This window comes from Rattus norvegicus, chromosome 12 (assembly GCF_021556685.1).
Source record: "Rattus norvegicus strain SHRSP/BbbUtx chromosome 12, alternate assembly SHRSP_T2T, whole genome shotgun sequence".
Lineage (NCBI taxonomy): Eukaryota > Metazoa > Chordata > Mammalia > Rodentia > Muridae > Rattus > Rattus norvegicus.
Genome location: NC_141545.1, coordinates 9514769 through 9627183, shown reverse-complemented (window position 1 = coordinate 9627183; position 112415 = coordinate 9514769). Strand labels below are relative to the sequence as shown.

At 38.5% G+C, this 112415-nt stretch overlaps 2 protein-coding genes and 1 pseudogene across 2 annotated transcripts in view; all 3 read left to right on the top strand.

Moving 5' to 3' along the window:
* On the top strand, positions 10571–11539 carry Vom2r-ps96 (vomeronasal 2 receptor, pseudogene 96; annotated as a pseudogene).
* On the top strand, positions 14843–78282 carry Vom2r59 (vomeronasal 2 receptor, 59). Its single transcript, NM_001099466.1, is given in 6 exon segments — positions 14843–15045; positions 38923–39214; positions 40089–40895; positions 49109–49336; positions 65687–65810; positions 77366–78282. Coding segments are annotated over 6 exon segments (2571 nt in total).
* A 20923-nt stretch (positions 78283–99205) lies between these two features.
* Vom2r60 (vomeronasal 2 receptor, 60) overlaps positions 99206–112415 on the top strand; it is a 114462-nt gene continuing 101252 nt past the window's right edge. The window contains 1 exon segment of the mRNA NM_001099480.1: positions 99206–99408. Within this exon segment, the coding sequence (NP_001092950.1) occupies positions 99206–99408 (203 nt within the window).

Genomic DNA, 112415 nt, shown 5'->3' with positions numbered 1-112415 from the left:
TAAGGGCAAAGGCCCATAGGAACACCTGAAGACCTGTAGATAGGAAAAACTACACGCCCGAAAGCAGAACACTCTGTTCCCATAACTGGCTGAAAGAAAACAGGAAAACAGTAAAACAGGTCCTGACACACAGGCTTATAGGACAGTCTAGCCACTGTGAGAAATAGCAGAACTAAGTAACACTAGAGATAATCTGATGTCGAGAGACAAGCGCAGGAACCCAAGCAACAGAAACCAAGACTACATGGCATCATCGGAGCCCAATTCTCCCACCAAAGCAAACACTGAATATCCAAACACACCAGAAAATCAAGATCTAGATTCAAAATCATATTTGATCATGATGCTGAAGGACTTCAAGAAAGACATGAAGAACTCCCTTAGAGAAATGCAGGAATACATAAATAAACAAGTAGAAGCCTACAGAGAGGAATCGCAAAAATCCCTGAAAGAATTCCAGGAAAACACAATCAAACAGTTGAAGGAATTAAAAATGGAAATAGAAGCAATCAAGAAAGAACACATGGAAACAACCCTGGATATAGAAAACCAAAGGAAGAGACAAGGAGCCGTAGATACAAGCATCACCGACAGAATACAAGAGATAGAAGAGAAAATCTCAGGAGCAGAAGATTCCATAGAAATCATTGACTCAACTGACAAAGATAATATAAAGCTGAAAAAGCTACTGGTCCAAGCATACAAGAAATGCAGGACTCAATGAGAAGATCAAACCTAAGGATAATAGGTATAGAAGAGAGTGAAGAATCCCAGCTCAAGGGACCAGTAAATATCTTCAAATAAATCACAGAAGAAAACTTCCCTAACCTAAAGAAAGAGATACCCATAAGCATACAAGAAGCCTACAGAACTCCAAATAGATTGGACCAGAAAAGAAACTCCTTCCGTCACATAATAGTCAAAACACCAAATGCACAAAATAAAGAAAGAATATTAAAAGCAGTAAGGGAAAAAGGTCAAGTAAGATATAAAGGCACACCTATCAGAATCACACCAGACTTTTCGCCAGAGACAATGAAAGCCAGAAGATCCTGGACAGATATCAAATAGACCCTAAGAGAACAAAAATGCCAGCCCAGGTTACTGTATCCTGAAAAACTCTCAATTAACATAGATGGAGAAACCAAGATATTCCATGACAAAACCAAATTTATACAATATCTTTCTACAAATCCAGGAATACAAAGGATAATAAATGGTAAAGCCCAACATAAGCAGGCAAGATACACCCTAGAAAAATCAAGAAACTAATCGTCTTGGCAACAAAACAAAGAGAATGAAAGCACACAAACATAACCTCACATCCAAATATGAATATAACAGGAAGCAATAATCACTATTCCTTAATATCTCTCAACATCAATGGTCTCAACTCCCCAATAAAAAGACATAGATTAACAAACTGGATAGGCAACGAGGACCCTGCATTATGCTGCCTACAGGAAACACACCTCAGAGACAAAGACAGAGACTACCTCAGAGTGAAAGGCTGGAAAACAATTTTCCAAGCAAATGGTTGGAAGAAGCAAGCTGGAGTAGCCATTCTAATATCAAATAAAATCAATTTTCAACTAAAAGTCATCAAAAAAGATAAGGAAGGATACTTCATATTCATCAAAGGAAAAATCCACCAAGATGAACTCTCAATCCTAAATATCTATGCCCCAAATACAAGGGCACCTACATACATAAAAGAAACCTTACTAAAGCTCAAAACACACATTGCACCTCACACAATAATAGTAGGAGATTTCAACACCCCACTCTCATCAATGGACAGATCATGGAAACAGAAATTAAACAGAGATGTAGACAGACTAAGAGAAGTCATGAATCAAATGGACTTAACAGATATTTATACAACATTCTATCCTTAAGCCAAAGGATATAACTTCTTCTCAGCTCCTCATGGTACTTTCTCCAAAATTGACCATATAATTGGTCAAAAAACGGGCCTCAACAGGTACAGAAAGATAGAAATAATCCCATGCATGCTATCAGACCACCACAGCCTAAAGCTGGTCTTCAATAACAATAAGGGAAGAAGGCCCACATATACATGGAATTTGAACAATGCTCTACTAAACGATAACCTGGTCAAGGAAGAAATAAAGAAAGAAATTAAAGACTTCTTAGAATTTAATGAAAATGAAAGTACAACATACCCAAACATATGGGACACAATGAAAGCTGTGCTAAGAGAAAAACTCATAGCTCTGAATGCATGCAGAAAGAAACAGGAGAGAGCATATGCCACCAGTTTGACAGCAGACCTAAAAGCTCTAAAACAAAAAGAAGCAAATACACCCAGGAGGAGTAGAAGGCAGGAAATAATCAAACTCAGAGCTGAAATCAACCAAGTAGAAACAAAAAGGACCATAGAAAGAATCAACAGAACCAAAAGTTGGTTCTTTGAGAAAATCAACAAGATAGATAAACCCATAGCCAGACTAATGAGAGGACACAGAGAGTGTGTCCAAATTAAGAAAATCAGAAATGAAAGGGAGACATAACTACAGATTCAGAGGAAATTCAAAAAATCATCAGATCTTACTATAAAAGCCTATATTCAACAAAACTTGAAAATCTGCAGGAATTGGACAATTTCCTAGACAGATACTAGGTACCGAAGTTAAATCAGGAACAGATAAACCAGTTAAACAACCCCATAACTCCTAAGGAAATAGAAGTAGTCATTAAAGGTCTCCCAACCAAAAAGAGCCCAGGTCCAGATGGGTGTAGTTCAGAATTCTATCAGACCTTCATAGAAGACCTCATACCAATACTATTCAAACTATTCCACAAAATTGAAACAGATGCAGCACTCCCGAATTCCTTCTATGAAGCCACAATTACTCTTATACCTAAACCACACAAAGACCCAACAAAAAAAGAGATCTTCAGACCAATTTCCCTTATGAATATCGATGCAAAAATAATCAATAAAATTCTGGCAAACCGAATCCAAGAGCATATCAAAACAATCATCCACAATGATCAAGTAGGCTTCATCCCAGGCATGCAGGGATGGTTTAATATATGGAAAACCATCAACATTATCCATTATATAAACAAACTGAAAGAACAAAACCACATGATCATTTCATTAGATGCTGAGAAAGCATTTGACAAAATTCAACACCCCTTCATGATAAAAGTCCTGGAAAGAATAGGAATTCAAGGCCCATACCTAAACATAGTAAAAGTCATATACAGCAAACCAGTTGCTAACATTAAACTAAATGGAGAGAAACTTGAAGCAATCCCACTAAAATCAGGGACTAGACAAGGCTGCCCACTCTCTCCCTACTTATTCAATATAGTTCTTGAAGTTCTAGCCAGAGCAATCAGACAACAAAAGGAGATCAAGGGGATACAGATCGGAAAAGAAGAGGTCAAAATATCACTATTTGCAGATGACATGATAGTATATTTAAGTGATCCCAAAAGTTCCACCAGAGAACTACTAAAGCTTGTAAACAAGTTCAGCCAAGTGACTGGGTATTAAATTAACTCAAATAAATCAATAGCCTTCCTCTACACAAAAGAGAAACAAGCCGAGAAAGAAATTAGGGAAATGACACCCTTCATAATAGACCCAAATAATATAAAGTACCTCAGTGTGACTTTAACCAAGCAAGTAAAAGATCTGTACAATAAGAACTTCAAGACTCTGAAGAAAGAAATTGAAGAAGACCTCAGAAGATGGAATGCTCTCCCATACTCATGGATTGGCAGGACTAATATAGTAAAAATGGCCATTTTACCAAAAGCGATCTACAGATTCAATGCAATCCCCATCAAAATACCAATCCAATTCTTCAAATAGTTAGACAGAACAATTTACAAATTCATCTGGAATAACAAAAAACCCAGGATAGCTAAAACTATCCTCAACAATGAAAGAACTTCAGGGGGAATCACTATCGCTGAACTCAAGCAGGATTACAGAGCAATAGTGACAAAAACTGCATGGTATTGGTACAGAGACAGACAGATAGACCAATGGTATAGAATTGAAGACACAGAAATGAACCCACACACCTATGGTCACTTGATTTTTGACAAAGAGCCAAAACCATCCAATGGAAAAAAGATAGCATTCTCAACAAATGGTGCTGGTTCTACTGGAGGTCAACATGTAGAAGAATGCAAATTGAACCATGCTTATCACCCTGTACAAAGCTTAAGTCGAAGTGGATCAAGGACCTCCACATCAAACCAGATACACTCAAACTAATAGAAGAAAAACTAGGGCAGCATCTCGAACACATGAGCACTGGGAAAAATTTCCTGAACAAAACACAAATGGCTTATGCTCTAAGATCAAGAATCGACAAATGGGATCTCATAAAACTGCAAAGCTTATGTAAGGCAAAGGACACTATGGTTAGGACAAAACAGCAACCAACAGATTGGGGAAAGATCTTTACCCATCCTACAACTGATAGAGGGCTTATATCCAAAATATACAAAGAACTCAAGAAGTTAGACCACAGGGAGAGAAATAACCCTACTAAAGATGAGGTTCAGAGCTAAACAAAGAATTCACAGCTGAGGAATGCCGAATGGCTGAGAAACACCTAAAGAAATGTTCAACATCTTTAGTCATAAGGGAAATGCAAATCAAAACAACCCTGAGATTTCACCTCACACCAGTGAGAATGGCTAAGATCAAAAACTCAGGTGACATCAAATGCTGGCAAAGATGTGGAGAAAGGGGAACATTCCTCCATTGTTGGTGGGATTGCAGACTGGTACAACCATTCTGGAAATCAGTCTGGAGGTTCCTCAGAAAATTGGACATTGAATTACCTGAGGACCCAACTATAACTCTCTTGGGCATATACCCAAAAGATGCCCCAACATGTAACAAAGACTCATGCTCCACTATATTCATAGCAGCCTTATTTATAATAGCCAAAAGCTGGTAATAACCCAGATGCCCTTCGACAGAGAAATGGATACAGAAAATGTGGTACATCTACACAATGGAATATTACTCAGCTATGAAAAACAATGACTTTATGAAATTCATAGGCAAATGGAGGGAACTGGAAAATATCATCCTGAGTGAGTTAACCCAAGCATAGAAAAACACACATGGTATGCACTCATTGATAAGTGGCTATTAGCCCAAATGCTCGAATTACCCTAGATGCACAGAACACATGAAACTCAAGAAGGGTGACCAAAATACGAATGCTTCATTCTTTCTTTAAAAGGGAAACAAGAATACCCTTTGGAGGGAATAGGGTGCCAAAGTTTAGAAGAGAGGCAGAAGGAACACCCATTCAGAGCCTGCCCCACATGTGGCCCATACATATACAGTTAGCAAAGTAGATAAGATGGATGAAGCAAAGAAGTGCAGGCCAACAGTAACCAGATGTAGATGTCTCCTGAGAGACACAACCAGAATACAGCAAATACGTAGGTGAATGACAGCATTAAACCACTGAACTGAGAATGGGACCCCTGTTGAAAGAATCTTAAAAAGGACTGAAAGAGCTTAAAGGGGCTTGAGACCTCATATTAACAATGCCTCCAACCAGAGCTTCAAGGCACTAAGCCACCACCCAAAGACAATACATAGACTGACCCGGGTTCCAACCTCATAGGTAGCAATGAATAGCCTAGTAACAGCACCAGTGGAAGGTGAAGCCCTTGTTCCTGCCAAGGCTGGACCCCCAGTGAAGTTTATTGTTGGGGGGAGGGTGATAATGGGGGAGGATTGGGAGGGGAACAGCCATATAGAATGGGAGCAGGAGGCGTTAAATGGATGTTGGCCTGGAAACCGAGAAAGGGAATAACAATCGAAATGTATATAAGAAATAGCCAATCTAATAAAGATGGAAAAATAGTGAAAAAATAAAATTGAGTGCATCAGAAAAAAAAGAACATTTATTACAACCTGTAAAGGTGCAGCGTGGAATCTTAACACCAGCTTCCATGTTGTCTCTCCAGTTTCCCTGCCCTCTCCTCCTATCTCCTCCTCTTCCCTTAAAGTTTTCACCTGCCCATCCTTCCTTTTCATCCAATGACAGGCCTCGTTCTATCCTGCCCCAGCCCTCACCTGTATTTTAAAAATTAAATGGGGAGAAGGTTATGGTGAAGTCACCTGTGTCCTGTGTACATGACTAGGCAACTGTCCTTGGGTCAGTGGAATTAGCATCAAAATACAGGTAATTCCAGAGCAAACCACAACATGTCTGCAATAGTTTCTCCCCCTTGAACTCATCCCACATGTGGTCAGAAGATATCCCACAACTGTGGCATTTCCAATATCTTAGGATCTCCAACATAATCTGAACCTCACCTTCACAGCTTCACTCAATGGTCTCTTTGGGTCTCAATTCAGGGATACCCCTAAAACAACAATCCTGATAATTTACTAAGCTATGGAGGAAGACTCCACAGCTCCTTTCATGGATTCTTCACTCTAAATAAAGAACCATGTGGATGAAACTGTTACCATTCCACTATTTGCTGGGACTGGAACATGACCTCCTCATACAACTACATCTTTATTGGGTTTCTGTTGTCAACGGTTTCTTTCACTTTTTAATCTTTTCTTTAATTTCTTTCCACAATTTGGAAACATAGTTGGGTGAGATCTTTCACTGATGGAGTGATAGCTCCCTTTATTTATTTAGCATCTGACTTTTCTTTAAATGTATTATCTCCTGGAACACTGGTCTTTTCTCCATTACATTTTCAGGTGTTCATAATCTCCTCAAACCATACATTTTGGTTTGCTCATATTGGTCCTTTTCGTTATAGATCTGCATAAGAACGAACACTAACAACCATGCAGCACTCAATACTAAACTGTCTTGAAATCTCCTCTACCAGTGCTATTAATCTAAATTTCTTCAATTTAGTCTTAGACAGATTATTCTTCCTTCCTTCCTTCCTTCCTTCCTTCCTCTCTTTCTTTCTTTCTTTCTTTCTTTCTTTCTTTCTTTCTTTCTTTTTTGGACAAAGCCAGAAAGCTGCAATGTTCTTCTCCAAAATATCGTGAGAACAATCTCTAGGCCAGTTAGTAATATTCTTCTCCTGTGAAGCCTCTTGGGCCAGGCCATTATAATCTACACTGTCTCTGCACCAGTGTCATCCATGTTCTATCAAAGATAGCACATTAAGCCCCACTTAAATCATCCAACCACTTTTCTGGTCAAAAATCCAAAAGTCTTCCACATTCCTACAACAAACATGGTCAGCCAGTCACAGCAACACCTCTGTCCTGTTATTAACTGCTTGGTCATCAATCTACCGCTGTGACAATCCACACAGACTTTGACAACTCCTATGAACAAAAGCACTTGTTAGAGCTTAACTTCAGAGATTTAGTACATTATCATCACAGTAGGCTGCCAGGTGACACAGGTAGTCATGGTGTTGAAATAGCTGGAGTTCTACATCTGGATCTGCAGACAACAAGAAGAGAGCCATTGGGCCAGACATTGGCTTTTGAAAGCCTCAAAGCCTATACCCCTCACCCCCAACTCCCCATGACACACTTCCTCTGACAAGACCATGCCTTGTAATCCTTCTCAAGTCTGTCATTCACTGATGACTAAGTATCCAAATGTATGAGCCAAGGGTACTCTTCTTATTCAAACAATCACAACACACATGGCACACATGCAGAAATGAGAAGGCAACTGTGGAAGACCAGTTCCTCCTTTCACCTTTTTGCAAGTTCAGGAATGAAACTCAAGTTGTCAGGCCTACACAGCAAGTGCTTTCCCCAACTAAACAATCTTGCCAGAGCCTCCAAGTGGATAAATTTAGGTAAAACTATGATTCCCTCACCATTGTCACCCTTCAGCTTCTACCTGAGTATGTTTATGTACACAGAATTAGACTTCGGGGCAGCTTCTATGAAGGTTCAGAGTATTCTGTGGGTCCTTGCATTCTTATTGTATGGGATAGAGTTTACAAGTATTCTGTGGGTCCTTGCATTCTCAGTATATGGGATAGACTTTACAGATGGGGAAACCAAGTTTTGTACTTTCTCAAACACAGTGGTGATGCTGATGGTAGTAGTAGAGTGGGGTCAGGAGTAGGATGTGCACACATACAAGTGTGTATCAGTCTCCACCTTCTTTTTTGAGACAAGATCTTTCACTGAAGCTGCAGGCTGTTAATCTGGCTACAATAGCTAGCTAGAAAGACCTTCCTGTCATTGCCAAACTAGTTCTGAGATTATATGTGCTTAGAGTTGCACTTGCACTTTTAAATCAGTGCTGGGAATTGAACTCAAGTCCCTCATACTTGCGTGCATACATGCAACTAAGACATTTTTCCAGTCCCCTTGGTGGATTTTGTCTATGATCCACTCCCTTTTTGTTCCACTTTAATAAGTTAATTGACACAGCTGGCACCCTGTCCCTTCTCAGAATCTATTTCATACAGAACATCAGAATCCCTTCCAATGGTTTGATTCTAGGACCTACCATTCAAAAATATGTTTAATGTGATCTTTAGTAGTTTTATACATGGATCTTCCCTTATTCCCCTCTCAATTTCATGTCATCTTTAATATTCTGTTTGTTTGATTGCTTTTGATTTTATAACCCACTAAATCCAATCAGTGTTGCTAAAACACACATCTACTAGAAAAAGGTGGACTTACCAGGAACATTCCAGAAGGTAACTGACTTTCCTTCCCCCAAAACTATAAACTTCTCATAGCATCAGCTGGAGTGGAAGCTCATGAGCCCCTCCCTGATCCATATGAAAATGTTAGCAGTCTAGATTTTATACAAGTCTTGTTCAGGCAAATACATCTGCTCTGAGTTAATGGGTACAGTTGGAACATCACGGCCAGAAACCTTCCTGCAGCATTCCTCCTCACCGTTTTGCTCTTACACTTCTTCTACCTCCTCTTCAATGATGTCCCCTAAGCTTTGTGAGGAGGGATGAGATATACATATCCCATCCAAAAGTTTGGTTTACTGGGGTTGTTTCTGGAGAATTTCCCCTTCTCTTTGGCTTTTTACTCTAGAGTGGTGGGGAAGTGACATTCCCACTTCCCTACATTTTGTTTGATGGTCTATGTTGAGGTCAGCTGAATCTTTTGTAAATCTAACATTAACTGTCTTTTAACAAGCCATAGGCCAAAGAAGAGAGAATTGCAATGGAGAGATGACTCAGTAAATAAAGTACTTATTCGTAAGCCTGGTAACTTTGGTAAATTTCTAACAATTGTGAACCTCGATTCTCACCCAGGGCTGCTGGATATTGGCTATCAAGGACAAAGGGTGTGGGGGTGGTAGGGGCAGGATCCAGAGGATGTGAGTACAGATTGACAGATTGACTTCAGGAATCAACTTCACTCAACTTTATTTGGGGTGAACGGGGTTATATAGATATTAGAGAATGGGTAAGGAATTCAAAGGTAGATACATATATTAATGGCTAGGGTAGGAATGATTCTAGGCAGGTTCTTGTAAGGAAAGAATTTGAAACTATAATCTGGCCATAGGCTATGGACCTTCCTCAGAGGTTTTCTGGAATTACAGGCAGTAAGGTCTAATTGGAGAGCATTTCCAGACATGATAGACTGCAACCTTAATAGTAGGGTTTGCCAACAGACAGTCACATAAAAAGCCAGATGTGGTGGTGGAATGTGCCTATAACACCAGTATTGGAGAGGCAGAAATACAAATTACTGGCACTCTCTGGCCATCCAAACTAGACTAATCAGCAATCCCCAGAGAGACCACATACTATAAAGCAAATTAGATGGCTCATGAGGAATATACCTTAAGTTGATCTCTGGGTAACACATGTACAAATACAGGTTCCATACATATTCATGAATGCATATGCATCAACACAACTACAAATATTCACTTATTTACACACAATATAATGACTCCAAGTTTGAAAATCCCACTGCTCAAATGTGGCAAAATTCACCAAATTTGTTACTTTTCTAAATTGAGAGAAAGAGAGTCCATGTGAGTGGGAGTGCATGTACCATGGTGCAAATATGGAAATGGGGAGCCAGTTATCACCTGTCTCTTTTGTTTGATACTATGTCTCTCCCCAGATGCATTAGCTAGGTTAGATGTCCCATGAGCTCCCAAGACTAATTCTATTTCTGCGTCTCATCTCACTGTAGGGGGCCCCTGGGATTACAGACATTTGTGCTTCTATATCCAGCCTTTACCTGGATCCTGGGCATTCAAATTCATATCATCAGGCTTGCGCAGCAAGTTCATTTACCTGGTGAGCCATAGGTCCCCAGCCCAGGAAGTGCTTCCTATGGAGGCAATATTGTAATCAAACTGAGGCTGTGTGGTGTACATTCCTAAGTTTCTCATGGTGTCAGAATCCTCAGACCAATGTATACTTGATTTAGGAGGAGAAATCGTAACTTTGTCTATGTCACAATGCTTCAGTCACATTAGTCCCTGCACAATGTTCATCTGATATTTGAAGTAATAGAGGAAGGCTATCAGGTTAACCTACTCAAATAAGAGGAGCTATGAGCAAAAGAATAATGATCATGAAATAACAAAAATATACATTTTCACCAGATGTGGATCAGTGTATGCAGTGTCTAGACCATCAATATGCCAACACAGCACAAAACCACTGCCTCCAAAAGTCTATGACCTTCCTGGATTATGAAGACCCCATGGGGATAAGCCTGTCCTGCATAGCCTTGTGCTTCTTTGCACTATCATCTCTAGTTCTTGGCATCTTTCTGAAGCAGAAGAACACTCCCATTGTGAAGGCAAATAACCGCACTCTTTCCTATGTCCTGCTTATTGCCCTTAACTTCTGTTTTCTCTTCATTGGCCATCCCAACACAGCCACTTGCATCCTGCAACAGACCACATTTGCACTGGTGTTCACTGTGGCTGTTTCCACTGTCTTGGCCAAAACGATTACCGTGGTTCTGGCCTTCAAGGTCACCGCTCCAGGAAGAAGAATCAGGTGGTTGTTGGTAACACGGGCACGTAAATTCATAGTTCCCATCTACACCTTGATCCAATTTATCTTGTGTGGAGTCTGGCTGGGAAACACCCCTCCGTTCATTGACACAGATACACGCTCTGAACATGAACATATTATCATCATGTGCAACAAGGGCTCAGTCACTGCCTTCTACTGTGTGCTGGGTTACCTGGGGGCTCTAGCCCTGGGAAGCTTCACCTTGGCTTTCTTGGCCAGGAACCTACCTGACACCTTCAATGAAGCCAAGTTCCTGACATTCAGCATGCTGATGTTCTGCAGTGTCTGGGTCACCTTCCTCCCTGTCTATCACAGTACTAAGGGGAAGCACATGGTAGTTGTGGAAGTCTTCTCCATCTTGGTCTCCAGTGCAGGACTTCTAGGCTGTATCTTTGTCCCGAAGTGCTACATTATTCTGTTAAGACCACAGAGGAACTCTATTCAGGATAATGGGAAAAAATACATTATAATTATAAGACTTCATAAATTTTTATTTATTTTTCAAGTCAGTACATTATATTTCCATACATACATTTTGTTCCTACTCATTCCCCTCACAAAATGATACCCCTGTCCCTCCGTCTCCTCTTCTTCCTTATCTTAAAACAATCTAAATTGCCATATTCATATATATTTCATTGCCCCCTTCTTTCCCAGCTCCCAGACTTTCTTCCCTCTCTCAGTTACTTTCTACTTTCATGTTACTGGAGAGAGAGAGAGAGAGAGAGAGAGAGAGAGAGAGAGAGAGAGAGAGAGAGAGAGAATGAGAATGAGAATGAATGCCAGTTTTCTGTTTTTTTCTCTCTTGGCTTATCACACTTCTGGATTATCAGGTGTGAGGGATGGTTGGAACAATAAACTTTTATTGAACCAGAAGAGAGGCACTAGCAGAAAGAAAAACTTTTACACTAGTTAATACACATAAATCCACATAAATTACTATACAAATTCATGCATATATAATCATATATCTTCATGCATTCTGGTTGGTATCAGCTACTAACTTATCCCATAATTATATATTTACACACACAAACACACACACACACAAACACACACACACACACACACGTCTATATTTACATATGAATAAGGAGCAAAAGACCAAGAACAAGGGATAAATTAATTAAAACCAGGCCTGTACAAAATATATAATGGTAACAGGAAAACCATGTTAGTTGGTAGTGGAAATCTTTCCTAAAATATAATCCCTTCAGCCTTCCCTAGAAGGACTTTTCCATCATAGAATTACAATCCATGCATAACAGAAACCATCACAGTAAAATTACCTGCTTGTTTTAGCTTTCCCTACATGGCTCCTAGCTGTAGATGCTTTATTGTTGTTTTGTTTGGTTGGGTTTTGCTTTGCTTTGCTTTGCTTTTTTTTCAAAAATGAGCACATGGATTTGGAAAGAGAATAGTGGATGTAGAATAGGGTACAAAATTGGATGGTAGATAATGGGAATGAATTTGAACAAAACACATTATACACATTTATAAAATTCTGAAATGATGAAAACTGTTTAATAAAAAAGAATATTGTTGGGGTTGGGGATTTGGCTCAGTGGTAGAGCGCTTGACTAGGAAGCGCAAGGTCCTGGGTTCGGTCCCCAGCCCCGGAAAAAAAAAAGAATATTGTTCTTAATAATGTAAAACATTAATTTTAAAAATCCTTATAGAAAAAATACCACATACAGAGTTGTGGCTGTTCAGGGTTTTCAAACAAAACTTAGTTCTTGGTAAAGATACAGCAGACGTGATACGATAAACAAAACAATCTTAAATGATGCTGCATAAAGAGTATGAAATGCAAGGTTTGTGCTTACAACAATGTCTTCATGTTTATTCTCTTCAGTTCTTTCACTTATGATGCTTATGATGAATGAGATATAGTTATTAAAATAACTATAATAAATTTAAAAATGGAATACAACAAAATAAACTGTATTCTTATCACCCAACTTGCAAAAATCTAAACTCCAATTAGATCAAAGACATTATCTAAAACATGAAACTCACAAATCCAAGGAAACTTCTGAAGATAAAATTATTGAAAAGAATGATTCTGAAAGTTCTATTAGCAGTAACAACTCCTGTGAGAAGAAACCTTTCCTCTTCACTTGTATGTGGTCTCTTTTGTCTCCTCCAACATTCCCCAATTTTTCTTTTATGTAACATTCCAATTACTCTCTATTGCCTCCTCGTGTTCTCTCTTCTATCTTTTTTTTTCTGGTTTCAGGTCAAGCACACAAACAGAAGATAACAGAAAGAACTTTTGGTATTTGTATTTCTGAGTCTGACTTAACTTGCTAAACATAATCATACCATAATTGTCTTGTTAATCTTATGATTTTAACCTTTAAGATGAAAAAATCCCAGTTTAGATGTGTTTTACATCTTCAGCTTAGCATGTAGGAGGCACTGTGTTCAATACCCAGTGCTGCAAAAGTATTAAAATATACATTTGCACAAACCTCTTTGAAATTCATTATTCTGTACTTAAAATTCTTCTGTATGTATGCTAGGTACATTTAAAAAATAATGATATGTCTCCACTTGAGAGCTGATTAAAAGTTGTTTTTATCTTAAAAGTTGTAGACTTTAGGCGCTAGGGTATTGCTTTTGTTGACCATAAAATAATGACAACCTGTGTTCAGATCCCCAGTTCCCATAAAATATATGGGCATATCACATACATCTATAGTCCTAATACTTCCTTGGAGAGGCAGAAACTGGTTGCTCATTTACTTTAGGTAAATCAAAAAGTTCTGGTTTTACTTAAAAACTTGTTTCTAAAACGTAAGACACTGAATAGTAAAGGAAGACATTTGATTTCGACCTGTGGCCTCCACATGATGTGCACATCCAAACACAGATACCTGTATAGAAACAAAAACTAGTAGTCTCCATTTCAAAGCATTATTAGAATTGGAAAAAGTTAAAAGCAAAGATAGATAAGTCACATTTCTTACTGTATTCTTTATCCTAGCCATATGATTTTCCAAATTATTAATGTCTTATATGAAGTAGAATGTGGCAAACCTGATAAACTAAATTCAATGTGTAATTATTTAGTAAATGTTTCACTAATGCATATACACATCACGATATATATAAAACTTGAAGTTCATCTGTATCTGTTTAAGTAGGAATGGGGACAGATACCTCACATACTCTAAGAAAATCACGTTAAGTGAGGAAAAATTAATTCTGAGAATATACAAATGGATTTTGACAACATTTTTGAGACAGTCTTTAGTACAGGTTGACCTCAAGCATTTTGTGTCTTCAAAGATTACCATGACCTCTTGATTCTTCTGTATCTTGATCCACAGTGCTGGGATTACAGATGTTTAAAACAATGCCCAGTTTATGAGTCTCTGGTGATTACACGCAGGACTTTCTGCATGATCGAAAAGTATACTATCAATTGAGATACATCTCCATCCCTTAGGAAAATAATTTCATCCACAGCAGAAGGTAAGTTTTTTGACATCAGCTTGGTCAAGGCTTCCCAAGAGGATTTCAGCTCAGGAGCCCTGTTATCAATGAAACTGGATGAAATCATAGCACCTGGGATTGAAGATGATGAGCCACAAACATATTTTCCATAATGGTTTTTTATGGCAAGTGCGACCTCAAATTTGGAGTTCCGAGAAAGAAAGATTTTCAGACTCTCCAGAGGATATTCAGAAATTGAGTTGAAGAAGCCATGGGAATAAGAGTACCCATCATAGTCAACAACAAAATTGGAATTTACACGAATTAATACAAATTTATTGGATATGTATATACCTCCTCTCTTTGCAAATTCAAACTCTACACAGACTTAAACTTTGCAGTTACTCCTATGATGCTTCTTCTGATTTTTATGTTCCTGCTTCTGCAATATTCCAATGATGTCTACTCCTTTGACCGCTCTTACTGTGCTTCAAGGACCAAAACTAGTGTATACAAGGATGGGGACATGGTAGTTGCTGCATTTTTACCTCTTTTTACTATTACTGTGGATTCTGCATCTGATAATCAAAGCAATAATAATTTCCATATTCAGTAAGTTAATAATTTTCTGTTAATATTCTCTCAAATCTTAAAGATGTACAATGCCTAGAAATAATATGTGTGCATTCAAAACTTCTATCTACATCCAACGTACTGCTGTTATATCCCAAGACCTGTCTCTAATTTATTTTTAATATTCGGTTTAGTAGTTTTTCCCCTAAAAAGAACAAAAGTATTCTAGTTTCTTTCTGTTCTGAGACTCGATTCTCCCCTTATTACTCCTCTATTCCTGCCCTCTTCTAGCCTGTTGTCAGGAATTAGTGTTGTCAGGAATTATGTCCAAAAATATAACCTAATGTCACAAAGCAAGCCAGTAGCATGCATTCTGTACAGTGAGCATATGGAAAATTCTCCTCCAGGATATTAAAGAATTGTCATTTTTTTATGTTATAGGTATTAAACCTCAGAACGTGTTGGCAAAGTTCTTGTAGCTCTCTGGGCTGTTTGTACACCTTGTTGACTGCTATGCAGATGTTTGCTTTTATGAAGTCCTAATACTCAATTGTTAGCTTTAATTCTTGGGCAAAAGGAATATTTTCCTACAGTTGTTTCATGGAGGGAACTGTCTGTTTTTTGTAATAGTCTCAGAGTTTCAGGCTTCACACTTATGCTTTTGTTCCATTTGGAATTAGATTTTGTGCAAATTGAAATATACAAGGTTAATTTCAATGTTCTGTATGCATTTCTTGAAGATGTTTCTTTTCTTCAGCATGTGGATTTCTTTCTCTTTTTTTTTTTCTTTTTTTGGCTTCTCAGTCAAATGTTAAGTTGTTGAAGTTACATGTATTAATGTTTGGGATATGACTTTTGTTCCATTGGTCTACATGTCTGTTTTGTGACAATATTAATGTTATTTTGTTATTACAGCTCTCTAATATATCTTAACATATGGAAATGTAATCCGTCAAGTATCATTTCGTCACTTCAGGATCCATTGTGGTTTCACTTGAAATTGCACATGTTATTTCATGTGAAAAAGTAGATGTCATTTTCACTGGAATTGTATTGAGACTATAAATAGCTTTTGGTAGGATACTCATTTGCACCATGCTACTTCTACCAGTCTATGAACATAGAATATCATTTTATTTCCTAATGCCTAGCTCTCCCTCTTTCTTCAGAAGCTCAAAGATTTCATTGAATAAATTATTCATTTCCTCAGTTATATTTATTCTCATATATTTTCCCTTAGGATATTGTGAATGTGTTTGTGTCCATGTTCTCCTGTTCTGTATTTTTCTTTAGGTGTATCAAAAAAGCTATTGATTGTACAAGATGATTTTGAATGCTGTCACATTGCTGAATATGGTGATCATTTCTATTCTGGTAGAATTTCTTAATTTCCAATATATAGCATTATGTCACCTACAAATAATGATAGTTTGATTTTTTTTGCTTAATTGTGTCCTGTTAATTTCCTTGTATTGCCTCATTGCTCTAGGTAGTACTTCAAACACAATATTAAGAAGAAATGGGAGTGTTGGATATCCCTGAATAATTTACATCTCCATTTAGGTTGATTTCGCCTATATGTGAGTGTATGCGTGTGTCTGTATTGTTGTGTTCTAGTATATTGCCTTTAGCTCTACATTCTTTAAAACTTTTACTATGAAAGTATGATGGATTTTGTCAAAACCTTTTCTGCATCAATTGAAATAATCAGGTGACTTTTGTCTAAAGCCCATTTATGTTGTTTATTTAATTTACTGCCTTGAGAAATATGCTGAACCATCTATACATTTGAACGATAAAACAGTTGATGGTCTTCTTTCTGTGTTTCTACATTATATTTACTGTTGTTTTCTTAAATATTTTTTAGTCTATGTTCATCAGGAATTTTGGCCTACAGTATCTCTACCTGGTTTTAGTATTAGAGTGACACTGGCTTTGTAGAAATTTGTTAAGTGCTCATTCTGTTTCTTTTCTCTTTTTTAATGGTTTAAGAAGGAATGTTTTAAGAAGAATATGAAGAATTAAAAATCCAGGAGAATTACGGTGTGATACTTCTGGCCCTGGACATTTTTAATGGAAAACTTTTGATTACTATTTAATCTTCTCATTGCTTATGGTTCTGTTTAGATTGTTAAGTTCTTGGCTTAAATTTTGTGAATGTGCTGCACACATTCACCCATAAGGAAAACCCATAAAAATGAAATTGGGAATATATATATATGAAATGTCCAGAAAAAGCATTGCAAAATAAACATGACAAATCATATTTTCAAAATATCTTTGGATAAACTTTGTTGGCCATCTATTGCTGAGCATGAGACTGTGTGTTTTGTATACCCAATGGTACTCCATTAGAAAAAAACTGATTTTTTTGAAATTGGTTATCAACTAGAGAATGCTTCTGGATTAAAGAGTAGGTTTTATGTCTAATTCTCCTTTCAGAGCCGGGCCCTCAACAGACTTAGACATGTGAATGCCCTATTCATGTTCCAAAAATCTCATTATGAGACCAAGACCCCAAAGATTCTGTTGAGTTTCTTTTCTGTTAGCCAACGAGGGTGGGACATGGAGTATAAACATGGAGTAGTTTATTCCTCCCATGAGACTCCCTTAGAGAAAAAAACACTTTACATTTTCACATATCTGTCAATAGGAGACAGGCTCTGGGTTAGAGATGGTAACATGTGTCTACTGCTTCACTGTGCTCTAAAACCCCATCAGGTGTAGGACCTGTGCGTGCTGGCTTCATGTTTCTATATATTCATTTGTGTACAACCCTGGTCCTGTCTAGAGGGTCTTGAACACTTAGTGTGCTCTATAAATTCTGGCTCTTACACTCTTTCTGTGTCCTCGTTCACAAATTTCTATGTGCTGAAGGGAGGGGTTTTATGGAAATAACCCTTTAAGGACTAACATTCGAAGGTTTCTAAGTCTATACATACACTCTGCCCATGGGTCTCTGTATCTGTTCCCATTTGCTGCAGGAGGAAGCTTCTTTCTTTAAGGCTGAGTAAGGAATAAATGTTCCTAAAATAAATGTTAGGAGTTATTTCGTTGCTATATTCTACTAGTATTTGGGTTTTTTTTCAAGATTCCTGGACTATCTGACCTCAGGTTCTTAGATGCCCAAGCAGTGTTTCATGCCATCACATAGTGTGGGTCTTCATTCAAATCAGATATTACTTGGTTAGTCCCACAAGTTTTGTAACATTCTTGTAGCAGCATATCTTGGAAGTAGATCATAATTGTATATGAAAAGTTTGTCGCTGGATTGATATTTAGTTTCTTTTCTAATAACAAGCAGAATACCTTCTAGTCCCATTAGTAATTGTCCGTAGAGGTGAAAGCTGTAGGTAGTCACTAGATTGACTTCTACATATTCAGTGAGTTCTGTAGGTGTGGTCTTTATCAATAAAGCCTTACTGTCAGTTTGTGGGAAAAAAACAATAGCCTTGGCAATAGCTTAGATAATTTAGGGTTTGTGATGGGAACCCTTTGGCCAATAATTCAATTAGATACAACCCATCTCCATACTGAAAGTTGCTTTTGGTGCCTTTTCTATATCATGTTATTGAGGAATTTCATTTGGAACACCTTTATATAAGTATATGTTATAGGGAGCTTCTACTGTATTAGATTGCCTTATGACCTTTCAAATGTTCCTTAAGCCTAGTCGTTCCTCCTTATATTTCTTTCTTCATCCCCTCATTCCTTTCCTGTCACTCTTTGATCCTCCCATTCTAGTCTCCCTTCATCCTTCGATAACAATCTATTCTATGTCCTCTTCCTAAGGAGATCCATCTCTCCTTCAAGTCAATCTTAAATCCTATGATGACCTTGATTGTAGCTTGCTGATGGATGAGTTAAGAGACAATATCCACTTGTAAGAATACACATACCAAATTTGATTTTCTGGGAGTGAGTTACCTCACCTGGGATGATGTTTTTCTAGTTCAATCCATTTACATGAAAACTTCATAATTTCATTTTTAGTGGATAAGGAATATTTTATTTTATAAATGTACCTGATATTTTTTTAGCCATCTCTATATGCTAGGTTTTTCCAAGTTCTGTCTATTGTGATTAGAGCAGGAATGAATGTCTTTTAGCAACTGTCTTTGTTGTAGCATGAAGCTCATTTTGAGTATATGTCAAAAGGTGGTATTGCTAGATCTTGAAGTACAAGTCCAGCTTGCTGAGGGTCTTGCCACACTGAAGAACAGCAATGAATCAGCTTTCTCCTTATTCCACATTTTTGTCAGCATGTATTGTCATGGTTTTGTTGATATAGGTTATTCTGAATGATATAAGATGAAATCTCAAAGTAGTTTTGATTTACATTTCCCTAATGACTAAGGATGCTGAACATTTATTTGTTTCTCTTCCATTTGAGTTTCCTTTTCTTCATAATCTTTTGTTACGTTTGTATTTCGTTACTTAATTGGGTTATTTGTTTCTTGAAGCCCAGCTTCTTGTTGTTATGTTTTTCTTTTGTTTAATTTTAGTCCTTAATATATTTTGGATAGTACCCCATCAGGATGTGCTTGGTAAAAAAAAAAAAAACTTTTCCCATTCTGTAGGATTCTGTAGGCTGCCAATTCGTCGAATTATATTGTCCACAGATATGCAGATGCTTCTCAGGTTAGTGAGGTCTCATTTATTAATTGTTAATCTTTAGTGCCTGTGTAATCTGTGTTCTGGTCAAAAAAAAAACATTTTTCTCGTATTACGAGTCCCTGACTATTCTCTACTTTTTCTTCTGTGTATATGCTTTCACGTTGATGTTTTCAGCCTACTTTGACTACATTTTGTGGAGGATACATATGGATTTAATTCTATCCTTCTGCATGCAGCCATGTAATCTGAACAACACTATTTTTTGAAAGTGCTGCATTTTATCCAGTGTCTATTTCTGGCTTCTTTTTAAAAAAACTCTCAGTAGGTGTATGGACTTGTGTGGGGTTCTTCCAGTCCAGACAATTGATCAGTGTGTGTGTGTTTTCTGCCAATAGCATCCTGTTTTCATTACTATATCTCTGTAGTACAGCTTGAAATCAGTGATGGTGATAACTCCAAGAGATATCCGATTGGTCAGTGTGTTTTTTGTTTCCACATGAAGCTAAAAATTATCCTTTGAATTTCTGTGAAGAACTGTGTTATTAATAAATCTGAAGATTGCTTTTGATAGAATGACCTCTTTTGCTACATTAATTATTCCAATCCATGAGCATGAGAGATCAGTCTATCTCCTGATAACTTCTTCAACTTATTTCTTCAAAGTTTTAAAATTTCTTCAATGTCTTAATATCATAAAAGAATTTGATTTGCTTGGTTAGATTTACCTCAAGATATTTTCATTTTGTATATATTGATTGGTTTGCATCTACTGAGTTAAACTTGTATCTTTTGGATAAAATCAACTTGTATTTTGATAGTATGTCTTCCTCAAAATTTTTAAGCACATTTTAACTAAAATATAATCACATTGATTCTTGAATATAATGTGCAAAGAATCGGTTGAGAATTTTTGCCTATAGGTTAATGAATCAAATTATTTTGTTTTTTCCTTTTTATATTTGGGGCTTTAAAGGAAAACAATAGCTTTTTAAATTGACTTTGGTAATATTGTTTCCCTTTCTTATTTGTGGAAGAAATTAAAGAGTGTTCATGTTAGCTATCCTTTGGATTTGATAAATTCACCAGTAACTGTATCTAATCCTTGGAAGTCTTCTTTGATGGGATGATTTTATTACACATTTGATCCTTTTTGTTGCTGTAGTTTTTGCTATAATGGAATTGTTTGAGCCATTCATCAATTAATTTTCAGAGGTTACATGTGTCTAGGGACTCATCCAGGGACTGCAGACTGGTACAACCATTCTGGAAATCAGTCTGGAGGTTCCTCAGAAAATTGGACATTGAACTACCTGAGTACCCAGCTATACCTCTCTTGGGCATATAGCCAAAAGATGCCCCAACATATAACTAAGACTCATGCTCCACTATGTTCATAGCAGTCTTATTTATAATAGATAGAAGCTGGAAAGAACGATGCCCTTAAACAGAGGAATGGATACAGAAAATATGGTACATCTACACAATGGAATATTACTCAGCTGTCAAAAACAATGACTTTATGAAATTCATAGGCAAATGGATGGAACTGGAAAATATCATCCTGAGTGAGGTAACCCAATCACAGAAAAACACACATGGTATACAGTCATTGGTAAGTGGCTATTAGCCCAAATGCTTGAATGAACAGAACAGATGAAACTCAAGACAGATAATCAAATTGCAAATGCTTCACTCCTTCTTTAAAAGGGGAACAAGAATACCCTTGGCAGGGAATAGGAAGGCAAAGTTTAAAACAGAGGCAGAAGGAACACTGATTCAGAGCCTGCCCCACATGTGCCCCATACATATATAGCCACCCAATTAGACAAGATGGATGAAGCAAAGAAGTGCATGCCAACAAGAACCGGATGTAGATCTCTCCTGAGAGACACACCCAGAATACAGCAAATACATAGGCGAATGCCAGCAGCAAAACACTGAACTGAGAAAGGGATCCCCGTTGAAGGAATCAGAGAAAGGACTGGAAGAGCTTGAAGGGGCTCGAGACCCCATATGAACAACAATGCCAAGCAACCAGAGCTTCTAGGGACTAAGCCACTACCCAAAGACTATACACAGACTCACCCTGGGCTCCTACCTCATAGGTAGCAATGAATAGCCTAGTAAGATCACCAATGGAAGGGAAAGCCCTTGGTCCTGCTAAGACTGAACCCCCAGTGAATGTCATTGTTGGGGGGAGGGCGGTAATGGGGGAAGGATGGGGAGGGGAACACCCATATAGAGTGGGAGGGGAGGGGTTGGGGGATGTTGGCCCAAAAAACTGGAAAGGGAATAGCAATCGAAATGTAAATAAGACATAGTCAAGTTAATAAAGAAAAAAGAGAGAATAAGATATGCACACTGACGTGGTCTGCTATAGCTGGTGTAGTTGCTAGAAGTGGACAGAGAGAGGGATACAAAGCCTCATTACCTACAGTTCGGCTTTGCCTAAAGAAAGGTCCAGCTTTGTCCTCAGGTCCGATGAGGAAAACTTTAAGTCTCAATGTCTCAATGTCTTATCTAGTTTTAAGTGCTGGACAAATGAGGCAGTCTCTAATGGCTGTTTACAAATCTGCCAAGATACCTTCAGGTTCCTGTTATCAAACAACTAGAAAAAAAGCATATGGTTTATATTTTCCAATATTTGATGTGACCTTAGGACTTCTTCCTTACTAATTATGCTAACATTCTCTGCTTTCTTAATTTTCCAGTCTGGGTTCCTTTTAATATTTATTTTCATACAGTTGCCCTAATTTAACTAGGCTCTCCCTTTGCCCTCATTTTTTAGTGGTAAGTGGGAACTTTAAAGTTTACCAAGTGTGTGATCTATCATCTTTACTGATTCATTCTGAATTTGTTCCATTACAAGTTTTAATATTCTAATCTTAACTAAACATTATGTTAATTTGTTCACTATTTCACTATTTTTTATATGTTTTTTTTCTGTATCATTTGTGTGGGTGTCTTCCTGGGCTACATAAGTTTTAAAGAATTTGCTAAGTTTTAAGATTTCCATCTCTGCCTTCCTTTACCAAATATCTTAGATTTAGTTGGTGGTTTTTCATTTTGGTGGAATTATATACCATTGCACAGGTACCATGAACCAGAGAAGATATAGATTTTTCCTTTTGCCTTCCTTAGCTGTTCATCTTATCACCAAGAGTGCTGATGTTAATTCAGCGTTCATGCTGATTTGGTGGTTCCTTAGTCAGTAATGACCATTCCATCCCCTAGATTATAGGATAAAGCTTTCCATTTAGTTTTGGTTACATAAGTGGTTGATGAGCCATAATTAAACCATGAATTAGCCAAATGCTGAGACCATTCCATTGTTCCCAATAATCCAATAGGTGTCTCTGTTAAAGGAGGGGTGAGTGGTTTACAGATGGAGATTACAGGCAACTGAACAATTACCTCAATGTAAGGAAGCACTAAAGGTCACAAAGGATTTCATATCAGTACCATTTCCAATGTAAGACTTTTCCTTACAGACCTAATCCTGCAAAGCACTCTGCCTTCCAGAAGATCCAATCCATCACTGGAATGGATGCCCTTATGACCATAGAGTGGTTGACAATGGCTGAGTGTAGTGCCCAGAATACCTCAAAAATGATCAGATTAGATTCTCAAGAGAGAGTACTTATTCTCTGAATAAGGGAAGTGTTTGCTATAAAACCAAATGGGCAAATGTTGGTGGACTATCTTTTGTTTTATGAAGAATCCCCAATTGCCATACTCACCAATAAATATGGTATCCACAGTTTAGGTATCATTCTGGTTCAATATCTGTCAGGATTGCATGTTCAGATAGGAGCTTACTAACTGTCTTAAAAGCTTCTCTCTTTTCTTGACCCCATAGTAAATTAAATGCCTATCTAGTAACATTATTGATGGGTTTGATAATAATCTGTAAATATGGTATTTGATTCCTCCAGCATGCAAACATAACAATTAGGTGTGCAACTGAACTTTTCCCTGGGACTAGGGGATATTTAAATTATTTAAAATCTCATGCAAGTCCACAAAACACCTAAAAACTTTGTTGAGGTGTCTGGCCTTTTCACCTTGCCTTCACCTGGTTCAGGCATCATGTACCAGAGTATCAGTTACTGTCTCCATATAATTATGAACAGTGTCCTTAATTGTATACTACAATCAAAATATCATGTACATAGCTTAAAAGTATGCAATCTGATTTAGGTAGCTTTTCCAGTGATCATCTTAGTGTCACGTGAACAATAATTGGGGCTATTCTTATAACCTTGAGGCACTCCTTTGAATCAGCACTGTTTATTGTTCCAGGTTAAATTAGTAAGGTCTCAGGAACAAACATGGATTGGAATGCTAAATAAAATGTCTGATAAGTCTATGGTGCAAACAAAATTTTGGTTGTAAATCCCAAATTTTATGAATGTATCTTCTGCATCAGGTAAATTTCCCGGCAATTGTGTGAAAAATGATCAATGTTCCTAAGAGTCTACTGTTCACCTCTATTGACTAAGTTCCTTCTTAATAGCCAAAGAGGACTATTGAAGTAAAACGATTGTGAGGGTTTTATAACATTTTCCTTCAATAATTTACTTACCATGTTAGTGACAGTTTCATCACTTCCCTTGATAGGTATTGCTTGCTTCTATAAAAAGAAATTGTACTTGAGTGATATTACATTCCAAGGGTTTAAGGTTTTTAATGTAAGGCCATTCAAAAAATAATTTGTGTATGATATTCTGAAGCACACAATTAGGTGATAGTGTAAATATTGTGGGGGATATTTAGAGATCAATTGTAGAATAAGATTTATATACTTACCATTCCTGCTTTAAATGATTTTTCTCGACTCCTTCAATGTTTATATAATTTGGGAGCTTGGTCAGGGTGAGTAGAGGTTGCAAATTGTGACCTGACTTCCTGTATTTATCATCTACTTTATCTGTTTAACCATTTCCCTGATTTGGAGCATTTCCGTGATTTTTGCTGGGATCCGTATGAAGCATCTAGGGTTCTTTTTTTCATTTTGGAGTTGTCAATACAATGCATTCTTTGGTCTGCCTAGGAATCTTTTCTGGAATCCTCCCCCTGGGACTGTCTTATTGGCATCTGACCTAATCTTCCAAATGATCTTATATTCTTAATTTTCTGAAAGAATGGAGGGTTGGGTCTGGGATAAGAAAGTCTTGTCTAACCTTTGCCTAAAAAGTTCACATTTTAGGTGAGTTTTTCAATGGTGCTACTTTGCTTTAGTTGTGTACATTAGACTGGAGGGATGCTATGTTATCTATCTCTGGTTCTTTAGTCTGATTGTGGAAATTAATAGCTTGTCCAATAGTTTGGCATTGGTCAAAGTCCATGTCAATGCCAATCTCAAATGTGAAGGGTGCTCTTAATTGGAATTTTTCTCATGCTTGGGAGCTGCAATTTCACATGTGGTGTTGGAGTGTTAGGTAAGTTAAGTGTGCTCAACTTCCTAGCAAATTCAATTGCTTCTTTATTATTTTTCCATTGTGCCTCTGCCTCATATTGATTTAGGTCAAGTGTAGGAAAATCCTGCTTCCACACAACTGTTACACAATCGAGTAAAGTGTGAGTTTCCCTCAGGTTATATATAAAATTTGTTCCAGGCCTTTAGTATGTTGCAATTTTCTAGGAGCCCTTTGATACCTTCTAACATGAGTCTAACATTAGTTCCCTTTTCCCACAAGCAGGCTATATAGGATGCATCCTTATCTCCTTTTTCTGTAAAATCTTGTCTTATTTGCAGCAGCCCTGTCCTTGTAAATGACCTAGATTCTACTTCAGTGGTCACATGAGTATGCTTGGTTAAACAGCTCAGAGAAGACTTAACCATATTGTGCAGTTACTGGTAGAGAGTTCTTGGTATCATCGAAGAATCTGACTGGACCCTTAACAGCTGCCTCCAGTTCTCTCTGAACGGGTAGTTTCTCCATCTTTCTGCCAAGTTGCTTGTTAGACGCTTGCCTTTCATTCTATTGGAGACAATGCCTTCAATCATTCTGCATAAGAACCCAGAGGTCTTTGAGGTGTTTGCCCTCTCCAGTAAGGGCTCAACAACCACTGGGGTAGGCAAAAGAACCTTAGGTTCTTTCTTGAGAATAGGCAGTTTTTGTTGTAGTATGCAACATGTTCTATCCCGTCTACCCTTCAAGAAGATTTTTGTCCTTTACATTCAGTGTGTGTTTGTGTGTGTGTGTGTGTGTGTGTGTGTGTGTGTGTGTGTGTGTGTGTGTGTGTGTAAGAAATATTAGTTTTATTTAACCAGTTTTCACAACTGAATATTTATTCTAAAAACTTTACCAAGTGTACAGTTCAAACTGCTGAACAAAGGAGTAGGTCCCACAGATCCAAAAATACTGTACCCATCCATCCAAGGTAAAGATAGATTTACACACTGTGGAGCACTCCACGTGGCAGGGAATTCATCACTTCTGAGTATAAACTTCAAAATGCTACAAAAATAATATTTTGATAGTATTTCAGTTTTCATACATGCAATATGACTTCGAACCTAGAACCCTTAGTAGTAATAGATGTCTGTAGTTAATACCCATACTATGGTGTACTCATGAATATGAAACTATGCTCAGTATATGACAGACATAAAAACAGAGACCATGGATAATAAATGTCAAATATAAGGTAGTACTTTTCATTTTGGAAAGGAGTTTATGTATTTAATAGTGTGCCAAGAGAATTTTAAATTAAAAAATAATCCAAGTGAGCTGAAAATTATACTGTATAAACATAAAAATTACTTTTGGTATAATATATCAATCATATCTGCAGATAGATAAACAAAACTATACAAAGTAGTATTTCTCACACAGCCACAAGAAGTACTTATGTAGTTATTTTTCAAAAGGGCCAGCAAAACAACTTAAACCCACTAGTGCTAATTCATGACTCAGCAAGTAACACTCAAGCTATGGAGTGACTCATAGACACTGAACCACATGCTTTCCTCAAGAGACACTGAGTTCTTCACAGTGATTATGTAAGAATGGGACATTAAGAAACCTAGAGTCAGTGGGCATCTCAGAACAAACCCATGTCCCTGTGGGTACATTCATTTTCTTAATTCTTCTTTTATTATTGGTTTCTGCATTTTATCAATTTGTTTGCCACAAATTAGAGGAATTAGACTTTTCTGAACTACCAATTTAGGTTTCAGTTAGAGTAGGCCTGATTTACCAACTTTTTGCATTTAAGACATGTTCTTTCTTGCTATTCTCATCCAGTCCCTCATGTAATTCTCAGTGGCCTGCTCCTGCTATCTGGTCTTAGGGTAGAGCATATGGCTTTATGAGAGTTAGCCCTGTCACAGAGGTTCCTCCTTAGGATTCTGGTGCCTTTCTTCCTGAGACTATATCTCCACTACTCGGTCTTAAGACAGAAGCATGTGTCTTCAAGGAGGCAAGTCCTGCAGGAAAGAATCCACCCTACTTTCTGGGCTGAGACAGGGGATGCACTTGGGATAGCAAGAAGCCACTTTAGTTTTAACTTTTGTAAAGGTCTGGCATATCCTGCCAACTAGGCCAACTGTCACGAGCATCAAGGTATGTACACATAGTTAGTATAACAGAAGTTTTCTTTTATTGTGCTGAGGATCTTCATGTAATTTTCACACTCTAAATTGCTAACTAAGCTGCTAAACCTATCTCCCAAGGCCTCTCACCTATGCAATGAATCTGCTGAAGTTCAGGTTCAGTCTCTAACAGAAGTCTCTGAATTGAGGACCAGGATCCTGAAAAACACTCTTCAGCCAAAGGACAGATGAAGGTGACATCTCTCAGGAAGTGCAGGGCAGAGCATTGCTCTTAATGGTGGCTTATAGACTCTCTAGTAGATGTGAATGCAGGGACCTAAACATAGATTGGGTCCTCTCTGGAAAGTAGCCACAGGAGAAGAGCACTGGTTTGGGGGAAGGGGTCATAACTTGTTTCTACAAGAGTAAAGGGTGTTTCTATATTTTAACTTTCTTGTCTTTAAGTTCTTCTAATGCCAGAAGAACAAACTTGCTTCAGGCAAATTATCACTTTATTGTAAAACAGTAGGGGTTTAAGTAAAGATTCTCTGTGGTCTTTACTCCATAAGTACTCCATGGCCCAGAGCCCTACGGGTGGGAGTTCATTTAATTCCTTCTCACTTAGAAAAAGTCTTACAGGAAGAAACAGGCACTTTGAAAAGAGATACTAGTCTTTCTTATTTTCCTTTTATTTTTTAATTATATTTAATATTTTTTTACCATCCAGTCATTATCCCCCTCCCCATTTGCCATCTAACAGTTCCTCATCCAATTCTATTCTCCTGTCTCCACTAGGATGTCCCCACTTCACCCTAACCCACCCAACCAGACATCCCCACTCCCTACGGCTTCAAGTCAGTCTCTAGGATTACGTGCCTCTTCTTTTGCTGAAGCAAGACCAGGCAGTCCTCTGCTGTATATGTGTTGTGGGCTCAGACTAGCTAGTATATGCTGCCTGGTTGGTTGTTCAATGGCCACACTTCTTGGAACTTCAGGTTACTTGAGACTGATGGTCTTCCTATTGGATGCCCTCCACCACATCTCCTAGCCTTTCCCTATTTCAACCACTTGGATCCCCGACTTCAGTCTGTTGGTTGGATGTGAATATCTGCATCTGTTTCAGTCAGCTGCTTTTTGGGTTTCGTGGAGAGCAGTCAGTCAAGGCTATGCCTTTAGGCACACCATAGCATCATTAGTAGAGTCATGCCTTGTAGCCTCCTCTTCAGATTGATCTCAAGTTGGGCCAGTCACTAGACCTCCTTCCCTTCAGTTTCTTCTCCATTTTTTTCTCTGCAGATCTTTTAGACAAGAACAATTCTGGGTTAGACTTGTTGCCTTTTGGATGTTGATATGCAGAACATCTGCCCAAAGGGTAGGCCCAGGGATAATTATATTAATTTAATAATGACATGAAAGGCATATAAATAGCAAGAATCAATTCTGAGATGTCATCCCTCATGTCTTACCTCCAAGACCTCATTCATCCCAGGTCACAATGAGCGATCTAAGAAAAATCACCTGCCAGGCTTGGATAGATGATTTCTGACACATGGACTGTCTAGGTATCTTGAGTAAGTGATGTCATTGAGTCCTAGTTATCTGATGAAGCCTTGGGTGTAATGGAGATCCTAACTAAGCTGTTTGTACATGTCTAAAAGCAGAGTTTTTTTTTTACTATGTTCATTACAGGCGGCTCAGCTGTTAAGAGCATGCACTGCTCTTTCATACAATAAGTTCCATCCCCAGAATCCAGGTCAGGCTGTTCAAAACTGTAATTCTAGTTCCAAGTATTACAAAGACCTCTTCTAGCTTCTTCAGGTGTCCACATATACATGGACTACAGAGAGAGAAAGAGAGCCATATACATACATTTACACATACACATACATATACCGTATGATTAACCTTAAAAAATAATACTAGATTGAGCTTTTAATTTCAACAATTGGGAGGCAGAAGCAAGCAGATCTCTGTCAGTTTGAGGTCATCTCTAATAATCTCTAGGACAGGCAGATCTCTACAGAGAAAACCTAAGTTGAAAACCTTACCAAAAAACCTAAAACTTACAAATCAAACATAAACCTATAAACTATTAAATGATGATTCTGGAAAAAAAGATCGTTTTCTTCTTTTAATTAAAACTGCAAATTAAGCTCTATTTCTTAATATGCAGACAAATAAATTTTATCAATAAATATTCTTTGAAATATAGTGCATTCTGAATACTTTCCCTTCTACTCTCTGATCACTTTTTACCTCTGAAAGCACACTTTCTTCTTTGCAAATGGCTTTCCTATATTCATGACATTTTATGTTGTGGCCCACTAAGTTTAACCTGTGACATATGAGTGACCATAGTCTTGGAACTATGCACTGGTAGGTTGACTGGTGGGTACACAATTAGATACACTTCTCCTTTCCCCAAAATCTGCTAGTCGCCAATAGTTTAGCAGTATGTGTAAGAGTTTTGTGGTTCTTTCCCTATCTATAGTGGATTGGCCAGTTTTGTGTACTTCCAATGCCAGTAACTGCAGTTGTTTTGTGTTCATGATTCCTATGGTCTCACCTTGCTTAAAAGATGATATTCCACAGCTCTTCCTTTTTTGGGAATTTACTTTCTTTACATCATGCCTTTCTCAGCAATGTGTACTAAGAGTACATTTCCATACTGAAATAAAAAGTCATCCAACAAGAAAATGAAACTCACTCCAAAGACAACATGAAATGGTGTATGTAGATGACTCAGTAAGTAAAGTGCTTGCCATGCAAGCATGAGGACCTGTGTTTAGATAAACCAAAGCCCACATAAAGCTATGTGCAATAGCATTTGTTTTTAGTCACACCACTACTATGATGAGATGGAAAACAGAGATGAGATAATTCCAAGAAGGTCAAGGGCAGTGAACCTGTCACAGGCAGTAATACATACAAATACTATTTCTCAGACAAAGTAAACGGTGAGGAATAACATCCAAGCTTGTCTTCTAACCTCTACATGCATGTCCTGGTATGCACACCAAAGGAACTTTATATCCTACTACAAAGATATTTGTATATCCATGTTCTTTACTACTTTATTCACAATATCCAGGAACTGGAATCAACCTACATGGTCTTAAATGACTAGTGGTATTGAAAATATAGTCTATGTTCACAATAGAATACTATTAATTGTAAAGAAAACTAAAATCATGAAATTTTTATGTTATTGGTTCAAACAAGAAAAATTATGCTGTGTAGCATCACCTGGATGCAGAAAGACAAAAGAAAAGACATTTGTTCTTTTACATGAAAAAAGTTCTACGTATTATGATTTGTGCGTTTGACATGGAGAACATGTGGAATCTAGAAATGGATGTCTGGTGGCAGGGCTTTGGTTCCAGTTAGGTGGGAAGATGATAAAAATGTCAGTCAGGAATGAGAATTGTGGAGGCAGAAGTGTCCAAGTAGGTAATACAGTGAAGAGGAATGGGGAACAAGAGACCAAGAGAAGGCTTCTCCAAAACATATGAAGAGTATATTTGAAAATCCTGTGATCATGTGATCCAAGTTTTAAAAACAGCATGATCCATGTGTAGTGGTACATGTCTTTAATCCCAGAACATAGGAGACAGTGATAGGCAAGTTTAATTGAAATACGGACAGGAATACAGAAGAAAGGATTGGTAGAGGAATATTAAAACTAAGGCTGGGTAGTTTCCTCTGGGGCCAGACATACACATCCAGAAGGGTCCTGCCCATGACTGCTCCTAGGTTCCTGTGCCCACGGAACACAGATAGCACTATGTGATTTCCTCTTGGTCAGGAATGTGGGCAGAGAGTAGTCTCTTCTGAGTTCTCAGGAATGTCTGCACTTCTGAGGGTTCACCTCTCTCCCCCATGGAATTTGGGTTCAGAGAGCTGTGTGACTGGTTCCATTAAGACTGTGCAGTTTCCTCTTGTGCCAGGAATGTGGGCAAAGGTGGGCAGAAGTGGCAGTCTATCATGCAGTCTCAGGATTTTCTGCACTTCTGGGTATTTGGCTCTCTCCCCCATGGGATTTGAAGAAAGGGAGGGGGAGGAGATAGGGGGCTTATGAACAGGAAACCAGGAAAGGGAATAACATTTGAAATGTAAATAAAGAAATATTCATTAAAAAACTAAAAAAAAATGAAGGCTGTAAAAAGGCTTACGATGCTGAACTAATTTATAAGCTATTTAAAAATGATTCGAACCAAAGTATCCTACATAATTTAATAGTGCTAAACCCAGAAGACATAGATTATTTAGTGGCAATCTCAGTGTCAATCTCAGACTACCCCAACTATTTATTAGTCAGAGAAGGCCACAACATCACCTAAAACAATATAATCTAGTGCTATTATTTTGGTTGCCCACCATAACTAAATATTAAGACCCCTTGTTGTAGACACCATTTTTTAGTTACAAAATAAAAAAAGTCACACTTGATCTGATCAAGAAACTCTCTCTGATGGATGGTTTTTGTAGTGCTAAAAGATAGAATGTTTGTTGCTGAAGGTGTTGGAAGCCATCAGTGATTTTGTCTAATGCTAGACCCTACATTCTATAACAACCTGATAGGTAAGATATATCCAATGGTAAGATAGGAACAACCCTACTTGTTTGACCAAACAACCACTCGATTATGTTTAAGGCCTGTTCTAAGGGGGAGAATTCATTCCTGATACTGTAAGCACAGCCAAAAGCCATGACTAGGAAAGCCATAGGCCCAAGGCAGAACCTATTGGTGCTTTTTCCTAAGGTGTCATGTTGTCTAGCATGGTTGATATGCCCACTGACATTCCACTAGAGAAAAAAAGCTTTCTTTCTATGCATAGATTTCTGCTACTTAAACCATGGTCAAAGAAGCTTTTGTTGTAGTGGATAGAAGTTAATGCAAAGAGGGATCATTTTCAAAGTGCTAAAAGTAGGCAACTGTGTTTAGTCACAAGATGGGAGATCTCTACCAAGGAACAACCTCCAACCAAAGTTTGGGAATATCATGGGGGAGGCAGGGGAGGAAGAGGGAGAGGAAGAGAGAGAGAGAGAAAAGAGAGAATAATGTAAGAATAGAGGGGAGTGCTTAGAAATGTCCTCTGGATATGACATGACTATTAAACACATAAACTCACTGCAAATGTGATTAGTCACAAATATTAGAGTGAGATCATGCCAGCTAATAATTCTAGAATGGATTGTAGCAAGGTTGTCAATAGCATAACTGAGATATTGGCAACTGATAACTTCTGAGGGTGACAGAGGCACTTTTCATTATGAGTGTAGCCACTGGTAGGTTTCATTCACAAAGGGATAACCCCATATCCATGCAAATATTTGTAGCAACAATTAAACTTCATGGCTTGATATATGCTGAGAAAGGGGAAAACATTTTCTCTGACGGAATGTAACCGGGTTTATAAACCATAATCTAGAACAGGCTTCATATCCACAAATAGTTTGCAACGTAAGACAAACTCCAAATTTTTATTTCATCTGGGGGGGGGGTGGTTTGTTGTTTTTTTTTGTTGTTGTTTTCCTTCACTTTTCTTCTTAGGGTTGCTTGGGGGTTTTTTTGACAATTGCTTTTGATTTTTCTTATGTTGAGAGAGAAAAGGGGGACAGTAAAAGAACATGAATTTTATGTGTGGGGAGGTAGGAAGGATTTAGGAGGCTGGAAAAGGGAAAGAATGTAACTAAAATAGGTATATAAAATCTTTCTTTGTTTTTAGTGGAAAATAGAATAAGGAGATTTATTCAAAGTGACCACATTAAGACAAGGGACAAAGAGATCCAGCAAAGTGCTCAAGTCCATATTTTGGATATGGAGTTCTGGGGGTTGGCCTGGCCTCTACTCTAGCAGGAAGTCTCTGCCCTAGTTGAGGAATGTGACATGATCACAAGGAGGAGAAGGGGGCTTAGGGATATGATAAGTAGCCTATATGGTCTACTGGGAGGCATGGCCTATGGGTGAGCATGTGATGTCTGCCCAATAGAACCTAGAAAATGCAGGAAGTGAGTAAGTGTGTGGCTGACCTGGTCTTCTGGCATATATGAACTGTGCTGGGACAATGTACCAACAAATTTAGCTAAAACACTTTGTGCTCCCAGTAGGTCATAGTCCCAGCCACCTACCAGAGCCCTATGAATTCATAAATGAAAGACACACACACACACACACACACACACACACACACACACACACACACAACAGTTAACTAAAAATCTCTTGACTAGCTCAAAGGCTGGTCAATTCCAATTCTTACAGCTGCTACCAAACAACCCCTCTGGCATTTCTCAGGTAACATCTTTTAAAGTCTAAACCTTTAATGTATGACACCCCAAACACAACTGAGGAGGTGGCCACTGTGGCCACTTTCCTTGATTCTCAAATATCTGAAGGTCTTTAAGTCCAGGCTTAGTTCTTCCTGGTCATGGCGATTTCTGCCTTCTTTCTCCTCTCACCCAGTTGTATCCCAGGGAAAACCCTAGATCTCACCTCAGTCTACCTGCCTAGCTATTTGCTGTACAACATTTCCTTAAGGCCAACCAAACCCTGATTGGTGTGGAAACCATCAGCTTTTGGAGGTGAATTGAATTGAGACAACATCAAAACTAATTCCTAACATGATAAGGGTGTTTTCTTGAGGGAACCAAGAGAGTGTGTTTAGACCAACAGGCAGGGAGACTACCTAGTCTTCTGGCAGGGGTGGGATGGGCAGCAGGTATCTGTCTCAGGGAATGAAATAAGTGAGGGTGTCTATGGACAGCTCTTCTACTTTGTCATCTGTCAGCTATGGCCTACTTGGGTGTAGGCGTATTTGATAGAGGGAACTGAGATAGTAGGGAAGGTCAAAAAGCAGGTGACCTATGTCTCTTCTGGAAGGTGTGTCTGTGGTTGAGCTGTATGTGTGTGCCTGAGGAACATAAGACAGTAGGATTAGGTCTGTGGGCAGGTCGCCTAGCTGTTCTACTGGAAAGTGTGGCATCGTTGAGCTGGCTTATTTATCAGAGTGAACATCAGGAGTAGGGAAGTGCCACAGGTGCAAGAAATTTAACATTTTAATTATAAATATATGTAAGGAAAACAATTCAGACTGCCACCACTGAACATAATGCCCCATCTCTAGCCTCTGGGGCATCTAGGAAAGTCCCTGTAAAGATTTGGCATGACGTTGTGGATGAGAATATCTGTTATGGGTCAATCTCTGAACAAGAAATGAGGAAATATCATCCCAGAAATCATTATTGTCACCAAGCTTCCAGTTTCATGTCTAGGAGACCCACTGTGAGTGTTTTCCCACAGACATTCAGCTTCTGTGGAACCCAAGATAGAAAGGAATTTGCTGCAACTAGAATATATCATTTCAAGAGTTTGTGGCATTCTTGAATATGGCTGGACACAGAAAGAGGAATGGACTTTGTTAAGAGCTTTTACAAAGAAGTATTGTTTCAAAATTATGGAAACAAACATTCACTGGGCATCTTTCTCTGCCTTCCCACAGCCCAAAACAATTGAATGCCTACCTAGTCCCTGTATCTTATCCAGGATAGTGCTTCCTCAGGAAAAATACTTGGATTCCTAGAGGAAGAGTCTCAAGGAGATGGCTCAGAAATCAATTTTATGTCAATGGTACAAAAAAAGTCCATTTCCACATGTTGGTGTGGTGAGTTTGAATGAAAATGTCCACCATAGGCCCATAGAAAGCGTGATATTGATGGAGTAGATATGGTCTTGTTGGAGAAAATGTTCTACTGAGGATGGTTTTGAGGTTTGAGAAGCTCAAGATAGGACCATTGTAACTCTTTCGTGCTGCCTGCTGGCCCAGATATAGAACTTTCAGCTCCTTCCCCAGCACCATTTCTTGCTGCATGCATGTCACCAATGCTTCCCACCCTGACAATAACAAACTAAAAGTTTGAACATGTAAGGAAGTTCCAATTAAATGTTTTCCTTTAAAGGAATTGACATGATGATGATATCTATCCACAGCCAGAAAACTCTAAGACAATGGGGAAATAGTTAATCAAAAATTGGCCCCCGTTCAGCATGTTCTCTGCAAATAGTAATATATTGACTTCTTCCTTTCCAATTGTATCCCTTTGTGCTCCTTTTGTTGTCTAATTCTTCTGGCTAGAAATTTGAGTACTATAGTGAATAAGTACAGATAAAGTGGGGAGCCTAGTCTAGTCCCTGATTTTAGTGAGATTGCACCAAGTCTCTCTCCATTTAGCTTGGTAGTGGCTACTGGTTTGCTGTACATTACTTTTACTATGGTTTGATATAGGCCTTGAATTCCTGATCTTTCCAAGACTTTTATCATGAAGGGGTGTTGAATTTTGTCAAATGATTTCTCCGCATCAAATGAGATGATCATGGGATTTTCTTTTTTGTTGAGTATCTTTGTACGGGGGATTATGTTGATTGATTTCTGTATCCTGAAGCAACCCTGCATCCCTGGAATGAAGTCTACTTGATCATGATGGATGATTGTTTTGATCTCTTATTGAATTCATTTTGAGACAATTTTATTGAGTAGTTTTGTATTGATATACCTAATGAAGATTGGTCTGAAGTACTGTTTCATTGTTAGGTCTTTATGTGGTTTAGCTATAAGCATAATTGTGGCTTCATAGAACAAATTGGGTAGTGTTACTTCTGTTTCTAGGTTGTGGAATACTTTGGAGAGTACTGGTATTAGGTCTTCTATGAAGGTCTGATAGAATTCTGCAATAAACCCATCTAGGCCTGGTCTTCAGTTGTATAGGGTACATTTAATGACTGCTTCTATTTATTTAGGAGCTATGGGACTGTTTAGATTGTTCATCTGATTCTGATTTAACTTAGGTACCTGGTATCTGTCTAGAAAATTGTCCATTTCATCCCCAGTTTTCAATTTTGTTGAGTATAGGCTTTTGTGCTAGGATCTGATGATTTTTGTAAATTTACAATTTTTTGTTATGCCTCTCTTATCATTTCTAATTGTGTTAATTGGCCTTCTGTTTAGTCTGATTAAAGGTTTGTCTAACTTGTTGGTTTTCTTAAAGAACATCTCCTGGCTTTGTCTATCCTTTGTATAGATCTTTTTGATTCTCCTCAGTTGATTTCTGCCCTGAGATTAATTATTTCCTGCTGTCTGCTCCTCTTGGGTGTATTTGCTTCTTTTTGTTCTAAAGCATTCACAAGTGAGGTCAGGCTGCTAGTGTATGCTATCTCCAGAATCTTTTTGGAGGCACTCAGAGCTATGAGTTTTTCTCTTAGTACTGCTTTCATTCTGTCCCATAAGTTTGGGTATGTTGTGCCTTCGTTATAATTAAATTCTAAAAGTCTTTAATTTCTTATTCTTCCTTTACCAAGTTGTCATTGAGTAGAGCATTGTTCAGCTTGCATAGATATGTGTGCTCTGCCATTTTTTATTATTGCACACTAGCCCTGGTAATGGTGATCTGATACAATGCATGAGATTATTTCTATCATCTTGTATCTGTTGACCAAGTAGATGGTCAGTTTTGGAGAAGGCACCACGAGGTAAGAAGGAGGTAAATTCTTTTGTTGTGGGATGAAATATTCTATAGATATCTGTTAAATCCATTTGGTTCATATCTTCTGTTCATTTCACTGTGTGTCTGTATAGTTTCTGTCTCCATATTCTGTCCATTGATTATAGTACAGTTCGGATATCTCCCACTATTATCTGTGGGGTGTAATGTGTGCTTGGCACTTTAATAAAGTTTCTTTTATGAATGTGTAATGAACCACAATTTCTGAATCAATTCATCTTTTGAAGGGCATCTGGGTGCTTTCCAGCTTCTGGCTATTAAAAATAAGGATTCTATGAACATAGTGGGGCATGTCTACTTGTTATACATTGTAATATCTTTTGAGTATATGCCCAGGAGTGGTATAGTTGGGTCCTCGGGTAGTACTATAGTCATTTTTCTGAGGAACCACCAGACTGATTTCCAGAATGGTTGTACCAGCAAGCAATCACTGCAGCAGTGGAGGAGTCTTATTCTATTTCTACATCTTGTCCAGCATATGCTGTCACGTGCATTTTAAACTTAGGCATTCTGAATTGTGTGAGGTGGAATCCCAGAGTTCTTTTGATTTGCATTTCCCTGATAACTAATGATGTTGAACATTTTCTTTAGGTGCTTCTCAGGCATTCAATATTCCTCAGTTGAGAATTCTTTGCTTACCTCTGTACCCTGTTGTTTAATAGGGTTTTTTGATTCTCTGCAGTCTAACTTCTTGAGTTTTTTGTATACATTGTATATTAGCCATCTATCAGATGTAGGATTGGTAAAAATACTCACAGGAGGATATATGGAGACGTGGAGACAGAGTGTGGAGCAGAGACTGAAGAAAAGGCCATCCAGAGACTGCACCACCTGGGGATCCATCCCATATACAGCCATCAAACCCAGACAATATAGTGAATAAGTGCTTGCTGAAGGAGCCTGATATAACTGTCTCTTGAGTGGCTTTGACAGAATCTGACAGTACAGAGGTGGATGCTCACAGCCAACCATTGAACTGAGAACTTTGTCAACAGTGGAAGAGTAAAAAAAAGGACTGAAGTAGCAGAAGAGGTTTGCAATCCTAAGAACAACAATATCAACCAAGCAAACCACCATTCAAGAGCTCCTAGGAAGTAAACTATCTTTCCAAGGGTATACAAGGATAGATATGGTTCCAACCGCATATGTAGCAGAGGATGGCCTTTTCAGGCATCAGTGGGAGAAGAGGCCTTTGGTCCTGTCAAGGCTTAATGCCCCAGTGCAGGGAAATGTCAGGGTGGAGAGGTGGGACAGAGTGGCTGTGTTGGTGGGGGATCACCCTCATAAAAGCAGGGGGAGATAGCAGGTTTCTGGAGGGGAAACCAGCAAAAGGGATAATATTTGAAATGAAAATTTTAAAAAGTCCAATAAAAGAAAAAATGTCAAAAAAGGAGTTGATAACTCCTATTGAAACTAGGTTAAAAAAAAAAGAAAGCTCACAGAAAGAGATGAAACTAAATAAAATTGAGTGTGCTTTACGTACCGCAGGCACTGAAATTTCCAGAAGCCTAACTCCTATGCACTGAAATCTGAAATTTATTCTGAATTTTCTCCCAAGGCCATGTTTCCAACCAGTTTCTCCAAGTTAGCTAGGAAATGAGTATTGCCACTGGGATTTCATAAGAATGCTAATCTCATTCATGAAGCTCCAGTTTCATGACAAGATAACACTACCAACTTAAAAAAACATGATAATTCCAACACAAAAGGTTATAAATGTGAAAATGCTAATAATACAAAGATATAAGCATTTAATCCATGATAGTAATTATGTTGCATACAAAATAATAGTCCTAGTTTGAATATTTCCTCTTGCTAATATTTTTATTACTGTGATAAAATACCATAACAAAAGCAAGGTAAGGAAAAGAGCTTATTTTGGCTTACACTTCCAGAGAGATTTTGGTCATCATGTTAGGTAAGATTTGAAAGCAGGCAGGAAAATAAGAACGGTTGGAGCTAGAAGTTGGCTGGCTATGTCATATTTTCACTCTGGAAACAACAGTTTACACAGTAAGTAAAGTGACAACATAAAACCCAAATGACTGTCCCTAATGACCCAATTCCAGGAAGGCTCAACTTCTTCAAAGTTCTATACACTTCATTAATACTGTCATCAACTGAGGACAGAGTATTAACATATGAAATTATGTGACATTCAAACCAGAGCAGCCCTAAATATTCTTGTATCTTCTGTGCAGGTTTAATTTAAAAAACTACCAGATTGTTCTGGCAATGGTTTATGCCATTGAGGAGATCAACAGAAACCCCCATATTTTACCCAATGTGTCTCTGGGATATGATATATATAATGTCCTGTTCAATGAATGGTTTACATTGCATAGATGCATCTCATGGCTTTCTGGGCCAAAGAAGTATGTGCCGAATTACACGTGTAGGAGAGAAATGAAGTCAATTGCAGCCCTAACAGGCATATCTTGGATAATATCTACCGATATAAGGACACTGCTAGAACTCTACAGATATCCGCAGGTGAGAATGTGTAAAGTGAAGAAAGATAAAAACACTTATAATTCAATCCCTAAAAGAGGATAAATGAAACATGTGATTATGCATCTGACAAAGTTTATCATCTCAAAGCATAAGTATTCTGTGATGTATTCTGGACAAAGAAAAGGAATAGGTTGGAGCTTATAGTGATTGCAGGGAACCCTGAGTGTAAAGGTTTGATATCAGGTTTTCTATTCCTGCACAAAACATGAACTAGAGAAGCAGTTTTGTGCCTAAAGTCACTGATTCACAAACATGAGAACCTAATTTTGAATATCTACCAGTCATATAAAACCAATTGAAAACAAGAAAAATCTGTAACAAAAATTCTGGTTAAGCAGGTCACAGACTAGTCAGGGTAACCAAAACATTGAGCTACAGGTATACTTAGAATCCTTTGTAAGAAAGAAAGAAAGAAAGAAAGAAAGAAAGAAAGAAAGAAAGAAAGAAAGAAAGAGAGAGAAAGAAAGAGAGAAAGAAAGGAAGAAAGAGAGCAGGAAAGAGAGAAAGAAAGAGAGAGAGAGGAAGAAAGAGAGAGAGAAAGAGAGAAAGGGGGAAGGAAGGAAGGGAGGAAGGAAGAAGAAAAGGGAGAAAGAAACAAAGAAAAAACAAAGAAACAAACAAAGAAACAAACAAAGAAAGAAAAGAAGATTAAAAGAAAAATGAAAAATTTGAAATGGTGAATAATGACAAAGAACTCCAATATCAACTTTTGGCCTCATGTACACACATACACAATCATGGTGCATGAATTCTCATTATTTTACATGATTCTAAAAGTCTGTCAGGATTGGACATGTGCATTAGGCTTCCTCCTCTTAATTCTTTCATTCTCTTTATCTTCCTTTACATTTAGCTGACCATTGGGTCTTTTGACCCTAACCTGAATAATCATGAGCAGTTTCATGATATTTATCAAATAGCCTACAAGGACATGTCTCTCACCCATGGCATTGTCTCCTTGTTGAATTATTTCCACTGGAACTGGGTAGGACTGATCGTATCTGAAGGACAAAATGGTTTTCAGATAATCTCAGAAGTTAGGGCAGAAATGGACAGAAACAAAATATGTTTAGATTTTGTGGAATTGATCCGAGTTAGTGAAGTATCTTATTTACCAAGCTACCTATTGAATCCTACACATCTTGCAAAATTAACAGCAAATGTGATCATCACCTATGGTGACAGTGATTTTCTGAGAGGCTTTATGTTTTATTCAAGACAAATTTTTGTTACAAGGAAAGTCTGGATCATGAACTCAGACTGGGATATTATCACCCAGTCACAGCATTTCATTTTACATTCATTACATGGGAGCCTCATCTTTGCACATCACCACAAAGAAACCTCTGGTTACAGAAATTTTATCCAAACAGTTCATCCTTCCAAATACCCAGAAGATTTTTACCTCACAAGGTTTTGGTTCTACTTTTTTAACTGCTCATTTGCTGATGATGACTGCAGTACACTGGAGAACTGTCTGCCTAATGCTTCCTTGCATGAAACACCAGGGAACCGTTTTGACATGGTCATGACTGAGTTTGCTTATAATATGTACAATGCGGTATACGCTGTGGCCCACAGCCTTCACAAGATGCTTCTTCATGAAGTAGAAGTAAGAGAAGTAAGAAAGGCAGAAGACCTGATATTTTCAGCCTGGCAAGTAATGTGTCTCAAATTGGCTTGCTCAAAACATCAAGAATGGGATTTTCTAAATGTATGCTTTTGAGGTCACACTATTCTGGATCTCTAAGGGTATGAAATAAATGACTTGTAACTGATAAAGGGGTAAGTAAGTCAAAACATACACAGAGGTTGTTAAGAAGGACAAAGTTTCCATGGAGGGAAGACAGTGTTCTAAATCCACATCAGTGTTTTGTGTTGCCAGGTCAATGATTCGTATATGAAAGGTACAGAAAGTAGATTCTCTTGTGAGCCCAATAGAAAGCAGAGGGAGACTGTGGAAGTAAACTGCCAATCCAGAGATGACTGAGGAAGGTAGAGTACCTAGGCACATAGAATCAAACAACATGGAGAGAGAAGTTACAGAGACATGCTGGAGGATAAAAACAACTGAGCTGATTAAACATAAAACACTTAGGCAGAAGTCTACCACAACATGCAGTAAAGTCTGTGGAGGCCAACTGGACAATGGAGGTGATTGATAATAGGGTACTGTCTTAGGGTTTCTATTCCTGCAAAAAACATCATGACCAAGAGGCATATTGTGGAGGAAAGGTTTATTCAGCTTACACTTCCACATTGCTGTTCATCACCAGAAGAAGACAGAACTGGAACTCAAACAGGTCAGAAAGCAGGAATTGATGCAGAGGCCATGGAGGGATGTTACTTATTGGCTTGCTTCCCCTGGCTTGCTCCAGGACCACCAGCCCAGGGTCAGCACCTCCTACAATGGGCTGGACCCTCCCCCCTTCACTAGTTGAGAAAATGCCTTACAGCTGGGTCTCATGGAGGCATTTTTACAACTGAGGCTCCTTTCTGTATAATAATTCCAGCTTGTGTCAAGTGGACACACAAAACCAGGCAGTACGGGTACCTAGGTATACATAATTGTACAATTCACAGAAGACGTCGAGGAGGGAAGTGCAGGTGCCCCAGGCTAGGGTGCTTAGTCAAAGTCTATTAACCTGATTTCAACAGAAGCAAGGACATTCCAGAAGTGTGCTGAACCATGGGCATTGACTATTATTGCACAGAATCTGACTATGGGGAAAAAATAGGAATAAAGCATCCTGAATACTGGTCAGATAGAGGAAAACTACTCTTCGATCCTACTAGTCCTTCTCCTCTCCTAAATAGTAAGTGCATTTAGTAGAAGAGAAATGTGACTTAAATTTTCAAAACAAGAAATATTTTTACAAATGAACAAATTAAGTCCTGATTTAAATCCCAGTACAGAAACAAAAACATGAAAGAAAGAAAAAGGTAAATGTCTCTCCCAAAAAAGACCAATTCTAATTTTAACAATAATTCTTAACATTAATTCTGTAATAAAATATAAATACTAGGAGTCTGAGTTAGAATATAGAATCAATTCAGGTATTCCAAAAATACACCTGAACATCAATAAGAGAGTATTTAAACAGAGCTACTAATAAGCAATGAGAATAAATTGTGAGATTTCACAGCTAAAAAATTGCAGGAACAAAATCTACAGCATTTAACCAGAATGTTAAAGAACTACTATCAGAGCATCTCAAATTGTTGTATAAAATAGAAAAGAAGTGTCTACTTTAAAACTCTTTCTATGAAACCAGATTGATTAATACTGGTGTAGTAACCTGAAACTCAAACCAGATAAAGACACAACAAAAAAGGAAATCACAGACCAGTCTTCCTAATAAACATTTGTGTACAAGTTAATAAAATGGAAGGGAGAAATTCTGTAATAATGTTATAATTTCAAAAAATCAAATCATTTAAAAAGTAAAAATATGAATGAAAATAAATTCTCAAGAAAACATCTCTAAACTTTATTCATTATCACATCAAAAATAACAGCCACCACAACCAAGGTGGCTTCATTCCCAATATTCAGGGATGAATCTAAAAATGTAAAACAATAAATGAAATTGATGACATAAGTGGACCCAAACCTAGAAATCACATGATCATATGTGAAGCATTCGCATTTTGGTCATCCTTCTTGAGTTTCATGTGTTCTGTGTAACTGGGGTAATTCAAGCATTTGGGCTAATAGCCACTTATCAATGAGTGCATACCAGGTGAGTTTTTCTGTGACTGGGTTACCTCACTCAGGATGATATTTTCCAGTTCCATCCATTTGCCTATGAATTTCATAAAGTCATTGTTTTTCATAGCTGAGTAATATTCCATTGTGTAGATGTACCACATTTTCTGTATCCATTCCTCTGTTAAAGGGCATCTGGGTTCTTTCCAGACTCTGGCTGTTATAAATAAGGCTGCTATGAACATAGTGGAGCACGTGTCTTTGTAATATGTTGGGGCATTTTTGGGTATATGCCCAAGAGAGGTATAGCTGGGTCGTCAGGTAGTGCAGTGTCCAATTTTCTGAGGAACCTCCAGACTGATTTCCAGAATGGGTGTACCAGTCTGCAATCCCACCAACAATGGAGGAGTGTTCCTCTTTCTCCACATCCTCACCAGCATCTGCTGTCACCTGAGTTTTTGATCTTAGCCATTCTGACTGGTGTGAGGTGAAATCTCAGGATTGTTTTGATTTGCATTTCCCTTATGACTAACGATGTTGAACATTTCTTTAGGTGTTTCTCAGCCATTCAGCATTCCTCAGCTGTGAATTCTTTGCTTAGCTCTGAACCCCATTTTTAAATAGGTTTATTTGTCTCCCTGTAGCCTAACTTCTTGATTTTTTTTTGTTTATTTTGGATATAAGCCCTCTATCTGTTGTAGGATTGGTAAAGATCTTTTCCCAATATGTGGGTTGCCGTTTTGTCCTAACAACAGTTTCTTTTGCCTTAAAGAATACAAATGAGATCCCATATGTCTATTCTTGATCTTAGAGCATAAGCCATTGGTGTTTTCTTCAGGAAATTTTCTCCAGTGCCCTTATGTTCAAGATGCTTCCCCACTTTTTCTTCTATTAGTTTGAGTGTATCTGGTTTGATGTGGAGGTCCTTTATCCACTTGGACTTAAGTTTTTACAGGGTGATAAGCATGGATCGATCTGCGTTCATCTACATGTTGACCTCCAGTTGAACCAGCACCATTTGCTGAAAATGCTATCTTTTTTCCATTGGATGGTTTTGGCTTCTTTCTCAAAAATCAAGTGACCATAAGGGGGGGTTAATTTCTGGGTCTTCAATTCTCTTTCACTGGTCTTTCTGTCTGTCTCTGTACAAATACCATGCAGTTTTTCTCACTATTGCCCTGTAATAATGCTTGAGGTTCGAGATAGTGATTCCTCCGGAAGTCCTTTTATTGTTGAGGATTGTTTTAGCTATCCTCAGTTTTTTGTTATTCCAGATGAATTTGCAAATTGTTCTGTCTGACTCTGAAGAATTGGATTGGTATTTTGATGGGGATTGCATTGAATCTGTAGATCACATTTGGTAAAATGGCCATTTTTACTATATTAATCCTGCCAATCCATGAGCATGGGAGATCTTTCCATCTTCTGAAGTCTTCTTCACTTTCTTTCTTCAGAGGCTTGAAGTTCTTATCATACAGATATTTTACTTGCTTGGTTAAAGTCACACCGAGGTGTTTTATATTATTTGGGTCTATTATGAACGGTGTCGTTTCCCTAATTTCTTTCTTAGCTTGTTTCTCTTTTGTGTAGAGGAAGGCTACTGATTAATTTGAGTTAATTTTATACCCAGCCACTTGACTGAACTTGTTTATCAGCTTTAGTAGTTCTCTAGTGGAACTTTTGGGATCACTTAAATATACTATCACATCATCTGCAAATACAGATATTTTGACTTCTTCTTTTCCAATCTGTATCCCCTTGATCTCCTTTTGTTTTCTGATTGCTCTGGCTAGAACTTCAAGAACTATATTGAATAAGTAGGGAGAGAGTGGGCAGCCTTGTCTAGTCCCTGATTTTAGTGGGATTGCTTCAAGTTTCTCTCCATTTAGTTTAATGTTAGCGACTGGTTTACTGTATATGGCTTTTACTATGTTTAGGTATGGGCCTTGAATTCCTATTCTTTCCAGGATTTTTATCATGAAGGGGAGTTGAATTTTGTCAAATGCTTTCTCAGCATCCAGTGAAATGATCATGTGGTTTTGTACTTTCAGTTTGTTTATTTAATGGATTACATTTATGGTTTTCCATATATCAAACCATCCCTGCATGCCTGGGATGAAGCCTACTTGATCATGGTGGATGACTGTTTTAATGTGCTCTTGGATTCGGCCTGCGAGAATTTTATTGAGTATTTTTGCATCGATATTCATAAGGGAAATTGGTCTGAAGTTCTCTTTCTTTGTTGGGTCTTTAAAGTCTGAAGGTACACACCCAATGGCATATTTTCTCCAAAAAGGCAGCATCTCCTAACCCTCCTCCAAACAGCATCAACGAAGGACAAACTGTTCAAATATCTGTGCCTAGGAGGGACATTTTATCATTCAAACTTTTACATAAGTCAAAGTCACTATTTCTTAGAAATTTGACCACTTGTAAACCTCTGTGTTAACCACTACTCATTCCAAGAAATTCTTCTAATTAATACTGAAAGCAAAACTAACACGTGACTATAATCATAAGTTTTTACAAAGCATACCATATCTACTTAGCAAAGTAACCGTATGTTCCCTGCTAAGGCCAATGTCCTCTCCCACCATGACTAAAAACTATGAATTTCCTCCATGGTGTGTGTTTCAAATTCATTGTAACATTCATGCTACTATCTTCCCAGTGAACATATCTAGACAAAAAGGTCATTATCATAATCAAAGGGTTTGCTGCTGGGTACTATTGATGATTTTGCTTCCCCAACAGTATCTGTGACTTCCACCCCCAAAGGCCAGCCTAGAGGGAGGACTCTAGGCTCAGGTCTAGCTTGGTACCATTAGAAATAATATGAGTGATGGACAAGTAGAAGAAATGGCAATAGCCTGATTTGTTTGGGCAATCTCTGAATCCCCTTAGAAACAATTCCTAAGAAATTAATCTATACCCAATACTGGGATTCTTTTTCATTTTTTCCACCTTTATTAACTTGAGTGTTTCTTATGTATATTTCAATTGTTATTCCCCTTCCCAGTTTCCCGGCAAACATCCCCCTAACCCGTCCCCCAACCCTTGTGTATGGATGTTCCCCTCCCCATTCTCCCCCAATTACCGCCACCCCCAACAATCAAGATCACTGGGGGTTCAGTCTTAGCAGGACCAACGGCTTCCCCTTCTATTGGTGCTCTTACTAGGCTATTCATTGCTACCTATGAGGTTGGAGCCCCAGGTGAGTCCATGTACAGTCTTTGGGTAGTGGCTAAGTCCCTGGAAGCTCTGGTTGGTTGGCATTGTTGGTCATATGAGGTCTCAAGCCCCTTCAAGCTCTTTCAGTCCTTTCTTTGATTCCTTCAACGGGGTCCCGTTCTCAGTTCAGTGGTTCAGTAATGGCATTCGCCTATGTATTTTCTGTATTCTGGGTGTGTCTCTCAGGAGAGATCTACATCCAGTTCCTGTCAGCCTGCACTTCTTTGCTTCATCCATCTTATCTAGTTTGGTGGCTGAATATGTATGGGCCACATATGGGGCAGGCTCTGAATAGGTGTTCCTTTTGCCTCTGTTCTAAACTTTGCCTCCCTATTCCCTCCCAAGGGTATTCTTGTTCTCCTATTAAAGAAGGAGTGAAGCATTCACATTTTGGTCATCCTTATTGAGTTTCATGTGTTCTGTGCATCTGGGGTAATTCAAGCATTTGGGCTAATAGCCACTTATCAATGAGTGCAAACCATGGTGTTTTTCTGTGATTGGATTACCTCACTCAGGATGATATTTTCCAGTTCCATCCATTTGCCTATGAATTTCATAAAGGCATTGTTTTTCATAGCTGAGTAATATTCCATTGTGTAGATGTACCACATTTTCTGTATCCATTCCTCTGTTGAAGGGCAACTGGGTTCTTTCCAGACTCTGGCTATTATAAATAAGGCTGCTATGAACATAGTGGAGCACGTGTCTTTTTTATATGTTGGGGCATCTTTTGGGTTTATGCTCAAGAGTGGTATAGCTGGATCCTCACGTAGTTCAATGTCCAATTTTCTGAGGAACCTCCAGACTGATTTCCAGAATGGGTGTACCAGTCTGCAATCCCACCAACAATGGAGGAGTGTTCCTCTTTCTCCACATCCTCGCCAGCATCTGCTGTCACCTGAGTTTTTGATCTTAGCCATTCTCACTGGTGTGAGGTGAAATCTCAGGGTTGTTTTGATTTGCATTTCCCTTATGACTAAAGATGTTGAACATTTCTTTAGGTGTTTCTCAGCCATTCGTCATTACTCAGCTGTGAATTCTTTGTTTAGCTCAGAACCCGATTTTTAAAAAGGGTTATTTATCTCCCTGCGGTCTAACCTCTTGTGTTCTTTGTATATTTTGGATATAAGCCCTCTATCTGTTGTAGGATTGGTAAAGATCTTTGTCATTTTGTCCTAACAACAGTGTCCTTTGCCTTACAAGCTTTACAGTTTTATGAGATCCCGTTTGTCGATTCTTAGAGCATAAGCCATTGGTGTTTGCTTCATAAATTTTGGCTTCTCTGAGAAAAAACATACAATAATGCAAGATGCCTCAATTCCAAATGAGTTTTTTAATTATAATTTTACTAGACAAAAAACCAATAGATTTCCATAGCCCTTTTTCATACTTGGTTAGTTAAATTTCTCCCCATTCTCTTCTCTATTCTCCACACCTACTCTGGGTTAAACTTTTCTACCTACAATACTATTCCATTCCTTAAGTGTTCTAATATGTCCTCCTCAGCACCTATTGCCTCTTCTCCTTCCCTCTTTCATAAGCTCATTCTAACTCCCTGGTCCCTATAAACATCCCAGTAAGTTTACAAATCTAACCATTCAAAGTTATCTTCTACAAATGACAAAGAACACATTACCTTGGTCTTCCTGGTCCTGCACTGCTTCATTCAGTATGGTGTTCTCCAGTTACATCCATTTTCATAAAATTACCATAATTCCATTTTCTTTACAGATGAATAAGGGTCCATTATGTAAATGTACCACATTGTAATTATCTATTTATCAGTTTATGGATGTCTATGCTGATTTCATTTCCTAAATGTTTTGAAATAGAGTAAGTGCCTTTGCAGTAAGATTTAAGGTCCTTTGAACATATGCCTTTTTATTTACATAAATAAAAAGGAAAGGAAAACTATTTCTTTGTTGTTGTCATTATTGATGTTTATGAAGAATGTAATATGCTTAGATTTCCTGGTTTCAAATTTGCTGTGCAGCCAAATTCAACAACAAACTTCTGATCCTCCTGCCTCTACATTCTGGGTGCTGAGATAGCAGACATGTACAACTATGCCGAGTCTATACATAGCCCAGATCAAACCCAGGATTTCACTAATGCCAGGCGACTCTACCAACTGAACTACATCCCTGTAAGAAAACTTACTGATGTGTCTAAGTGATGTTACGCCTACTCATGACACTTAAAGAATCTCATCTATCACCATTTTAGGTATTTGAGGCCTCTTTTTACTCTGAGCAATGGACTGGCTAGTTTTTTCAATTTTACACAAATGAGAGTTACCTAGGAAGGGGTAAACTCAACTGAATAATTGTATCTATCAGATTGGCCTGTGGGCAAGTCTGTGGGGTATTTTCTTGATTAACGATTGATGATATGTTGAAGAGGCCAGTCCACCGAGGACAGTGCCATCCCTAGTCAAATTGCCCTGACTTCATAAGAATGAAAGCTGAGTGAGCCATGGAAGCAAGTCAAGAAGCACATTCCTCCACAGTCTCTGCTTTATTTCCTACCTCCAGTTTCCTGCCTTGATTTCTTGTTTTGGCCTTCCACAGTCTTCAGGACTGTAAGCTGTAAGCTCTTTATCAAAGCAACAGAAAGGACACCAAGACAGGTTAATTCTGAAAATAAATGGATGGGCTAACTTTTCTTAGACAAACTGACAATTACCTGACTTTCATTCGTTTACTAAGTATTTTGTGGATGATTCAGAACTGTCTGTTCGACTGACATTTTCAGAAATGTTACACAATTAGATACATATGCTGCCATTTGTCTTATGTTTTTTATACCTGTTTTAAATTTGCCTTATGCTTCAAAGATATACATAATAAGAGACTTTCACTAACTCTTGGGTTATTTTTATTCACTCTGGTACTAACTTAATCATAAGGTAATGCATAATCTATCCTTTTTAGCTGCACCCTTTTCTGAAGAACATGCAGTTTACTAATCCCGCTGGAGAACAAGTTACTTTGGATGAGAAAATGAAATTGAATGCAGAGTATGATATTCTCAACTACTGGAACTTTCCAGAAGGTCTTCATCTTAAGGTGAAAGTTGGACAATTCTCCCCTTATGGTCCAGTAGGTCAACAATTATCTTTATCTGAGGACATAATAGAATGGCCCACCGAAATTACAGAGGTGAGTTGGGTATAATGGTGACACTTTGAACTACATGTAATAAGACTCATCTTGCTTGCACTACACCTAACCCAAGAAGCTATCTGCAAGAGACACACTCTCATAAAGAAAAAAATAGTTTCTTCCAGTGAAGGCTCACTTCAGGGCAGGCCCTAAACCCAGGAAACTCAGTGCTACTTATATAGATTTTTTTAAAAATTAATTTTTATACATATTTCATTGTTTGGGCCCTTATTGTCATATTGGTCTTTTGCTTGTGTGTGTGTGTGTGTGTGTGTGTGTGTGTGTGTGTTGCATATTTGTTTTCTGGTTGGTTTTCTTGTTTCTTAAACAGAAAGAAGAGGGATGGAGTTGAGTGAGTGTTGAGTTGGTGGAGATCTGAGTGCTGTTAGAAAATGAAAGATTCATGATCAAAACATTTTGCAGGAAAAGATTTAACATCCTTTTTTGTATTACCCATTTTCTTGATGTTTTCTTTTGCATGTCAGTTTTTGCAGTTTTATATACTGACATTTTAAGTGTTGTCTATAATTTTTTAAATAGTAATGAGATGCAAACTGTGACTAATATATCTAATGAGACTCTATCAAAGAAAACTACTTTTTCCTTTACAAGCAGGTATCAATTACAGATAGCTTCTTGGTTAGGGGTGGATACTGTATCTGCTTCTCCTTCTCAGTGCTGGGACACTGACTGGCTTGAACCTAATCTGATCCTGTACATGCTGCCACAGACACTGTGAATTCATATGTGTATCATTATGTTGTCTCTGGAAGAAACTGTTTCCTCGAAGTCATCTGTTCTCTTCAGCTCTTAGAATCTTTTGGCCTTCCCTTCACCATAGATGGTATAAGAATTCAATGGAGAAATCCCATCTAGGATTTAGTACCCTAGGGTATATTACTCTCTGCAGATTGTCCAATTGTATGTCTCTGTTCCCATATGCTGCAAGAAGAAACTTTGTTCATAAGTGCTGCGTATACTACTGATCTAATTGTGCAGGATAATGTCTGGATCTCCCTCCTAGTCACTTTCCATTTACTTAGTTTCTGTGGCTATATACAGGGTAGCATGCATATTGAAAGCCAGGAAACCTGGAAAAATATGAAGAGACCAAACATACAAGTAATAAGAATAGAGGAAGGAAAAGAATCGAAGCTCAAAAACCATGAAAGAAAAATTTCCTAGCCTAAAGAAAGAGATGTCTATAAAACTACAAGATGTACCTTATACACTATATTCTTATGCAGAAAACCAAAAGAGAATGCCCTTACCACATAATAATCAAAACACTAAGCATACAGGACAAAAAAACAATATTGGAATCTAGAGAGACAAAAGATCTAGTAACATAAAAGGCCCAAATATTGGAATTTCACTGACTTCTCCGAGGAGATTCTAAATACCTGAAGGTCACGGAAAGATGTGTTGCAGACTCTAAGAGATCACAGCTCAGACTACAGTACCCGCCAAACTTTCAATCACCATAAATGGAGAAAATAAGAAATTCCCTGATAAAGTCAAATTTAAACTATCTACATCCACAAACCCTGCCCTTAAAAAGGTGCTAAAAGAAAAAATACAAACCAAAGAGGGTAACTCCATACAAGAAAACATAGAAAGTAAATAATTTTGCACCAACAAAACCAGGAGTAGGGAAGAGCACACAGCACTCATGTGCACATGCTCATGTACACACACAGACACACACACACACACACACACTCACACAAACACACACACACACACACACACACACCAACAACAACAATAACAATTAACAATCATTTGTCACTGAGGTCTCTCAGTATTAATAGAAATTTTTTAGAAAAAGAGAACGTAGTCAAAAACAAGATTTGTCCTTCTGCTGCATGCAGGACACAAAATTTAGCATCAAGGATAGACATTACCTGAAGGTAAAGGGTTGAAAAAAATATTTAGAGTAAATGAACCTGAAAATCAAAGTGGTGTGGCAATTTTGATATCTAAAAAAAAAAGAGACTTCAAACCAATAATAACCAAAAGAGCATGGGACAGTTATCAAAGGAAAAATATCCACAAAATTGGTGTGTCAATTCTTAACATCTATGTTTCAAACACAATGGCACCAACAGTTGTAAAGTGGGAGAATTCAATGTCTCACTTTCACCAATGAACTGGCCATCTAGGCAAAAACTAAACATAGAAATACTAAAGCTAAAGTATGTTATGAACCAAGTGAACCTATCAGATATCTGCAGAGCATTCCACCCAAACAGAAAAGAATATATTTTCTTTTCAAGACCTCATGACACTTTCTCCAAAAAGACATTCTCAGTCTTATAGCAAGTCTCAATAAATGGTTAAAAAAAACATTTATTTCAATAAATGGAAATAAACTCTTATATCCTACATCCTATCTACCTAAATATCAACAATAACAGAAAAAAACAGAGAACTCACAAACTCACAGAAACTGGAAACTCTCCACTGAATGAAGCAATGAGTCAAAAAGAAAGAAATTAAGGAGTTTCTAGATTGCAATGAAAATGAATACACAACATACCCAAACTTACAATGTTGGGGTTTAAATTAAGCTCATGAGAAGAGATAATGAATTTGTGGGCACAGGCATGGGAACACCTAACACTGATATTTCTCAAGAAGGACTTGTGGAATGCCAACAAATTTGAAAAGAAACCCAGAAATGCCTTTGGCCTTCACAAATCTCTGGAAAATAGTTAGGTTTAATGATGTTCCCAACCCTCAAATGTTTTCAGAAGGAAAAAAACATTGTTGTGATTTATGTAACCTTGAATATGCTAGCCTGTGAATAATCAGGCTTCCTTTATTAAACGTAAATCTGTAACTTCATTAGGAAGGGAAATGTAACAATAAAAAGAAACTTCAAACCAAAATTAACCGAAAGAGAAGGAGACAGTTTTCAAAGGAAAAAAATCCACAAAAATGATATGTCAATTCTTAACATCTATGTTTCAAACACAAGGGCACTAACATTTGTAAAGTGGGAGAATTCAATGCCTCACTTTTACCAATGAACAGGTCATCTTTGATTGTACAGTTTACACTCTTGTGTTCTCTAGCTTAGAATCCACTGTATTTCCAATTTCAATTCTTTAGCATGCATGCAAGAAGGAATTTGGATCACCTTTCATGTTAAACTCTTTGGAGTATATGTGTACTCCAAGGTACAAAGTAGTATATCTGAGTCAATATGTCACTTGTCTTCACTGGTCTTTGCTGGTCTTCACTGGTCTTCACCGAACTTTACTGGTCTTTGCTGGTCTTCACTGGTCTTCACTGATCTTTGCTGGTCTCCATTTCATAGAGAGGAATGCGACAAAGAATTTCACATGGTATTTGATTCTTGCCTTATCTGCTGATTTGGTAGAGCTTTGCAGTTTCTGCTGGACTGAGCTACTCTTACTGATTCATGTTTGTTGTTTATTATTGGACTGGACTGCTGGTATCCTAACATGAACGAGTGGAATCTCCTCCATGGTTGATTCTCTTCCATCTGCTCCACCATATGTCTTCTTGGCACATGTACTCTAGTAACTGTCTCCTCATGCCTGCTTTGACCCTGTCCCTCTTGGCTCTTGCAGCCTACTGCTACAAAAGTCATGCCAATGCATCAGACAGCTCATCTCATGTTGCTAGACACCCATCAGGTGAAAAGGAATGTCTGTGCATGCCAAGCAGTAGAAAGCCAACAAAAATTACTCAGTGGCATCTTTGGAAGTTCATTGTCTCTTAATGTTGTGACAGGACATTTTGTTAATGCTACCATATGGGGTTTTTTGTGTTTTTATGAGAATCCTGTCTGCCATCATATATGTATGAGTGTCAGTGTGTGTGTCTGTGGGGAGGGGGGTCGTTTCATGTGCTTTATATTTGGCTTTTTTCTTCTGTTTGTGTGATTTTAAATTTTGTTTCCTTTTATTTAATTTTGTATCATTATTCATCATTATTATTATTTCATAGACACATTTTTGTTTCCTAATGAAGACAGAAAGGGGATATTCACATGGGAGAAGTAAGGGACAGGAATTAGTGAGAGCTGGACAAGTGGAAGCCATAATCAAAACACACTGAAAGAAAAAAATTTCATTAGAATACCAAACAAATGGGATAAAACAGATTGTTTAAAAAGAAAATAACAAGGAACTCCCACAGGCAAACAAAGCACACAGAAACGAAATCAAAATTAGAAACCATAATACATAAACAAAGGCTAATGAGACAAAATAAATGCTCAAACAAAGCAATAGAAGACAAAGGTCTACAACAATACTATTGTCCATCTACAGCTTAACATTGGGGCTATCATTAATTGTGGTTAATATACACAATGAGACTCCATTATGTGAAACTAAGTTACAGATATCAGTTGGAGATAGCATCTTGGTCCAGTTTTCCCTCTCAGCACTGAAATTCTGCTTGGCTTGTACCTATTCAATCCCTGGACATGCTGACAAAGACTCTGGGATATCTTATGTTCATCAGTTCTAATTTGTCTGGAGATACTGCTCTACCTCCTCTTGCACAAAGATCCCAAACCCTGATGGAAGGGATTTGATGAAGATATATTTAGAACTGTGTGCTCCAAATTTTCTCACCCTTAAACATAGTCCAATCATAGATCTCTGTGGTCCAATCCACTGGAAGAAGTTTCTCTGATGATGATTAAGTGAGGCACTGACCTCTTCTATGGCATAGTGTTATTAGGAGTTATTTGTATGTTCCTTTAGAAGAAGAATAACACTTGGTCTTCCCTAAGTCTCTAGCATATCCAGTATAGGGCTTTCAAACTCATGTCATTTTCTTTCTGTAACTTTTTTCAGAAATTAATTTACATTGCATCCTGACCAAACTTCTCTCCCTAGTCTCCTCCCAATGCCTGCCTCTTCCTATCTCCCTCTTCCTTTCTCCTGAGAGAAGGGGAAAACTCCCACACATATCAACCTGCCTGAGCCTATCAAGTTGTAGTAGGACTAAGCACATCTTTTATTAAGTCTACACAAGACAGCTGAGTTATGGGAAAGGAATTCAGAAGCAGGCAACAGAGTCAGAGACAGAACCCGAAGCAGTTGTAGGAGACCCACATGAAGACAAAGCTGCACATCTGTTACATATGTGTGGGGCTCCAAGGTCTGTTCCATTTATGATTTTTTAGTTGCTGGTGCCCTTGACCCCTCTGGCTCCTTCAATCCTTTCTTGCTCTTTTCCACAAGATTCCCTAGCTCTAGCTAATGCTATATTAAGGGTCTCTGCTTCTGTTTCTACCAATCAGCTCTGAGATGACAGTTATGTTAGGCTCCTGTCCATAAATATACCAGAATATCCTTAATATTGTTATGGGTGGGCTCTCTCTCAGGACATGGGACCCAAATTGTAACAATCATTGGTTGGCCATTCCCTCATATTTGCTCCAAGTTTATCTCTGCACATCATGTAGGCAGGACAAGTTGTGGGTTGGAGGTTTTGTGACTGGGTTGGTGCCGCCATTCCTCCATTGGTAGTCATTGCTGGTTACAGGGAGTAGCTACTTCATGTTCCATATCCACTACTGCTCAAAGCCTTGGCTAGGCTCATGCTCATAGACTGCTGGAGTTCCCTTTCTCCTAGGTTTTTGCTTCTTCCAGAGATGCCCCTACGCCTCACTACAAATACCAGCTCCCTCTCCTAGTCTTCTCTACCTCTCTTCTCCCTACAGTTGATGCCTCCTGTTACCCTCCCCTCCCTGTCTCCTACCAAGTTCCCTCAATCCATCCATCTCTATGGTATTTCCCGTTCTCAGTGAGATTCAAGCACACCCCTCCCCTTAGGTTTCCTTGTTCCTTAGCTTCTTTGTGTCTATGGATTCTACCATGGCTATCTTGTATTTGATGGCTTATAAGTGAGTTCATACCATGGGTGCCTTTTCGCATCTGGAGTGTAAGAATGATCTTTTCTAGTTTCACCCATTTGTCTGCAAATTATGACTTCCCTGATTTTAATAGCAAAATTTTATTCCATTGTGTAAAGGTACTACATTTTCTTTATTCATTCTTCAGTTGAGGTACATCTAAATTGCTTCCAGTCTCTGGCTATTGCAAATAAAGCTTCTATGAACATAGTTGAAAAAGTGTCCTTGTGGTATGGTAGAGAATCTTTTGTATATATTCCCTGTAATGGCATAGCTAAGTCTTCAAGTAGAAATTTTCTCCACTTTCTGAGAAGCTGCAGAATGGATTTCCAAAGTGGCTGTACAAGTTTGCACTTTCACCAGCAATGTAGTAGTATTCTCTTTGCTCAACATCCTCACCAGCCTGAGCTATCACTTGTGTTTTTAAAATCGACCATTCTGACATCTGTATGATTGAATCTGAGTTGCTTTGATTTGCATTTTCCTGATGACTCTGGATGTTGTGCATTTCATAGTGCTCCTTGGGTTTAGACATTAGTCTGTTAAGAATATTCTGCCTAGTTTCTGTACCCCATTTTAAATTGGTTGATTTAGTTTGCTGTTCACTCTCTTGAGTTCTTTATATATTTTTGAATATCAGCCCTCTGTCAGATGTAGGACTGATAAAAGTTTTTCTCCCATTCTGTAGGCTGACATTTTGTTCTACTGAGAGCATCCTTTGCTGTAACAGAAGAATTCTTGATCTTAGTGCCTGAGCTATTGGTGATCTGTTCAGGATGTTCTCTCTCTTGCCAATATGTTCAAGATACACTTCTCTTCTCTTAGATTTAGAACAACTTGATTTATGTTGAGGTCCTTGACTCACTTGTGCTTGAATTCTGTGCAAAGTGATCAATATGAATCTAATTGGATTCTTCTACATGCAGTTATATAGAATTAAAACAACATTTGTGGGCTGGGGATTTAGCTCAGTGGTAGAGCGCTTACCTAGGAAGCGCAAGGTCCTGGGTTCGGTCCCCAGCTCTGAAAAAAAGAACAAAAAAAAAAAAAAAAAAAAAGAAAAACAACATTTGTTGAAGATGCCCTCTTTTTTCCCTAGTACATATTTGGCTTCTTTATCAAAAAATCAAGTGTCCATAGACATATGGGTTTATTTCTAGGTCGTCAATTCTACTGCATTGCTCAAACTGTCTGTTTTTATGCCAATACCATGTTGTTTATTTTACTGTTTCTCTTGAAACATTACAGCGTTAATCTGTAAGGCTTGAAATCAGATGGTGAAATCTCCACATCTTTTATTGTACAGGATTGTTTTATCTATCTTGAGTTTTTTGTTTTGCCATATGAAATTGAGAACTGGCATTTTAAGGTCTTTAAAGAATTTTTTGTAATTTTTATGCAAATTTCATTAATTTGTAGATTACTTTTTGGTTTGATGGTCATTTTTGCTATGTTAATCCTACCAATGCATAAGCATGAGAAATATTTTTATCTTCTGATACCCTGTTCAATTTCCTTCTTCTAGATGTGAAGTTCTTGTCATACTCATCTTTCACTTGCTTGGTTATAAATACACCAAGATATTTTATATTATTTGTGGCTGTTGCAAAGGGTATTGTTTCCCTAATTTCTTTCTCAGCTCATTCATTGTTTGTATAAATGAGGGTATTGACATTTTTAGATATTTTTTTGTTTAGCCACTCAGCTGAAGGTGTTTATTAGGTATAATAGTTCTCTGGTAAATTTTTTCTGGACATTTATGTATACTATCATATTACATGAGAATAGTAATACTTCTTCCTTTTCAATTTGTAATACTCTTGATAACTTTTAGTTCTTATTCTGTAGCTAAAACTTCAAGTGCTACATTGAATAGATACATGAAGAGTGTACAGCCTTGTAATGACCCCACTTTTAGTGAATCACTTAAAGTTTCTCTCCATTTAATTTTATGTTGACTATTATCTTACTACATATTGCCTTTATTATGTTTTGGTATGCACTTTGTGTCTCTGAGCTCTCCAAGACTTTTAACATGAAGAGGAGTTTGTAGGCATACATGTTTTGCAACCTACTTTTAATAGGGGTTCAACCTCTCCTCTAGCCCACCAGCCAGCAGAAGTAGAGGAAGAGAAACATTATAGGATATGGATGAAGTGGGCCTGCTGAGCAATAGTTCTTTGGGGGTGAGCTTGATCTTCTTTCTCAGCAGTTCATTCCCATAGCAAACGCCAAATAGGACTCAGCAGATGCAGACCAGTATTCTAGATAGGCAGACACCAGGCACAAACCAGCAGCTGTAGTTCAATCCTGAACCATAAGACTCACCAACTGGCCACGGAAGTAGCAAGATGCTGTCTGAGTCTCGCAAGCACTTCATGTATGAATTTATCTCAATAGTTGTGTTACCACAAGTTAAGCTGAACAGCTCTATGTGAACCAAACTAATACACTACACACTGAAGTGGAATATGTAGGGGGGAATAACAGGGATATATAGGGAGAATATCCATATGGGGGAAGGGAGGGGAAGGAATGGGGACTTATTGACAGGAAAACAGGAAGGTATTCTGGTATGTTCTGTAGGGCTGAATTTGTGCATGAATAGCATTTAAATTTAGTTTCGTAATACAATGTTTTCTCCATTATAATGATTGAAACTTTTGCTGTGTGTAATAGTCTGGAATGGCATTTATGGTCTTTTAGAGACTGCAAGACATCTGTCCAGGCTCATAAGGATTTAAGAGTCTATTTTGAGAAGTCTGGTGTAATTCTTATAGATGCCTTTGATTGTTACTTGGGCTTTTTCCTTGCCCCTTTTAATATTCTTTCTTCATTCTACACACTTAGTGTTTTGATTATTATACGGTGTGAAGAAACATTTTTTTGTCCAATCTAATTGATTTTCTGTAAGTATGTTGTGTGTTTATACACATTTCTTTCTTTAGGTTGGGGGAATTTCATTCTACAATTTTGATGAAAAGATTCTAGGACTTGGAGCTAGGAAACTTCTCTTTCTATCCCTGTCATTCTTAGATTTGGTATTTTCATAGTTTCTCAGATTTTCTGGAACTTTTATATCAGGATCATTTTAGGCTTAATTTTTTTTTCATCTTTATTAACTTGGGTATTTCTTATTTATGTTTCGATTGTTATTCCCTTTCCTAGTTTCCATGCCAACATTCCCCTAGCCCCTCCCCCTCTCCTTCTCCATGGGTGTTCACCTCCCCGTCCTTCCCCCACTACTGCCCTCCCCCAAACAGTCACATTCACTGGGGGTTCAGTCTTGGCAGGACCAAGGGCTTCCCCTTCCACTGGTGCTCTTCAGCTCCTTCACTCCTTTTTTAATTCTTCTAACAGGGACCCCATTCTCAGTTCAATGGTTTGCTGCTAGCATTCAAATCTGTATTTGTCACACTCTGACTGAGCCTCTCAGAAGATGGGTATATCAGATTCCTGTCAGCATGTACTTCATGGCTTCATTGATATTGTCTAGTTTTGGTGGCTGTAATTATATATGGGCTGGATCCCCAGTTGGGACATGCTCAGAATTGCCATTCCTTCAATCTTGACTCCAAACCTTCCCTCCATATCCCCTCCTATGAATATTTTTATTCCCCCTTTCAAGGAGGACAGAAGCATCTGCTCTTCGGTCGTCCTTCTTCTTGAACTTCATGTAATCTATGGATTGTATCTTGGGTAATTCAAGCTTTTTGGCTCATATCCACTCTTCAGTGAGTGCATACCATGTGTGGGGTTTTTTTGTGATTGGTTTACCTCAGTAAGGATGATATTTTCCACTTCCATGCATTTGCTTATGAATTTCATAATGTCATGGTTTTTGAGAGCTGAGTAGTATTACATTGTGTAGATGTACCACATTTTCTGTATCCATTCCTCTGTTGAAGGACATCTGTGTTCTTTCTAGCTTCTGGATATTATAAATAAAGCTGCTATGAACATAGTGGAGCATGTGTCTTTGTTGTATGTTGAAGTATCTCTTGGGTATACCCAGCATTGGTATAGCTGGGTCCTCAGGTAGTGCAATGTCCAGTTTTATGAGGAACCTCCAACTGATTCCCAGAATGGTTGTACCAGCTTGCAATCCCACCAACAATGGAGGAGTGTTCCTCTTTCTCCACATCCTTGCCAGCATCTGTTGTCACCTGTGTTTTCTTCTTAGCCATTCTGACTGGTGTGAGGTGAAATCTCAGGGTTGTTTTCATTTGCATTTCCCTGATGATTAAGAATGTTGAACACTTCTTTAGGTACTTCTCAGTCATTTGATACTCCTCAGCTAAGAATTCTTTGTTTGGCTCTGTACCCAATTTTAATAGGGTTATTGGACTCACTGGAGTCTAACTTCTTGAGGTCTTTGGATATATTGAATATTAGCCCTGTATCAGATGTAGGATTGTTAAAGATCTTTTCCCAATCTGTTGATTGCCATTTTATCCTAATGACAGTGTCCTTTGCCTTGCCGCTTCCCAGTTTTATTAAGTCACATTTGTTGATTATTGATCTTAGATCATAAGCCATTGGTGCTTTGTTCAGAAAATTTTCCCCAGTGCCCATGTGTTCTAGACACTTCTCCACATTTTCTTCTATTAGTTTGAGTGTATCTGGTATTATGTGAAGGTCCTTGAGCCACTTGGATTTCAGCTTTGAACAGGGTGATAAGAATTGGGCAATTTGCATTCTTCTACATGCTGATCTACCATTTGTTGAAAATGTTATCTTTTATCCACTGGATGGTTTTTGCTGCATTGTCAAAGATGAAGTGACCATAGGTGTGTGGGTTCAATTCTACTGGATCTTCAATTCCACTCCATTGATCGATCTGCCTGTCTCTGTACCAATACCATACAATTTTTATCATTATTGCTCTGTAATACTGCTTGATGTACGTATGAGGGATGGTGATTCCTCCAGAAGTTCTTTTATTGGTTTTTTTTTGTTTGTTTGTTTTTTTAGAGCTGGGGACCGAACCCAGGGCCTTGCGCTTGCTAGGCAAGCGCTCTACCACTGATCCAAATCCCCAACCAAGTTCTTTTATTGTTGAGGATAGTTTTCACTATCCTAGGGCTTTTATTATTCCAAATGAATTTACAAATTGATCTTTCTAACTCTATGAAGAATTGAGTTGGAATTTTGATGGAGAATGCATTGAATCTGTAGATTGCCTTTGGTAAATGACCATTTTTACTATATAAATCCTGCCAATCCATGAGCATGGGAGATCTTTCCATCTTCTGAGATCTTCTTCAATTTCTTTCTTCAGATACTTAAATTTCTTTGTCTACAGATCACCCACTTGATTAGAGTCACAATGGGGTATTTTATAGTATTTGTGAATATCGTGAAGTGTGTCCTTTCGCTAATTTTTTTCTTAGCCTGTTTATCGTTGAGTAGAGGAAGGCTTCAAATTTGTTTGAGTTAATTTCATACCCAGCCACTTTGCTGGAGTTGGTTATCAGGCTTAGTAGTTCTCTGGTGGAACTTTTGTGGTCACTTAACTATACTATCATTTCATCTGCACATAGTGTAAATTTGACTTTCCTTTCACATTTGTATCCTTTTGACTTCCTTTTGTGGTCTGATTGCTCTGGCTAGGACTTTGAGTCATATATTGAATAAGTAGGGAGAGAGTGAGAAGGAGCACTAACCAATTCCTTCTATGAAGTCACAATTACACTTATACCTAAACCACACAACGACCCAACAAAGAGAGAGAATTCAGACCAAATTCCCTTATGAATATCAACACAAAAGTACTCAATAAGATTCTCACAAACTGAATCCAAGAACACATCAAAAATGATCATCTGCCATGATCAAGTAGGCTTCATCACAGAGATGAAGGGATGGTTCAATATATGGAAATCCATCAATGTAATCCACTATGTAAACAAACTCTAAGAAAAAAACCACATGATCATCTCATTAGATGCTGAGAAAGCCTTTCACAAAATTCAACACCCCTTCATTTTAAAAGTCTTGAAAAGATCAGGGATTCAAGACTTATAAATAAACATAGTAAAAGCAATAGAGAGCAAAGCAGTAGCCAGCATCAAACTAACTGACAAGAAAGTTGAAGCAATCCCACTAAAATCAGGGACTAGACAAGGCTGTCCACTCTGTCCCTGCTTATTCAGTCTCTGCTGTTTTTGTCTCTGCATTTCTTTTAGATAGGACAAATTTTGGGTAGAAAGTTTTGTGGGTGAGTTTGTCTCTATTCTAGATCCTGCCTTGTTACAGAAGGTGGCCTCTTAAGGTTCCACGTCCCCATCTCAGCTGAAGTCACTCATATTTACTCCTTGGAGGCTGCCCATCCCAGATCTCTGGAAATTCCTACAGATTCCCACCATTCTCATACCCCCCAACATCTCTGGTCCTCTAGACCTGTCTCCTGTGTCTCCCCACACCTAATTCTACCCCCATTCTCCTCCCCATTCACTCTCACATTAAGATCCCTCGCTCCCTCTGCCTCTTATGAATATTTAGTTCCCCTTTTAAGTGAGATTCAAGCATTCTCTCTTAGGCCTCATTTCTTATTTAACTTCTTTGGGTTTGTGGAGTATATCATGGGTATTCTGTACATTTTAGCTAATATCCACATATCAGTGAATTCATACAATGCATGTCTTTGGGTCTGGGTTAACTCACTCAGGAGGATATTTTCTAGTTCCATTCATTGGCCTACAAAATTCACATCCTTATTCTAAATAACTATAATATTTCATTGTGCAAATGAACCATATATTCTTTATCCATTCTTAGGTTGAGGGATGTCCCCATTGTTTTCAATTTCTGGCTATTATGAAGAAGTCTCCTATGAACATAGTAGAGCACATATCCTTGTAGTATAGGGTAACAGTTTTTGAGTATATGTCCAGGAGCAGTATAGCTGGGTCTTCAAGTATAACTATTTCCAATTTTCAAAGAAACCACAAGATTGAATTCCAGAATTTCTGTACAACTTTATAATACCACCAACAATGGAGGAGTGTTCCCCTTTTCTCCACACCCTCACCACAATGTGCTGTTGCATGAGCTTTTGGCCTTAGCCATTCTGATTGCTGTAAGGTGGAATCTCAGAGTTGTCTTGATTCACATTAACTAAGGATAGTGAACATTTTTAAGTGTTTCTTGGCCATTAGAAATTCCCCTGTTGAGAATCCTCTGTTTAGTTTTGTACTCCATTTTGTAATTCAGCTATTTCGTTTATTGGAGTCTAAGTTCTTATTCTTAAGTTCATATTTTGGTTATTAGTCCTCTGTCAGATGTATGGTTATTGAAGATATTTCCCAATTTGTACACTGCCCCTTTGATTTGTTGGTAGTGTCCTTTGCCTTACAGAAGCTTTTCAGTTTCATGAGGTTCCATTTATTTCTTGTTGATCTTATAGTGTGAGCGATTGGTATACTGTTCAGGAAATTGTCTCCTCTACCAATGATCTCAAGTTCTCTCTTCTGTGAGATTTAGTGTGCCCAGGCTTATGTTGAGGTTCTTGATCCATTTGGACTAGAATTTTGTGAAAGGATAATAATTATGGATCTATTTGCATTTCTCTACATATCTGATATCTAGACTAGAACCATTTGTTGAAGATGCTTTCTTTTTTTTATTTATATGTTTTGGCTACTTTGTCAAAAATCAAGTGATCATTGGTGTGTGGGTTTATTTCAGGAACTTCAGTCAGTTCCATTGATCACCCTGCCTGTTTCTATAATGATACCATTCACTTTTATTACTAGTGCTCTGTAGTAGAGCTCAAGGTCTGGGATACTGATTTCTCCAGAAAGTTATTCACTGTTCAGGATTGTTTTCTAGATCCTGAAGTTGAGAATTGCTCTTTCAAGGTCTATTTAAAAATGTGTTGGAATTTTGATGGGAATTGCATTAAATCTGTAGGTTGCTTTTAGTAAGATGGCCATTTTCACTGTTAATACTGCCAATTTATGTGCATGGGAGATCTTCCCATCTCCTGATATCTTCTTCAATTTTGTTTTACAGGGACTTGAAATTCTTGTTATACAGATCTTTCACATGTTTGATTAGAGTTACACCAAGATGTTTTATATTATTTGTGACTATGGTGCTTCCCTAATTTCTTTCTTGGCCGATTCATCAATGTATAAAGGAGGGATACTGATTTGAGATAATTTTATATTAAGCAACTTTACTGAAATTATCAGCTGTAGAAATTATCTGGGAGAATTTTGAGGTTCACATATGTATACTATTATATCATCTGAGAATGGTAATACCTGACTCTCCTTTCCAATTTGTAACCCCTTGATCTCCTTTTGCTGTCTTATTGCTCTAGCTAGAACTTCAAGTACTATATTGAATAAATAGGGAAAGTTGGCAGTCTTGTCTTGCCTCTGATTTTAGTGGAATGACTTCAAGTTTTTCTCCATTTAATTTGATGCTGGCTATTCTCTTGCAGTTTATTATATTTGGATGTGTGCCTAGAATTCTTGATCTCTCCAAGCCTTTTAACATGAAGAAGTGTTGGATTTTGTTGAAGTCATTCTAAGCATCTAATGTGATGATTATGTGATTCCCCCCCCCCTTGGATTTTTTATAGAGTGGAATATATTGATGGTTTTCTGTATATTCATCCTTGGGATGAAACCTACTTGATCATACTGAATGGTGTTTTCGATGTATTCTTGGTTTCGTTTTGTTATAATTCTATTCAGTTTTTATGTTGATATTCAGAAGAAAAATTAGTCTGAAGTTCTCTTTGCTGAGTCTTTATGGTTTAGGTATCAGGGTAACTATGGCCTAAAAGTATGAATGATGTAGCATTATTCTGTTTCTATTTTTACAGCAATTTTATTGGATATTTTATTTATTTACATTTCAAGTGTTATCTTCATTCCCAGTTTCCCCTCTGGAAACCCCCTCTACCATCCTCCTTCCGCCTCTTCTATGAGGAGCATTGGTTTTAGCTCTTCCTTGAAAGTCTGGTAGAATTCTGCACTAAAACCATGTAGCCCTGGGCTGGCTTTCTTTCTTTCTTTCTTTCCTTCTTTCTTTCTTTCTTTCTTTCTTTCTTTCTTTTGTTTTCATTTATTTCTTTATTTCTTTTCTTTTTTTGTCTTGTTTGTTCGTTTCGAGACTTTTAATGACAGTTTCTATTTCCTTTATGGTTTTGAGACTGTTTAGATAATTTACCTGATCTTGATTTAACTTTGGTATGTGGTATCTGTCTAGAAAATCATCCATTCCACTTATATTTTCCATTTTTATGAAGTAAGTTTTTTTAAGTAACACCTAATGATTTTTTTTAATTTTCTCAATTTCTATTATCATGTAATTCTTTATTAAGGGTTAAATCACATGCCTTTTCCCCATCCAGCTTACCATATTTGTTGGTGTCCTCCTTGTTCTGCTCATTTTGGGCAGTTACACTGGTGAGACATTATGGATGTAGTTTCTGACATTAATAATAGCTACAATCCCACAGCAAACTCTGATCCTCTGGCTTTTATAATCTGTCTGTCCCATCTTTCTCAATATATCTTGATCGCTATGTGTTATGGTATTTTAGGGATGCATCTGTCCATCCATTAGTACTGGCTCCATGGCTGTGCATTTTGATTGTTTGTGATTTCCTGTAGTGGTCTCCAAGTATTGCAAAAAGACATTTTCTTGATGTGGGGTGAAGGCTACACTTATCTTTGGTATATGGGTAAACGTTTTATATTGTTGCTAAGGATTTTGCTGATTTAGTATATTAGTGGCTGGAGATTCTCCTCCAATAAACATGACTTCACTAGTACTGAGTACTTATCTGCTTTCCATACCAGGCATGATTTCCATAATATTTAACAAATCTAAGTGCACTTAGGAAGCTTTTGGTTACCAAAAAAAAGCTATCCAACACCATTATTACACTCTTAGAGTTATTCTGTCATGCTGGGAGATGATGTGGTTCATAGGCATCATGGCTGGGTAGGGCTGTTGGTTTCTACCTTCCTTGGAAAGCTTACATGCTATCTTTTGGTACTGTGAAAGCTAGTCTTCAGGGAATACAAATTCATATCAGTTCCAGTTGAGGGATCTCCTTGCCATTCTTGCAACATAGAGTGTCTTTAGCAATAGTGAATGCTGGGGGATGGTTTTGTGCACTCTACATACAGATGCTACTTTCCATTAACAGATATCTTGTTGCAGTCTGGATGGCAAGGTCAACCATCTCGAGACTATATGTTATATAATTATTATTTCAAATCACCTCTGATTGGTTTACCAGTAGCTAATCAGACAATGGCCTTTGGAGAAAAGAATAGGGCAGGACTTCCCATCCCAGCAGGTTTTCCCAAAGAAAATTAGGGAGAGAGGAAAAAAGGAAAAGGGGGAGAGACCATGTGGATGGACCAGGATGTTAAAAATCAGAATATAACCTACACATATGTGATTTTCCTCAGACTCCCAGGTCTGTATGCAGTGAAAGTTGTGGTCCTGGATTCAGAAAATCCCTCCCAGAAGGAAAAAGGATATGTTGCTTTGACTGCATTCCATGCCCAGAGAATGAAATTTCCAATGAGACAGGTAAGTGTGTGCTGTATGAAGAAATTCTCTACTTCTAACTAATAGTCCATTTTTATGAGAACTGAGGGCAACTGAGCTCAGATTCTCCCATTACTGTAAAGACTTTACGCAATGAGCAATCTCCCTAGCCCAAGTTGTTTATTAATAAGAAAATGAATGTTAAGCAAAGTTTAGTGGTGCGCCTTCTTTCTTCATTCAGGAGGCAGAGATAAGCAGATGTCTGAATTTACAACCAGCATGATTTTCATAACAAATCCCAAGACAGCCAGGGCTACATAATATGAACTTATTTTAAAAATAATTTTATTGCAAATAAATTGCCTTCTCAGAAATATCTTTGATTGTTATCACAGGGCTTAAGAGGACTAATCAGTGCTCCTCTCTGTATCTTCTGAGGTTATGTACAACACACAAAGAATGACTAGGTGTTTCACACTCTCATTCACACTCTCATCGAGGTTTCAGTACACAAAAGGTGATTGGCAGAAGTGATTTGACTGTGATAGTAGCTAAAATTCCTCTCGTTTATATACTGGGAGGAGCTGGTGGGGAATTTGGAATGAGACAGATAAATATTATGTTGCCCTAGTGGAAGTTTCTCCAGATATCTCTGGATATGGTCAAGGGTGACAGATCTTCAAATATCTCTGGTGGAAGAGGGAAGAAGGACAAACATGCTACCCTCACTCTTAGACCTCTCACACTTCCATCCAGGCTCAAAACATAGGCAGCTTTCAACTCCCTCAGACTCAAAGAGGTATCTAAAAATAGTTTTCATCTGTTTCGAAGGAAACCACTCTTTACCTCATTCTGGAGTCTTGATTCGACAGTGCTGAATTCCACAGGTTTAGGTGAAAAATGTTCTCCAGAGCAAAGATTCCATTCTCTACCAGGCCCCACACACAGGACAGAGGCCATATTGTATTTCAATGTGCGGTTAGTCCAATTTTCAAAGTTCACATAACAGCTCTATAACAGCCTCAATACTGTTTAAAATCCAAAGTTCAAAGTCTCTCCTGAAACTCAAGGCAATCTCTTAATTGCAACACCCACTAAAATATAAGTAAAAATACTGATCACATACTTCCCACATAAAATGACACAAAACATGCTTTAGCGTTTCAAAAGAGAAGAAAAGGACCAAAGTCAAGAAATACTGGATCAGTGCAAAACCAAAAACAAGCAGGGCAAACCAAATTCTGCATCCCCATTTCTGAAGTCAAACCATCTTTAAGTACTTCCAGCTCCTGCCAGCTTTGTTGTCTCTGTTGTTGTAAAATTTTGAAAAAATAAAACTCTTTTTACTTGCTCTGGGTGTGGCACTGTGTTGCCCCGGGATATCTGATATATATCTTAATCTCAGTCAGCAAAACATCACACCCATTCTGCCCCATCCCATATCACACAGCTGAAGGCCTCCCTCTGAGCTAGCAACAATCTCTCTACCCATCCAGTTCCCAGGGCAGAATTCCATGTCAGAAGCACACATCCCAATTCTGTGGCAGCCCAGACTCTCCAACCATCACTCATTCTTTTACACTTAGATTGCTACGTGAAAGAACACACAACACAATAACCTTTGATCTAATTGATAAGATATAATTGCCCACCTAAACATACAACATCCATCCCTTAAGAACATTCATAACAAACCTCGCTGATCCCAGCCCACAGCTCCCTGCTCCCATACCCCATGGGAGAGAGAGCTCATTGCCCAGATATGTGTGCAATCCTGACGGGAGGGCAGGAGAGACCACCACTTCTCTCCACTTTTGCCCACATCCCTGGCCCAAGAAGAAACTGCATAGGGCCTCTGGGAACAGGAAGATAGGGGAAATCAAGCTGCAGGAGCCCTGCGGTCCAGACTGAGTCTGGATCTAAACAGGCCTGATCAAACAGTTCCCTGCACCCAAATCCCATAGGAAGGAGAGCTAGACCTTCAGAGGGGCAGATATACCTGGAAAGCCAAAGGAGACTACTCTCTGCCCACATTTCTGACTCTAGAAGAAAACACCTAGCATCATCAGAGCCCCCTTCACACAGAGGCCCAGAAGTAGGGGCAGGCTCTTCTGGTTGTTGCTCTCACGGGGAGCCGAAACACAGCCCCAAGGAGTGACTTCAGGCCTGAGAACAGGGGTAAGACCAACTTTTCTGCTTCAAGTGACCTGCCTGGTGGACTCGGGATACACACCCACAGGAATAGCAAATTCCAGTGGACAGGAGTAACTTCACACCTGGAACCAAAACACTTTGTTCCCATAACTGGCTGGAAGAAAACAGGAAAAAAGGTCTACAGCACTCCTGACACACAGGCCTATAGCTACTGTCAGAAATATCAGAACAAGGTAACACCAGAGACAACCTGATGGCAAGAGGCAAGCACAGGAAAACAAACAACAGAAAACACGACTACATGGCATCATCAGAGCCCAATTCTTCCACCAAAGCAAACACTGAACAGCCAAACACACCAGAAAAGCAAAATCTAGATTTAAAATCACATTTGATCATGATGATGGAGGATTTCAAGAAAGATATAAAGAACTCCCTTAGAGAAATGCAGGAAAACACAAGTAAACAAGTAGAAGCCCTTAGAGAGGAAACACAAAAATACCTGAAAGAATTACAGGAAAACACAATCAAACAGGTGAAGGAATTGAAAATAGAAATAGAAACAATAAAGGAAGCACAAAGGGAGACAACCCTGGATATAGAAAACCAAAGGAAGAGAAAAGGAGTCGTAGATACAAGCATCACCAACAGAATACAAGAGATAGAAGAGATTATCTCAGAGGCAGAAGATTCCATAGAAATCATCGACACAACTGTCAAAAATAATGTAAAACAGAAAAAGCAACTGGCACAAAACATACAGAAAATCCAGGACACAATGAGATCAAACTAAGGATAATAGTTATAGAAGAGAGTGAAGACTCCCAAATCAAAGGACCAGTAAATATCTTCAACAAAATCATAGAAGAAAGCTTCCCTAACCTAAAGAAAGAGATGTCCATAAATATACAAGAAGTCTACAGAACTCCAAATAGATTGGACCAGGAAAGAAACTCCTCCCGTCACATAATAGTCAAAACACCAAATGCACAAAACAAAGAAAGAATATTAAAAGCAGTAAGGGAAAAGGGTCAAGTAACATATAATGGCAGACGAATCAGAATTACACCAGATTTCTCACCAGAGATTTGAAAGCCAGAAGATCTGGGACACATGTCATACAGACCCTAAGAGAACACAAATGCCAGCCCAGGTTACTGTATCCAGGAAAACTCTCAATTAACATAGATAGAGAAACCAAGATATTCCATGACAAAACCAAATTTACACAATATTTTTCTACAAATCCAATCCTACAAAGGAAAATAAATGGTAAAGCCAAACACAAGGAGGCAAGCTACAGCCTAGAAAAAGCAAGAACCTAATCATTTCATAACAAAACAAAGAGAAGACAAGCACAAAAACATAATCTAACCTCCAAATATGAAGATAACAAGAAGCAACAATCACTATTCCTTAATATCTCTAAAGATCAATGGACTCCATTCCCCAATAAAAAGACACAGATTAACAAACTTGATATGCAATGTGGACCCAGCATTTTGCTGTCTACAGGAAACACACCTCAGAGACAAAGACAAACACTACCTCAGAGTAAAAGGCTGGAAAACAACTTTCCAAGCAAATGGCCTGAAGAAGCAAGCTGGAGTGGCCATTATAATATCAAATAAAATTGATTTTCAATAAAAACTCATCAAAAAAGATAAGGAAGGACACTTCATATTCATCAAAGAAAAAATCCACCAAGATGAACTCTCAATCCTAAATATCTATGCTCCAAATACAAGGGCACCTACATACATAAAAGAAACCATAAAAAAAATCTCAAACCACATATAGCACCTCACACTATAATAGGAGGAGATTTCAAAACCACAATCCCATCAATGGGCAGATCATGGAAAGAGAAATTAAATAGAGACATAGACAGACTAAGAGAAGTCATGAACCAAATGGATTTAACAGATATTTATAGAACATCCTATCCTAAAACGAGAGGATATACCTTCCTCTCACCACCTCATGGTACTTTCTCCAAAACTGACCACATAATCAGTCATAAAACAGGCCACAACAAATGGGGTCTTACAAAACTGCAAAGCTTCTATAATGCAAAGGACACTGTTGTTCTGACAAAACGGCAACCAACAGATTGGGAAAAGATCTTTACCAATCCTACAACTGATAGAGGGCTTATATCCAAAATATACAAAGAATCAAAGAAGTTAGATTGTAGGGAGACAAATAACCCTATTAAAAATGTGGTTCAGAGCTATTCAAAGAATTCACAGCTGAGGAATGTCGAATGGCTGAGAAACACCTAAAGAATTGTTCAACATCTTTATTCACAAGGGAAATGGAAATCAAAACAACCCTGAGATTCCACCTCACACCAGTCATAATGGCTAAGATTAAAAACTCCAGAAACGGCAGATGTTGGTAAGGCCATGGAGAAGGAGGAACACTCCTCCACTGATAGTAGGATTGCAGACTGGTACAATTTTGGAAATCAATCTTGAGGTTCCTCAGAAAATTGGACATTGAAATACCTGAGGTACCAGCTATACCTCTCTTGGGCATATACCCAAAAGATGCCCCAACATATAACAAACACACATGCTCCACTATGTTTGTAGCAGCCTTATTTATAATACCCAGAAGCTGGAAAGAACCCACATGCCCTCCAACAGAGGAATGGATACAGAAAATAAATATGGTACATCTACACAATGGAATACTACACCTCTATCAAAAACAATGACTTTATGAAATTCATTGGCAAATGAATGAAACTGGAAAATATCATCCACACCGAGGTAACCCAATCACAGAAAGCACACATGGTATGCACTCATTGATAAGTGGATATTATACCCAATGCTCAAATTACCCTAGATGCACAGAACAAATGAAACTCAAGAAGGATGACCAAATTAGGATGCTTAACTCCTTCTTTAAAATGGGAACAAGAATACCTTTAGGAGGGGGTAGGGAGGCAACGTTTAGAGCAGAGCCAGAAGGTCGATTCAGAACCTGACCCTTACATGGCACATACATATACAGCCACCAAACTAGATAAGGTGGATGAAGCAAAGAAATGCAGGCTGACAAGATCCAGGTGTAGATCTCCCCTGGGAGACAAAGCCAGAATACGGCAGGAACATAGGCGAATGCAAGCAGCAAAACATTGAACTGAAAGTGGGACCCCCATTGAAGGAATGAGAGAAAGAACTGGAAGAGCTTGAAGGGGCTCGACACCCCATATGTACAACAATGCCAAGCATCCAGAGCTTCCAGGGACTAAGCCACTACCTAAAGACTATACATGGACTGACCCTGGACTCTGACCTCATAGGTAGCAATGAATAGCCTAGTAAGAGCACCAGTGGAAGGGGAAGCCCTTGGTCCTGCCAAGGCTGGATCCCCAATGATAGGGATTCTTGGGGGGAGTTAGGTAATGGTGGGAGGACTGGGAGGGGAACATCCGTATAGAAGGGGAGAGGGAAGGGTTAGGGGAATGTTGGCCTGGAAACCGGGAATGGAAATGACTTTTGAAATGTAAATAAGAAATTGCCAACTTAATAAAGATGGAAAGAAGTGGAAAAAAATTGAATGCATCAGAAAAAAATTCATTACACCCTGTACAGGTGCAGCGTGGAATCTTAACATCAGCTTCCATGTTGTCTCCCCAGCTTCCCTGCCCTCTCCTCCTATCTCTTCCTCTTCCCTTAAGCTTTTTCTCCTGCCCATCCTTCCTTCTCATCCAATGACAGGCCTCGTTCTATCCTGCACCAGCCCTCACCTGTATTTTACAAATTAAATGGGGAGAAGTTTCTAGTGAAGTCACCTGAGTCCTGAGTACATGACTAAGCAGCTGTCCTTGGGGCAGTGGAATTAGCATCAAAATACAGGTAATTCCAGAGCAAAGCACAATATGTCTACAATAATGTCTCCCTCTTGAACTCCTCCCACACCTGGTCAGAAGATATCCCACAACTGTGTCATTTCCAATATCTCAGGATCTCCAACATAATCTGAACTTCACCTTCACAGCTTCACTCAATGGTCTCTTTGGGTCTCAGTTCAGGGATACCGCTAAAATAATCCTGATAATTTACTTAGCTATGGAGGAAGACTCCAGAGCTCCTTTCATGGATTCTTCACTCTAAATACAGAACCATTTTGATGAAACTGCTACCATTCCACTATTTGCTGGGGACTGAAACATGGCCCCCTCATATAACTACAATTTTAATTGGCTTTCTGTCGTCAATGGTTTTCTTTCACTGCTTAACCTTTTCTTTCATTTCTTTCCACAATTTGGAAGCTTAGCTGGGTGAGATATTTCCCTGAGGTTACCACCCCCTTTATTTATTTAGCATCTGGCTTTTCTTTAAATGTATTATCTCCTGGAACACTGGTCTTATCTCCATTACATTTTCAGGTGTTTATAACCTACTCAACCCATACATTTTGGTTTGCTCAAATTGGTCCTTTTCGTTATAGATCTGCATAAAGGTGACCACAACAACCATGCAGCACTCAATCCTAAATTGTCTTGAAATATCCTCTACCAGTGCTATTAATCTAAATTTCTTCAATTTAGCCTTAGATAATTTTTCTTTCTTTCTTCCTTCCTTTCTTTCTTTCTTCCTTTCTTTTTTCTTTCTTTCTTTCTTGGACAAAGCCAGAAAGCTGCCACATTCTTCTCCAAAATATCATGAGAAAAATCTCTAGGCTAGTTAGTAATATTCTTCTCCTGTGAAGCCTCTTGAGCCATCATAATCTACATTGCTGTATCCACCACTGTCTTCCATGCTCTAAAAAAGATAGCACATTAAGCCCCACTTAAATCATCCAACCACTATTCTGGTCCAAAATCCAAAAGTCTCCCACATTCCTAAAATAAACATGATCAGCCCAGTCACAGCAACATCCCTGTCCTGTTATTACCTGCTTGGTCATCGATCTACCGCTGTGACAATCCACACTGACTTTGAAAACTACTATAAAAGAAAGCACTTGTTAGAGCTTAACTTCAGCTGTTTAGTACATTATCATCACAGTAGGCTGCCAGGTGGCAAATGGAGTCAAAGTGTTGAAGAAATAGCTCAGAGTTCTACATCTGGATCTGCAGACAAGAAGAGAGCCACTGGGCCTGACTTTGGCTTTTGAAAGCCTCAAAGCCTCTACCCCTCACCCCCCCAACTCCCCATGACACACTACCTCTGACAAGACCATGCCTTCTAATCCTTCTGAAGTCTGTCTTTCACTGATGACCAAGTATCCAAATATATGAGCCAAGGGTGCTATTCCTTTTTTTTTTTTTAATTTTTTTTCTTTATTAACTTGAGTATTTCTTACTTACATTTCGATTGTTACTCCCTTTCCCGGTATCCGGGCCAACATCCCCTTAACAACTCCCACTCCCCTTCTATATGGGTGTTTCCCTCCCCATTCTCCCCCATTACCGCCCTACCCCAAACAATCACGTTCACTGGGGGTTCAGTCTTGGCAGGACCAAGAGCTTCCCCTTCCACTGGTGCTCTTACTAGGATATTCATTGCTACCTATGAGGTAGGAACCCAGGGTCAGTCCATGTATAGTCTTTGGGTAGTGGCTTAGTCCCTGGAAGCTCTGGTTGCTTGGCATTGTTGTTCATATGGGGTCTCAAGCCCCTTCAAGCTCTTTCAGTCCTTTCTCTGATTCCTTCAACGGGGGTCCCATTTTCAGTTCAGTGGTTTGTTGCTGGCATTCGCCTATGTATTTGCTCTATTCTGGCTATGTCTCTCAGGAGAGATCTACATCCAGATCCTGTCGGCCTGCACTTCTTTACTTCATCCATCTTGTCTCACTGGGTGGCTGTATATGTATGGGCCATATGTGGGGCAGGCTCTGAATGGGTTTTCCTTCTGCCTCTGTTTTAAATTTTGTCTCCCTATTCCCTACCAAAGGTATTCTTGTTCCCCATTTAAAGAAGGAGTGAAGCATTCACACTTTGATCATCTGTCTTGAGTTTCATGTGTTCTGTGTATCTAGGGCAATTCAAGTATTTGGGCAAATAGCCACTTATCAATGAGGGCATACTACGTGTCTTTTTCTGTGATTGGGTTACCTCACTCAGGATGATATTTTCCAGTTCCATCCATTTGCCTATGAATTTCATAAAGTCATTGTTTTTGACAGCTGAGTAATATTCATTGTGTAGATATACCACATTTTCTGTGTCCATTCCTCTGTTGAAGGGCATCTGGGTTCTTTCCAGCTTCTGGCTATTATAAATAAGGCTGCTATGAACATAGTGGAGCACGTGTCTTTTTTATATGTTGGGGCACCTTTGGGGTATATGCCCAAGAGAGGTATAGCTGGGTCCTCAGGTAGTTCAATGTCCAATTTTCTGAGGAACCTCTAGACTGATTTCCAGAATGGTTGTACCAGTCTGCAATTCCACCAACAATGGAGGAGTGTTCCTCTTTCTCCACATCCTCGCCAGCATTTGCTGTCACCTGAGTTTTTGATCTTAGCCATTCTCACTGCTCTGAGGTGAAATCTCAAGGTTGCTTTGATTTGCATTTCCAAGGGAGCTATTCTTATTCAATCCACCACAACACACATGGCACACACGTGGAAACAAGAAGACAACTGTGGGAGATCAGTTCTCTCCTTTCACATTTTTTGCAAGTCCAAGATTGAAACTCAAGTTGTCAGGCCTGCAGAACAATGCTTTCCCCAAATAAACAATCTTGCCAGAGCCTCCAACTGGATAATTTTAGTTAAAACTATGATTCCCTCACCACTGGCAAGCTTCAGCTTCTACCTGAGTATGCTGATGTACACAGAATTAGATTTCAGGACAGCGACTATGAAGGTTCAGAGTGTTCTGTGGGCCCTTGCATTCTTAGTATCTGGGATAGACTTTACAGATGGGAAACCCAAGTTTTCCACTTTCTCAAACACAGTGGTGGTGCTGATGGTAGTAGTAGAGTGGGGTGAGGAGTAGGATGTGCACACATACAAGTGTGCATCGCTCTCCACCTTCTTTTTTGAGACAAGATCTATCACTGAAACTACAGGCTTGTAATCTGGCTACAATAGCTAGCTAGAAAGACCTTCCTGTCTTTGCCAAACTAGTTCTGAGATTATAAGTGCTTAGAGTTGCACTTGTACTTTTAAATCAGTGCTGGGAATTGAACTCAAGTCCCTCATACTTACATGCACTCATTTAACTAAGACATTTTTTCCAGTCCCCTTGGTGGATTTTGTCTAGGATCCACTCCCTCTTTATCCCACTTTAATAATTTACCTTGACACAGCTGGCATCCTGTCCCTTCTCAGCATCTATTTCATATAGAATATCAGAATCCCTTCTGATGATTTGATTCTAGGAACCGCCATTCAAAAATATTTTTAATGTGATCTTTAGTAGTTTTATACATGGATCCTCCCTTATTCTCCTCTCAATTTCATGTCATCTTTAATTTTTTGTTTGTTTGATCGCTTTTCATTTTATAACCCACTAAACCCAATCAGTGCTGCTAAAACACACATCTACCAACAATGGTGGACTTACCAGGAACATCCCAGAAGGTAATTGACTTTCCTTTCCCCAAAACCATAAGCTTCTCATAGCCTCAGCTACAGTGGGACCTCATGAGACCCTCCCTGATCCATATGAAAATGTTAACTGTCTGATCGTATACAAGTCTTGTTCAGGCAAATGCATCTGCTCTGAGTTAATGGGTACAGTTGGAACATCACGCCCAGAAGCATTCCTGCAGCATTCCTCCTCCCTGTTTTGCTCCTACACTCCTTCTACCTCCTCTTCAATGATGTCCCCTAAGCTTTGTGAGGAGGGATGAGATATACATATCCCATCCAGAAGTTTGGTTTACTGGGGTTGTTTCTGGAGAATTTCCCCTTCTCTTTGGCTTTTTACTCTAGAGTGGTGGGGAAGGGACATTCCCACATTCCTACATTTTGTTTGATGGTCTATGTTGAGGTCAGCTGAATCTTTTGTAAATCTAACATTAACTGTCATTTAACAAGCCATAGGCCAAAGAAGAGAGAATTGCAATGGGGAGACGGCTCAGTAAATAAAGTACTTGCCCATAAGCCTGGCAACTTTGGTAAATTTCTAACAATTGTGAACCTCACTTCTCACCCAGGACTGCTGGCCATTGACTGTCAAGGACAATGGGTGTGGGGGTGTTGGGGACAGGATTCAGAGGATGTGAGTATAGATTGACAAATTGACTTCAGGAATCAACTTCACTCAACTTTATTTGGGATGAACAGAGTTATATAGATATTAGAGAATGGGTAAGGAATTCAAAGATAGATATGTATTAATGGCTAGGGTAGGAATGATTCTAGGCAGGTTCTTGTAAGAAAAGTGGAAGTTGAACCTATAATCTAGCCACAGGCTATGGCCCTTCCTCAGAGGGTTTTTTGGAGTTACAGACAGTAAGGTCTAATTGGGAGCTTTTCCCAGACATGGTAGACTGCAACCTTAATAGTAGGATTTACCAACAGAGAATCACATAAAAAATCAGGTGTGGTGATGGACTGTGCCTATAACCCCAGTACTGGGGAGGCAGAAATACAAATCCATGGCACTCCCTGACCAGCCAAACTAGACTAATCAGAAATCCCCAGAGACACCACACATTACAGAGCAAATTAGATGACTCATGAGGAATGTACCTTAAGTTGACTTCTGGATAATACATGTAGAAATACAGGCAGCATACATTTTCATGCACACATATGAATCAACAAAACTACAAATATTCACTTATTTACACAGAATACAAAGACCCCAACATTGAAATTACCACTGCTCAAATGTGGCAAAATTCACCAAATTTGTTACTTTTCTAAATTGAGAGAAAGAGAGTCCATGTGAGTGGGAGTGCATGTACCATGGTGCACATATGGAAATGGGGAGCCAGTCATCACCTGACTCTTTTGCTTGAGACTATGTCTCTCCACAGATGCATTAGCTAGGCTAGATGTCCCATGACCTACCAAGACAAATTCTATCTCTGTGTCTCATCTCACAATAGGGGGGCCCTGGGATTACAGACATTTGTGCTTCTATGTCCAGTCTTTACCTGTGTCCTGGGCATCCAAATTCACATCATCAGGTTTGGGCAGAAAGTGCATTTACCTGGTGACCATTGGTCCCCAGCACAGGATGTGCTAACTATGGCAGCAATATTGTAACCAAACTGAGGCTGTGTAATGTACATTCCTAAGTTTCTGGTGGTGTCAGAATCTTCAGACTAATGTATCATTGAATTAGGAGGAGAAATCGTAACTTTGTCTATGTCACAATGCTGCAGTCACATTAGTCCCTGCACAATGTTCATCTGATATCTGAAGTAACAAAGGAAGGCTATCAGGTTAACCTACTCAAATAAGAGGGGCTATGAGCAAAAGAATAATGATCGTGAAATAACAAAAATGTACATTTTCACCAGATGTGGATCAGTGTATGCAGTGTCTAGACCATCAATATGCCAACACAGCACAAAATCACTGCCTCCAAAAGTCTATGACCTTCCTGCATTATGAAGACCCCATGGGGATAAGTCTGTCCTGCATAGCCTTGTGCTTCTCTGCACTGACATCTCTAGTTCTTGGCATCTTTCTGAAGCAGAAGAACACTCCCATTGTGAAGGCAAATAACCGCACTCTCACCTACATCCTGCTCATTGCCCTTAACTTCTGTTTTCTCTGCTCCTTTCTCTTCATTGGCCATCCCAACACAGCCACTTGCATCCTGCAACAGACCACATTTGCAGTGGTGTTCACTGTGGCTGTTTCCACTGTCTTGGCCAAAACGATTACCGTGGTTCTGGCCTTCAAGGTCACCGCTCCAGGAAGAAGAATCAGGTGGTTGTTGGTAACTCGCGCACCTAACTTCATAGTTCCCATCTGTACCTTGATCCAAATTATCTTGTGTGGAGTCTGGCTGGGAAACTCCCCTCCGTTCATTGACACAGATACACACTCTGAAAATGAACATATTATCATCATGTGCAACAAGGGCTCAGTCACTGCCTTCTACTGTGTGCTGGGTTACCTGGGGGCTCTAGCCCTGGGAAGCTTTACCTTGGCTTTCTTGGCCAGGAACCTACCTGACACCTTCAATGAAGCCAAGTTCCTGACATTCAGCATGCTGGTGTTCTGCAGTGTCTGGGTCACCTTCCTCCCTGTCTACCACAGTACTAAGGGGAAGCACATGGTAGTTGTGGAAGTCTTCTCCATCTTGGTCTCCAGTGCAGGACTTCTAGGCTGTATCTTTGCCCCCAAGTGCTACATTATTTTGTTAAGACCACAAAGGAAGTCTCTTCAGAGTCACAGGCACAAAATACATTGTAAGTATATGACTTAGTAAATTTTTATTAATTTTTAAAGTCAGTACATTATATTTCCATACATACATTTTGTTCCTACTCATTCCCCCCACAAACTGATAACCCCATCCCCTCTGTCTCCTCTTGTTCCTTATCTTAAATCAATATTTCTATATTCATATATGTTTCATTACCCCCTTCTTTCCCAGCTCCCAGACTTTCTTCCTTCTCAGTTACTTTCTACTTTCATGTTACTGGAAAGAGAGAGAGAGAGAGAGAGAGAGAGAGAGAGAGAGAGAGAGGGAGGGAGGGAGAGAGAGAGAGAGGATGAGAATGAATGCCAGTTTTCTGTTTATTTTCTCTCTTGGCTTATCACACTTCTGGATTATCAGGTGTGAGGGATGGTTGGAACAATAACTTTTATTGAACCAGAAGAGAGGCACTAGCAGAAAGAAAACCTTTTACCCAAGTTAATACACATAAATTCACATAAATTGATATACAAATTCATGCATATATAATCATATATCTTCATGAATTCTGGTTGTTATCAGCTACTTAATATCCCATAATTATGCATTTACACACACACACATACACACACACACATGCACACACATGTCTATATTTACATATGAATAAGGTGCAAAGACCAAGAACAAGGGCTAAATTAATTAAAACCAGGCCTCTAAAAAATTGTGCTCGCTGGTAAAACTAAGCCTGTCTTGCTCTTAAGAGTCCCATGGGCAGAAGTCTGCATACACTTTCTGCTCTCTCTACAGATTCTTCTGTGTCTCTCTCTGCATTCTGTGTATTGCTCTCTTAAATCGAAGTTCCCTTTTAAATTCCAAGTTATTCTACTGGGCTATCCTTCTCCTTCCTCCTAATTTTGCAGTCTCCTCCGGCTCTGATATGATGCCATGTAATGTGATCATTCTTATTTCATACATGTTTCATGGGAATAAATCGCATGGTTAATTTTTTTACCACATCTTGGAGTTTGTTCTAACTTGTAAAGGCCTGCTTTCTATTTCAGGACAATTAATTAATGACATATAGATAGATAGATAGATAGATAGATAGATAGATAGATAGATAGATAGATAAATAGACGGATGGATGGGTGGGTGGGTGGGTGGACGGATGGACGGACGGATGGACGGACAGAAAGACAGACAGACAGACAGACAGACAGATAGATAGATATAGATAGATAGAGGTATAGATATATAGATATATAGATATATTTAACAAAAAAACCATATTAGTTGGTAGTGGAAATCTTTCCTAAAATATAATCCCTTCAGCCTTCCCTAGAAGGACTTTTCCATCATAGAATTACAATCCATGCATAACAGAAACCATCACAGTAAAATTACCTGCTTGTTTTAGCTTTCCCTACATGGCTCCTAGCTGTAGATGCTTTATTGTTGCTTATTTGGTTTGGTTTTGCTTTGCTTTGCTTTGCTATTTTTTTTTTCAAAAATGAGCACATGAATTTGGAAAGAGAATAGTGGATGTAGAATAGGGTACAAAATTGGATGGTAGAAAATGGGAATGAAACTGTTTAACAAAAAAGAATATTCTTCATAATAATGTAAAACATTAATTTTAAAAATCCTTATAGAAGCCCAGACCCGGTGAGAGAGAGACCCAACCGCCTGGTCAGGTGGGCACTCCTGAGGCTGCAGAGCGGAAGAGACCAACAACACTGCTCACCCCTGCCCACATCCCTGGCCCAAGAGGAAACTGTATAAGGCCTCTGGGCTCCCGTGGAGGAGGGCCTAGGAGCAGCAGGACACCTGCCTGAGACACCACCAGAACCTGAAAGAAACAGACCGGATAAACAGTTCTCTGCACCCAAATCCCATGGGAGAGAGAGCTAAACCTTCAGAGAGGCAGACAAGCCTGGGAAACCAGAAGAGACTGCTCCCTGCACACACATCTCGGACGCCAGAGGAAAAAGCCAAAGACCATCTGGAACCCTGGTGCACTGAAGCTCCCGGAAGGGGCGGCACAGGTCTTCCTGGTTGCTGCCGCTGCAGAGAGCCCCTGGGCAGCACCCCACGAGCGAACCTGAGCCTGGGGACCACAGGTAAGACCAAATTTTCTGCTGCAAGAAAGCTGCCTGGTGAACTCAAGACACAGGCCCACAGGAACAGCTGAAGACCTGTAGAGAGGAAAAACTACACGCCGGAAAGCAGAACACTCTGTCCCCATAACTGACTGAAAGAGAGGAAAACAGGTCTACAGCACTCCTGACACACAGGCTTATAGGACAGTCTAGCCACTGTCAGAAATAGCAGAACAAAGTAACACTAGAGATAATCTGATGGCGAGAAGCAAGCGCAGGAACCCAAGCAACAGAAACCAAGACTACATGCCATCATCGGAGCCCAATTCTCCCACCAAAACAAACATGGAATATTCAAACACACCAGAAAAGCAAGATCTAGTTTCAAAATCATATTTGATCACGATGCTGGAGGACTTCAAGAAAGACATGAACACACTTAGGGAAACACAGGAAAACATTAATAAACAAGTAGAAGCCTACAGAGAGGAATCGCAAATATCCCTGAAAGAATTCCAGGAAAACACAATCAAACAGTTGAAGGAATTAAAAATGGAAATAGAAGCAATCAAGAAAGAACACATGGAAACAACCCTGGATATAGAAAACCAAAAGAAGAGACAAGGAGCTGTAGACACAAGCTTCACCAACAGAATACAAGAGATGGAAGAGAGAATCTCAGGAGCAGAAGATTCCATAGAAATCATTGACTCAACTGTCAAAGATAATGTAAAGCGGAAAAAGCTACTGGTCCAAAACATACAGGAAATCCAGGACTCAATGAGAAGATCAAACCTAAGGATAATAGGTATAGAAGAGAGTGAAGACTCCCAGCTCAAAGGACCAGTAAATATCTTCAACAAAATCATAGAAGAAAACTTCCCTAACCTAAAAAAAGAGATACCCATAGGCATACAAGAAGCCTGCAGAACTCCAAATAGATTGGACCAGAAAAGAAACACCTCCCGTCACATAATTGTCAAAACACCAAACGCACAAAATAAAGAAAGAATATTAAAAGCAGTAAGGGAAAAAGGTCAAGTAACATATAAAGGGAGACCTATCAGAATCACACCAGACTTATCGCCAGAAACTATGAAGGCCAGAAGATCCTGGACTGATGTCATACAGACCCTAAGAGAACACAAATGCCAGCCCAGGTTACTGTATCCAGCAAAACTCTCAATTAACATTGATGGAGAAACCAAGATATTCCATGACAAAACCAAATTTACACAATATCTTTCTACAAATCCAGCACTACAAAGGATAATAAATGGTAAAGCCCAACATAAGGAGGCAAGCTATACCCTAGAAGAAGCAAGAAACTAATCGTCTTGGCAACAAAACAAAGAGAATGAAAGCACACAAACATAACCTCACATCCAAATATGAATATAACGGGAAGCAATAATCACTATTCCTTAATATCTCTCAATATCAATGGCCTCAACTCCCCAATAAAAAGACATAGATTAACAAACTGGATACGCAACGAGGACCCTGCATTCTGCTGCCTACAGGAAACACACCTCAGAGACAAAGACAGACACTACCTCAGAGTGAAAGGCTGGAAAACAACTTTCCAAGCAAATGGTCAGAAGAAGCAAGCTGGAGTAGCCATTCTAATATCAAATAAAATCAATTTCCAACTAAAAGTCATCAAAAAAGATAAGGAAGGACACTTCATATTCATCAAAGGAAAAATCAACCAAGATGAACTCTCAATCCTAAATATCTATGCCCCAAATACAAGGGTACCTACATACGTAAAAGAAACCTTACTAAAGCTCAAAACACACATTGCACCTCACACAATAATAGTGGGAGATTTCAACACCCCACTCTCATCAATGGACAGATCATGGAAACAGAAATTAAACAGTGATGTAGACAGACTAAGAGAAGTCATGAGCCAAATGGACTTAACGGATATTTATAGAACATTCTATCCTAAAGCAAAAGGATATACCTTCTTCTCAGCTCCTCATGGTACTTTCTCCAAAATTGACCATATAATTGGTCAAAAAACGGGCCTCAACAGGTACAGAAAGATAGAAATAATCCCATGCGTGCTATCGGACCACCACGGCCTAAAACTGGTCTTCAATAACAATAAGGGAAGAATGCCCACATATACGTGGAAATTGAACAATGCTCTACTCAATGATAACCTGGTCAAGGAAGAAATAAAGAAAGAAATTAAAAACTTCTTAGAATTTAATGAAAATGAAGATACAACATACTCAAACTTATGGGACACAATGAAAGCTGTGCTAAGAGGAAAACTCATAGCGCTGAGTGCTGGCAGAAAGAAACAGGAAAGAGCATATGTCAGCAGCTTGACAGCACACCTAAAAGCTCTAGAACAAAAAGAAGCAAATACACCCAGGAGGAGTAGAAGGCAGGAAATAATCAAACTCAGAGCTGAAATCAACCAAGTAGAAACAAAAAGGACCATAGAAAGAATCAACAGAACCAAAAGTTGGTTCTTTGAGAAAATCAACAAGATAGATAAACCCTTAGCCAGACTAACGAGAGGACACAGAGAGTGCGTCCAAATTAACAAAATCAGAAATGAAAAGGGAGACATAACTACAGATTCAGAGGAAATTCAAAAAATCATCAGATCTTACTATAAAAACCTATATTCAACAAAATTTGAAAATCTTCAGGAAATGGACTATTTCCTAGACAGATACCAGGTATCAAAGTTAAATCAGGAACAGATAAACCAGTTAAACAACCCCATAACTCCTAAGGAAATAGAAGCAGTCATTAAAGGTCTCCCAACCAAAAAGAGCCCAGGTCCAGATGGGTTTAGTGCAGAATTCTATCAAACCTTCATAGAAGACCTCATACCAATATTATCCAAACTATTCCACAAAATTGAAACAGATGGAGCCCTACCGAATTCCTTCTACGAATCTACAATTACTCTTATACCTAAACCACACAAAGACACAACAAAGAAAGAGAACTTCAGACCAATTTCCCTTATGAATATCGACGCAAAAATACTCAATAAAATTCTGGCAAACCGAATTCAAGAGCACATCAAAACAATCATCCACCATGATCAAGTAGGCTTCATCCCAGGCATGCAGGGATGGTTTAATATACGGAAAACCATCAACGTGATCCATTATATAAACAAACTGAAAGAACAGAACCACATGATCATTTCATTAGATGCTGAGAAAGCATTTGACAAAATTCAACACCCCTTCATGTTAAAAGTCCTGGAAAGAATAGGAATTCAAGGCCCATACCTAAACATAGTAAAAGCCATATACAGCAAACCAGTTGCTAACATTAAACTAAATGGAGAGAAACTTGAAGCAATCCCACTAAAATCAGGGACTAGACAAGGCTGCCCACTCTCTCCCTACTTATTCAATATAGTTCTTGAAGTTCTAGCCAGAGCAATCAGACAACAAAAGGAGATCAAAGGGATACAGATCGGAAAAGAAGAGGTCAAAATATCACTATTTGCAGATGATATGATAGTATATTTAAGTGATCCCAAAAGTTCCAACAGAGAACTACTAAAGCTGATAAACAACTTCAGCAAAGTGGCTGGGTATAAAATTAACTCAAATAAATCAGTTGCCTTCCTCTATACAAAAGAGAAACAAGCCGAGAAAGAAATTAGGGAAACGACACCCTTCATAATAGACCCAAATAATATAAAGTACCTCGGTGTGACTTTAACCAAGCAAGTAAAAGATCTGTACAATAAGAACTTCAAGTCACTGAAGAAAGAAATTGAAGAAGACCTCAGAAGATGGAAAGATCTCCCATGCTCATGGATTGGCAGGATTAATATAGTAAAAATGGCCATTTTACCAAAAGCAATCTACAGATTCAATGCAATCCCCATCAAAATACCAATCCAATTCTTCAAAGAGTTAGACAGAACAATTTGCAAATTCATCTGGAATAACAAAAAACTCAGGATAGCTAAAGCTATCCTCAACAATAAAAGGACTTCAGGGGGAATCACTATCCCTGAACTCAAGCAGTATTACAGAGCAATAGTGATAAAAACTGCATGGTATTGGTACAGAGACAGACAGATAGACCAATGGAATAGAATTGAAGACCCAGAAATGAACCCACACACCTATGGTCACTTGATTTTTGACAAAGGAGCCAAAACCATCCAATGGAAAAAAGATAGCATTTTCAGCAAATGGTGCTGGTTCAACTGGAGGGCAACATGTAGAAGAATGCAGATCGATCCATGCTTATCACCCTGTACAAAGCTTAAGTCGAAGTGGATCAAGGACCTCCACATCAAACCAGACACACTCAAACTAATAGAAGAAAAACTAGGGAAGCATCTGGAACACATGGGCACTGGAAAAAATTTCCTGAACAAAACACCAATGGCTTATGCTCTAAGATCAAGAATTGACAAATGGGATCTCATAAAACTGCAAAGCTTCTGTAAGGCAAAGGACACTGTGGCTAGGACAAAACGGCAACCAACAGATTGGGAAAAGATCTTTACCAACCCTACAACAGATAGAGGCCTTATATCCAAAATATACAAAGAACTCAAGAAGTTAGACCGCAGGGAAACAAATAACCCTATTAAAAAATGGGGTTCAGAGCTAAACAAAGAATTCACAGCTGAGGAATGCCGAATGGCTGAGAAACACCTAAAGAAATGTTCAACATCTTTAGTCATAAGGGAAATGCAAATCAAAACAACCCTGAGATTTCACCTCACACCAGTGCGATTGGCTAAGATCAAAAACTCAGGTGACAGCAGATGCTGGCGAGGTTGTGGAGAAAGAGGAACACTCCTCCATTGTTGGTGGGATTGCAGACTGGTAAAACCATTCTGGAAATCAGTCTGGAGGTTCCTCAGAAAATTGGACATTGAACTGCCTGAGGATCCAGCTATACCTCTCTTGGGCATATACCCAAAAGATGCCTCAACATATAAAAGAGACACGTGCTCCACTATGTTCATCGCAGCCTTATTTATAATAGCCAGAAAATGGAAAGAACCCAGATGCCCATCAACAGAGGAATGGATACAGAAAATGTGGTACATCTACACAATGGAATACTACTCAGCTATCAAAAACAACGAGTTTATGAAATTCGTAGGCAAATGGTTGGAACTGGAAAATATCATCCTGAGTGAACTAACCCAATCACAGAAAGACATACATGGTATGCACTCATTGATAAGTGGCTATTAGCCCAAATGCTTGAATTACCCTAGATCCCTAGAACAAACGAAACTCAAGACGGATGATCAAAATGTGAATGCTTCACTCCTTCTTTAAATGAGGAAAAAGAATACCCTTGGCAGGGAAGGGAGAGGCAAAGATTAAAACAGAGACTGAAGGAACACCCATTCAGAGCCTGTCCCACATTTGGCCCATACATATACAGCCACCCAATTGGACTAGATGGATGAAGCAAAGAAGTGCAGACCGACAGGAGCCGGATGTAGATCGCTCCTGAGAGACACAGCCAGAATACAGCAAATACAGAGGCGAATGCCAGCAGCAAACCACTGAACTGAGAATAGGTCCCCTATTGAAGGAATCAGAGAAAGAACTGGAAGAGCTTGAAGGGGCTCGAGACCCCAAAAGTACAACAATGCCAAGCAACCAGAGCTTCCAGGGACTAAGCCACTACCTAAAGACTATACATGGACTGACCCTGGACTCTGACCCCATAGGTAGCAATGAATATCCTAGTAAGAGCACCAGTGGAAGGGGAAGCCCTGGGTCCTGCTAAGACTGAACCCCCAGTGAACTAGTCTATGGGGGGAGGGCGGCAATGGTGGGAGGGTTGGGAGGGGAACACCCATAAGGAAGGGGAGGGGGGAGGGGGATGTTTGCCCGGAAACCGGGAAAGGGAATAACACTCGAAATGTATATAAGAAATACTCAAGTTAATAAAAAAAAAAAAAAAAAAAAAAAAAGAAACAGGAAAGAGCATATGTCAGCAGCTTGACAGCACACCTAAAAGCTCTAGAACAAAAAGAAGCAAATACACCCAGGAGGAGTAGAAGGCAGGAAATAATCAAACTCAGAGCTGAAATCAACCAAGTAGAAACAAAAAGGACCACAGAAATAATCAACAGAACCAAAAGTTGGTTCTTTGAGAAAATCAACAAGATAGATAAACCCTTAGCCAGACTAACGAGAGGACACAGAGAGTGTGTCCAAATTAACAAACTCAGAAATGAAAAGGGAGACATAACTACAGATTCAGAGGAAATTCAAAAAATCATCAGATCTTACTATAAAAACCTATATTCAACAAAATTTGAAAATCTTCAGGAAATGGACAATTTCCTAGACAGATACCAGGTATCGAAGTTAAATCAGGAACAGATAAACCAGTTAAACAACCCCATAACTCCTAAGGAAATAGAAGCAGTCATTAAAGGTCTCCCAACCAAAAAGAGCCCAGGTCCAGACGGGTTTAGTGCAGAATTCTATCAAACCTTCATAGAAGACCTCATACCAATATTATCCAAACTATTCCACAAAATTGAAACAGATGGAGCCCTACCGAATTCCTTCTACGAAGCCACAATTACTCTTATACCTAAACCACACAAAGACACAACAAAGAAAGAGAACTTCAGACCAATTTCCCTTATGAATATCGACGCAAAAATACTCAACAAAATTCTGGCAAACCGAATTCAAGAGCACATCAAAACAATCATCCACCATGATCAAGTAGGCTTCATCCCAGGCATGCAGGGATGGTTTAATATACGGAAAACCATCAACGTGATCCATTATATAAACAAACTGAAAGAACAGAACCACATGATCATTTCATTAGATGCTGAGAAAGCATTTGACAAAATTCAACACCCCTTCATGATAAAAGTCCTGGAAAGAATAGGAATTCAAGGCCCATACCTAAACATAGTAAAAGCCATATACAGCAAACCAGTTGCTAATATTAAACTAAATGGAGAGAAACTTGAAGCAATCCCACTACAATCAGGGACTAGACAAGGCTGCCCACTCTCTCCCTACTTATTCAATATAGTTCTTGAAGTTCTAGCCAGAGCAATCAGACAACAAAAGGAGATCAAGGGGATAGAGATCGGAAAAGAAGAGGTCAAAATATCACTATTTGCAGATGACATGATAGTATATTTAAGTGATCCCAAAAGTTCCAACAGAGAACTACTAAAGCTGATAAACAACTTCAGCAAAGTGGCTGGGTATAAAATTAACTCAAATAAATCAGTTGCCTTCCTGTATACAAAAGAGAAACAAGCCGAGAAAGAAATTAGGGAAACGACACCCTTCATAATAGACCCAAATAATATAAAGTACCTCGGTGTGACTTTAACCAAGCAAGTAAAAGATCTGTACAATAAGAACTTCAAGACACTGAGGAAAGAAATTGAAGAAGACCTCAGAAGATGGAAAGATCTCCCATGCTCATGGATTGGCAGGATTAATATAGTAAAAATGGCCATTTTACCAAAAGCAATCTACAGATTCAATGCAATCCCCATCAAAATACCAATCCAATTCTTCAAAGAGTTAGACAGAACAATTTGCAAATTCATCTGGAATAACAAAAAACCCAGGATAGCTAAAGCTATCCTCAACAATAAAAGGACTTCAGGGGGAATCACTATCCCTGAACTCAAGCAGTATTACAGAGCAATAGTGATAAAAACTGCATGGTATTGGTACAGAGACAGACAGATAGACCAATGGAATAGAATTGAAGACCCAGAAATGAACCCACACACCTATGGTCACTTGATTTTTGACAAAGGAGCCAAAACCATCCAATGGAAAAAAGATAGCATTTTCAGCAAATGGTGCTGGTTCAACTGGAGGGCAACATGTAGAAGAATGCAGATCGATCCATCCTTATCACCCTGTACAAAGCTTAAGTCCAAGTGGATCAAGGACCTCCACATCAAACCAGACACACTCAAACTAATAGAAGAAAAACTAGGGAAGCATCTGGAACACATGGGCACTGGAAAAAATTTCCTGAACAAAACACCAATGGCTTATGCTCTAAGATCAAGAATCGACAAATGGGATCTCATAAAACTGCAAAGCTTCTGTAAGGCAAAGGACACTGTGGTTAGGAAAAAACGGCAACCAACATATTGGGAAAAGATCTTTACCAATCCTACAACAGATAGAGGCCTTATTTCCAAAATATACAAAGAACACAAGAAGTTAGACCGCAGGGAAACAAATAACCCTATTAAAAAATGGGGTTCAGAGCTAAACAAAGAATTCACAGCTGAGGAATGCCGAATGGCTGAGAAACACCTAAAGAAATGTTCAACATCTTTAGTCATAAGGGAAATGCAAATCAAAACAACCCTGAGATTTCACCTCACACCAGTGCGATTGGCTAAGATCAAAAACTCAGGTGACAGCAGATGCTGGCGAGGATGTGGAGAAAGAGGAACACTCCTCCATTGTTGGTGGGATTGCAGACTGGTAAAACCATTCTGGAAATCAGTCTGGAGGTTCCTCAGAAAATTGGACATTGAACTGCCTGAGATTCCAGCTATACCTCTCTTGGGCATATACCCAAAAGATGCCTCAACATATAAAAGAGACACGTGCTCCACTATGTTCATCGCAGCCTTATTTATAATAGCCAGAAAATGGAAAGAACCCAGATGCCCTTCAACAGAGGAATGGATACAGAAAATGTGGTACATCTACACAATGGAATATTACTCAGCTATCAAAAACAACGACTTTATGAAATTCGTAGGCAAATGGTTGGAACTGGAAAATATCATCCTGAGTGAGCTAACCCAATCACAGAAAGACATACATGGTATGCACTCATTGATAAGTGGCTATTAGCCCAAATGCTTGAATTACCCTAGATCCCTAGAACAAACGAAACTCAAGACGGATGATCAAAATGTGAATGCTTCACTCCTTCTTTAAATGAGGAAAAAGAATACCCTTGGCAGGGAAGGGAGAGGCAAAGATTAAAACAGAGACTTAAGGAACACCCATTTAGAGCCTGCCCCACATGTGGCCCATACATATACAGCCACCCAATTAGACAAGATGGATGAAGCAAAGAAGTGCAGACCGACAGGAGCCGGATGTAGATCTCTCCTGAGAGACACAGCCAGAATACAGCAAATACAGAGGCGAATGCCAGCAGCAAACCACTGAACTGAGAATAGGTCCCCTATTGAAGGAATCAGAGAAAGAAATGGAAGAGCTTGAAGGGGCTCGAGACCCCAAAAGTACAACAATGCCAAGCAACCAGAGCTTCCAGGGACTAAGCCACTACCTAAAGACTATACATAGACTGACCCTGGACTCTGACCCCATAGGTAGCAATGAATATCCTAGTAAGAGCACCAGTGGAAGGGGAAGCCCTGGGTCCTGCTAAGACTGAACCCCCAGTGAACTAGTCTATGGGGGGAGGGCGGCAATGGGGGGAGGGTTGGGAGGGGAACACCCATAAGGAAGGGGAGGGGGGAGGGGGATGTTTGCCCGGAAACCAGGAAAGGGAATAACACTCGAAATGTATATAAGAAATACTCAAGTTAATAAAAAAATAAATAAATAAATCCTTATAGAAAAAATACCACATGCAGATTTGTGGCTGTTCATGGTTTTCAAACAAAACTTAGTTCTTGGTAAAGATACAGCAGACGTGATATGATAAACAAAACATTCTTAAATGATGCTGCATAAAAAGAGTATGAAATGCAAGGTTTGTGCTTACAACAATGTCTTCATGTTTATTCTCTTCATTCTTTTACTTATGATGAATGAGATATACTTATAAAATAACTATAATAAATTTAAAAATGAAATACAACAAAATAAACTATTCTTTTTTTTTATTAACTTGAGTGTTTCTTATATACATTTTGAGTGTTATTCCCTTTCCCGGTATCCGGGAAAACATCCCCCTCCCCCCTCCCCTTCCTTATGGGTGTTCCCCTCCCAACCCTCCCCCCATTGCCGCCCTCCCCCCACCAGTCTAGTTCACTGGGGGTTCAGTCTTAGCAGGACCCAGGGCTTCCCCTTCCACTGGTGCTCTTACTAGGATATTCATTGCTACCTATGAGGTCAGAGTACAGGGTCAGGCCATGTATAGTCTTTAGGTAGTGGCTTAGTCCCTGGAAGCTCTGGTTGCTTGGCATTGTTGTACATATGGGGTCTCGAGCCACATCAAGCTCTTCCAGTTCTTTCTCTGATTCCTTCAACGGGGGTCCTATTCTCAGTTCAGTGGTTTGCTGCTGGCATTCGCCTCTGTATTTGCTGTATTCTGGCTGTGTCTCTCAGGAGCCATCTACATCCAGCTCCTGTCGGTCTGTACTTCTTTGCTTCATCCATCTTGTCTAATTGGGTGGCTGTATATGTATGGGCCACATGTGGGGCAGGCTCTGAATGGGTGTTCCTTCAGTCTCTGTTTTAATCTTTGCCTCTCTCTTCCCTGCCAAGGGTATTCTCGTTCCCCTTTTAAAGAAGGAGTGAAGCATTCACATTTTGATCATGCATCTTGAGTTTCATTTGTTCTAGGCATCTAGGGTAATTCAAGCATTTGGGCTAATAGCCACTTATCAATAAGTGCATACCATGTATGTCTTTCTGTGATTGGGTTAGCTCACTCGGATGATATTTTCCAGTTCCAACCATTTGCCTATGAATTTCATAAAGTCGTTGTTTTTGATAGCTGAGTAATATTCCATTGTGTAGATGTACCACATTTTCTGTATCCATTCCTCTGTTGAAGGGCATCTGGGTTCTTTCCAGCTTCTGGCTATTATAAATAAGGCTACAATGAACATAGTGGAGCACGTGTCTTTTTTATATGTTGGGGCATCTTTTGGGTATATGCCCAAGAGAGGAATAGCTGGATCCTCAGGCAGGTCAATGGCCAATTTCCTGAGGATCCGCCAGACTGATTTCCAGAATGGTTGTACCAGTATGCAATCCCACCAACAATGGAGGAGTGTTCCTCTTTCTCCACATCCTCGCCAGCATCTGCTGTCACCTGAGTTTTTGATCTTAGCCAATCGCACTGGTGTGAGGTGAAATCTCAGGGTTGTTTTGATTTGCATTTCCCTTATGACTAAAGATGTTGAACATTTCTTTAGGTGTTTCTCAGCCATTCGGCATTCCTCAGCTGTGAATTCTTTGTTTAGCTCTGAACCCCTTTTTTTAATAGGGTTATTTGTTTCCCTGCGGTCTAACTTCTTGAGTTCTTTGTATATTTTGGATATAAGGCCTCTATCTGTTGTAGGATTGGTAAAGATCTTTTCCCAATCTGTTGGTTGCCGTTTTGTCCTAAAAACAGTGTCCTTTGCCTTACATAAGCTTTGCAGTTTTATGAGATCCCATTTGTCGATTCTTGATCTTAGAGCATAAGCCATTGGTGTTTTCTTCAGGAAATTTTTTCCAGTGCCCATGTGTTCCAGATGCTTCCCTAGTTTTTCTTCTATTAGTTTGAGTGTGTCTGGTTTGATGTGGAGGTCCTTGATCCACTTGGACTTAAGCTTTGTACAGGGTGATAAGCATGGATCGACCTGCATTCTTCTACATGTTGCCCTCCAGTTGAACCAGCACCATTTGCTGAAAATGCTATCTGTTTTCCATTGGATGGTTTTGGCTCCTTTGTCAAAAATCAAGTGACCATAGGTGTGTGGGTTCATTTCTGGGTCTTCAATTCTATTCCATTGGTCTATCTGTCTGTCTCTGTACCAATACCATGCAGTTTTTATCACTATTGCTCTGTAATACTGCTTGAGTTCAGGGATAGTGATTCCCCCTGAAGTCCTTTTATTGTTGAGGATAGCTTTAGCTATCCTGGGTTTTTTGTTATTCCAGATGAATTTGCAAATCGTTCTGTCTAACTCGTTGAAGAATTGGATTGGTATTTTGATGGGGATTGCATTGAATCTGTAGATTGCTTTTGGTAAAATGGCCATTTTTACTATATTAATCCTGCCAATCCATGAGCAGGGGAGATCTTTCCATCTTCTGAGGTCTTCTTCAATTTCCTTCTTCAGTGTCTTGAAGTTCTTATTGTACAGATCTTTTACTTGCTTTGTTAAAATCACACCGAAGTACTTTATATTATTTGGGTCTATTATGAAGGGTGTCGTTTCCCTAATTTCTTTATCAGCTTGTTTCTCTTTTGTATAGAGGAAGGCAACTGATTTATTTGAGTTAATTTTATACCCAGCCACTTTGCTGAAGTTGTTACTCAGCTTTAGTAGTTCTCTGGTGGAACTTTTGGGATCACTTAAATATACTATCGTATCATCTGCAAATAGTGATATTTTGACTTCTTCTTTTCCGATCTGTATCCCCTTGACCTCCTTTTGTTATCTGATTGCTCTGGCTAGAACTTCAAGAACTATATTGAATAAGTAGGGAGAGAGTGGGCAGCGTTGTCTAGTCCCTGATTTTAGTGGGATTGCTTCAAGTTTCTCTCCATTTAGTTTAATGTTAGCAACTGGATTGCTGTATATGGCTTTTACTATGTTCAGGTATGGGCCTTGAATTCCTATTCTTTCCAGGACTTTTATCATGAAGGGGTGTTGAATTTTGCCAAATGCTTTCTCAGCATCTAATGAAATGATCATGTGGTTTTGTTCTTTCAGTTTGTTTATACAATGGATCACGTTGATGGTTTTCCGTATATTAAACCATCCCTGCATGCCTGGGATGAAGCCTACTTGGTCATGGTGGATGATTGTTTTGATGTGCTCTTGGATTCTGTTTGCCAGAATTTTGTTGAGTATTTTTGCGTCGATATTCATAAGGGAAATTGGTCTGAAGTTCTCTTTCTTTGTTGTGTCTTTGTGTGGTTTAGGTATAAGAGTAATTGTGGCTTCATAGAAGGATTTCGTTAGTGCTCCATCTGTTTCAATTTTGTAGAATAGTTTGGATAGTATTGATATGAGGTCTTCTATAAAGGCTTGATAGAATTCTGCACTAAACCCGTCTGGACCTGGGCTCCTTTTGGTTGCGAGACCTTTAATGACTGCTTCTATTTCCTTAGGAGTTATGGGGTTATTTAACTGGTTTATCTGTTCCTGATTTAACTTCGGTACCTGGTATCTGTCTAGGAAATTGTCCATTTCCTGAAGATTTTCAAGTTTTGTTGAATATAGGTTTTTATAATAAGATCTGATGATTTTTTGAATTTCCTCTTAATTTGTTGTTATGTCTCCCTTTTCATTTCTGATTTTGTTAATTTGGACACACTCTCTGTGTCCTCTCGCTAGTCTGGCTAAGGGTTTATCTATCTTGTTGATTTTCTCAAAGAACCAACTTTTGGTTCTGTTGATTCTTTCTATGGTCCTTTTTGTTTCTACTTGGTTGATTTCAGCTCTGAGTTTGATTATTTCCTGCCTTCTACTCCTCCTGGGTGTATTTGCTTCTTTTTGTTCTAGAGCTTTTAGGTGTGCTGTCAAGCTGCTGACATATGCTCTTTCCTGTTTCTTTCTGCAGGCACTCAGCGCTATGAGTTTTCCTCTTAGCACAGCTTTCATTGTGTCCCATAAGTTTGGGTATGTTGTACCTTCATTTTCATTAAATTCTAAAAAGTTTTTAATTTCTTTCTTTATTTCTTCCTTGACCAGGTTATCATTGAGTAGAGCATTGTTCAATTTCCAAGTATATGTGGGTATTCTTCCTTGATTGTTATTGAAGACCAGTTTTAGGCCGTGGTGGTCCGATAGCACGCATGGGATTATTTCTATCTTTCTGTACCTGTTGAGGCCCGTTTTTTGACCAATTATATGGTCAATTTTGGAGAAACTACCATGAGGAGCTGAGAAGAAGGAATATCCTTTTGCTTTAGGATAGAATGTTCTATAAATATCCGTTAAGTCCATTTGGCTCATGACTTCTCTTAGTCTGTCGACATCACTGTGTAATTTCTGTTTCCATGATCTGTCCATTGATGAGAGTGGGGTGTTGAAATCTCCCACTATTATTGTGTGAGGTGCAATGTGTGTTTTGAGCTTTAGTAAGGTTTCTTTTACATATGTAGGTGCCCTTGTATTTGGGGAATAGATATTTAGGATTGAGAGTTCATCTTGGTGGATTTTTCCTTTGATGAATATGAAGTGTCCTTCCTTATCTTTTTTGATGACTTTTAGTTGAAAATTGATTTTATTTGATATTAGAACGGCTACTCCAGCTTGCTTCTTCTGACCATTTGCTTGGAAAATTGTTTTCCAGCCTTTAACTCTGAGGTAGTGTCTGTCTTTGTCTCTGAGGTGTGTTTCCTGTAGGCAGCAGAATGCAGGGTCCTCGTTGCGTATCCAGTTTGTTAATCTATGTCTTTTTATTGGGGAGTTGAGGCCATTGATATTGAGAGATATTAAGGAATAGTGATTATTGCTTCCCGTTATATTCATATTTGGATATGAGGTTATGTTTGTGTTCTTTCATTCTCTTTGTTTTGTTGCCAAGACGATTAGTTTCTTGCTTCTTCTAGGGTATAGCTTGCCTCCTTATGTTGGGCTTTACCATTTATTATCCTTTGTAGTGCTGGATTTGTAGAAAGATATTGTGTAAATTTGGTTTTGTCATGGAATATCTTGGTTTCTCCATCTATGTTAATTGAGAGTTTTGAAGGATACAGTAACCTGGGCTGGCATTTGTGTTCTCTTACGGTTTGTATGACATCAGTCCAGGATCTTCTGGCCTTCATAGTTTCTGGCGATAAGTCTGGTGTGATTCTGATAGGTCTGCCTTTATATGTTACTTGACCTTTTTCCCTTACTGCTTTTAATATTCTTTCTTTATTTTGTGCGTTTGGTGTTTTGACTATTATGTGACGAGAGGTGTTTCTTTTCTGGTCCAATCTATTTGGAGTTCTGTAGGCTTCTTGTATGTCTATGGGTATCTCCTTTTTTAGGTTAGGGAAGTTTTCTTCTATGATTTTGTTGAAGATATTTATTGGTCCTTTGAGCTGGGAGTCTTCACTCTCTTCTCTACCTATTATCCTTAGGTTTGATCTTCCCATTGAGTCCTGGATTTCCTGTATGTTTTGGACCAGTAGCTTTTTCCGCTTTACATTATCTTTGACAGTTGAGTCAATGATTTCTATGGAATCTTCTGCTCCTGAGATTCTCTCTTCCATCTCTTGTATTCTGTTGGTGAAGCTTGTATCTACAGCTCCTTGTCTCTTCTTTTGGTTTTCTATATCCAGGGTTGTTTCCATGTGTTCTTTCTTGATTGCTTCTATTTCCATTTTTAATTCCTTCAACTGTTTGATTGTGTTTTCCTGGAATTCTTTCAGGGATGTTTGTGACTCCTCTCTATGGGCTTCTACTTGTTTATTTATGATTTCCTGATATTCTTTCAGGGATTTTTGTGTCTCCTCTCTATGGGCTTCTACTTGTTTATTAATGTTTTCCTGTGTTTCTCTAAGGGAGTTCTTCACGTCTTTCTTGAAGTCCTCCAGCATCATGATCAAATATGATTTTGAAACTAGATCTTGCTTTTCTGGTGTGTTTGGACATTCCATGTTTGTTTTGGTGGGAGAATTGGGCTCCGATGATGCCATGTAGTCTTGGTTTCTGTTGCTTGGGTTCCTGTGCTTGCCTCTCGCCATCAGATTATCTCTAGTGTTACTTTGTTCTGCTATTTCTGACAGTGGCTAGACTGTCCTATAAGCCTGTGTGTCAGGAGTGCTGTAGACCTGTTTTACTGTTTTCTTTCAGCCAGTTATGGGGACAAAGTGTTCTGCTTTCATGGGTGTAGTTTTTCCTCTCTACAGGTCTTCAGCTGTTCCTGTGGGCCTGTGTCTTGAGTTCACCAGGCAGGTCACTTGCAGCATACAAGTTGGTCTTACCTGTGGTCCCGAGGCTCAAGTTTGCTCGCGGGGTGCTACCCACGGGCTCTCTGCGGCAGCAGCCACCAGGAAGACCTGTGCCGCCCTTTCTGGGAGCTTCAGTGCACCAGGGTTCCAGATGGCCTTTGGTGTTTTCCTCTGGCGTCTGAGATGTGTGTGCAGAGAGCAGTCTCTTCTGGTTTCCCAGGCTTGTCTGCCTCTCTGAATGTTTAGCTCTCCCTCCCACGGGATTTGGGTGCAGAGAACTGTTTATCCGGTCTGTTTCCCTCAGGTTCTGGCGGTGTCTCAGGCAGGGGTCCTGCCATTCCTGGGCCCTCCCCCACGGGAGCCCAGAGGCCTTATACAGTTTCCTCTTGGGCCAGGGATGTGGGCAGGGGTGGCCAGTGTTGTTGGTCTCTTCCGCTCTGCAGCCTCAGGAGTGCCCACCTGACCAGGGGGTGAGGTCTCTTTCCCACGGGGTCTGGGAGCAGAGAGCTGCTGCGGGCCGGGATCCTCGGGTGTGGGACTTCCGGTAAACACAGGACGTGCCCAGTCCTAGAGGAATTCTGCCTCTTTGTGTCCCGATTTCACCAGGCAGCTTTCTTGCAGCAGACAAGTTGGTCTTACCTGTGGTCCCAAGGCTCAAGTTTGCTCGCGGTGTGCTGCCCACGGGCTCTCTGTGGCGGCAGCAACCAGGAAGACCTGTGCCACCCCTTCTGGGAGCTTCAGTGCACCAGGGTTCCAGATGGCCTTTGGTGTTTTCCTCTGGCGTCCGAGATGTGTGTGCAGAGAGCAGTCTCTTCTGGTTTCCCAGGCTTGTCTGCCTCTCTGAAGGTTTAGCTCTCCCTCCCACGGGATTTTGATGCAGAGAACTGTTTATCCGGTCTGTTTCCTTCAGGTTCCGGCGGTGTCTCAGGCAGGGGTCCTGCCGCTTCTGGGCCCTCCCCCACGGGAGCCCAGAGGCCTTATACAGTTTCCTCTTGGGCCAGGGATGTGGGCAGGGGTGGCCAGTGTTGTTGGTCTCTTCTGCTCTGCAGCCTCAGGAGTGCCCACCTGACCAGGTGGTGAGGTCTCTTTCCCACGGGGTCTGGGAGCAGAGAGCTAAAATAAACTATTCTTAACACCCAACTTGCAAAAATCTAAACTCCAAGTAGATCAAAGACGTTCTCTAAAACATGAAACTCACAAATCCAAGGAAACTTCTGAAGATAAAATTATTGAAAAGAATGATTCTGAAAGTTATATTAGCAGTAACAACTCCTGTGAGAAGAAACCTTTCCTCTTCACTTGTATTTGGTCTCTTTTCTCTCCTCCAACATTCCCCAATTTTTCTTTTATGTAACATGACAATTACTCTCTATTGCCTCCTCCTGTTCTCTCTTCTATCTTTTTTTTCTGGTTTCAGGTCAAGCACACAAAAAGAAGATAACAGAAAGAACCTTTGGTATTTGTATTTCTGAGTCTGACTTAACTTGCTAAACATAATCATTTCTGGTACCATCACTGTCCTGCTAATCTTATGATTTTAACCTTTAAGATGAAATAAATCCCAGTTTAGATGTGTTTTACATCTTCAGCTTAGCATGTAGGAGGCACTGTATTCAATACCCAGTGCTGCAAAAGTTATAAAGTGTTAAAATAAACATTTGGACAAACGTCTGTGAAATTCATTATTCTGTACTTAAAATTCTTCTGTATGTATGTATTTAAAAAATAATGATATGTCTCCACTTGAGAGCTGATTAAAAGTTGTTTTTATCTGAAAAGTTGTAGACTTTAGGGGCAAGGGGAATGGTTCAGTTGACCATAAAATAATGACGACCTGTGTTCAGATCCCTAGTTCCCATAAAATATATAAGCATATCACATACATCTTTAGTCCTAGTACTTCCTTGGAGAGGCAGAAACTGGTTGCTCATTTACTTTAGGTAAATCAAAAAGTTCTGGTTTTACTTAGAAACTTGTTTCAAAACAGTAAGATATTGAATAGTAAAGGAAGACATTTGATTTCAACCTGTGGCCTCCACATGATATGCACACACAAATACATATACCTATATAGAAATAAAAAAAAACCCTAGTAGTTTCCATTTCAAAGCATTATTAGGATTAGAAAAAGTTAAAAGCAAAGGACAGATAAGTCACATTTCTTACTCTATTCTTACTCTATCCTAGCCATATGATTTTCCAAATTACTAATGGCTTGCATGAAGTAGAATGTGGCACAGCTGATAAACTAAATTCAATGTGTAATTATTTAGTAAATATTCACTAATGCATATATAAATCACTATATATATATATATGTGCCTAAGTGTATATATGTATATATATAATTTGTAGTTCATTTGTATCTCTTTAAGTAGGAATGGGTACAGATACCTCACATACTCTAAGAAAATCACATTAAAGGTGCAAAAATTATTCCTGAGGATATACAAATGGATTTAACAACATTTTTGAGACATTCTTTAGTACAGGTTGACCTCAAGAATTTTAGGTCTACAAAGATTATCTTGACCTCCTGATTCTTCTGTGTCTTGATCCCCAGTGCTGGGATTACAGATGTTTAAAACAATGCCCAGTTTATGTATTTCTGGTGATTACACCCAAGACTTTGTGCATGATAGAAAAGCATACTAACAATTGAGATACATCCCCATCCCTTATGACAATATTTTCATCCACAGCAGAAGGTTAAGTTTTTTGACATCAACTTGATGAAGTCTTCCCAAGAGGACTTCAGCTCAGGAGCCCTGTTGTCACTGAAACTGGATGAAATCATAGCACCTGGGATTGGAGATGATGAGCCACAAACATATTTTCCATAATTTTTTTTCTGGCAATTGCGACTTCAAATTTGGTGTTCCAAGAAAAAAGTTTTTCAGACTCTCCAGAGGATATTCAAAAACTGAGTTGAAGAAGCCATGGGAATAAGAGTACCCATCATAGTCAACAACAAAATTGGAATTTACACAAATTAATACAAATTTATTGGATATGTATACCCCTCCTGTCATTGCAAATTCAAACTCTACACAGACTTAAACTGTGCAGTTACTTCTATGATGCTTCTTCTGATTTTTATGTTCCTGCTTCTGCAATATTCCAGTGATGTCTACTCCTTTGACCGCTCTTCCTGTGCTGCAAAGACAAAAACTAGTGTATACAAGGATGGAGATATGGTACTTGCTGCATTTTTACCTCTTTTTACTATTACCATTGATTCTGCATCTGATAATCAAAGCAATAATAATTTCTATATTCAGTAAGTTAATTTTCTGTTTATTTTCTATCATATGTTAAAGATATGCAATGCCTAGAAATATTACCCATACATTCAACCCTGCTATCAACATCCAACATACTGCTGTTATATCCCAAGAACTTTCTCTAATTTATTTTTATTATTTGTTTACTAGTTTTCCCCCAAAAATAACAAAAGTATTCTAGTTTCTTTCTGTTCTGAGACACAACTCTCCCCTTATTACTCCACTATTCCTGCCCTCTTCTAGCCTGTTGTCAAGAATTAGTGTTGTCATGAATTATATTCAATAATATAACTAATATCACAAAGCAAGCCACTGGCATTCATTCTGTACAGTGAGCAAATGGAAAATTCAATGCCAGGATAGTAAAGAATTGCCATTTTCTATGTTATGGGTATTAAACCTCAGAAAGTGTTGGCAAAGTTCTTGTAGCTCTCTGGGCTGTTTGTACACCTTGTTGACTGCTATGCAGAAGATGTTTAGTTTTATGAAGTCCCAATACTGTTCTGAGCTTTAATTCTTGGGCAAACAGAATCTTTTCCTACAACTGTATCATGGAGGGTACCATGTGTTTTTTCTAATAGTCTCGGAGTTTCAGGCTTCGCACTTTTGCTTTTGATCCATATGGAATTAGGTTTTGTGCAAGTTGACAGATACAAGGTTAATTTTAATGTTTTGTATGCATTTCTTGAAGATGCCTCTTTTCTTCATCATGTAGATTTCTTTCTTTTTTCTTTCTTTTTTTTTTTTGGCGTCTCTGTCAAATACTAACTGGTTGAAGTAACATGTATTCATGTTTGGGATTTGAGTTTTGTTCCATTGGTCTACATGTCTGCTTCGTGACAATACCAATGTCATTTTGTTATTATGGCTCTCTAATATTTCTTAAAATATGGAATTGCAATCCTTCAAGCATCATTTCCTCACTTCGGGATCCTCTGTGGTTTCATTTGAAATTGCACATTATTTCCTGTGAAAAAACAGATATCAGGGTTGGGGATTTAGCTCAGTGGTAGAGTGCTTGCCTAGGAAGCGCAAGGCCCTGGGTTCAATCCCCAGCTCCGAAAAAAAAGAACAGCAACAACAAAAAAAAAAAAAACAAAACAAAACAAAACATTAAAAAAAACAGATATCATTTTCACTGGGATTGCATTGAGACTCTAAATAGCTTTTGGTAGGATGTTCATTTTCACAACACTATTCCTACCAGTCTATGAATATAGAATATCATTTTAATTCCTAGTGTCTCGCTCTCCCTCTTTCTCTGGAAGCTTAAAGATTTCACTGAATAAATTATTCATTTCCTTGGTTATATTTATTCACATATTGTCCCTTATGCTATTGTGAATGTGTATGTGTACATGTCCTCCTGTTCTTTATGTTTGTTTTTGGTGTATCAAAAAAGCTACTGATTGTGAAAGATTATTTTGAATGCTGCCACCTTGCTGAATTTGGGGATCATTTCTATTCTGGAAGAATTTCTTAATCTCAAATATATAGCATTATGTCACCTACAAATAATGATAGTTTGATTTTCATTTGCTTAATTGTGTCCTGTTAATTTCCTTGTATTGCCTCATTGCTCTAGGTAGTACTTCAAACACAATATTAAGAAGAAATGGGAGTGTTGGATATCCCTGAATAATTTACATCTCCATTTAGGTTGATGTTGCCTATATGTGTGTGTATGCGTGTGTCTGTATTGTTGTCTTATGGTATATTGCCTTTAGCTCTACATTCTTCAATACCTTTACCATGACGGTATGATGGATTTTGTCAAAACCTTTTCTGCATCAATTGAAATAATCAAGTAATTTTCGTCTTAAGCCATTGATGTTGTTTATTTCATTTATTGCCATGAGAAATATGCTGAACCATCTATACATTTGAAAGATAAAACAAACATGGTTATAGTTTCTACATTATATTTACTGTTGTTTTATTAATTTTTTTTTTTACTCTACGTTCATCAAAAATTTTAGCCTACAGTATCTCTACCTGGTTTTAGTAGTAGAGTAACACTGGCTTTGTGGAAGTTTGTAAGTGCTCATTCTATTTCTTTTCTCTTTTTTAATGGTTTAAGAAGGAATGTTTTAAGAAGAATCTGAAGAATTAAAAATCCAGGAGAATTATGGTGTGATAATTCTGGCCCTGGATATTTTAATTGAAGGCTTTACATTACTATTTTAATCTCCTCATTGGTTATGGTTCTGTTTAGATTGTTAAGTTCTTGGCCTACATTTTGTGAATAGGCTGCACACATTCACCCACAAGGAAAACCCATAAAAATGAAATTGGGGATATATATATATATGTGTGTGTGTGTGTGTGTGTGTGTGTGTGTGTGTGTGTGTGTGTGTGTGTGTGTGTATGGAAGAAATGTCCAGAAAAAGCATTGAAAAATAAACATGACAAATCATATCTTCAAAATACCTTTGGATATATTGTGTTGGCCATCTATTGCTGAGCATGAGACTGCGCTTAAGTGTGTTTTGTATACCAGTGTTACTCCATTAGAAAAAAACTGATTTTTTTTTTGCAATTGTTTATCAACTGGAGATAGCTTCTGGATTAAAGAGGAGGTTTTATGTCTACTTCTCCTTTCAGAGCTGGGACCTCAACAGACTTAGACATGTGAATGCCCTATTCATGTCCCAGCCATCTCATTATGAGACCAAGACCCCCAAAGATGCTGTTGAGTTTGTTTTCTGTTAGCCAACGAGGGTGAGACATGGAGTATACACAAGGAGTAGTTTATTCTTCCAGTGAGACTCCCTTAGAATAAAAAACACTTTTTCATTTTCACATGTATGTAAATAGGAGACAGGCTCAGGATTAGGGATGGTAACAGGTGTCTACTGCTTCATTATGCTCTAAAACCCCATCAGGTGTAGGCCCTGCGCATGCTGGCTGTATGTTTCTGTACATTCATTTGTGTACAACCCTGGTCCTGTCTAGAAGTTCTTGAACACGTAGTGTGCTCTATCAATTCTGGCTCTTACACTCTTTCTGCGTCCTCTTTCACAAAATTTTCTATGCTCTAAAGGCAAGGATTCCATGGAAATACCCCTTTCAGGACTGATGTTCAAAGGTCTCTCGGTCTATACACACACTCTGGCCATGGGTCTCTGTATTATTCCCATTTGCTACAGGAGGAAGCTTCTCTCTTGATGGCTGAGTAAGGAATAAATGTTCCTAAAACAAATGTTAGGAGTCATTTCATTGCTCTATTCAATTAGTATTTAGTTTTCTTCAAGATTCCTGGACTATCTGACTTCAGGTTCTTAGATGCCCAAGCAGTGTTTCATGCCATCACATAGTGTGGGTCTTCACTCAAATAAGATATTACTTGCTTAGTCCAACAAGATTTGTAACATTATTGCAGCAGCATATCTTGGAAGTAGGTCACAATTGTATATGTAAAGTTTGTAGCTGGGTTGATATTTAGTTTCTCCTCTACTAACATGCAGAATACCTTCTAGTCGCATTAGTAAGTGTCCATAGAGGTGAAAGCTCTAGGTAGTCACCAGATTGACTTCTACATCTTCAGTGAGTTCTGTAGGTGTTGTCTTTATGAATAGAGCCTTACTATCGGTTTGTGGAAAGAAACCAATAGCCTTGGCAATAACTTAGATTATTTAGGGTTTGGGATGGAACACTTTGGCCAATAACTCAATTAGATACAACTCATCTTCATAATGAAAGTTGCTTTTGGTGACAAGAGTGGCTTTTCTATATCATGTTACTGAAGAAATTCATTTGGAACACCTTTATATAAGTATATGTTATAGGAAGCTTCTACTGTATTAGGTTGTCTTATGACCTTTCAAATGTTCCTTAGGCCTAGCCGTTCCTCCTTATATTTCTTTCTTCATCCCCTCATTCCTTTCCTGTCACTGTTTGATCCTCCCATTCTTGTCTCCCTTCAAACGTCCATAACAATTTATTCTATGTCCTCTTCCTAAGGAGATCCAACCCTCCTTCAATCTAATCACTTACTCTCTTGCTAATTCCTGTGATTACATTGATTGTAGCTTGCTCAAGGATGAGTTAAGAGACAACATCCACATGTAAGAAAACACATACCAAATTTGACTTTCTGGGACTGAGTTACCTCACCTGGAATGATGTTTCTCTAGTTCAATCCATTTACATGAAAACTTCATAATTTCATTTTCAGTGGATAAGGAATATTTTATTGTATAGATGTACCAGATATTTTTTAGCCATCTCTATATGCTAGGTTTTTCCAAGTTCTGTCTATTGTGACTAGAGCAGCAATGAATGTCTTTAAGCAGCTGTCTCTTTTGTAGGATGAAGCTCATTTTGAGTATGTCCAAAGGTGGTATTGCTAGATCTTGAAGTACAACCTCAGCTTTCTGAGGATCTTGCCACACTGAAAACCAGCAATGAACGAGCTTTCTCCTTATTCCGCATTTTTGTCAGCATGTGCTGTCATTGTTTTGTTGATATGGGTTATTCTGAATGATATAAGATGAAATCTCAAAGTAGTTTTGATTTACAATTCCCTAATGACTAAGGATGCTGAACATTTATCTGTTTCTCTTCCATTTGAGTTTCCTAATCTTCACAATTCTTTGTTGGGTATGTACTCCGTTACTTAATTGGGTTATTTGTTTCTTCAAGCCCAGTTTTGTTGTTGTTATGGGGTTTTTGTTTTGTTTAATTTTAGTACTTTATATATTATGTAGAGTAACCTATCAGAGATGTGCTTGGTAAAAAAAAAAAACTTTTCCCATTCTGTAGGCGGCCACTTGGTCCAATTACAGTGTCCACTGACATGTAGATGCTTCTCAGGTTAATGAGGTCTCATTTATTAATTGTTCATCTTTAGTGGCTGTGCTATCAGTGTGCTGGTCAAAAAATATTTTTCTCATACTTATGAGTCCCTGACTATTCCTTACATTTTCTTCTGTCAGGTTCAGTGTATATGCTTTCAGCTTAAGGTTTTCAGTCTACTCTGACTTACATTTTGTGGAGGATATATATGGATTTAATTCCATTCTTCTGCATGCAGCCATGTAATCTGAACAACACTATTTGTTGAAGGTACTGCATTTTATCCAGTGTGTATTTCTGGCTTCGTTTTCAAAAAGTCTCAATAGGTGTATGGATTTGTGTGGCGTTCTTCAAGTCTAGAAGATTGATCTGTTTGTGAGTTTTCTGCCAATACCTTCCTGTTTTCATTACTATATCTCTGTAGTACAGCTTGAAATCAGTGATGGTGATAACTCCAATAGATGTCTAGTTGTTCAGAGTTGTATTAGCAATAGTGTGTTTTTTTGTTTCCACATGAAGGTGAAAATTATCCTTTGAATTTCTGTGAAGAACTGTGTTATAATTTTAATAAATCTGAAGATTGCTTTTGATAGAATGACCTCTTTTACTACATTAGTTATTCCAATCCATGAGGATGGGAGATCAGTTGATCTCCTGATACCTTCTTCAACTTATTTCTTCAGTTTGAAAACTTCTACAATGTCTTAATATCATAAAAGAATTTGATTTGCTTAGTTAGATTTACCTCAACATATTTTCATTTCACATATATTGATTGGTTTGCATCTATTGAGTGAAACTTGTATCTTTTGGATAAAATCAACTTGTATCTTGATAGTGTATCCCTCTTAAATTTTTTAAACACATTTTAACTAAAATATAATTACATTAATTTTTGAATGTGATTTACGAAGAATTGGTTGAGAATTTTTGCCTATAGGTTAATGAATCTAATAATTTGGTTTTCCTTTTCATATTTGGGACTTTAAAGGAAAACAATAGCTTTTTAAATTGACTTTGGTAATATTGTTTCCCTTTCTTGTTTGTGGGAGAAATTAAAGAGTGTTAGTGTTAGCTATTCCTCTTGGATTTGGTAAAATTCACCAGTAACTGTATCTAATCCTTGGAAGTGATTTTATTACACATTTGATCCTTTTTGTTGCTGTAGTTCTTACTATTATGGAATTGTTTGAGCCATTCATCATTTGGTTTTTATAGATTACTCACAGGGACTCATCCTTTTTATCTAGATTTCTTTCTTTTTAGAAAATGAGTTTGTGAAGTATTTCCTAATAATTCTCTGGATTCTATAGGAATTTGATATATTGTCATGTTTTTCACCTCTAACTTTATTTATTTGGGGTCACTATTTCTGTCATTTTTTTTGAAATTTTAAATGTGTTTAGTTTACTGAACTGGGCTGCATGAGGCCATTTTCTTGCAAGTCATTGAAGTATTTCTTCATATGCCTCCATTGCCAGTAATTCTCTCCATTTTCAGGCCTCTATCCTCCTGTGTTCCTCTGGGTTCACCTAGACAGTTTTGTGTCTATTTCCATGTCATCTCTATATATATGATTTTATATATCTAACTAAATTGTAAAACTTAACAATGAAAGATAACATTTCGTATTTGTCTAAGACTGACATAGTTCACTCAATATGATTATCTCCAGTTACATCTATTTTCCTGCAAATGACACAAGTTTATTCTTTATAACTGAATAAAATTCCACATGTATCACAGTTTTTTATTCATATCTCTGATTATCAGCACCAAGGTTAGTTTTTTAACTTACCAACTGTGAATAGGGCTGAATAAGTCTTATGACGAAGTATACCTCTCCTGAAGGTACTGCTGCCCTTCACGTTTACAGCTTATCACAAGGCTGTTACCTGCATTTTCACTACCAAGGCCAAAAGAAAATCCTGGAGTTTGTGTTTGGATTGCCTCTTGGTGCCCTATTTTGCTATTTTCTGCCATTCCTTCACCTTATTGGCATACAGAGTGTCAATAAAAACCACATATAAGAATAATTAACAATTTCACAATTTACAAATTCAACCCATATCCAAAAACATAAAATGAATATTCCAATCACAAACAAAACTGCAATAAATAAATTTATAATAATTAAACATAAAGTAAACAAAATAATGTAAATCATTGGTTATTGCTGTGATTCCTGGGGCATGTGCATATTTTACCTAATTTATATTTTCTCCAAGTTTGATACAAACCAGGTTAAAAAAACCACATTCCCAAATAAAAGGCAATGCAGTCACTTTCAAACTAAAAGTTGAAATGGAGCCATTGATAGACTTTAAGTCAATTTGAATAAGCTTATCCTTATAAGTCCAGTATGAATTGGGTGTTTACATTGTGAGGCCATTCTATATGCAAGAATTGACATAGGTCAGTACATTAGTCCAGATTCCATTGGATGGTACCCACTGCAGAAATTGTATTATGAAGGATAAAGCCTTTTGCATCAAAACCAGTGGTGGTATATAGGTTGCATCTGAACAAAATATGGCTGTCTCTGTTATTGTATATTCTGAGTCCTGTAGAACACCATGGAGGCACAGAATATCCAGTTGTCTGTATGAGTTACCCTCATGGGTGGAGCTTCAGTATCATAAGATGCAAAGGGTTGTGGCACTAAATCAGTCAAGATCAATGGAAATCTGTAATGTCATGTCGCCAATGCTGCAATTTCTAGATACTCATTTCTAGAAGGAAATGAATAATTTTCTGCATTTCATATCAGGTGTTTATTCCATATGTCTATTTTGCCGTAGTAGGGTAGGTTCATAAACTTGGCCACATACAACACAATCATGTTTTGTCTGTTCAGTTTTGGGTATAGCTCAAAATGGTGAAATCCATATGGTCGTGGTATTGTATTCCAAGATATAGAATGCTTGTATGATGTTTTCCTATCAGTGTCTGGATCAAAGATTCAATTCTGCCAAATCATGAGATTGCATGGGTTTATTGTGGTTGATGTTGATGTCTCCTCAGTCTACTGAACTGGCTCCTCATTCTTGTCCCAATTTGGATAATCATATACATTTTCATTTTCAAATCTGGTAGTTTTATTGTACTGGTAACCAACCATACATACATACACATATGTGTGTGTGTGTGTGTGTGTGTGTGTGTCAAAGAATGCTGAGAAGAATTTTGTGTTTGTTAATAATTCACAGTTACATATGGAGTCTTCCCTGCCTGGCATCTCAAATATTATTTTCCCCTTGTTCTTCATTATACTATGTAAAGATGATTTAAGAAATATATCTTTCCAGTAAATGTTGTAGGTGAATGATGCTGCTGTGATGTTTCTCCAAATCTCTGTTAAATGGCATTTCATTGGGTTTCTTTTATTACAAATGATGTTTTTATCTTCTTCTTGCTTATTGCTGATTGTAGTTCTCATAATTGGTGCAATATGGGCATTAGTACTTCTCTATTTAACACAATATCTGTACCGAACTGTATTGATAATAGTTTCTCAATGAGCATATTTTGAGCATTGAATGCATGCCTGGTATATGTGAAATTTGGGATATAGTATTCATGGTCCCTGTATTCCGGTAGGAGTCCTTTCATGGTGCATTAAAGGAAGTCACCAATATCATACTTAACTCTTGGTTTATTTGTAATGATAGCTGTTGGTATGATAGTTAATTTTTTCATTGCTACTTTTGCTGTTGTTGTTGTTGATGATGATGATGATGAAGGTGATGGTGTCCCTAATTCTGATGAATTCAAAAGTATTGGTGATGGTAAGGTGAAAAATCATGCTGTTAAAAGAGCCTATGATTGGCTTATTCGGTAATATTAAATATATAGAAATCAAAAGAGTGAGTCCAAGAAACAATATCCTGGGTGCTTTAGCCCTGATCAATATCTTGGCATTGTTCCATCTCAAGTCCTTTCTTTTTCTTGTAAAAGTTTCTGTGAAACTTAATGTATAATTTGTTATTTCCTTACCTTCCCATGTGCTGTTTCTTTGTGTCTGAGCAGAAGATAAAATGTCCAGGTAGCCACAGTGCTGAATAAATTAATTCTAAAATGATTACTGTCCTGGTAAATTGTTAGATCAAATATATTGGATTATGTCCTAGACACATTATGCTTATAGATCATCTAAATTTTTAAGTTTCAGATTTCCATTCTTACCTGTTTTCCAGATTGTACCACCTGATCCAGGGAACACATATTGTCTATCTAAACTTTGAGTACTTCTGTTATAAAGAATTATTCTGTGTGTTCTAGAATTATATGGTGGTTTTTCTAACTCTAAGTCTGATTTAATACCTTAAAAAAGAGGCTTTCTATAATCTTGGTCTCATAATAACTCATAGAAAAAATTTCATAGGAAAATCTTTAAATTATAATAACTTGGTTATTATACTATTATAGTTCATTCCATCTTTTTATATTACTAGCTGCAGCTGCCTTTGATGCTAGGTGAATGTTTCCTTGTACGTCCATAGACTGGGACCAACTCTGGTCTTTAGATCTTGGAAATTCTGTTCCTTGATCTGGCTCAACTATGACTCAGCAAACATATCTGGCTATCAACACCAGGTTGTGTATATTGTTGTGCACAGGTATGATCTAAGACAAACTTTAGCTAATCCAAGACCTGTGCCTACATCTACAAGGATGTAGACATATAGTCCAATGAAATCTATTTGTAGTCTATAATTAAATTGTTTATGAGATCATGTTACATGTAACACTCAATGTCTTAATCTAGTTTTAAGTGCTGGATAAACGTGGCAGTCTCTAATGGCTGTTTACAAGTCTGCCAAGTTACCTGCAGGTTCCTGTTATAAAACCACTAGAAAAAAGCATATGGTCTATATGTTCCAATATTTGATGTAACCTTAGGACTTCTTCATTACTAATTATGCTAACATTCTCTGGTTTCTTAACTTGCCAGTCTGGATCCCTTTTAATACTTATTCTCATAGGGTGGTCCTCATTTAAATACGCTCTCCATTTGAACTCATTTTTTAGTGGTATGAACTTTAAAGTTACCAAGTGTGTGATATATCATCCTTGCTAATTCATTCTGAATTTGTCCCCTTACAAGTTTTAATATTCTAATCTTAACTGAACATGATGTTAATTTGTTCACTATTTCACTATTTTTATAGGGTTTTTTTCTGTATTATTTGTGTGGGTGTCTTCCTGGATTACATAAATTTTAAAGAACTCGCTAAGTTTTGAGATTTCCTTTTTTTTTTCCCACCTCTGCCTTTCTTGACAAATATCTTTGTCATTTTATTAAGGTGGTAGTTTTTCATTATATTGGAATGATATACCATTGCAAATGCACCATGAACCAAAGAAAATGTAGATTTTTTTTTCCTTTTGCCTTCCTTAGCTGTTTGTCTTATAGCCAAGAGTGCTGATGTTAATTCAGTGTTTGTGCTGATTTGGTGGTTCCTTCGTCAGTAATGGCCATTCCATCCCCTAGATTAAAGGATAAAGCTTTCCATTTAGTTTTGATTCCATCGGTGGTTGATGAGCCATAATTAAACCATGAATTAGCCAAATGCTGCGACCATTCCATTGGTCCCAATAATCCAATAGGTGTCTCTTTTAAAGGAGGGGTGAGTGGTTTACAGATGGAGATTACAGGCAACTGAACTATTTCCTCAATGTGAGAAAGCACAAAAGGTCACAAAGGAATTCATATCAGTACCATTTCCAATGAAAGACTTTTCTTTACAGACCTAAGCCTGCAAAGCACACTTCCTTCACTGGAATGGATGCCCTTATGACCATAGAGGGGTTGGCAATGGCTGAGTGTCAGGCCCAGAATACCTCAAAAATGATCAGATTACATTCTCAAGAGAGAGTACTTACTCTCTGCGAAAGGGAAATGTTTGCAATAGAACCCAAAGGGCAAATGTTGGCGGACTCCCTTTTGTTTTATGAAGAGTCACCATTTGCCATACTCACCAATAAATATGTTATCCACAGTTTAGGTATCATTCTGGTTCAATATCTGTCAGGATTGCATGTTCAGATATGAGCTTACTAACTGTCTTAAAAGCTTCTCTCTTTTCTTGTCCCCATAGTAAATTAAATGCCTTTCTAGTAACATTATGGAGGGGTTTGATAATAATCTGTAAATATGGTATTTGATTCCTCCAGCATGCAAACATACCAATTAGGTGTGCAACTGAATTTTTCCCTGGGACTAGGGGATAGTTAAAATATTTAAAATCTTGTCCAAGTCCATAACACACCTAAAAACTTTGTTGAGGTGTCTGGTCTTTTCACCTTGTCTTTACCGTGTTCAGCCATCATGTACCAGAATATCAGTTACTGTCTCCATATAATTATGAACAGTGTCCTTAGTTGTATACTACAATCAAAATATCATGTACATAGCTTAAAAGTATGCAATCTGATTTAGGTGGCTTTTGCAGTGATCATATTAGTGTCACATGAACAATAACTGGGGCTATTCTTATAGCCTTGAGGCACTCCTTTGAATCTGCACTGTTCATTGTTCCAGGTTAAATTAGTAAGGTCTCAAGAACAAGCATGGATTGGAATGCTAAATAAAATGTCTGATAAGTCTATGGTGCAAACAAAATTTTGGTTGTAAATCCAAAATTTTATGAATGTATCTTCTGCATCAGGTAAATTTCCCAGCAATTGTGGAGAAAGCTGATCAATGTTCCTAAGAGTCTAATGTTCACCTCCATTGACTTAGTTCCTTCTTTAATAGTCAAAGAGGACTATTGAAGTAAAGGGATTGTGAGAGTTTGATAATACTTTCCTTCAATAACTTACTTAACATGTTAGTGACAGTTTCATCACTTCCCTTGATAGGTAATGCTTGCTTTTATTAAAAAAAATTGTACTTGAGTGATATTGCATTCCAAGAGTATAATGTTTTTAATGTAAGGCCATTCAAAAATAATTTGGGTATGATACTTATCCACAGCAAACAATTAGATGATAGTATAAATATTGTGGGGGATATTTAGAGATCAATTGTAGAATAATTATTATATACTTACTATTCCTCCTGTAAATGATTTTTCTGCTACTCCTTCAATGTTTATATAATTTGGGAGGTTAGTCAGGGTGAGTAGCAGTTGCAAATTGTCACCTGACTTCCTGTATTTATCATCCACTTTATCTGTTGGATCTTTTCCCTGATTTTTGCTAGGATCTGTATGAAGCGTCTAGGGTTCTTTTCTAATTTTGGAGTTGTCAATACAATACATTCTTTGGTCTCCCTAGCAATCTCTTCTGGAATACTCCCCCTGGGACTGTCTTATTGGCATCTGGTCTAATTTTCCGAATGGTCTTATATTCCAGATTTTCAAAAAGTATGGAGGGTTGGGTCTGGGATAAGAAACTCTTGTCTCACCTTTCCTAAAATGGTCACATTTTAGGTGAGTTTTTCAATGGTGCTAGTTTGATTTAATTGTGTACATTAGACTGGAGAGATTCTAGCTTATCTCTCTCTGGTTTTTTAGTCTGATTGAGGAAATTAATAGCTTCCCCAATCACACACAAACACAGAAACACAGACACACACACACAGAAACACAGACACACACACACACACACACAAAAACACAGAAACACAGACACACACTGAGAGAGAGAGAAACACAGACACATACACACACAGACACACACACACACAGAGAAACACAGACACACATGCACACACAGAGACACAGACACACACACACACACACAGAGAGAGAGAGAGATAAACACAGACACACACACACAAACACAGACACACACAGACACACACACACACAAACACACACACACACACACACACACACACACACACACACACACACACAGGCCAGTTAACAACAAATCTCTTGACTAGCTCAGAGGCTGGGCAGTTCCAATTCTTCCAGCTGCTGGCAAACACTCCCTTCTGGTATATCTGAGGTAACATCCTTTAAAGTCTAAACCATTCATCTCTGATACCCAAAACACAACTGTGGGGAGGTGGCCACTATTGTCACTTTCCTTGATTCTCACATATCTGAGGTCCTTTAAGTCTACTCTTTCTTCTTGCTGGTCATGGTGATCTCTGCCTTCTTTCTTCTCTCACCCAGTTGTAGCCCCAGCAAAACGCTAGGTCCCACCTCAGTCTACCTGCCCAGCCACTGGCTGTACAACATTTCTTTAAGGC